This window comes from Phoenix dactylifera, chromosome 8 (assembly GCF_009389715.1).
Source record: "Phoenix dactylifera cultivar Barhee BC4 chromosome 8, palm_55x_up_171113_PBpolish2nd_filt_p, whole genome shotgun sequence".
NCBI classification, from domain to species: domain Eukaryota; kingdom Viridiplantae; phylum Streptophyta; class Magnoliopsida; order Arecales; family Arecaceae; genus Phoenix; species Phoenix dactylifera.
The window spans coordinates 23,559,332-23,703,510 of NC_052399.1; the positions used below are offsets into that span (position 1 = coordinate 23,559,332).

The window sequence follows — 144,179 nt, forward strand, 5'->3', positions numbered from 1 at the left end:
TGCAGGATTACTTGTGAACCTTAAATTACTTAAAACCCTAGGTTACAAGCTACAAAATCAAGGCAGAAGGCAGCAATGCCTTCCAAACTTCATAAAGCATACATGCTAAGGAAAAAATTCTACAGCTCCCTTGTTAAACCTTTAACTTATAAATTCTTACATGCCCTTAAGTTAACAAGCTTAATTAAAGTCAGTAGAGCCTTCCGACTTTATTTGGAGTTCCTTAGCTTAAAGCTTTGCACAATGCAATTACAAAGCCCTGCATAAATAATCTCAGCATATACTTACCCTTTGAAACAAAAATTACTCAAAACCTGATAATATCATACTGCTGCCTCAGAAATAACATTATATGGGCCCAGGGATCATTACTCAAATTGAAAAGGCCTCTTCTGAGAGGATAATTGCTAAATGAAGTTACCCACTCAATCAGTCGGCATAATTGCTAAATCCTTTTTTTTCCTTTTTATTTGACATTAAAATTATCAATGACAATGCATTTGAACCAACTTAGGGGCTCCTTGTCTCAATCAAATTTATGATACCAGCACTGGTTATAGCTACCTACAAGAAATACAGAACTCTTACCACTACATGAGAATAAAACACATTACACTTTGGTCCACAGGAATTTTATAACAAGTGGCAGATAGGCCAAGGGTGCCATAGCTATTGAGAGGCCTCCACTCACAAGAATAGCTTGCTTGACTACACTAGTGACTGTGATCGCATTATAGCACCTACATGGCATATGCCATCAACAGCTTAATTCCATCATCTCTAGCTTTATCATTTTGTGGAACCAAGTACAGATGCCACGTCTAGACACTTTCTTGCTTCCTTAATTCCTTGGATTGCTGCCATTTCTCTTGGAAAATGAATTTGAAGGACTTGGTTTAACATTACTGGGCGGTGTTGATCTAGCAGCTGTAGACAATAAAAGTAGCCAAAGCATATCACTAGGAGAACCATGAGAAAACATACGAACGAACATGTGATGCACAAAATAATCAGATACATGCACGTGCACATGAATGCAAACACATATATACAAGCATGGACATCCAGATAGACACATATGCACATTATATTATGATGTCTTTCAATATGTGGAAACACCTTTGTCATGTTACAAAAGATGGTTACACAGATTTAGTACTGAATTTCTAACTGCTATATAAATGTATCATCAATATTCAAATTACATGTACTAGACTCGGCATGTGTCATTCAAGCAGTTATTTTAAGCGAATGAAGTATTTGACGGATAGCTGGGACACCATTAACAGGTGCCACATTACAAAGTTCTACAAGCAACTCAATCTTTTTATATATGTAAGTTACAAGTTTAACTGCAAATTTGGAGAAGATTTAGGCATTAGTGAAGGAGGTGTGAAAAACATTTTAGAGGCTGACCCCTTTATCCACAAAAAGAAAAGAAAAGAGAGACAGGTTTCGAGGACCTAGTTTAAAGTTGGTAGATGTGGAATGCTTGAGAAAGTATTTAAGGTGGAAGAGCCACAATATTAAAGGTTACTACAAAATTTCTAATTCACTGAAACTTTATACAAGGTCATGTGAAATTTATCCGGAAAAATTCAGAGCAACAAGGAACCTCCTCATTCCCTCAATAATACCCCCACCAGTGTATGACATGTCAGGATGAACCTTAATATGCATGGTGCAGGCAAAGGCAGTCATTTTTCTTGTCACTTAACAATGGAGAAAATTTGTTTTCATGGAGATGTCTCATTTTCTTCTAACCAGCTGTCAACCTGACACCAATTTCCCACTTTCTCACAGAGACTTAGGGCCAGAGTACATTGTGTTTACACCTTGTAGTTAAATAATGGAATGAATTTGTGCCAACTTTAGTTAGTACAGAGTCTTGCTGACATGGTTTCTACTCCCTAGACATTTTAGACATTCATTTTGTACTGCTGCATGATTCTCTTTCCACATCCTCATCTCCCCCTTAAGTTGACCTATTTACCTTAAAATTAGCTAGATATCTTAAGGGACAATTTCCTTGTAGAAACACCTGTTGGTGAGAGTAGGTGTAGCCTGACACATGAAGAGTTCTTATTTCAGGGAATGAGGAGGTTTGGCGTTGTTTTGACCTGTTTCAAAAAAGTCCAGCATGACCTTGTATTATTGAGTTCCAGTGTGTTTTGATAACCTACAGTTTTGGCTTGGGGCTCTTTCATCTTTAATGATGTCTCAACCCTCCAACAGATAACAATTTCAAACCACGCCTTTTATTCATTTCAAAAGAAGATATGCTTATCTTAGAAGCCACGGTAGCAACACCATGTCAAGGCCTCATGATGGGAGATTTTCAGAAGGGTGACTTGTAATGCAAGCTGATCTAAGGGAACTAATACTTTCATGGTTTTATATTAAGGCTCCGTTTAGCAAATCTTTTGGTAGGCCAAAAAGCATTTTCGATCCTCAAAAGGTACTTTTGGATAGAATAAAGATGTTTGTTAAAAAATCGGAAAGTTGTTTTAGCTTTGCCAGAAAGCTAAAACAGCTTCTTCGGAAAAGCACTTCTAGCATGTCTTGATTTATTATTTTTTTGACCAAAATACCCATGATAAAATATTATAATTACAAAAAATATCCCTTTATATTTATTAATATATAATGATAATAATTATAATATTTTATACATTTATTATTGTATTATACAATAAATATAATATTATATTACATTAGATCATAATACATTGATATGTTATGTTATATAATATCAAATTATGTTATATTATTATGCTATAGTATACAATATTATATTACTATATTATAATAATATTATATTACATTATAGTAATTTTATACTATATCATATATTTATGTATTAACACATATTATATTTTATTATGTTTTGTTATATAATACTATGCAATGTCTTTTATGGTCATTTTGTCATACCAAAAGTACTTTCTCAGTTTATTTACCAAACACATTAAAGTTCCACAGTACTTTAGAAAAGTAGTTGCCAAACAGCAAATAGTTTTTTATAAAAGCTCTACCTCAAAAGGCTCTACTTTAAAAAGCTCTACTTCCGAAAGCTCTACTGCCAACAGCTCTGCCAAACGGGACCTAACTTATAGAAATTCACTGTTCATAGAGTCTGCAGTTATGTCAATGTATTAATACTTATAAAGAGAGATGGTAACAATCAAAATAAGAAGTCAACACTCTGGGTTTGATTTCTCACCTCATTTTCGCTAGCCTGAAATTGAATCCTCTTTCTAATCTCATGCAAGTTTCATGTTTGTAGAATCAATGCATTTGAGACCCTGCTCTGATGATCAAAAGTGCCATCAGTCCTACATATTCAAGTGAAGAGAGCAATTTTGCTATCCAACAATATATCCAACATAAAAATGATATTGGTTGTTTACAAAATGCACTCTGAAGCAAAACTGGAGAGATATGACCCAAAGAAATAAAAGAGTATATTTATTAATATCTGTCAGGTATTACATGAATCTCAGTAACATGGGGTGGTAAAATAAGTCTAATAAATGAACCGGAGCAATACCTATTTGTGGTATGTGAGAGCGTTCCTCTCAGCCAGATTGGAGCAATAAGAACAACCAAGCTAAACTAATGCAACAGACAGTTCAACCACCATAATTCCCTGCCAATTAAATTAGAGAGAATGAAAATATCTTGTTCAGAAAATAACTACTAAATCAATGGAAGGTTTCTGCAACCATAATTGCCTAACAACTAAATGAGAAAAATTGAAAATATTTCTTTGAAAGAATACTGAACTAATTAATTGTATTCTTATGCATGTGAGAAAATGCAACCAACAATGGGAACTGGGCAGTTGGACAATGGCAGCATTCCTTTCCAATTTGGGGAGGTTTGAGTTCGACTTGAAAGTGTTTCCGAAAGTACTAGACCAGTAATTATTCCAGGTGGGCTTCCCTTCTCTTCGCCCCACTCCAACAACAACCAATACCTGATCACTAACTTAATGAATAATGTATTGGAATCAAGATAATGAATAAACAATCTCAACCAAAAAAAAGGGCGCTGCAATGCACGAGGCTCCCACCATTATGGTGTCTGGGCCTGCATGCAGAGAGGTTGTTTCCGTGTGTTTCAAACCCGTGACACCTAGGTCATGATGGAGCAAGATTACTAGTGTGCCAAGGCTCACCCTTTAATAACCAATCTCAACCAAATGTTACAAATTTTTAGTAATGTCTTCTACAGCAATTCTTAGGTAAAATAAGCCCAAAAAGTAATGAATATATAGTATTCAAGGGATGTTGCTTGGTCTAGTGTGGAAATCTAGTAAAGCCATAAATTATGCAGAAAGCTACACAAGGCAGATCATTCAACCAACAGTGAAAATATAATGAAGTTTATAAGTACGCTACATTTAATAAATACCTACAAACAAATCGACATTGAAACAAGACAAATCTAATGTGAACAAGCCTGAATCCATCATCTATCTACTAAATGGCAATAAGAACACTGTTGCAAATGTCAGGTAACAGAGCACGTGCCGCTACATCTGACTAAGGGAACCATGAAATTAGCTCTGGCTGGGTCGAAAGACATCAGTCTTATTGAATTTTAACCAGCTTGATAATAGGACAATAGTCTTATAAAATTGGCCCAATAAATATGTAAAGCATAACCATCATATCTATTATTGAGGAACCCACCCATCCAATTAGCTGATGGTTGTTTAAACCTTCAATAAAAGGTCGTGGTTTCTATCCCAAGAAAATAGATCTTGGCATCAGACTAAACTCATGTATCAATAACATCATATTTGATGCTTACTAAGAATTATGCTCAATTTTTAGGAATTTGAAATCTTAATGGAGATAAAATTAACTTCACTGCAGTGTCCAAACATAACAACTGAAGTTCAAAGTTTTATGCTTCACCTCTCCAAACTTAGAAACTGATGCGGTGACATATAGTAGTGGATCCTATCAAAGCAAAGGCCAACACTTTATGTTGCACAGTACCCTTGCATCAATAATCAGCTTTGGAAACAGAACTTTATTTTCAGCCCAAGGCATGGTTGCAGCATATTTGGGAACAGAACTCCACCGACCCTTTTCGTTTGTAAATTGGAAACCCAAGGTCCATGTGCAGCCCTTCGCTAGATAAGGATACCTCTATATGATGACCAAAATAGAAAAGATGCATTTCTGAACTTGCAAAAAGGAAGTTAAAATATCATCATGTCCAACAAAGGCATTTCCCTTTACAAACAACCAGACTTCATCACCTCAAGGGGCTAACAACCCAACCTGTTATGCGACTCTGCTTGCGAACTCTTACTGCTCTGTGAGACCCACTTTCCAACCGTTCAAGTATTGAATAAGTTATTGTGTCTGGAGTCAGCCCCTGTTGCTTCAAAGTAGCATATAGGTTAAATGCTTCTGCTGTCTTCCCACTCTTCTCAAGACAATCAAGTAATATGTTGTATGTCACGATGTTAGGGAAGCATCCCTTAGCAAGCATCTCATCGAACAACCTGCAAGCCATCTCAACTTTATTTGATTTGCCAAAGCATTCATAAGGGTACTGTATGTGACAACATCTGGATTCAATCCCTTCTCTTGCATCTCCTTGAAATGCATGTGAGCTTCATCGAGGTCTCCATTTTTCCCAAGACAGTTTATTAAAGAATTGTAAGTGATGACATCAGGTTTGCATTCACTACTCTCCATTTCTTCAAAGAGTTCATTGGCTTTATCAATTAGACCAGCTCTACCAAAGCTTGAAATAAGAATATTATAAGTAAATATATCAGGTGAAAGGCCATCATGCTTCATCTGTTCATTAAGAGCATAGATATAGGATACCTGCTTTAGTTTACCCAGAGCTGAAAATACCATGTTATACATGACAGTATCAGTTGTTATTCCTTTTTCATGAATCTTATTTAGCAAGTCTAAGGCCTCTGATGTCTTTCCTGCATTGCACAGAGTCTCTAGCATGGACATGTAAGCATTCCTATCGCCTTTTTCATGAGAGCTCCACATTTTACAAAACAGGTGGTGGGCCTCACTTGCATGGCCTAATTTACTTAGTGTCTTTACCAGATATGCATAGATTGACTGGTTCATGTACTTACCAGAAGCTTCCACAACTTCATCTAGTCTGTCTAGTTGTCCTTCCATTGCTAAAGCATCTATTATAACACTATATGTAAATTCATTAGGCTGGCAATCATTCTCAACCATTTTAGAAAAAAGAAAGATGGATTTATCCACCATTCGGTTCTTGGCAAGTGCATGAATCATCGTGTTGTAAGCAATCAGGTTAGGCACACAGCCTTTTTTTATCATCTCTTGAAAAAAGGAGAGAAAGTCATCCGTTTTCCCTATCTTTCCTGACATTCTGATGAGAATCGTATAGGTATACATATCTGGCTCACAGTGTTTACGTTTCATATCTGCAAAAACCTTGTAAGCTTGATCCACCTGTTGAAGTGACACAAATCAGCTAAAAAAGTTAGGAAAAGTACCAAATAATAACAAAGAAGAAAGAAGGAAGACATACAAAAACCATATTCTTTATAAAATACAAAAGATTGGGATTAAATGTCTAGAACAGTATCGCATCACAAAGTTCAAAAGAACTGACTCTACCATCTACAATATACCTACAAGTTTGTTTTAGTGAATAAACTACATGCTACATTTTTCATACACAATGTAGGAAAATAGAGATAAGCAAACATGGGAAAGAAGACAAGCACAACATGAACCCTTGACCCAGTACATTATACAGTTATGAAAACATTAGCTCGACACTTATTTCACACCTTTTATCTTCTTCCATTTTCTTCTTCTGTCTCTACTTCTTCCTATACCTCCAACCAATTAACTAGCAGCGTAGATTCATCAGGAATGCACCAGTTGATGGGAAAAGACAATGATTTATTAAAAACAAGGATCACCACAATCATAGAGAACAATCCATCAGGATCTTGAGAAGCACATTTCAAGCTAATAGAAAATGTAACAACTGGATGATTTCATAAGGATGGAAGCCAGACAATAAAACTGCTTGACTTAAACAGATGCATGCTTGGATGGACATGGAGGGTCAAAATCTAATAATGAATTTGCCTCTTCATCTCCTCCATCTTAATCCTTGGGATTCATAAAGAGCCACATGGGAAGAATCTTCTTCACAAAGTCATAGTATTCCCGACTAACCATAGGAACAATGCAATTCAAAATTTAACACTTCCAGTAGAACTCCCTACCATACCTTTTACATCTAAAAGAACTAGAACCTCATGTGCCTCCTATTCCCAGAGGCAACATTTACAAGCACAACATGGACATTGTCCAGAAGGACTGCAAGAGAAATAACATGATCAAAGAACTTTTTATCATGTGCCTTTACAATCCTTTTCTTCAATACAATTTCCATGTGCTCCTTTGAATTATAGTACTATATCTAGAATCTGTGATTTTTTTTTGGCCAAAAAAAAAAATCTGCATTTAGAGAGTGCTTTAACTAGAAAATGCATGGATTCTTCTTCACTTGTATTAGAGCACATAATTGACTAGAGAATTAAATGATAAGGGTGCACAAAGTAATTGCAATTACTCATTAAATCATGTAAGGGAAATTCCTGTGTAAATAAATTAAGATTACTTATTTATGATGTGATACCCAACAGTTATTCAATGATTAAGCTTAACGGGTTGTCTAAAGTCCTAGATAAACAAAAGAAAGAGCTCCCTGCAATGTAATCCATTTGCACATAGAACTTCAACTTGCTGGAAACGGCCATCTTCAGGATTTCATCTGATTTAAGTCATTTTGGGCATAGAAGATTAGTTTGAGGACAAATTAATCAATAAGTTCAGGAGTAGTACAAAATTTGAGGTTGCTCTCAAAGTGAAAAACAGTTAGAAGAATTCAGATTAATTGTACATCTCATTATTTATTTCAACTAGCCTATGTATGTAAAGCATAGGTTCGTCCCCACAATGGAGAATGAGAAATAAACTCTCAGAGTAAAAACAGTTAGAAGAATACAGATTAATTTGTACATCTCATCATTTAATTAACTTGCCTATGTATGTAAATAATAGGTCCATCCCTACAACAAAGAATTGAGAAATGAAAATCCGATAAATTTTTGTAGTGAATTACAAGTTCCTTTTACCTTTTCTAATGTATTCAAGGTTCTCCATTTCCTTTCCTCCTTCCTGCAAGCATATTTCCTATACTTTTAGTTTAGCACCTTGCAATTGCACCCATGCAAGCTGAATCAGGAAGTTATGAGCCCCTAAGGCTGTGTCTAGATGTTGGCTAAGTGGTGGATAAGGGAGAGTTGTTATAACCAGCCAAACACCCCCAAAAAATGGGTAGATAACTTTATTTGGTCAAAGGCTCAAAAAGGTTCTTAACCACGAGGAGGGCAATAGAGTTATAAAATGGGATAGGAGATTGACCCGGCCAAGGGTCTGGGTCTAGGTCAGCAGTTAGACTGCCCCAAGGTGTTGCAGCTGTTGCTACACCAAATGAACTTTTTGGAACAATCTAGGAACAAAGGCTCAAAAAGTTCTTATCCCTCATACACCAGCAACTCTCCTGCTTTAAAAAAAAAAGACAAAAAAAAACTTGCAATTCACACTGTCAGGACTCATGGATCCCTCATAATCAACCTCACATAGAAATCTAAACCGCTCCTCACCTCTCCTAAACATTAACACGAGTGCAATTCCAAATAATAAAAATGCCTTTGTCCTTTCATTTTGTCATATAAAATTTCTTTAATGATTTTTGGATCTCCACTTAACAAGCTACGCGGTCTGCATCACTATGTGATCGACAAAACTTAGAAACGACCTCTATGATGTCAATCTTCACTACAACACACATAGTCGAAGAAGTTCAATAAATCAGTCAAAAATTTTGCCCGCCCATGCAGTCACTGCAGTAAGGATTCAACTAAAAACCATCCTTATATCTTATAAGTTTGATTAATCCATCAAATCAGTTTTGGAACTCCATGCGGCATTGGAATCATACGAAATTTTAGAAAAAGAACTATTGAGAACCAATTAACAAGACCCTAAATTTGAATTAGATTCAAAGAGAAGAGATAAGGGAAAACCTTATTAGCTTTAGCCAATGCATCCAGAAGCATTTATAAGCAAAGATGTCCAATTTGTAACCTTTTCTCCTCATCTCCTCGTAAACCCGAAACGCCCCCTCCGCATCCCGAGGACCTCAAGTAAGCCTGCACCATACACTTGTAGGTGTACCCATTAAACCTTAGATCCACTTCTTGGCCAGCTCCAGGCACCGCTCCAGCTCCCCGCCCCAACGATCCCGATCAAGATGTTAACGGTCGAGATGCTCCCCCGCACCGCCTTCGCGCTCCATCTCGTCCACGACTCCGCGGATGACGTCCGGTCGGCCCCCGACTCGCGAGGATGGAGAGGGATCCGGTTGTAAGTGAAGCAATCATGGCGGAATCCGGAAAGGGAGGCGGCGAAGCGGAAAAACTCGAGGGCCTTGCCGGGGCTCCGGATGGACTTGAGGACCTCGCTGACCTCGGCGGAGTTAGGTTAGGGTTAGCGTTTGTAAATAGTCGGCGAGGTCGAGAAGGGGGGTCGGAGTCGGTGAGGCGGAGCTGAGATCCGCGCGACGCGGCAGACGAGATCGCGGCGAGGGAGGGCGTAGCCGCGGTGTCCCGGGCAAGACTCCGGCGGGTCGACCTCGACGGCAACAGCGACGGCGCGGCCGGACGAGTCGACTCGGACGAATCCGGCCACTGTAGCTGGTGGCGAGAGCTCGGGAGGCGGCGAGTCGGTGGGGAAGGACGAGGGAGAAGCGGGCGGAGAAGCCGCATCCTCTAGGTTCGCCCTGCCGCGTGAAAACTGAGAACGGCATTAAAATTTGCCCAAATGTCTCCGCTCTCGGCCAAATAAAATCACCTCCAACATTTAGAAACTCACTTCGGGCCGCTTCGAGAGAAATCAAACATCCAAAATGACTTCCCGCAAGCTTCAGAATTCAGATACCCGCTTGTGGACAACTAAACCCATCTTCAATGAAACAGGTGGAGCCCTATTACACTCTCAAAGAAAGAAAAAAAAACTATTTTTTTGGTGTAAGAATATCACTTCACCTATCAGTATCGGGCTCGTGCCAATGTATAATGAGGAAAGTTAAAACCATTTGCGTGCCACGTGCTACTCTCCTATACTTTCTTGAGACAAGTTTTGTAAGCTTGAGAGAAAGAAATCGTGATCATTTAATTATCTTGCTCGAGCATTAATGGAATTTTTTATTTTTCCCTTCCCCTGACTCCCTGCAACCAGTCCTTGATTGAAGGTAAATTTATTGCATGGAGTGTTCATGCTAAGTGTTATGGAGTATATAGTGTGAGCTTTGGTCGAGATTGTGATATGATACATTTGCTTTTCTTAAAAAATGAAAGGTGACATTGTAAAATGCTATCTTTGGCGAATCAATTATATTGGGATATAAAAGGGTTAAGGGTCGATTTTGTGTTTATGGATTGTACATAACCACTTCGAGGGAGATGTCCTTGGTTTGTATCAACCATATTTTGTACCTCTTTCTATTCGAAGTATGGTTGGCATGCCTGATGCGTGAGATTTTAGGCCAATAAAAGCATATAAAGAAGGCTTTGTAAATTAGTGATTATCAGTAAGCTAGAGTTATATATGTTAAAACTATCATGCTGAAATCATCATTTTTATTGTAGGGTGATTAGAGCATTGAAAATTGTCACATTATGTCATTCCATTAATTGGAACAATTCTACTTATTAGCTTATGAAACTTTATTAAAGATATTTATGTTGGGATGCATGTTGAAGTTTTATCTTTGAATGAGATTAACTATGGTGGATGGCGATTATATGTTTTAATTAGTATTTATACATTTAAATTATTGCTCTTATATCATTTATCTTATGGGCATTATGCTGAATATTTGACATCATTGATCATTTAAATCCATACTCTTTTAATATTGGGTGCCATAGATCTTGGAATATATTATGGTTCTCCTTATAATAATTGTGTCATTATGATAAAATCAAAATATAGGAGCCTCTAATGAGAAAATAAGTATATCTTTATTTTTTTAAAATAATTATTGTTTACGATTATTCATACGTCTTAATTGATTTTCTTATTTGCTCATATTTGTATTTAGGTACTTCTATTATGAGTATAGATGAGTATGCATTTGTGTTAATTAGGAGAGTGTTCATGGTCATTTGGCATTCTCAATATCATATATTTCTTATCTCTTTTTCTGAGTTATATGTTCTGACTTCTTACTTTAAATAGAGCTTTGATTATGATTATCTCTCTTGTATGTACTGAAATTATAATTTTTAAATCAAATTTATCTTTCTAAATATAACATTATAGATTTATTTTTGAATTTTTTGCTTTCATTAAAACTTCGCTTCTCGCTTTTTGATGAATGCTTACTAAAATTATATTTTATTAAATATATTCTTTATGACTATATCATCATTGTTAGTTTTTATTATGGCGAATGCTTGCTAAAATTATATTTTCTTAATTGAATCTTTTTTTTTGGATCATGTCTTTATTACTAGTTTTCATCATTGAATTTTGCCGATTAATATCCAAAATATATTCGATTTATATCTAATTAAAAAATATGGATATATTTAATATCCGATTTGTATCCCTCCCTTTCTTATGGTCGTCAAGTGGTGCCCTCGGGGGGTTGGTTATAGGATGCTTACAGTGTAAGAATCTGACAGTCTCTTGCTATCCAGCTTTCACCACCTTCTTCATCATTCATATCCATTCATAACAAATATGAATATGTTTGATATCTGATTCATCAAATATAAATATGTTTAATATTCGATTCACATCCGTATCTCTTTACAATAGATATGGATATCCAATTTTGATATTCATTTAGAATAAATATAAAAATTAATTTTGATATCCCGTTTAATATTTCTAACTATATTTTTATTTATTGGAAGGATGGATACAAATATGCAGGATCTAGTTCATAATATTTACTCACAGAAAGTCGGGAGAGATTGACGACTTCAGAAGTTCGTAAAGCAGGAAACCGGAGCAATTATTTTTCAAACACAGACCACGCGAACGGTGGATCAAGGTAAGTTCATAAACCAACGTCCTCGTGCGTGGTACGTTACTCGCGTGCGATTGACCGGAGGGGTGCGATACACCTGGGCAGGGAATAAACCGGCGATTGGATTATGAGAGTGCCTCTCATTCCATTCCTTCTTGATTCGAGTCCATGGCGACCACCGGGCTCCTCGAGCGCCTCCGTTCCTCCTCCTTCTGTTCCACTCCACCCCGGCCCCATCCCTCCACGAGCCGCCCCCTCGTTCGCGTGCCCAGTCGTTGCGGTGGCGGCGATGGCGGCGGAAGGAGATAATAAGGTCCTAAAAAGAGCGTGGCTGTTCTGCTCACACTGATCTCTCTGTTTGTGGTACCCGTTCATGGCGGTGAATCAAGCGCTTCTATTTGACCGCCTCGTCTCCACGACGCTTTGACATCTTCTTTCCCGATTTCTTTCCCCTCTGATTTGGTATCGCCTTCTCTTGCCTTCTCTTGAATCTTTTTTCCATTCGCTGCATAGTTTAGGGTTCTGTTAACTCTTTCTCTTTACCGATCTGCTGCATAATCAGGGTTCCTCATTTCTCTCTCTGTTTCTTTCCGTCCTTTTCCTTTGTATCCCCTCCTTCTTGAAATATCGTCAAGAAAGCCTACGGGCATCCGAATTAAGTAATATTTACGCTCCAGATTTGCTTGATTTTTATATGGTTAGCCTGATGTTGCTGCTTTTTTCTATCGTTATCATGGTTATAATTATGTATTTTTCTTTTTAATTTATGAAATTGATGTGCGTAACATGATTCATGTGATTTCCCGAGCCATTGATGTAAGTATTCTTTACTTGGGCTTACAGTTTCTGAGTCATGATGAAATATCAGGGTTATGGATGTAGTGGAAGTGCTATTATGTCTTACCCTGAGTCGCTTGTATAAAGCTTATCTTGTTATTATCTTGACATGCAGTATTACTGCGTCATGAATTATGTTCATTAGTTTTTTAGACTATCTTGAAATTCTTTTTTATAAATGAGCAGGCAACACTATGGGTTCAGATTCTTGGTCGCTTGCTAGAGTTTGTGTCTCCAAAATCTTGGTCCAACTTTGTGACGGTAAGAGATCCATTTCAGGATTCTTTTTTCTGGAAGATTTGCAATCTTGACTGTAATGTCCCTTGTGTTCGCATAAAGAAATGTTTTGGTTTACATTTTACGAAGTATCTGACTTGTGAAGGCTGGAATCATGCTTGTGTCTAATTTTTGAGACATGTTCTTGCTGAGATTTTTTGTTTAATGATAGGTAGTCTTTACACTTCCAATTTCAACAGAAATTGCATTTTTGCATCAACATTAGGTTCAAACAGAGCATTTTGAAAAATAAGGCTCTTTTTAGCTATAAACTTTTAATTTTTTTGATGATTTAATTCTACTATATTCTTCCAAGATATGCAAGCATGACAATAGAAACAATCAGACTTTGGTTGCAAGGTTCTTTTCCCTCGAGGATGAAGAAATACCCCAATCCACAATCATTCAAGCAGGGGCGACTCAATACATTTTGGGGCCTAAGGCGGAATCCAATGAACGAGGGCCTCTTTTTTTTAATAATATTTTTTTAATAAATATAAAATATTTTAAAAAAATATATGAAAATAGATAGCTATCAAGTACACTATTTCAACAAAGATACATGAATCTAAAAAGATAGGACAAGAAGCCTTTTCAATTTAATATAATTCTTGAATGGAAGCACATAAAAGTAATTACTCTATAATGAAGGGCCATGAACTGATTAAATAACTGAGATATGCTTGGCAATACTGTTACCATGTCAAGCAAGAGCCGATAGGAAAAGGTCATCCCATGGCACTTCATGGTAAAAGAATTTGTCCATAAAGGAACCTCTCTATAAGAGAAAGTAGGGTCATTATGGGAAATTCACTCCATCTAATTAATAAAAGTCCCATCCCACCATCTCCCCTTCAAGTGAGTACCCAAGCAGCAACTGCAACATCACAGCACAGCAGCCATTCAACCCCCTCCCTCCTTTTCTCTCTCTACCACCCAAGAGGGGAGAAGAAACCGAGAGGAGAAAACTAAAAGAATCTCTACCCTCCAAGAAGTCCATCTCCAATCCCCCCTATCTTTCTTCCGGATGGCCCAGCTGGATCAGAGTAATGTGAGGGAAGGAAAACCAAAAAAGAGAAGGGATGAAAGATAAGAGTGGCTTCAGGCGTCTATCAAGCCAACCAATCCCTCCTCTCTCTCTCTCTCTCCCCCCACCCCAAAACAAAACTACAGTCCCCAACTTTCCAAATTGCCCCTCTGCAGGCCAGGAAACTCTCCACCTCCCTTTCCATCAAGGGGAAGACTCGTAGCCAGCTCCTGATCCCGTTTTATAGGGGGCCTTTGCTTTCGTTTGGTCAGCCTCCCGGGGGCCTTCCATTGGCCCGGGGCCTTAGGCGACCACCTCAGTCGCCTAGGGCTCGGGCCGGCCCTGCATTCAAGTCCATTTTGTTTCTCCCTTCTGCATAAGATGGTTGTTGGTATATATGATTGATCCGCCACCCCTTGTTGTCCGAGGGTAGGTAGTTTTTGGATAATTATTAGTTACGAAGAGCTTTTCTTATGATCGATATGGGCTTTCTGGTGCATCACTTGTTGATAGGTGGTCAAAACTGTGTCCGAAAGCTATTATCTTGTCACACCTTACCATGAATAGGCAGATAGGGTAGATTGATAGATAGATAGATAGATAGATTCCCTTTAGATAATAGCATTTTACATATCCTAGTGAGGAAAGTAATCTTGCTTATTGGTCTTCAGTTTAGTAATGATAGCATTCTTGCAATTTGGCTATCTGAGTTTCCTGTATATTTGTATTTCTACTCAGATTTTCTGGGTATCTTGGTTTTCGAGAATTCCCTGAGTTTCAAAACATTCTATCTCAGTTTAGTAATGATAGCATTGTTGCAATTTGGCTATCTAAGTTTCTTATATATCTGTATTTCTATCTCACATTTCCTGGGTATTTTGGTTTTCGAGAATTCCCTGAAGTTTCAAAACGTTTCTGTTATTCTATTTTTTTGGTCACATATGTAACAGATGAATGTGCTTTTGGAACATTTGGAGAGCCCCATTGAGATATTTATAAGGTACATTGAGATATTTATAACATTTCAGGCGTCTATCAAGCCAACCAAATCCCTCCTCTCTCTCTCTCTCTCCCCCCACCCAAAACAAAACTACAGTCCCCAACTTTCCAAATTGCCCCTCTGCAGGCCAGGAAACTCTCCACCTCCCTTCCATCAAGGGGGAGACTCGTAGCCAGCTCCTGATCCCGTTTTATATGGGCCTTTGCTTTCGTTTGGTCAGCCTCCCGGGGGCCTTCCATTGGCCCGGGCCTTAGGCGACCACCTCAGTCGCCTAGGGCTCGGGCCGGCCCTGCATTCAAGTCCATTTTGTTTCTCCCTTCTGCATAAGATGGTTGTTGGTATATATGATTGATCCGCCACCCCTTGTTGTCCGAGGGTAGGTAGTTTTTGGATAATTATTAGTTACGAAGAGCTTTTCTTATGATCGATATGGGCTTTCTGGTGGCATCACTTGTTGATAGGTGGTCAAAAACTGTGTCCGACAGCTATTATCTTGTCACACCTTACCATGAATAGGCAGATAGGTAGATTGATAGATAGATAGATAGATAGATTCCCTTTAGATAATAGCATTTTACATATCCTAGTGAGGAAAGTAATCTTGCTTATTGGTCTTCAGTTTAGTAATGATAGCATTCTTGCAATTTGGCTATCTGAGTTTCCTGTATATTTGTATTTCTACTCAGATTTTCTGGGTATCTTGGTTTTCGAGAATTCCCTGAAGTTTCAAAACATTCTATCTCAGTTTAGTAATGATAGCATTGTTGCAATTTGGCTATCTAAGTTTCTTATATATCTGTATTTCTATCTCACATTTCCTGGGTATTTTGGTTTTCGAGAATTCCTGAAGTTTCAAAACGTTTCTGTTATTCTATTTTTTTGGTCACATATGTAACAGATGAATGTGCTTTTGGAACATTTGGAGAGCCCCATTGAGATATTTATAAGGTACATTGTGGGGGAGAGGGGATTGGATAGATAGAATCCCTAGCTATTGATGCCTAATGTTTCTCTGAACATGGGTTGTAGGAGTCCCATGATTGGACATCAACACAGAAAAGTGTCAAAATCCTTCACTCTCTTTGTTCCCTAACTTCTTCCTTTATCAAGCTCCCGCAGTAGGATAAAGTTTGGCTCTTCTTCTCCCTGCTGGCATGCATAATGTGCAGAGGGCTGAGAAGCAAAGGGTTATTGTGCACCGGAATTGTGGACAGCTAGTGGCACCTGCACGAAGGGAGGCATCAATGGTTTTAGCACAGTGGTTACGTGCCTTGACTTACAGGCCCACTGAATTTTTTTTTGCTTGTTTTGTTATCTGCATTATCTTTGTAGACTATATCCGTAATGCTTTTGCTATATTTGCATACATAAATCCAATAGTCTAAACCATTGAGTGAGATTAAAATGATCTGCAGAAAGATATTATTTGAGTTCCTTGGTCTTGTACAAGTACCAAAGATCTCCTTTGGGACTAAGTTTACATCTTAATTGATTCTTGATACACCATTCATGAATAATCGAAAGCAGGACTATGGCCTAATACTTGCTTATTCCTCGAATTACTTCATTCTCAGAATAAGATACCTCTTTTATTTTTTAGAGAGGAAGGGAAGATGACACTTCTTTCTTCCTTCCTTTTCTTTTATATAGACAAAAATATGTTCAACCCTAGAGTTCTTCGATCCTAGATAGGAAAATACGCTTTAGGAAAACAAAAATGCAACAAACACTCCACAAGAATAGACATTCCACAAAACAAAAAAAGCAAAAAATAAGCTTTCAGCAAAACAAGAAAAATCCTATTTCATTTTTTTATTCTTTTTTTGAAGGAAAAATTGAGAGATTTTCATATCGTTGGATGAAACATGGCCAACATAGTTTGGTTCATGAATCTAGCAGGAAGGAAGAAGATTTAATTTCGTTTTTTTCATAAGGAAAGCAAGAATAGAAAATGAAACCCTAATACAACTTCCAAAAAAAACACTAAATCTGTTTCTTGACACTATCATAACACTAATAGTTCTCACACTAATACTAATTATTATATATATGAGTCTATAACTAGGTAGCTTTAGCAGGTGATGCATCACCTAGAAGATATTTCTAAATATCTCCTCGTGCAACCTTGTTGCCGCCTTCTTCCTCCTTCACTGGATCATCCTACCGATGCCAAGGGGCAGACGCGATGTGCTGGAAGACAGAGGCGCACTCCCGCAGGGCGTTCCTTTCCTTTTCCTCCTCGGCCTGGAGCCTTACCATCTCCATGCAAGCATGAATCATCCCGTAGCGCACCTTCGCCAGACAATCCATCTTCTCCTTCCATTTATCCAAGATGGATTCGAGTTGAGCAAGCCTCTCCTTGTATTCCTTCATGTCAAAACCTAGCCGCTCCGCCACGTGCACCTCCGCCTTCAGGCGCTTGAGTTTTTCTGGTGTGTTCGGCTTCTTATCCAGCGACAGAATTTGCATCTCCTTGGTCACTTTCTCGAGGGACTCGCGCACTGCATCGATGGCCGCTTTAACGATCTTCCCCCGAATCGGCTCGGAGATGTCTTGAAACCAGTTGCTGATCGTATGGAACGAGAAACAAAGCCAGCTCCACATCTCCATTGGTTGTGCTCTCTGAGAGCAAAGTCTGTTGGGGGTGCATGCATATATAGAATAGAAAAGACGATGAGATGTGGGAAGCGATTCAACTCATATCCACCGCGTCCTACTCGGATTAGAAATCCTTATTCGACAAGAACAAAGATTTAGTCTGTCAAATCCCAAACTTAATAAGGCCGATTAATCAACAGCTCCAAGTTAAGATGGTTACTGATTTAACGGTGTTCTGTTTAATCCTAGTACACTATAGACCGGAAGAAATACAAGTTCTAGAGAGATGGTATGGCCTTTTATCCTGAGTCCGAACTGTAGCTACCGGAAGGCTAAAGAAGATTGAACCTCAAAAATCCATGACCGGTTAATATGGGGAATTGTCCAGGTAGCTCCTGATTGTTTGGACTGTTAGAGCCACCTCATTCTCGTCACAATATCCATGCACAATTTTTATTATTTATTTAGCCAGAACTTTGGGCCTCTCAATTTTATCACCTTGATGTTTTGGATGGCCTTCTTATTTTCTTTTTGCATGCTAAGGAGCCCCTTCCCGCCGTTGAACATTGAGTTTTTTTTTTTTTGCTTCCTTCATTTCCTGTTCAAGATGGAGCAAGATTGGGATCAACAAAATCAGACTCGTTGTAGGCTTTTATGGAACTAGCCCTCTATCTTCAGAAAAACAAATTAATTACATTAGTGAATTAAGCTTTACTAATTTACAAAAACTTCAATTAACCGTCATCTCTTATGTAAATTATTAAATTAATGTTTACACCACATTCATAACGGCGAGAGGTACGATCTTATCATCCAAACATGTTCAAAAAAACACTTAAAACACATGCACCACACTAGTTTTCTCAAGCCCAAGGGGCAGACACAATGGTTTCAAAGCCAGAGTAGCATTATGTGTATGGTCTTTCGCTCCCTCTCTTTCTACTCCTCTCGGAGACACTTTCTCTACTCCGTTGCCCCACCATCTCCTCCTCCCTGGAACTGCCGCCTCCTTCTAGCTCATCCTCCCCATACACCCAAGATGGATTATGGACGGGCCAGCTTCTTCTTGTACTCCCTCACCTCTAACCCCAGCAACTCTTCAAAGTTGACGGGCCAGCTTCTTCTTGTACTCCCTCACCTCTAACCCCAACCTTCTTGTACTCCCTCACCTCTTCAAAGTTGAGCATTTTGTTGCAAGATACTCATATTTATCCAAGTTGTATCCTTTCTTCCTCATATCCTTTATATTAGAGGATATTTATATATTGGCCCTTTCTTTAGGCCTACTCTTGATGGGATGGCAAGTTTGAGGATGATGCACAGCTGGTGGATAATTTTTTGTCAATACTTTCTATATTACCAACATAATCTAACTCAAATCAAATTATGCTCAACCTAACCCGACTGGTATTGACCCAAGCTAAGTAACTTGCTAGAAAATACGAGGGCTAGAATAGATTCGTCGAATTCCAAATTAAGTGAGAGTTCATTTAGTTAGGGTATATTAAGGTAATTTGATGATTTCTAAAAATTATTTATTTGAAAAAATGATTGCAGGAAAAATAAAATTTGCTGCATTTGGTTGGTGTAAAAATTACTCCGAAAAATAGCACTGGAAAAAGACTAATATATTTGGTTGGAGGTAATCTTATATAGGAATGTTACTAAATTTCCAACAATACTCTTGAATAAACAATTTAAATAATAATTTTTTTTTGTTTAGTCCCATTTATGGTCCTTACATGAATAATTAATTATAAATATATTTATATTTTAATATTTAAATATTTAAATATATTTATATTAGTTAATAAATATTTTAAATTAAATATATATATAAAAATATATACTTTATTGTAAATAATTTTAGTATTTTCAGTTTTTTATTAAGTAAATATATTTAAACATAACCACAACATTAGTTGATTGATTTTAAAAAAAATAAATTATTAGATAGAAATTAGAAATTTAGATTCAGCATAATCGTATATTGAGCTATTCTATATTATACTTTCAAATTAAAAGGAGGTTTTTCATGGGTTTTAAAGAAAAAAATGAAGAGATATTTTCGTAAGCAATGACCATGTCTCTCTCTCTCTGTCTCTCTCTCTAGTGGAATTATACTCTCTTATTGCTGGGAATTATTTGCAGCGTTTTTGCAACCTGAAATCTGCTCTTATTTGTTGAAATGATATCTGAGTTTTGTTGGATCAATAGTAGCCTTTGTTAGAATTTTCTGGCCGGAATTTAGACCTTGAAATCTGGATTTAACCTTGCTGAAATTAATATCAAAGTATTGCTGAAACTAAATTAGACCATCATAGGAATTTCATATTTATTGGACCTAGTTCAATGCTTGCTGGAACTTTTGTTGTATCTATGCTGAAATTGATCTCTATATGTTCTAGCTTGATTAGTTAAAAACTTTAAATGTTCAGTTTGTTATTGCTGCAATTAATTATATTACATGCCGGTTCCCGGGTTGATTTTGCCAATTATTAGTTTTGCTAGTAGAAAGTCACCAGAAAGCCCTTCAAATTTATAGTCTCATGACTCTCATCTAAAGTTAGTCATGCAAAACAGGAATTAGATTTAATTAATATCTGAACTTCTAAACAAAACTTAGGTCTAGAGTTGTAGACTTAGTTACTAGAAGCGGATCCATTGCAGGTACACTGAAAGCAGTATAAGAGAGCACTTAGAAACTAGGTGCAAGGATGAGTTTTTTGAGGAGATTTGGGAGCGGTGCACCACTGAAAACAGAAGATTCTTGCTACTAAGGGTGTGGACAAGCCAAACATGTGCATGACAAGGCCAGCTCTGCTCAAAAAACCCTCTTGGCTGGCTCCAGCTCAAGCTCAGCTTTATTATCTTGAGCTGGCTTGAGCTTGGCTTGATTAAACTCGATATTGGGAAAGAAAGAGGCAACAGAATGGCCAGAGGAATTGAAAGATCCGCCACATCAGTCTTAGTGTTGGAGGTTGAGCCGTTAGGTAGTTGAGAAGAAAGTTGGAGGTAATAGAGGCAACAAAGTAGCCATCTTAGTTGGCCATTGGGAAGGCGGTGAAGTTGGATCTTGGATCTAGGCCCACCAGTTTAATGTGAGAGCATGAGGAGGAGGATGTAGGTGAGGGAAGCTACGAAAGAGCAAAGAGTTGCAAGAGTTAGGGCTAGCAAGTTGGTACCTTTAACCCTTTAAGTTGTCTGAAAACAATTGCATCCATTAGATGCAATCTAAGGATTGAGGTTTATTTTACCTATTATACGTAAAATTTATTTTCACATAGAAATTCTCTAGGGCACTGCATAAATCTCACACAAAAAATTATTGAAAGAGAAAGCAATTGGGTAATTATATGTTGGCCATATAACTTGTGTGACATTTTTGTTATATGCTATTGTAGAATACAAAGGGTAAAAATAGAACAAATTATTTTTCTAAATATATCTATATTATATTTCAGTATTTTGAGCTATATCAAGACAAGCACAAGGTAGCTAGGCCTTGCTTATGTTCAGTTCATTTAACTTCTTATCTCAAAACTTTGCATATGTTCAACATAATTACCAGTCGAATGAGCCATTTCAAATTGAATTTCAAGCCAAACAGGAGTTGCTTACAAAAGCTTGTCCATTTGACTTCTCAACTTAGGTCTAGTCATCTTCTTGAGTCCACATATATTTTCAAAATCATCAGATTAGACCTAAAAATAAATTTGATAACTTCTAAAAATTAAATGTGAAACTCATGAGTTTTTGTAAGTTTTTGTATCACCATTATGGCCTCCACTGCTTCCACTACCACCATCACTGCCTTGGCCATTATTATCATGCTTATGCTTTTAAAAATAATCGACAATGCCAAACATGTCTATGTTTCAACAAAATTAAAAATAAATAGAACATATTTTTTATCTTTCTGTTACTGAAAATAAGAAAAATAAAAGTGATGCCAAATGACATCTATGTGTTTTGGTGATATCATTTGAGAATTGCTTCTTGTTTTCCCAAATATGGTATGACCATCCATTAAAAGAAAAATTTTACAATCTGTGATTACTTTATAATTCTGAATATACAGAAAAATTAGTACTTTTTAGGGTGAAAACTTAAATTGATCAAATACTAAGAATTTAAATTAATCAAGTTTTGTAGGATGACTTTGGGAAAGTAGAAGCAACACCAAACACATCCTTGGGTTGAAAGACCAAAGGGTAATAGGTTGAAGACCTCAAGATATAGGTTTAGATTTAGACTATTTTAGTTCATTTTTGTTTTGCATGATATAAGTACACAGAGAATAAGGTAATTGAAACAAACTGGTGTCAAGGTCAAAGTGTGCAGAATTTAGTTTCAGCGCAAACAAAACAGGTTGCTCAGCTGTAAATAAACTTGAATATCAGGTGCTAGAATTTGCTATTAACAAGATGGGAAACATGCAAATAACAATTTGATCACATAAATTAGATTCCAGCACATATAGAATTAATTGTGGGCAATTATAAAAAAAATGAAGTAGAAGTCCAGCAAAAGGTATAAGTAATACCTTGTGTATATAGTTAAATTTAGGATACTGAAGGTACTTTGGTATATTGCATGTCAAGCTGCTCCTATTTCTGATATGACCTTATGTTAGTTTTCATTCTGCAATGAGGATATCAACCGCAGTCACCAAATCTCGGCTTCTTCGGCGAATCCTTATCAGTAGCCCTATCCCAAAAATTTCATCTCTTATTTGTTTTCAGTATAATATAATGCATTCCTGTGCCCAATTAGTAACTGTGAATTGGTGCTGATGGATATCCAGGTGCCCTGAAGATCCTAGACTGTCAAAAGTGCCGGACATAGTCCCTACATGTTTTGCAGCATACCCTGTTTTCCAACCAAGGTACAAATGGTTGATTGTACACACTTGGCGAAAAGAGAAGGGGGCGGGGGACGGACAAATGGCATCATGAACTGGGCACTGTTCTATTAGTTGCCTGTCATCCTTTTCATTAGCTTGGGCCCTGTAAGGAATTATCTTCTTGCTGCTCCAGATTGCTGTTGATGTTAACCAACATTTGTTAACGTTTCATAAGCAGTGACCATATTGATATAAGGCTTGCGAATGGGCATTTACAAAGGCGTGCGGATCAGATAGTTTTTGTTTGTACTGAAGCAGATATTTACAATATCTTCACCTCGTTGTTAAATGAACACCTAAAAAAATTTTCATGAATGAAGGATGGTTGGTTAATCTGTCTATCAGTTCTCCCAGTTCTGATGTCATAATTTGAATCCGGTGGTAATGCTTGAATTGGTAAACCCAGCGAGTTGTATGTTGAATAGGCATGGGCCTAGCTTATTATGCCAATCTTAGAAAGCCCAAACAGCATACCTGGAACTCTCCATGTCCAGCCGGACGGCCGCTGATGCGCGCCAAAGAGGAGGAGGAAAAGGGGAGGCTCTCATTCTTTCTTGTAGGGAACGGAAAAAGAAACAGTCCGAGTTCTTTTATTATCAAAAGAAAGATCCTAATTGTTCTTTTCATTTTTCAAATATATCCAAAATATATGGACATGTCGACTTACCCAAACAGCGTAACTCTCACGGCTCCTGGAATGAGAAATCGCAGCAAGCGAACGGACGGCCTCCATCTTCTCAACCGTTAGGAACCGCGGCAAAAGCCCCCTGCGTTTCCGAACTTAGATTCCACCACGTGTTTCCATTGCTTGGCTGTCCCTTTTGTCGTGTCGTGTTGGCGGCGGGAGGGGCTCCCCTTAAGCGTGCACCAGCGAGGCCCCTTTCCCTTTCGATTATTGGGTAGGGGGTCCTAGGGCAGCCAGCCAGCTCTGACGGAGGCGGAGGGGGGAATATCTCCTCCGTCCCCTTCCAGATTCTGGATTTTTTTTTTTTTTTTGGTTCCGGTTCTCTCGGCTCTTCTAGGGGTGGGCAGCCATGGGGTGCGTCTTCTCTTCGAGGTCGACTTCTTCGGACGAGAGCGGGGTTCCGGTGGTGCTGAACATCTACGATCTAACGCCGTTGAACAACTACATGTACTGGTTTGGCCTGGGCATCTTCCACTCGGGGATCGAAGGTGAGTCGATTGGTCCCATCGTCGATTCTCTCTCCTTTTTCTTTGATTTTCCTAATTCTTGGTTTTCTTGGTATTTTTGGTGGTTCGGCTAAATGGTTTCTTGGCCTGGTCTTTTTGAGGAAGATTCTGGAGTTTCTTTCATGCCAAATTTGCCAACACAAAGATGAAAGAAATTGGTCCCATGCTTTCCTAGTCAATTTGGCGAACCTTTAACCTTCGACTAGCACCAATTAGATGGACTGGTTTGATATTAACCTTCGAATTTTGCTCTTTTTATATGAGAAAAGAAGGATTTTGCCTTTTCCCAAAAAATAAATTGGTTCTCTTTTTTTTTTGGTGAGATAAAATTTTATCTTGGTTGACATTTTTCTCCTGGTCACTGGGTATCTTTCGTTTCTTGATAAATCTGGTGAGCATTCAATATGGAAGAGTACAAGTTAGACTGATTATTTTTTGGAATATAGGATTTTAGCTGATTTAAGTAATAGGTATTGAAGTTTTGTATGAACTCTGTCAAATTTTTATGTCTGAGTTGGATTATATGAAAAAGGATTATCTATTTAGCTGTTGTGTTTTTAGGTATAGGATTTGTTTTGTAGTTTCTCTTTTATAAATTTATTGAGTTCTAAGGGCATTATGTGGAATTGGTAATTACATTATTATGTGAAGAAAGTGTTGTTGTTATTCCTTTTTTTTTTTGTTGAAGATCACTTGATGTTGACTGGTAGAAAAACTTAAAACAGAAAAAGAAAAAGTTGACTGTATAGTATAATGTGGGTTATGTATAAATCATGTCGTTTTTTAATGGGATTACTCTTCTCTGAATGTGTCAATCAAGTTATTTTTCGTTCAGATGTTCTTAAAATGTGTTTCTCTATGTTATAAGAATGCAACCAAAAAAGAAAAAATAAAAAATAAAAATAAATGGAGTGGTTTTCTGTCATTTCTTTTTCTTTTTTTTTAGCAGGGGAAGGCGGGGTATTGTTTGCCTATATGGTCTTTTGCTTTAGATGGGGGTAAGAAATTTCTCAAGTTTCTTTTTTATGATAAGATTGAACCATATTTAACCATGGTTTTGTAGCATAAAAAAAGCTTTCTAGGTTTTGAAATTAACTACATGGCCTTAGAGCACTTCAAAATCCTTGAAGTATAAGGCAAGGTGATTTACAATCTCCATACCAGTCTTTCCAGGAGCAACCTAAACTCATCAAGGAGATGAGTCCTAGCAATCCCATTTGCCTTTTGCTTGAACAAAAGAACAGTTTAAAGTTTAAACTTTAAATAGGTGTAAATATATGCAAACTTGCTCATTCCAACTCTATATAAGGAACTAAAAAGAAAAGAACTTGGGAGACTTTTAAGCAAGACTCTGAAACACTTCAGATCTTTGCGAAATACTACACTCACAGAAGAAGCCCTTTTCAGTGATTTACCATGATACGCTAATATTCAGCTTGGTCACTGTACCCTTAAGAAAAATTAAATAGTGGGATGTTTCACATGTACTTGGTATGCACTTTGATGCTAAGAGCATCAAAAGTGTATGATCTCAATATAACTTGATCAAAGACCTAAACTGTGAGCTGAAATTTAAAAGTCTATGCTAATTGTGTAGGTGCTACAAGTGGTTTGTTGTTCATGTATGTTTTAGACAACCATTTTTTTGGTGGGAGCAGACCTGCCAAGTGATTTTATTTGCTATTAATTGGTTATAAGAAAAATGCCTCTGTAATACTTGGAAAAGTCTATCTGTGTATCTGGGGTCCATATTCATAGAGTAGCATCTTCTGCTGTTTTGCTTCTATTCTAAAAGGGTCTTGTACCTGGATGCTAGGTAAGTAGTTCCCAAACTGTGAGCGTAGAATTATTTGCATTGAGTTCTAAACATCCATATGTTTGATCTCTTTTCACAGTAACATATGTTATTATATTTTTTTTTTTACATATATGTTTACATGATTGATGGTGGTTATCTAGCATCCAAGTTTCCTTTTTTTACTGTAGCACACTCCATATGATGTTCACTATTTGTTTCCTTTTTTTTCTTTGGTTGGGGGGGGTGAAACAGTTCATGGTTTAGAGTATGGATTTGGAGCCCATGACTATCCAGCAAGTGGTGTGTTTGAGGTGGAGCCAAAAAACTGTCCTGGATTCAGCTATAAATGTTCTATTTCATTGGGTCATGTAAATATGCCTCCCTCTGAATTTCGGGCATTCATAGAAAACATGGCTGCAGATTACCATGGTGACACCTATCACCTCATTTCCAAAAACTGCAATCACTTTACAGATGATGTTAGCTTGAGGTTGACAGGAAGACCAATCCCTGGTTGGGTTAACCGGCTTGCCCGACTAGGTAATTTTTTCTTTTTTAAATATCAGTATGGCCTTTTTTTCATTTCTGTAACCTATTCCTTATATGTTTTACAATATTTAATTTTTAGAAGAGTTACACCTTCTTGTGCTGACATTCATTGCTTTGAGAAGGAACTCATTGTGAGATGACTGGCTCTTTGACAAATTGCACAAAAAACAAATAGTACATAAAGCAATGCTTTCTATTTGAACAAACATAAAGAATTTCTAGTCAAAAGATATTTTTTTATCATACTTTGATTGTTGTTTTCATTCTTTAATAACAGGCCATGAGCCAGCATGTGAGAATATGGAATATCTATATAGTTCTTAAGAGGATTGTAGTTAGCCACTATTCAGTTACCAATCCTAGTTTATAAATAGGGACCAGAACCTTTTGTTTGTCTACTTTAAAAAATCTTTATACAATTTAGCATACAAAGATCAACATAAACTTGACGAGGTCTCTTCCAAAACGGACAAGATAGCAAGAAGATATAAATGAATTCATGTAGCGACTTTAGTAGTATTTCTTTTCTTCCTTATACAAAAGCACAAAGAAATCGCCCTTTATGATTACTAAATCATACCAAAAGATGTATCTATAAATGCTGTGTACAAATTATGTGTAATAAAATTCATGCACAGATGTAGATTAGAATGATCACAAAAGAAAATTAAATAAACATGCATGGTTTTCAGTATGCATGTGGCGAATATGCTACTATAGTCTATGTACAACCACATTATACTATTCTGGTAGAGTTTTCTATAAGTGAAATAGACTGATAATAAAATACACTGCACCCTTTTTCCTTTCTCATGTTATTTTTATAAATTTTAACCAAGTAGGGCATATATCTCCAGATGGTCTAGAGCAAGGAAGTAAAATATGGCTTATGCTTTCTTCCAGTTATTCACATCAAGAAAACTATCAATGCATGTGAAACCCCCCACTCTTTAGACAGTTAATGGAGAACATCCAGAATTGCCACCTGAGTAAAATCTGGGTCTTAATTGTTTGTACCCTCTTTTAAACATATCTTTTCTTTGGGCTCCAAATAGTGGAGACTGGAGATGATCACCAGTTCCTAGACCATCTAGTGCATCTGCTTCCTCAACGAATTGTGTATGAGCCACATGAGTTTTGAGGGGGTTATAGCCTTGATGAATGGAATATGATTTGCATTTCGTAGTTGTTTATCAAGTTACACCAACAATTTGTTATCAAGCAGTTGCGGAAAACATTTTGCATTTATTGTTTCGGAAGTGCCCTTTGTTATCCATATTTATAAGACCACACAAGAAAGTCTGTGACAATTCAAACTAAATCTTATGTCACTCCATCTCCATGTTACATGAAATTTGACTGTGGGTCATGGTTAAACCCATTATGAGTTCAAAATGACAATTTTACCCTTGTGTCCTTGCCCTCACTTATGTGGCTTAATATTCATTTTAGTTCTGTAACCTTATCCCCTATATGCATTTATGTGAAAATATAAGGCATATGTGCAAATTAAAAAAAAAATGTTTGCTAACTGATGGCTGTGGCGAAACTGCCTTTTACACCCACATTAAGTTTGAGGATGGCTCAGTGTCAAATTCTGGTTAACCATGTTTTAGAACTAATTGGAAGTGGCTGTGGTAGAACTGTCCTTCTACGACCATAATAAGACTAACCATGGCTCAGTGTCAAATTCCGTGTAACTTGGTGTCAAAACTAATTGAAAAAGGGTTTTATTTAATTTTCTTGTGTTTAACCAAGGTTTTCCTGCAAACATGTGACAATGCAGGTGTTATTGCAGACAAACAAAGTCTATTTTTCATCATTATATTAATCTTATCTGATGATTTATCTCAAGCCAAATATTAGTTTCTGAAATGTTACAAAAGTATTGAGTCAGCTTTTCCTGAATATTGCTAAAGGCAGAGTACAAATTTGACAATAGATGGTTTTTTAAGCCTCTGTCTCTTGCTGAAAAATTAGGAGGGCCTATCAGCACTACAATATTGGTGTCGCAAAATTTGGTGTAGCTCTCAAAATGGTGAATTTGGCCATATCCCTCTATAATTATAAAAAAAGAGCAATCTAGTGCATGAGGCTCCTGCCATTGCAGGTTCCGAAAAGGGTCAAACCTATGATCTTCCGGTCACAATGGAGCAACCTTATGTTACCCGTGGCTCACCCTCATCCCTCCTCTATAGCTATTATATATAAAACATTTGTCACGTGACTAGTGAATGATGAAAGTGGATTTGCTGAATTTCATTGTCTGATTTGACTCTGCCCTTTAAATTTGAGTAGTAACATGTATATACCTTAAGAGAATTGCAGGTTAATGATCTCATCTGGTTTCAGGTACTGTTTGCAATTGTCTTTTACCTGAAAGCCTCAGACTACCAGCTGCTAAACAGATCTCGGAGTACCATGGCTTCTCAGGTTAGTTAAGTAATTTACTCTTCAATAATGGCTTAATTTATTCGAACATTGGTGATCAACTTTAATCTCTTTTATTATCAATTTATTATGATATTGAAATTTTATTTTAAAGAAAAATCATGGGCTTACTACTTTTTCCCCCTAATGCCGCTAGAAAAGAGAGTGAGATTTGATGCATATGTTCATTACCTTGACTCTTTGTTTTCTATCTATCTAGAAGATGTCTCCGAATCATTTTCATTCATTACAACAACCACACATGACCTTATAGAAAGTGATGATGCGGACCAAGACAAACATCTTCTCTCACCATCTTCAGACAGGGAGGTGACTTCGGTCAAAGAGCTTGACAGGTGAAATGTTGATCAGCCTTCCATTAGCCATCAAGTTCCCAGTTTTCGGGCGGCATTGTACCATTGTAATTTGTGTTCATAGGAGATTAGGTTTGTCACCCTTCCCTTCCTATACATCGATTGCATTTGGCTGCTAGCATATATTCATGGTGTTTTGGCCTTCCAGGATTGAATTCTTTTATTCACCGTTTCTTTTGGGTGGTGACACTCAAAACTATTTATTTGTAATAAAGATGAAAACCTTGAATTGTGGTCTAGTTGGGAAATGAAACTTCAGGTGATCAAACTTTGATTCGTAAATTAAGAGCTTTGATGTTGTATGCCTTTTTCTATTCACCTCATGTCACGCCCTATATCCAGAGCATGATATGGCCGTGTTAGCGAAGGATACAACCCATAATAACACGAAGTCAAACCTTTTATTTAGCTTTCAAATTCATCTCAAACAAAATAGAATAAATATAAATTTAATTTTATTATCTAATAAATGGAGCCAATACTAGCTCAGAGCATCTAAATTCAAATATAATATTAAACTCATAATTTTCAATATTTAGCAAATCATTAGCTACAAATTCATAATCAACAAAAGAATTAAGATTATGCTCTGCTATATAGATCACCAAGCTTGCTAGCGCGAACTCCAAGCCTGGATCATTCTTCGTTTCTATCAATTCTATTCGTTTAGAGAGAGAAAAAAATAGAGGTATATGAACGACAGCTCAGTAAATAAACATTTAACTATTTTATTGGATTAAGCATAAGTTTTTTCATGTCGATGCATCATTTAAAAAAAATAACATGTATTCCAAAATAAGTATTTCATAGTATAGTATATTAAAACAAGTCATAAAATAAATAATGCGTGCATAAATCATTCATATTTCATAAACATGGCTCCAAGTTTATTTTGCTAATAAATATATAAATCGTTCTTCTGTCATTTAGCCATATTATAGTTCAAACATTGCTCACAGATATTTGCGCTACTGTCACTTTATACTCATGACGGGGCCCATATTCATAATTGGCATAGATTCATATTTCATATGCCAATTTTATACCCGTTGGCGAGGCCAATGTTGTATGGATGCTAGTTTTGAGTATCGATTTTTTCATTTGTAGGAATCATACATAGCTATGAAAGCCTTTAAAAAGCTCATATCTTTTTCATAAAATATACATATAAATAGATGAAAAACACTAAATGGCATGATTAGATTCATATGTCATAACAAAGCTATTTTCAGCAAAGCATTCATGAACTATTTTTTTATAATAAAGCATGATTTTCATAACACATATACTGATTCATAATTTTAAAAAAGTATAATATTTCTACAAGCAAATTTTATTCACGAAAAATATGATTATCTAAAAAATAATGGGCGAATGATTTACTTACCTATTTCGTCTTAGGCCATCAAACTTCACTAGGCAATTCAGTTAACTTTATAAAAATATTAAAAGCAAAATTAATTTGTTTGACAATATTTAATCAAATTAAAATAATAAAAAATAGGGATGATTGGCTAAATGATAGCGTTCGACGATTTCGGGTGGGTCAGGCCTGAGCGGTTCGATCAATAAATCATAGGGCATGGACTCGATCAGGGCCAAGTTCGATTAATATAATTTATCATCAGTGGGTTCCGTGGACATTTGACAAGACCGAATGATTGATCCATTAGGCGACCCGGGCACCAGGGCGTTTTGGGATCTCTTTTCAGAGATCAGCTCGGGTTTGTTGGTTAGATCGACAGGACTTTATTCTGGGTTTTTTAGATCTTTTAGAGAGAAAGTAAAAAGAGGAGAGAGAAGAGAGAAAATAAAGAAAGAGGAAGAATCCTTCTTTCTGTCTCCCTCTTCTTTCTTTTTCCCTTGTCGATAACTTGTGGCAGCCGCAATGACCCGACTGCCCTACCTAAGGGCAACCTGGCGATTACCGGCTCAAATCCAAGAGAACAAGAGCCTAAAACACAAAAGAACGAAGAAGAGAAGATGGAGAGCTCGTACCTAGGTCTGGCAAGGCTCTCCGACGACCTTTTCCGAAGGAAAACAGAGGAAAATTCTCAAGAAGAAAGCTTGAGATCAAGAGCAAACAACCCCTATTCTTTCATGGATCTCAAAGGGGAAGGATGGAGAATCTTAAACAGACGAAGGTCCGAGCTTTTGGTGTTTAATTAGGCTTGGAACTTAGTTATTTAGATCGCAATAGCGATCGGAAAGGAAGAAGACTCCCAGCCGGAGTCCTTTCCCGATTCATCACGGGGCTGGGCTGGCCTCTTAGGAGCAGCCATAGGCCCAATTCAAGGACAGGCCAGTAAGTGGACCAGGCCCTCACACCTCATGTATGCCAACTCATCTGCGCTGCTTTAATTAAATTCCATTTGATCTGTGCATATGTTAACCATGCTGGCAATGTTTAATTGCACAAAAACCTCTGAACTTTCACGAGGCAAATTGATATGATTTAATTACAGTACATGGACCCAAGAAATTGTCATCTTAATCCTTCCAAAAGAACTTTTATTTTAGTTTGTGAGCTTATAGAGGGAAATATTACCACAACCAATCCTACCTTAGGCTAAAAAAATTTCAGTTTCAGGCAATGCTGCTTATGAGCTAATCTTACATCCAAACAGGTGGCTTTGTGCCGCATCAATTCACATTCAGTCTGCAACGAGGCTCTGTAACTGGGCTGATGGATTTGAGTGAACGAAAGACCTATAGTCCTTTCCATGTCTAACGGAGCCTCGAAACGGGGGAAAAGAGTGAAATGGCACAAGGCATAGAAGATGCACACCGAATAGCGAACCAAATTGAACTTCCAATGTAAAATAAAGAAAATACGTCTTCCAGCTGTGATGGGTCACCAGATTACTGAACCAAAACGATTTTTCTTTCAAACACGTTGATTTCTTATTTTCTGCAGCTATATCCATGACTGGGAAGCAGCGCATATGAATAACGAGGTTTGCCAGAAAAGATATTTTGAACCATCAGGCATGAAGAAACTCATTTTGTATGAAACTTTCGGCTGACGGAGTCATAGCTGGGGACCCGGACAACTGTGCAAAGAGATGTTCCAAGTGTTAATTACAACCAAATAGGCAAATAAAGATTTTGAAGGCATTACTACTTTGAAATCCAACATCAGACTCACCATCCCCCCAAGATGCCATTGTAAGTGGGGAAGAGAGAATCTTTTCAGCAAGGCAACTTATATCTTTTAGCGTAACTTCATCAATGGATTTCAGAAAATGCTCGGTAGGTTTCCTGCAACAATGATTTGATAAACCGAGTGCATTCAATTCACAAACTAGTAGAGCCAAAAGTAAGAACCAGTCAGGAGCTACCGATTGTAAATTCTCACAATCTAACTGGCCTTTTGTACGCACCATTTTAAATTCCAGAACTATGAATTTCAATTACTAATAGGCTTCCATTTGCCAAAGTTGTTGTAAAGCACCAAGATGCATAAATCATTCTTACACAGTTTGGAATAGTGCTCAACATGTCAGAAGCAACAGTTATGATTCAAGTTTCAACTTGAATTTAAGTTGCAAATGATCAATTGTAGCATAGATATGTGTAGACAGCTATACAGCTGCTTCACCTCCAAGTATGGGATAAAAAGAGGGTTAAAGACAAAACCCTGCTCGATTCCCACCAAACAAAGATTGGATACATTGACAGGATTGATATGCTCAAACTTGGTCAGCTGGTTTCCAATTTTCAACTTTTTCTTAGGTCATATACTCATATTCCACAGGTAATATGGGCATGGGTCCTTCAAGATCATAATAAATCTTGATCTAAATAAATGAAGAACTATTCTTTTGCGCCTTCTATATTGTTTCTCCCACAGTGTAGCAAGAAAATAAAATACAAAATTTAAATTCGAAAACAACATCAGCATTACTCTAATATTTTTCATATTAAATAATCAATTTTGCTAACTTTATCATAAATACATTAGCGGAGGATTTATGCATAGAGCAGTTCTACTGAACATGAGAGAGTATTTTGATTAGTGTTGGTTTTGTTGCACCAAATACCTGCCATATTGCTTTTACATTATAATACTTGGACAGGTATTAGGTTTAGGCCAAGATATCTTGTAGGGCTTCAGGGTTTGTTAGCTTAGCATACTATGAACTAACTTTTGAAGGATGAAGCAATCTGGAGACTTTCAGAGAAAAGCTTATCACCATTTTTTGATAACAGAATCTGTTATCTCATATCTTTAAAAAGCACTTTAGCCAATTATTTTACTCTGTCCTCCTATGATTCTCAACTTTCTCCTTTATTAATATTCTTTTCTACAAACTTTTGTAATTGTATCCTTAGAATCTGCAGTAGGTTAATGAACAGTGACAAGAAACAACCATCAGATGTGTACTTCACTAATGGGGTTAGGTCTCCCTAACCCATTTTCCCCAAAAAAAAAAAAAAAAAAAAAAGAAGAGAAAAGAAAAACTAGACCATGTATCAGATTAACATGCTAAAGATACTGCACAAAGAGAAGCCATGGTGTACCTTTCTCCATATGTCAAAATTTGCCGTCCTATATCTTTGGATGTTAGTACCTGCAAAAGAAAAGCAATAAGCACTTAAAAACTGACCAGACGACAAAAATTGAAATACCTTTGCAAGTTTAAAAATTACTAAAATAAACATACTCGTGATTCCAGATTCATTAGAACTGCAGACTTGGTTGAATCTTTAGCACGATCTAGTTGTACCTGATCAACTGTGAAAAAAAGAGAAAGAAACAAAGAACTTACAAAATCTGAATCCAATTGAAGAATAGTCTGACAAGAAACAGAGAAACAGCAAACCTTGTCCAGGAGTTGCAACTGCAAGAAGCTCTCTGACTGCCAAATCAACAGCTTTAGAAACAAAATCTGGACCCTAATTAAGAGACATGAAATCCTCAATCATGCTATTATATATATCCAGTGGCTAGGATACAAGACAACAAGATTTGGTTATATGAAGAATGCATGCATGCATACCGAAAAAAGGACTAGATTACAGTTTGTAATAAGACTTTTGCACCCAGAAGCATGAGTCCATGAAAACAAATGACAATCCAAACAGAATGCCATTCGGCGAGCAGTTGTTTCCACAGAAACTCAAAGATATTTGGAGGATAAAAGATTTGCCTCCTAATATCAATAGAATTGCATAGTTGAAGCATACCAAGGGTATTTATAATACTACTTTTTTTTATTCATTTATCATGAGTTGTAATAAAATTGGTAGATGAAACAAGACTAACAATGTTCTTTATGTGAATCAGGGTTAAGGCTAATTTGACAAATTTGACAGAACCCAACTACAATGATAGATGTGACAAACCTTGCATAATGTGCTAATCTATATCAGCTCAATTTCTGGACATGTTTGCTAACTCATAAGTACTCCTTAGCAAAACCATCCTGATTTTGAGCAAATATCGACATTAATTCTGGCCCAATGAGCTGGACCAGGCCTAAATTTCTAGGCCTAATGAAGACTGGGCTGAGCCCAAGCTAACACAGAAGTACCTTGACCCAGCTTGGCCAGTCATAAAGAATATTTTAAAAAACACATCTATATTATAATATAAAGAACCAATATTATATGTCTTATCTTATTTCCCCAATCTCTGAGTCCTAGATCTAGTTGTTTCCGATCCCCCATCACCTACACCTGCTCCCTCCTTTCTCGGAATGCCAGCATCCTCTCACACAACACTAGATACCAAACCACCATGCAGCCCCATGATCTTGAGCAAGTCTGTCTGTCCACCCCATTCCACTTCCTCCCTCTCTCATCAACCTCCAACCACTCACCCATATCTCTTCCTCTCTTAGTCTACCCTTGCTCACACCATCCTTCCTCCGTCACCCTCTCCCATCAATGGCTGACATGTCCCACGTTTCCAATAACAGAGATTCCCCTAGACTATGCCCCATTTCCCTCTTAAGAGTCTACAAAGGTTAAGGCTGTCATAGATCAGGCCAAGAATGGGCTTGGGCCCAACAATTCATAGCTGAGTCAAGCCTGAGCTGTAAAAAATAGGGTCAAGATGAGGCTGGGCCAAGTTCAAACCAACAGGCCTTGCCTTGATCATTTCTTAGCTCATAGCGAACATGGCCCGGCCCAGCAAGTGCATAGGTCTTCTTAGATGTGCAAGCTATTTGTGCTATGCATTTTTTGGAAAAAGGCATATATGAATAATATCCAGCATAATACATCTAGATATTGATATTAATTTTTGCATTAACCACTTGATCTACAATTCAAATCTCTTATTCAGTTCCCTGACTGCATCATCAATCATTAGCCTCCCATCACTACAATATCATTATGTAATCTAAATATTTCCTAATATCATCAATTGTAAGAAACCAATTATTTCACCTTTGTATCCATGCCTCAACTATCATTTATATCTATCTAAAGATTTCATGGTGTGCAATACCGGTTTCGGTACTCGTGCCAATACTATGTTGGTATAATATTGGTACAAGTCAATTCAACATACCAACACTCTATGCCCCCCATACCGAATATCAGTTTGGTAACAGTACAACATGCATGATATGGGACGATATGCACAAATACAACGAATATTGGAAGTTTTGTTGTTTAGACGAACCTATCTAAAGATTCTAAAATTGCTACAATTGAGATCTGCCAATGGAGATCAACCAAAATCACTGTCCAGCTACTAGACTCTATGGTTGTATAGAGAATCACAAAGGTTGTTTTTCACTGGGTTTATTAATCAATGACCATATGTGTCTAGCCTTCAAGTTTCAACTGCGAGGAAATGACAAAAGGGCATCATATATACTGGATGTAGCACATAAGCTGCCATATTAGAAGCTTTCACACGATAGCACTATCTGATAAGTGGCAAAATCTGAACAGCACAGCAAAAAGGAGGGTAGATTTCAACCAATAGTTTTTCAAACCCCCCTTGGATAGAATGAACAACAATACCTCAGAATATGTGAAAAGCAATTTTTTTTTGGTGCATTAATGTGAAAATTAATAGTAGTACATTAGTAGTGAAAATCTGAAAAATACTGTTTAACAAGGATGGTAGATATTCATTATTAGTTTTTTTTTTTCATTTGTGAGCTTCATCACTAGTTTCCAGATGTAACTCATGCGTAATAAGATATTTGAAATAACCCTCCAATGAGAAGCCAGCCAAAGAACCATTAGATTTCACCTGTTATAACATGGTCTACATTAGTTGGAGATCACCAACAAATAAGCCAACAGAATGCCGCTAAAAAATGCCACAAATACTTCTATTGCTGCTACTGCAGTGCCACCCAAATTCTTTGGTAATTAGGTCAAAAAAATGGAATAAAACTAGGCAATATAACTGTTCTAACTTGATTAAAATGAGTAGCTCTAGCAAACTTTGCATATCTGGAAAGAGGCTCCCCTAAATATCTTCAGCCTGATCTCATGGCAGCCATTATCAACCTGCTAGACTCACTTATGTTCTCTGGCTGTGCCTACTTATACTTCAACTTCTTACATTAAAATTATGGTTAATGCTACTTCTTGCCCTTCTTTTAGCTCTTGACATTGTTGATTTTGTCTCACAACGACATGTTTAATAGAAGCATTCAACGAAGCAAGCACATTCCTAGACCCTCCACCCTCCTCTAATGCTGAATCTAAGTTACCTCCCAAAGTTATTTCCCGATTTCCATGCCCACCATCACCCACCTAGCTAAGCAACTTGATGTCGACATAACTCCTCTGGTGCCCTTCAACATTCTTTCACTGTCACTAATATACCCATGTTTCTTGCATCATAGATGTTGGATCTGCTCATTGAAGGACATTTGATACCTCCATGCTCCCTGCTAGTTACATATAAAGAATTTTGATACTTAAAATATGTCTCTTTCTTAGCAATACTCATCCCAGTACATGTTTTGCATGTACCTTAAGGTTTGTGATCCTCATATTTAACCTTGTATTCTCAGAAGGACCTTCATACAAGTGATGCAATGGAGATAGGCGTAGAATTGATGGTTTTGGTTCTTTAATTTTTTCACTCTTTAGAAACTCTTTTTAGCTTCTAGTTTCTTATACACCCACCTCAGGCAGCACACATGGTGACATGTGAAAATCATGCTTGAATAAATCATTCCAACCTTTTGAAAATCCAACCACAAACAACTTTCATATTAATTTACAAATCCTAAAAACAGTATCATTAGAAATTACAGTCGAGATATCCCATAAAAGGTTTCTAAATAATCTACAAACCCTTTACCTACGGCCGCCAGGCATGAATCAAGTGTAACTGCATTGAGTTGTATGCTTGTCAACCATGAACAAGGAAAATTAGTGTAGATCTTGAAATATTTTTCTTACATGCCTAAATCATGATCTTTCCGGCTTTGCTTGTAGACTCTGTTTACAGGAATGCTATAACAACTTCACGAATCACTGTGCAGGTCCATATGCACTCCTTTGTATGTCATTCACTCAAAACATTTTTCTCAAAAGCTTAAAATTAGTGGCTGGCACACGTTGTGCCAATGTAACGCTGTGCCATGATGACACGTGTACTGTGCTGTGACAGAACAACTTTGTTCTGGAGTGGATAGCTACAGAGCAGGAACTAGACACAGCTGCATGCTGGTGCTTTCCTGGGCCTCTACATGTGAGTCTGCAAACCTTGCTAAATATTTAGAGATACAATGTGGCATCCTTTTCATCTGCTAGCACGAGAGCGGACTCTTGCATTTTTGTAATCTATGCCACAATTACATTAACTTCATGTTTGGGCACTTGCAACTTTTTAAGAGACTTCCTATCCAATGCTAATTTGTACACTCTATCAGCATTTAAGACTCTCGATCTTTAGAAGCAAGGAGCAAAAAAGTGCTGAAACATAAGACGTTCACATTAGAAAAAGGGTATAATACAGCACAAACATTTCAGCAATCCCCACTTTAAGTTATAAAAGAAAAGAAAAAAAGATACTTGGCCCATACTGCAGACAAGGTTCTAACAATAAAAGAAAAACAAGATTCGATGCACAAAGTGAGTTTCAATTGGCATAAGAAACAAAAGATAATGCCATGATGAAGGTATCGATACATATTACAGCGGGATACATAAAATCATGGGACGATTACTGTCTTTACATTTATGTTTATCCCTATAGTATAATCCATAAATAACATATAAATCAAATAAATATATCAAGGCATTAAATGGAAGAGTGAGCAATATCCGTTGCATTGCCAGATTTATTGCATTATGTTAAGCATGATAAACAGCATAATCATTACATAAATGAAACATTCAACAAATCCCACATGTTTAACTAAAGTTATTGCTGATAGAAGCAAATTGTTACATAGCATCAATGCTTTTGAACACAAGAAATTATTTGGCAATAAAATTCAAAATAAAACAAGAAATCCAAAGAATTTAAAAAAAAAAATCTATAATCATCCATGTAATATAGTCTTACAGTGGTTGCATAAATTCCAAAAAGGCCAGTATGATTGTAGATATTGCTGAAAGAAGAAAACAACTGAATCTGTGGGAACTCATTTAAGACTCGTAGATCTGTAAACCAGTGTAAGGGTTAGATATATGATAGACAGATCAAATAAGTAACGGAAAATCAAGTCTTACACCTTATAGAGCACTTCAACATGATACATACAAACACAAATATTCACAGGATCCAAATTTTGGTAGCTAAACAGTAGAAACCGTAGTTTATTTGCAAAGCACCATATCCAGAATATTTAGTCCTTACAAAGACAAGAATGCATTCCTTTCCCCGGTCCTCCAGCAGAGAATGAACCACCGCCTCCCATAAGCATCTGGAAGATATGGCATCACTTCGGATGATATTGTTTGAAAGACCATGAGCAAATAACCAACAGAATCAAATGATGCCTGATCCTAAAAACTAATGAGCTGCTTGTCAGATAAGTTTTTCCTTGAACCTGAAGTACTGTGAGTGTCATGGTTTCGTTTTCTTTATGCCATCCACCAGGAACCTCGAATGCAAGGGCAACATGTGTCTTCTGTTGTCAAAATGAATTTCAGAAAGATGGAAAGTAACAAGATAATAATCAACAAAACTGTGAGATAAATGACTGAACAGAACAAATTCCGCACTCTTAATACACACCGATGGATCTGCCTGGCATCTATAGTCTCCTCCAACATACACAGATTTTGGCTCTTCAGGATGCGACACTTTGGGAAGGTCAGACAAAAGTGGTTCAGCAACTGATACCAATTTCTCATGTTCCACACCTGTTTGCCACAAGTACCATTCGAGAAGCAGTGTAGTTCTCCTGAAAATTCTTGCAACCATGAGTCAAAACAGCCTATCAACCCACACACAGACACACACAAAAAAAAAAAGAAGAGTAATACACTATTACAAGACCAATACTTGATCTTACACCAACAAATTCCTCAAGAATGGTGCCATTCAATCTGTTTATTGCAGATTCCGGAGCAATCAATGGATTTGCCAATGCGCCAGAATAGCCAGCAGAATGAATAGCCTCCAAAAGCAAACCCTGTGGATTATTAGAAGCTCCTCCGAGCTCTGCCTTTATTTTCTTCAGCTGAAATAAATAATAAACTATAAATCATATATTGGCAATAACAATTAGGCTAAAAGAAAGGATATTGCAAGATAGACTACCTCTTCATTAACTTCCCACTCAAGGAAAACAGGATTTCTGACACAATCAATAAGCACCTCAACCATTTCGGGCATGTAAGTTTTCAGAGCATCATAAGTATAGCCCATCTGTTCGCGGGAAGCTGATGCCGTGACACTTCCTCCGATAGCTTCTATTTCACGAACGATCCGCAGATGGCTCCTGTTTGTTGTGGTTTTGAAGGCCATCCGCTCCAAGACGTGTGTGGCTCCAAGCGAAGCAAACGTCTCATATATAGAACACAGTCAACATATAGCCCTACCGAAGCAGCTTGGGCTCTGGCCGACGGATCCAAATAAGTTGAGAGAGACAACAAGTAGAAGACAGTTTAACTGATAATTCCGTAAACAGATAACGAATAACATACTGGTGATGTTTCGGAGGCAATTCTAATGCATTCGGAAGAGTCGTGATCTTTGTCTTGCCTGGCTCTACGTAATCAGGCAGGGGAGGAGGAAGTGTAACACCTGGTAGCGGAGTATCAAGAGGAGGAAGTTGACCGGACTGTCCACCTGTTAGCCAGCTAAAGAAACACCAGAAGACCTTCTCGCTATGCTAGTACTGGCAATCTAGCGGCAGCAGCAAAGATCCTGGCATCACCTGCCTGGTGGCTGAGAGAGCAAATGAATGGAAATCAGATCATAAGCACTGGTTTCGTTAAATCGTGCCCTAAAACTACAATCTGAGTGGTGATTTTGTCATGGCCAGTTGCGGTGACAAGATATATTTGGAAGCTACAGATCGAGTGGATCAAGAAATGAAAAACGAAGAAGATACTAGGGATAGGGGTTTACGGATCCGACCTTGAGAGCTTTGAGATGGGAACCTGCGGCACGGTACATGATGGGATCGCGGAAACCCTAGGTCGGAAGCGGAGACGGAATTCCGCTCCTTCTTCCCTAAAGAGAAGCCGGAGCCAGAGAAGAGAGAAAGAGAGAGTACGGGGACACGAGGAGCTCCAGCCCCCAGGAGAGGAGCGAGGCCGACTGCTTCACTTCATACTCTCGATTCTCGCGAGGTAGAAGGCTCTTCTCGGCCCTTGCTGCTCTATTTTCCGAGCCGCCGGAGGCCACGCACCCCGCTGGCATCTTCTAGAAGCAAGAGTCTGACGCCGGCTTGTACTGAGAGCTGATGCGGACGAGTTACGATGCTCCACGTGTGTTGTTCGTATGCATGATCCCCGTCTCCATGAGATTATCTCGAACGCCCGATCAGAAACCGACAAATGGTCTGAAAAATACCTTTTAAGGCAAAAATACCTCTCATTTAAATAAAACGTTTCACATTTCCGTCCGAATTTCAAACCGAAAAAACTTACATACAATTTTTGAAAAAAAAAAATCTTGCAAAACTAAGATGAAAGCAGAATTGTGGTTAATGCAATCTAAGACCTTAACAAAACTATTTGTTCATCGCGCAATTCATCGGTGCAATATGGCACTTGAGAATTGATACTACACATGGAATAGTTGATGCTAAGACAATTTTGGATAAAATATCTCTCAATTAAGGCAAGGTAGGACATCTTTAGCTTTTTTTTTTTTCCGTACTCACCATATATGTAGAAATACTAATCCATATAATAGGATTGGGTCAAATACACCAATAGAAGATTAGGAGGACCCTGTCTATTCAATTCGAATACTTAGTATCCATTAATTGAATAGGCTCTAGATATTAGTAGATATGAAATTGCAAGCCATTTTAAAATCTAAATATCAGGTATTGGAATCCAAATCCAATTATGTAAATCCACATGAAAAAGAAAACCATAGGCCATGGAGAGGGAGGGGACAGATTGAGAATGCATGTATGATGGCAAAAGATGGAACAATTGTTTGGAGTCCTTGAGGGTGGAGGTGACAAGAGAGACCATGGAAGGAAAAATTTGAATTTATCGATAATCTCTATAAAAATTAGAGGGTATGATATCTTTTATGGTAGAATAGAGCTTGGATCTAAAACTTTTATGGTCTATCTTTAGATCACATTATACTGAGCCAGCTAACAAGAGCGAACTTTTGTTCTGTCATTCCCAATAAATATCGGACTAAGCTTGAAATAAATCAAATTAGGCTCGACTTGAATGTGATCAAGTAGCCTAAATCTGATTGGCAGGCTAGAAAGCCAATTTCAACTTGAGTCTAAGAATATCCCACCGAATCATGACAGAAAGCTAGTATAGTATGTAACAATACATTTTAGTTAGCCTGTAATTAACTATTGGATAATTTATACGGTGATATGTTATAGATATTTTAACTCAAGACGGCAATTGCGTTTACGACATAGTTCGACTATCTGGTGCTGGTGGGCGACTTCCCACTCTAGTATCTAGTCTCTGGAGTCTGGACCCGTTGCCTTCCCGATCCCTAACTTCCATTTCCCGCCCCATCTCTGCTCTCCATATTCTTGGATTCATAGAGCAAGACCGAAGGCTGCAGAGCGAGAGAGAGAGAGAGAGGAAAGATGAAGGAGAGGCCATCGCGGTCGGATTTGAGGGGTCGGCGAACAAGATCGGGGTGGGCATCGTAACCCTGGATGGCACTATCCTCTAACCCGCGCCACACTACATCACCCCCCGGGCCAGGGCTTCCTCCCCGCGAGACGCTCACACACCTCCGCCACCTCCTCCCCTCCCGCTCCGCCCTGGACGCCGCCGGCCTCTCCCGCCGACGTCGACTGCCTCTGCTACACCAGGGGCCCCGGCATGGGCGCCCCCTCCAGGTCTGCGCCCTCGCCGTCCGCGTCCTCTCCCAGCTATGGCGCAAGCCCATCGTCGCCGTCAACCATGCGTCGCCCTCGAGATGGGCGCGTCGTCACCGGCGGACGACCCCGTCGTCTTTACGTCAGCGGGGGGAACACCCAGGTCATCGCCTACAGCGAGGGCAGGTACCATCTTTGGGGAGACAATCGACATCGCGTCGGAAACTGCCTCGATCGCTTCGCCCGGGTCCTCACCCTCTCAACGATCCAGCCCTGGGTATAACATCGAGCAGGTTTGCTATTTCCTTTCCTTTTCTCATTTTCCAGAATTTTCTTGGATTCGATGCCTTATTCGATCTCCATTCAGTCACCGTCGTTAATCCAATTCTGAGAAACCTAAATCTCTCTCACGATCATCCATAACGAATCCTCAGCTCAGATTTTATTGGATCCACCAATATTCCCTCGAAATTTAAGTTGGTCTGTAACGCTGTTTTGATTCGATACTCCATGAGAGCCCATTCTATTGATGAGAGTTTATTTTAATGACAAGATTTGATTTCGACATATGACGATAAAGATGAAATGTATGGTTAGGATTTTTTCCGAAGTATGATGATACAGATGAAATGTAGCATCAAATATCATGATTTTTTTAAATTAAATTAGAGCTTTAGTTTACTTTAGTCTTGTTAATCAGTATTAGACTGTTTAGTGATTCAAAAAGAATAAAAAAAGGGCAATCTGAATTTTTTGTCACCTGAAGTGTGCCTTCATCAAACTATGTAGTTGGCAGCCGAAACCTCTTCATTTATCGTTGCTTCCAAGTGATCATCTTTAAACTCAAATGTTATTCCTGGTTATCAGCTCATCATCAATGGTATATTGTAATTAAAGGGCCCTGTTGCAACTAATCTATGGATGACCTTCTTTAGGCAATTTGTTTCGTAGAAAAAAAATTAGGTTAATATGAAATACATAGAAATCTGTCTTATACGATGAAATAAAGACTGAGTTATTTTGTAATCTATATTTCTACATCAAATTTGCATCAACTCTTTCGATTTTAGATTAAACTTGAAAAGCTGTTATGTATGGATGGATCACATTGTATTGACGACAGGAATTGCAGGTATGACTGTGTTCGTTTACACCAGTAAATCTATATGGTCTAAAACAATAGCATAACATTTGTTGTTTATAGTACTTATCGCACTACTTGGAAACAAAATATGTCACCTTGGAGGTCAAAATTTCAAAATTTTGCTTAATGAATAAAAATGATGTTGTTAATAAATTGCTCAACTGTTATTTAGTTGGTCATACAATCTATAGTCCTTTGGAGCTTTCTTTCTATTAATTAGATAGCTACATCACTAGGTAGCGTTTGCAATATAATTTGTAAATGAATCTATCAATTTATGGAAACTAAGAATAATTAGATGTCTGTTGACACTCTAGTATTCTTTTGGGCTGTGTTTGGATGCTGATTTGCTAACCACCCTAAGTAGATTTAACCATGAGTACCACCATCTAAGATTGCATTTGGATGCTGAATAGCTGACCAACATTGAATAACTTGAATTCATTGGTATTCACCCTCTAACCAGGCTAACCAGCGAATATGGCTTTATTCATTGTCTGGTTGGTATTCCAATGGTTAGTGGGATAAAATTGTGGAACTGCAGCTGAAACCCCTTTATTTATCTCTCCTTCCAAGAGCATCTTTAACCCATGTGTTTATTCATGGTTATCAGCTCATCATCACTGTGCATGCAATTTAAAGGGCCTCATGGAAATTAATCCATGGATGAACTTCTTAGACTACTTGTTGGTGGAAAAAAAAAAGTCAGATTAATATGAAATACATAAAAAAAATCTGTCTTATATTCTTATATGATGACATAAGGACTTGAATAATTTTTGTACTTCATATTTCTACCATCAAATTGCATCTGTTCTTTGGATCTTATATTAAACTAGACAAGCTGTTGCAGATTGATAGATGACATGGTTATTTATTGATAGGGACTACAGGGTATGACTGTGTACCATTTACACCAGCAAATCTACATGTCTAAATTAACAGCATCATGTTTGGTGGTTTATGGTACATATTGCACCACTTGGTAACAAAATACCTTACCTCAGAGGTGAAAAATTCAAAACCCCTTGCGTAACAAACAAAAATGATCTTGTCAATCAAATTGATAAAACTTATCTTTGGTTGGTCATACTATCTATGGTCCTTTAAAGCTATCTTTCTATTGATTAAATGGCTAACATCTGTCTACTAATTAAATAGCTATATCACCTAGGCAGCATGCTCAATATAATTTCCAAAATGAGTACTATCAATCTAGGCAAATTAAGAATAATTTATATGCTTTTTGACACTCTGATGTTCTCTTTTGAGTCTGCATGTAATGGAATTATGTACCTCTTGGTTGTCAATATCTGAAAATGAAATCCAGTCCAGTTATACTTTTCTCATAAACAAGTGATACTCTGAAATTGTCTTGAGGATTTTCTTCTGGTCATCTTCCCTACCTTCAGAAAATCCTAGACTCTTACATTCTTTCCCTTAAGACTGACCCAACCATAAGCACACCCAAACAGGAAGTATGCTATTGATCTAGGTCCCTTCTTTTGAGAAGTTCTGTAGTTACTATGGAGAAAGGAGGGAATGATATAGGAAGGCAAAGCAGCACTATGATTTAGTTGTGCTGGCATAATTTTAAAAAGATTGTTAATGTTGCTCCTTTTTTTCATAAATAAGTTTTTGCCAATTTCTTTGCTCAGATGATACTTGCGATATATACAGGTCAGTTTTTACAGTTCCACTTTTTTTTTCGTGATTTTGAAGGCCACCTATCACCTTATGTTTTTCCATGAGATCATTTGCTTAAGTTCTTCACTGGAGACATATCAATCTTCCTTTAATGTATCATATAGTAATTGATAATCATCTGAAGTGGTGTTTCGTTGATTCAGCTTGCAAAGAAAGGAGAAAATTTATAGATCTTCCTTATGTTGTCAAAGGTATGGATGTTTCATTTAGTGGGATATTGAGCTATATAGAAGCTACTGCTGTCGAGAAGCTTAAAAACAATGAATGCACACCTGCAGATCTTTGTTACTCCTTGCAGGTATATTTATTATACCACTCATTTTATTGCTAATAAGGGTGAAATTCTTGATCATGATTCATGGTTACGGATTTTAGATGAAACATATTTAAATAACTCAACCTTAAACAATTGCAGCTTTTTTTTGTTTTTTTGACTGATTTGGTTAATTGGAATAGGTGATTTATATTCTATTTTTCTGTGTCACGTTCCAGGAAACAGTGTTTGCTATGCTTGTTGAAATCACAGAACGAGCAATGGCACACTGTGATAAGAAGGATGTTCTCATTGTTGGTGGTGTCGGATGTAATGAACGATTGCAAGAGATGATGAGGACAATGTGCTCGGAAAGGGGTGGTAGGCTTTTTGCAACTGATGATAGGTACTGTGTCGATAATGGGGCAATGATAGCATATACTGGTCTCCTTGCATTTGCACATGGTGTGACCACCCCTTTAGAGGAATCAACATTTACCCAGAGGTTTCGAACTGATGAAGTTCAAGCAATTTGGAGAGAAACAAGTATGCCAAAAATAAATAATGTGCATGGGAAGTCAGAGCGGATTCCAGAGAAATCAGATTCATAAGGTATGAGTACTCTGAGTAAAAAGGGTGTGTTTTCTGATTTTAGTATGCTTCAGGGAGATTTTAATATATTTGAAGGAGTTTTTCTTTCTCCTCAAGGCAAGAGACAGATGGAATTATTGCAATAAGCTCACACAGGAGAGAGTGAGGAATCCATGTTTCAAATTACTATCTGAATCCCCTGAAATCTAGAAACATAGGTTTAAAATCTGATAACTTTAAAATCCATCTTGTAGGCTCTCATTGACGCAAACCTTAGCTGAAGAGTTGCATGATTTTTTTTTATTTTTATGTGAAATAGTGAAGATGCTTGTTTTGTTGCTCTTCATTCCCCGGTGCCACTGACCCTGAATGCATCGCTTATATTAATAGAAATAACTCATGTTAAGCACCTTTCTATTAAGGGTTTTCTCTTGGTGTTAGATCATTTATAGGATATTCTTGTCCAGCTGTGTCCCCTTTTTGCCAGCCTTGTTCTTATGTTTGATTTAATTTGCAATGGTGATGTCTCTTCTGTAGTCTGGTGGTTTCTAATGGTTATCTTTTATCTGTAACAAAGTTATGCAGGAACTTACAGCAACAGCCGCATATGCATTGGAGGCACTTGATTTTTCTACATGTCTCTAAGATATTTAGGTAAATGTTTTTTATACAAACCTAATATGTTTATCATTCCTTGCCATAAACATGGCAAATCAGCACTGGTGTAAACAGTATGTACTCTGCTCAATATTAAGTAGCCCCATAAATTTATGCTTGCATATTTTTCCTTTCGTCTTTTCATTTTTCTTCGATTTGTTTCTCATTAGAATGCTATATTAATGCAATTTAATTTTGTTGGAAGAGCACCTAAGATGTGGCTGTTTTTTCTGGAAAAAAAAACCTTTACTCATTTCATATATAGATGAATGTGTAAGAAATTTGATAAATGTAAATGACAAGCTGCTATTCTTTAACAGGCTGTCAAAGTAACTATAAATATCAAGATTTCTTCAACATCTAATAGATCATCTAAGCCTTCTTCCCAAATTTAAAGGGTACTTAAATCCCTTCTCGTTGTAGCCAACTACTTTTCTTGGCCTGCTACTTAAATGAGATATCTGCAACATCTGGCACCTCTGGCTTTAGTCGAACAAGCTGTTGCATTTGAGCTTCTGCTGATCTACTCCTACTCTTTTTCTTGGGTTTTCTACTTAATATATTATATGTTTATCAAGTAAAAAAAATATTGAAATATAACTAATAGGTGGTTCGGGAGTCTCCCGGTTGGTAGTATCACATCCTTCGAGGATCTCGCCACTAACTTTCTCAATCAGTAAGAGCATCAGGGATTAATGATTCTTAAATTTATTTATTTTACTTCTAGCTAAATTATTTCCTTGAATGCCAGACTTGTAGTTATGCTCACTGCAGCAAGCTGTTTGGTATGCAGTATTATATTTCGCAATGATTTTCCAATATTGCGTGTTCTGAAGCCATCAAACTTATTATTTTGACATAGTTTCAAGTAAATCTGATGCTCCACATTGCCTAGGATGCCTCAGAAGTAATAGGATTAGGGCTGCATTCAGATTTTCGCTGTATTTAGGGATAGCAAGAAAACTTCTCCACCGTTCTTCCTCTCTAAGCATTAAAATGAACGACCAGTTGTCAGTTCTTAATGTTATTGCTGTTATTTTGCTTTAGAAAACTATGTTACTGTGCTTGCACAATTACAGGCTAATCTTTCATGAAACATCAACCATCTTGTAGTTAAGTTCAAGCTAGTCGTTCATCAGCCCCATCTGGGCCTGGTGAACTAGGTACAAGAATGGGCTCAAAGTTTCACCACATTTTCGGCTACTATAACGTCATGCGAGTAATATAATAGTTATAGAGGAGAATTTCGGATACATTGCATCTACTAGCATTTTGTGGGTTCGGTTCCGGAGGTGCCGATTGAGAGGCCGCAAAAAAAAATGCGGCTCCTCAAATTATACCTTTTTCCATTATATTTCCAATATAACGGCAAATTAGTGGTGTCATAACCATTACTCTTTATTCTCAATATTTGGAGTTCTAGGCAAATATTTCACGACAAATAACATGGGCGGACGGGGTCTGTTGCTTGGGCTTTTAATGTTATTGAGAGCTGACACACTCTTGATTTTCCACGTGTTGATGGCATGTGCTAAGACTTATGTCTGCATAAAACGATAAGTATCGTCACATGATCGCTAAAAAGTTGTACGATTCTAATCAAGAAAAACAAAAGGTGATGATATTATTGCCTGCAACTCTGCAAAAACTCTTTAAACCTACACACGAAATTAACAATCCTATGGGCCGAAGCCCTATATCGGCAACTGGGCCTAGAAATATGATTCCTAAAAAGAAACTGGGCCTAGGAATATGATTCCTAATGTCTGGGAATGTACTTTTGACAAGTTTGATTAAAATATGGAAAAGTGACAGATTTTCAGAGTGCTTATGTTTGGTTGACCATCCACTTTTCTGGAAAAATTATGTGTAATTCCTATTAATCCTTGATAAAAATTAGGTCTTTAATGCATTTTTAATGCTGAAGGATCTTTTTGGAAAAAAATAAAGATGAAGTGATTTCCGCCTCATGTATTTCTTATGGAAAATTTTTTTCATTAAATGTGGGAATTATATTCTCATGAGAATACCACTTTCTCATCTCTTTTCTTTAAAAACTCCAATCAAATAAGAGGTATCTTATTACTTTCTCGTTGACTACACTTTTTTTCCTTCTTCTTCTACGAACCAAACAAGCCTTAAAAGTCATGCATCTGCGAGGGGCGGTGGCAAGATGGGTTTCTGGATGGATGTGATCTAGAATCTACACCATCGGTTTGGGCAATTGCGACCGGGCTCCGGCGCGGCGGTGGGTCGTGGGACCCGCAGATTATCTTGCCTTTCCATTTGAGCAACGCTCGACCCTGAGAGTTGCGACCCAACTGTCCTAACACGGAATGGATATGGAGCCCACCACCGCTTCCGGGTTTCGTCCTAGATCTTGCAGTCTTTCGCCGCTCACCCTTTTTCACACTGCCTCCTACCTCTACTACTTCACCCCCTCCTCTCCCGTAGTCGTCGATAGCCCTCACGATCATATTACAGCTGCATTCGTTCGTGCGTGAACAGCCAACCGTCTCATGGCTGGTTCGATAGCACAGCTACACAGCTAGCTAGAGGAGGCGTAATCTTATTCTCTCTTGTAATTCTCATGACACCAAAAGTCAAACTATGGTGGACCTGATGAATCTGGACTTGACTCAGCGGTTATATGTATCTTTCTGAATGCCACCCGGATGGTCCGACTTCATCTTAATTCTTAAATGGTGTGTCTCAAAAACTAAAATCTATATAATTAATTATAATAGAGGTGGTTCTCCTTCCTTTTCCTTCAGAAACTATAGAGATCAATCTTGGACTACAAACTTATACATATGCTTAATAATCAAGTTATGAATGGATTTGAGATCGGCATGACTCTTTGAGTCTGCTTGCTTTTGCCATCACATCCAAAGTGAGGTAAGATGCCTTGTGCTAATGGGAAATATTGCGTCGTTAGCAATTTTGGGCGGCATATGCAACAGATGCATAGAAATTTGTAAATTCCATCATTTGTAAGGGGATATGTGGAATGCGTCTTAGATTTAGGTCTAAATCCAAAGCTCTATTTATATATGGACTCATCTCATATTTATAGAATAAATATTTATCTTTTATCCAATATTAATTAATTTTTACCTGTAAGGATCAGGTTGGAATTGCTCCCATATACATGTCATGAGAGTCGAAGAATAGTCCTCCTCCATGCGGAGGTATCGAACTGGAGAACCTCCTTAAGTCATGGACACCCAGTACATGTGGGTATAAATGTATCAGACAGCTTTTCAATGATAAGATCTCCAAGTGACTCGGCATAGACGTGGTCCCCAAGATTGAGACTACAATCCAACATAATATGTTGAAGTACCTTACTTCTCCATTTTACCCAAAAAATAAAAAATAAAAAACCATTGAGAATAGCAGGTACGACCACCTCGTGTGGTCCTTTGGGTAGTGCAATAAGCTTTCAAACCATATATTATATAATAAATTGCAACATAAAAGTAGAGAGCAAATGACTATATTTGCTCGTATATGCCAAGATGACAAGAATAATAGAGATGCGCTGATGCATGCAAGAGTACATATAATCTCAAGTTCAAGGAATCGTGGAGAGAGATATGAAGGTTGTTAACGAGTGGAGTACTACGGCAGGAGAAGGAAACCAGAGCCAATTTTAGACAACCCTAACCATGTCGCTTCTCTCCTTCCTTGCGGCCATACACGTACACACCTCACAGGCAGAAACCACCGCAAGCTAATACTGCTACTAGCCTGCCCTTCTTCCGTTCTTCCCTCCCCCCCCCTTCCCTCAACAAGAAGATATTCGATCGAGCTGTGGGTCCAAATATTCCATAACACCTGTATAATTTTCTTAACAATGCATTGCATGAGGCCGCATGCCGCAAGGGGTTGGACATAAACATGAAATGCTACAGGAAAAAGCGAAAAGAGGCTCAGATTTTTTAAAAAATATTATTTATATTAAATATTGCCGGTAATATTCTACAAGTACGCCTATACATTTAAAGTTCGGAATAGCATATAATAACATATGGTCCTGCGTGTCGTTAAAGTTTGCTTGTTCATGTGGTATATATATAGTTTAGTTTATTTTATTTGGGGTCCATCAAGTGTACTGCCCATTTGCCTTGCGTATGAAGCAACCTTTGGATTCACCTCTGCGCCCCCCCGTTCCCCCTGCAAACCTCCTCCCTCATGCCAAAAAGGATCATCATTTCAGCACATCCCGAAGCCCATGTGAGTTTCTATCAACCCCGCAACCCCCCCAACCCTTCTACAGCTTCATTATTAGATAAAGGAAAAATATCTCAAATTCCATCATTTCATGCGAGAAAAAAAATAGAGATCCAGCTTCTATTTTATTTTTGGAAGGATACTTTCTTCTTTGAAGGACTGGTGGTTCAAAATATTCTTTTTGGCTTAATCCAAGAAGTGGGTCTTTTTCTTTAGGGAGACAAACCTGAATTAGCTCTCTTTATGAGCAAATTCCATGTGTGAGTGTTAATGCTTTATGTTTAATAGTGTTCAGTTTGGGCTCTTTGGAATGTGCAGTAACAGCTGTGAAGGCCGTTTCGTGCTTTTGCTTTAGTAGCCGAACCCCTAAAAAACACCCAAAGTAAGCTCTCTCTCTCTCTCTCTCTCTCTCTCTCTCTCAGCCTACACAGCCAGATTTTGGGCATAGGTTTAGAGGGTTGCTGTATGTGTGAGAGTCTGTTTTTTAGGGAACTTTTCCTTTTTCTCATGGGCTTCAGTTAAAGTAGGAATTCTGGTGTATTTTTTTTTCAAGTTAAAGAAGGTTTTATAGATCAATAGAACACTTGCAGTCTCCCCTTTTCTCCCTTCGCTTCTTTCTTATCTTGGCATCTCTCCCTCTCCCTCTTCTCCCTCCCTTTCTTTCTCCTTCCTTCTCCTTAGCTCCAGGTCTCTTCTCTTATCTGGTTTTCGCTGAATTCCTTATCCTGGATCCAGGTTTCATTCAAGAATAATTTTCTTCCACCTTCATTGCTATTAATTGTAATTTCTCGGTAAATACTTTTCGCCTTCTGCTGCTTCTTTCTTCGTGATCAGTTGAATCAGTGGTTTTTGTACTATTTATGCACCCGGTTTTATTATTTACTTTCCTTTCCTTTATGTTTTGGCTTATTTAGTTCAATTGAGCAAGAACTGTTTGCTAATTCTTTTTGGTGCTCATAAATGTTTGCAGAGGGGAATTCCGATTTCGATTCGTATACTCGGTTTGAATAGTTGGCGTGATTTCTTCTAAGAGGTTTACAGTATAGTAATGAAGGAATACGTCTGCTGCCCATGAAGTAGCCATGAACAGGAGTCACATAGGTTCAGTCAGCAGCTCCGATCTCATCGATGCCAAGCTCGAAGAGCATCGGATGTGTGGATCAAAGCAGTGTCCCAGCTGTGGCCACGAGCTCGATGGAAAGCCGGTACGCAAACATAAAAGACCATCACAACATTTGTGCCTCTCTTTATGGTAGAAGTAACTGTTATTAAATGGAACTAATAAGAACTCCGTATACTTGTAGTTTTAATTTTGTAAAGTCTAGTTTATTAGTCATCGGAGGGATTCTCGGAAAGTCTTTAATTAAGCAGTAGAGTTACAAGAATGAAGTAGTTTCCGTGTTATGGTTGAGAATTGCAGGACTGGCTTGGGCTACCAGCAGGAGTAAAATTTGATCCAACGGACCAAGAATTGATAGAACACCTCGAGGCTAAGGTTAAAGGAGAAGCATCAAGGTCCCATCCTCTGATAGATGAGTTTATACCCACAATAGAAGGAGAAGATGGCATCTGCTACACTCATCCTGAGAAACTCCCAGGTTAGATAGCTCTCTCAAAGTAATTGTTATTTTATGCAGTTTTTCTTTGGGTTCTTTGAGTATATAGAAAAAAGTTTTATGAGGTATAAGTTCCATTCTTCCTCCTTTCTTCAGCACTCACTTGGTGTTTCTCCCTCTCTCCCTCTCTCCCTCTCTCTCTCCATGTGGGTACATGCAAAAGAATTGCTATTTATAAAAAAATAGAAATAAAAAAAACTATTCCTTGGTTTTTTGAAACTGGATCTCTCTCTCTCTCTCTCTCTCTCTCTCTTCGTGATGGTGGAAAGATACTGCAGAAGTTTCTAAATAGGTTCCTCACCTCTCTGAAGGTTGGTTTGGTTTGGTTTTGCCTCTCAAGGTTGTTGCATCTGACAGGAAAATCTGAGCTTCTGGTCCCATTGGACGTCACACCTAACTTCAAATAATTCCCATCCAATATTTATCTGGTGTGCCTCCGTTTCAGGTGTGACGAGAGATGGCCTGAGCAAACACTTCTTCCACAGGCCATCAAAGGCCTACACCACGGGCACAAGAAAGAGAAGGAAGATCCAAACAGAGTGCGACCTCCAGAAGGGCGAGACAAGGTGGCATAAGACCGGCAAAACTAGGCCAGTAATGGTCAATGGAAAGCAAAAGGGCTGCAAGAAAATACTAGTGCTATACACCAACTTTGGGAAGCACAGGAAACCTGAGAAGACCAACTGGGTCATGCACCAGTACCACTTGGGCGAGCTAGAGGAGGAGAAGGAAGGGGAGCTGGTGGTGTCTAAGATATTCTACCAGACCCAGCCAAGGCAGTGTAACTGGTCAGACCGGAGTAGTGCAGCAGCAGCAGCAGCAGCAGCTGGGGAGGGGATAATGGACAACAGGCGGGACAGTGCGAGTGGGAGCTGCTCCTCAAAAGAGGTGGTCGGCCAGAGGGATGAGCTCACTTCCGGGGTTGGTATCTCAGGATACAGTGCCTTGGAGATCCAGCAGAACATCAAGCCAGATAATTTCAGCTTTGCTCCATTTAGGAAGAGCTTTGATGAGGTACGTGTCTATAAAGTCTTGCACTGAATGATCCATTTATTTCCACAAGTGATGCATTTGTTCTCTCGAGGGGCCAAAAACGATTAATGCATTTGCTGCACCTATTCGTACTCCAAATTAAACTATTGTTCTTATTCGTTCGGAAACAACCTAACTTAGATTGCAACACTACAAAACGTACGAGACGTTGGTTGGATGTTCCTTTTGTGATGTACCCATGAACAACCTATCGACAGTGTTCGCATAAATATACTGTTGGTTTACAATGATGGCAAAGTTATGAGTATCCCCAATCTATTTGTACATATCAGAAAGGGTAAGCAAAGTTGAAGAAGCTTTTCAATTCCATGCAGTTTATTTACCTTTATAGGGACACTTCTTCTTTTTTTTCATAATATGAATTTTTCAGATTCGCCTTAGGAGACTATAAGACTCGAGAATGCATGTTCTAAGTTTCTGAACTTTAGTTATGACAAGGGCTTCCCCAAGTAAAACACAAGGAATTTTACTTGAATAATACTTAAAAAGTACTTGGTCTTTCCTCCTTCCTCGAACTGATCTATAAAATCTTCAGTGGCATGTAAGTCCATAATTCCATCATTAATAACACACCGTAACGTAAATATCACATGTATACGAACATTTATATGATATAATTCCGTCATTTATATCGTACCATCTATTGCTTCACTTTGACAAGTCCAGTTGTAAACACAAATAGCATAGGGCCTGGCCTATCTTTATAAAGCAAAAGAACAAAACAGACCCTCTTAGCTAAACTTTCACATCATTTTGTTCCAATTGCAAGCAACCCAAAGAACCAATGTCCACGTTCATCATAACAAAGGACACTATAAATATTATATCAAAAAAACTCTGTAAACACTTTATCACCGTTTAATATAGCTTCAATCAATTCACCTTCCCTTGAACAAAAAAACAAAAAGAGGTGGGAGAAAAGGGTCGCATGAAAGAGAAGGGAAGGAGAAAATGGGGGAAAAGAGTATATATATATTGATCTCCAACTGTTAATTTTATGGGTTTGGAGCAGGTCGGCATGGGAGAGACAGCACCGAAGGCACGAGAGGAGCATGAGGAACATGAGCACTTCCACACATTACCGCAGCATCATCATGTGGCTCAAGAACATCAGCATCGGCAGGCGCCGCCGATTGCAGCCTTCCATATTAGCAGGCCTACAAACCCCATCTCCACCATCATCTCGCCTCCTCCTCCACACCCAACCTCGATTGTGCTCGATGACCCTTACCATGTCTCGGGGCTCCTGCTCCAAACTGATAAGTTTCAGGTATCTCCTAATTTCATTGGATAACTACATCTTGATAGCCTAAGCAAGGGTGGCTTTGAGTTGGTGTGTTGGACCATTTGCATTAAACTGTCACCTACGTGTCTATCCTTTATAGCGTACGTGGGAGTGCTTAGCATCTTAATGTTGCTGGATCCCAGCCATTTATATATATATCCTCTTTTGCTTACACTGGTGTTCTCATATGGCGACACCATAACCATGTCCGACATGGCATATGGTCCGAGTGTGGGACCGACCAATAGATTGGCTGGATTGCTGTGATTTAGAAATTAATAGTTTCTCATTAGATGTTTCCTTGTAAAATTTTTGACTGGGTATTCAACTGTGAACAGCAGCAGCACCAGCAGCAGCAGCAGAAGCTGGATCATAGATCTACTTCTGGCCTGGAAGAATTGATAATGGGTTGCACTGCGGCCGGCATTAAAGGAGTAAGTCTGAACCTTCAAAACCCGGAATCTAGATGTTTAATATTGCCAATTCACATGAGAAACGCTTCTCTTTCTCTTTCCATTTCCTTTTTTCTTGGTCGGTTTAGTTTGTTAAAACTACCTGCAGCTATAAAAGAGAACACTATCGAGTTATCAGGGGAAAAAAACAACATATTTGTAACGAAGCTAATTACCGTAAGTAGGTCCGGATGAGACAAAGAAACGAAAATCAAAGTATTTTTATTCTAATTGGGCAATGTTTGTTTCTTCTTGGGCAACCCAAGCTATGCGCAGAACTGGGTTTCAGCTGGTGAATTTAAAATCAAAGGTGGGGCCATCTGGTTTCGTATGAGGACAACAGATGTCAAACAGTACAACAATGTGTCTCCTCCCCCTTTCATTTGCATCACTTCGTATACTTATTTTACTGGCTCTCTCTTTTTGAGCATGCAAACAAAAATAGAATCTGGACCTTGGAGGAAGAATGGGCGTGTGAGAAGGGGAAGGGATGTTGGGAAGAGACACACGCACGCAAGCACTCTCGCAAGCACGCTCGCATGCACGCATCACGCATGCATACGCGCGGGCAGAGAGAGGGAGAAGGAGAGAGATCGACATCCTCCTCTATTACATGACCTGGATATATAAAAACCGAACCTGCCTTTCTTTCCTTTCAAACCAACAAAAGTGAAGACACAAGCTTTTTATCTTGCGGGCTGTCTTCCTTTCACACTAGGACTCGCAGTAATAAAGAACATGTTAAAACTGCTATAGAAGAGAAAAAGAAAAAGAAAAAAGAGGCTCTTTCCTGCTTTTCATGTCTAATGATGTAAAACCAAAATGCCACCCATTTTCTGTTTATTGCATGGTTTATATATATCTACCAACACCAGAATAGACCAAGCAGTGCCATGTTACTGTGGTTTTTTCTCCATGTTGTTTGTTATTTGTTTTGAAATAAGAAGCAAAATGTAAATCTTTTTCCTCTTGCAAAATATGTGTATTTAAATTCTTAACTAAATTTGTCCATGCCTCATGTCTTTTTTTTTATTTTACCGATACATAATCTCTTCTTTTTATACAAGGGTGGTGATCAAAAGTGGTTGGGCCTCATGCAAATATCTACATATAAAAAACCTGACATTTTTGTTTTTTGAATCCTTTGCATGCCATGGCAGGAAACATCAATTCCACACTCCCAAGAATGGCAGTACTCATACTGGTCACCTGACAACCCAGATCATCATGGGTAACAACAAAGAAGAGGAAAACCAAGAAAGCTAACAGAACATCATTATTAGCATCATCAGTACTTGGACTTACAGTGTTGTTTTTTTCAAGGAGTGAAACAAGTTGGGAGGCAGCAAAAAAAAAAAAAAAAAAGGGGTTCCCTCTCTCTTCTTCGCAAAGGGACTTGGGTAAGTAGCTGACGGCTCAGCAAGTAAAAAAAAACTAACTGTACGATAATCCAGGTTGGATAGAAACAAAGTGAAAAGGTGTTGGTGAAAAAGAAAAGGAAAAAAAGCAAAAAAAAAAAAAAAAGAAGAAGAAGAAGGATAGAAAAAGAAAAAGAAAGCTGTTGCTGTTGTTGGCAGTAGAAGCGAAGGCCAAAATGCCTAGAGCCAATGAACCATGCATCAAAATCAACACTGCCATCATTACCATATCATCCCCATCATCACTTTTCATTGTTGTTATTATTATTACTAATTGTAATTTTAACTATTATTTACATATTAATTTTACTTTATTGTTCATGTGTAATTTTTCCTATATGTTTAAAAGAAAAAATGAGAAGAGGAAGGGAAAACAAGAAGGCTTTCCTTGAGGGGGAACCTTTCAATTGTAGTGGTTGTTTTTGATGGAAGTGAAGTTTTCAATGGTTTTGAAGCTTGAAGAATAAATGTTTCTCTTTTTCAATTTAAATTGGTTTTTTGCCTAATCCTTTCTTTCCTTTTAAGAATTCGGAAATATTAAGTGTATAAAGACAACAAAACAGCAGCTGGTTACAGTCTAATTAAGAAACTAGTGTGTCACAGATTTTAGCTCTCTTGGCTCTATCATTTTAAGAACTTTAACAAGCTTAGGATGTTGTTTGAGTACACCAGGCATTGCATAATCTTTTGAATTTTCAATGTTGCTAAAAAATAATTCTAATATTATGTGTATAATGTAGCCAAGTGATTTATCCCTTTTAACCATAAAACTAAGATAGCAGGCACCCACCATTTTATTTGAGAAAAAGTTACTTCCTTATTAGTCGAAAAGAATTTTGGATCAAGATGATTCTGGCAAGAGAATCAGCTCATGGAATTTTAGTGCATTTATAAGAAAGCCGTATGAATATCTGAAATTTCTTTCAAAACTCTTACATAAATGTTCCCCAACAAACTACTTAACAAGGTAATCATAACGTCATTTGTAATCAAAATGTACCGCCTAAACCTTTCTTTAATCTATTACAAAAGATAAGAGAATGATGCGAGTGCAGGTCTGTGTGTGTTAAATATGCTTAAATAAAGAACCACTTTAGTCCCGCTTTATGCAGTATTCTATTCGATTGTGCTCTACGAGATGCGAAGTTTCTCAGCAGTGATGACCTACCTTTAGTTACTCTCATTGTTGCCACAGAGAGAGAGAGAGAGAGAGGAACGTGCATGGTTGTCTCTTTGCACATCCTTTTCTTTGCTTTGGACGTCCATGCAGAGAGACTTGTGGAACCTTCTTTGTAGTTTCACTGTCACAGCACAAGGAATAAAGAGCTTACAAGAAGATAGGGCCAAAACAGCCTTCTTTTTTCCTCTTTTCCAGAGGAGGGCAATTAATGCTCGCTTCCCTCCATTACGTTTCAAATTTACTTCCTTCCATACTTCTCATTCCTGCATCTTTTTTCTTCTGAATCATGTTAATTTTCTCTCTTTTGCTCCAATTCTCTCCTAAGTATCCAAAGTTTAAGAAGACTATTTCTACGTAGAGTGGAATATATAATACTAAATCAAGGTATTTTCCTTTCTATTTTCGCTCGCGTCTTTGCTGATCACTTGTAAGTTTAGTTCTTGCGTCCAACACTTTTACATTGTTCAATATATCATGTGTAAGTTCGCATGTAGCTCTAGCTTCAGGGAGAAAAAAGAAAACTCAACCACCAAATTTTTGACCTACAACACCACAGACCGAGCTGCAGCAGTAGAGGGCAGTCCAGTGCGTACATAAAGTTGCAATAAATCGTGAGCAGATTTGTTGTTTTCTCTCTTTTTTTTTGATGATATTGCGAGCAGGTTTGTTGCACCTGGAATAGTTGCAATTTTCTTTCCGAGCAGCTTCGTGAGTTACTTATTAGCAGCAAACCGGTGCAAGCTTATCCGAAATGGTTGATTTAGTTGTTTTCGCCTTGTTTGCAGAATCCTTGTACGTACAAAGCCAATGGATGCCTTTAGTTCCAAAATCGTCAGCCAAACAAAGGAAAAAAAAAATTTCTTCCTATATTGGAGATCGATGAGGGGAACAGAATTGCGGGTGATGTAGCTGAGTCTCAGTCCATGCGTCCCTTTCCATAGTAGATAGAAAAGAATGCCATGTCTTGTTCGCCCCCTCCAAAAAGCCCTTGTTCATTTCTTTCTCTTTATGGAAGATCTCGGATGCCCTTCAAAGGGCACGGATCAGCCCTGTTGGGGCTCCCATGTTCTGATTCGGTCCCATAAAGAAGTTGCAAGAGGAATTGTGTAGTGGGGAGTAGAATAACAGAACATGGGCGTCCCTTTTGGATTCTCTCAAATGAGCTGCTTTTTAGAATGGTTCTCTAGCTTTAATCCCTCAGGGATTGCTCCTGCCATTATATTTTATACTTCGAGAGCTAGGCAAGTTTAAGTTGACGGCACGAGGAAGCTAGTGATGGGCCCTTCTTCTCACCAAAGGATGAGTTGCCCATTTAAAATGATTGAAGAGAAGTATGTAAAAGGATTCTGCGATTCTTCCTGTGCTAGAAAGGCTGAGTTCCTTGTTTTGGTTGCTTTTATTGTCAGGGTAGTGGGATTTGAAGGCCATCGGGGTTTCTTTCCGTGTGATTGGCTCTGGATGCGGAGTATATATCTTTGCCTCTCATTGTCTTCCTTGTAAGCCTTGGTGGACTGGTATTCTGTGTGGTGCTTGGGGTTATCATTATCTATGGGAGAAAACTATATATATTAGGGAATGTACAATAGATTCGTGCAAACACTACGCTACTCTTGAAAGTCACGGAATGGATTCTACGTTGAATCATAATCCTATCTTAATTTCCCCGAATCGTAATTTAAGATGAACGCGATCCGCACGTTGCATGGTTGGTACCAGCCCAACTTGAGCTGACGTGGGCCCTGCACAACAAAGGGAGCCTAGTGTGGTTTATGCGGGAAGTGTGCAACTTGTTGCATGTTGCACGGTTTAAGCAGAGATAAAAGTAGGCCGGATAATATCCAAACGAATATATTTTTATATCTGTATCTATTCGGATATGTATGGAAATTTAAGCATCCAATTAATATCTGCATCTGTATCCATATCTGTTAAAGAAAAATAGATATCGATATGGATAGACCGCTATCCGATCCGTATCAATATCCAAATATCTGATTCTATTTATAATCCTATTTAATTTTATATAAAGTTTATTAACTTTTAAGAAAAATATATAACCATATTAATATGTAATTTATTCGATTTACCATCCACTTATAATATCTTTAATTCTGTCGTCATAAAGTTTAATTATTCAACTTATATCCGCATGTATATCAATACTTTCCGTATTCGATTTATATCCCTATCCATTTAAAATAAATATAGATATGAATTTTTACGTCCGATTAATATCCATGTCTGTATTTATAGTTAGATAAAACAAATATGAATATAGATGATCTGATTTTAGCCCTAGATTTAAGGGTGACCGAAGTAATTACCAGGCCCCTAAAACCCAATAGTCCTATTCTTAGCTGAACAACTTTGTTTGCATTGCAATTGGATTGGTTTGGGTTGTATATATTTTCAGGCTCTATTGTAACTCCGGCCTAGTTTAGTCGGCACTGTATTCTAAGCATCACGAAAATGGTTTTAATTAAATTTCAAATACATAATTCTTGACACTCTACTAATAAAAGTTGTAGTGGATTCAATCTTGTGAATCGTTCCTGCAAAACTCAATCCAATCTGATTTTAGTTCATGCCTCTCGACCAAAGCACGATGTAAGATTGGTTGATGTTAGCTCAAGGCAAACTTGTTTTTGGTTGGCATATCATTTTTTTTTTTTTTGTCTATATACAGATCTAATGCCCCTCTAATATCTCATGTAGATTTGGCATGCAATGGATTACCATATTCAAACATCTGCATTATGCATGACAGTAACGTATAGTAAACCAGGTGGACATTTATATGCAAGGTTGCGCATCTAGCTTTTCATTGACTATGCATCTGATTTTTCCTTCTATATATTATTACATGCACTCTACTTTTATTAATATGGAGTCCATGGTATATATGATTTTTTTTTATTGATTCCAAAATAGCTAACATAAATCCCTAAATTCTCTTTCCTATTATTGATTGCCTAGCTTTTAAAAAATAAAGTGAGACTCATGCCAAAGGCCTGCAGCAGTCTTCGCCCGTCGGATCCATGATATATCCGAACATACGATAAAAAGAAGAAGAGAAAAACAAGACGAGAAGTGTATAAACTAAAATAACCAATATGTGTTAAATATATTTTAAATAATCATGATTAAGAAGATCACTGCTCTCGGGTGGCGTAATGCATTGCATGCAGACTACTTGTTCATATAATATTTATGTCGATCACCCCAATGCGTGGATGAGGAGCTAAAACATTTGCTTTGATTCCTCCTGCTAAAGCACGGAGGATACTCCTCATAATTGTATAACATCAGTGTAAAGTTCGAGAAAGCTTAATGGTACCGGTCATCTTTCCAGAACATGGATACTAGATAACACATTGTTTAATCGGGTGACCTCCGTTCTGCTAATCCAGTTTGTCCTCGCAATGATGTGATCCTTAAGCTCTCACTGATGTCTTCTAGTATTAAAAATTGACAAACTCATAGTGATTGCTTGTTAGTTGGAACCCTGCAATCAACTCAAGACTAACACACACAAATCCCCAAAATCTCTCACCTATTATTGGTTGCCTAACTTTTGAAAAATAAATCGAGACTCATAACCTGCAGTAATCTTCGCCTGTCAGATAAAAATTAGTTTCTTTCTGCGGACTAAACGGCAGCCTGACTCTAGTGGTGCGGGTCCCTCTGGCTCCGGGCTTCCTGGGATTTCTCACAGACCATAGGTCCATAACGGAGAAGGCTCGGATCATGGATATCCATGCATGTAAATTGGCATGGAATGAAGCAAGTAATTCATGCACCATTTTATTTAGACCTATCAAACCAGGCCCGAAGCATAATGCTCTTCATGAAAATTCCAAGTACAGTATTAAGATAGTTTCTGTTGTGGTTCAAATTTGGCCCGAGGGTGACCATGCCGGAGGAGTTGGGAGAGCTGCCGGTCGAGACAGAGAAAGGACGCCACTTTCCGCACACCGACGTACCTACACAAAGTCTCACTGGTGTTTCCGGTAAGGACCCTCCGATGTTTAAGTTAGCGTGGAGTTTATGTTTACCAAAAGGTCCTTTAGGCGTTACTTGAATAGGCTATTTATAGTTTCTGCGGAGGTACCCAAGTGGCGGAGATATGGCCCGTCCTCATCATGAGAGGAGAGGGCGTCTAGCCAGGTGGCAAGGTATGGCCCTTGTCAGCAGGCATGGCTAGGGCAACAAGGCATAGTCCTTTATCGACATGTCTTGGCGTGGCCATTAAGCGAAGCATGGTGCCGTGAGGTTGCCGCAGGGCATCGCCGCGGCGCGTACTGGACGAGGTCGGGCTCGCTTGGAGACCGTAGCATATACTTAGCGAAGTCAGCTCAGTGAGCATTGAGGTCGGGCCGACATAGGGGCCGTGACGTAAGTTTGATGAGGTCGGCTTGGCCTTTCTGATCGAGGTTTATTCGATGGCGCCCCGAGCTCGGGCCGGGGCGCGTCGTCGAAGATGCTTGGCACCTCGAGCTCGAGCCGGGGCACGTCGTCGGATATGCTTGGCGCTCCGAGCTCGGGTCGGGACGTCATTATATCATTGGAGAAGGTTGCTGCAAATCGTAGCAGTGAAGAGATCCGGACGAGGGCGCCAGTCCTTTGGTGAAATCCGAGCTCGGACTAGCTCTTAGTGGGACCGAGGTTTGACCAGGTTGACGCTGAGGTCTGCTTAGTCGGAATGGAGTGATCCCCTGTCCTGAGCAAGACGATCCATTTTACCCCCGATCAGTTTCCACCATTTTATTTGTCTGTCGTACTTTGCTTCCTCCACTTGCACTAAGAAGTCAGTAGATTAGAATAGGATGCCAACTTATATATTATACCACGGACGAGGAACAAATATGTTATCTTTGCTTGTGACAATTCAATTCCTTATCCCAAGGAAGATTTGTTGAGCCTGACCTTGGTGCGGCACCACGAGCTCAGCCTAGGTCCAGAATAAATGGAATGAGGCCCAGAGGCTGGCCCGGCTCGGCAACCCTTGTTTCCCAGTCTTCTAATGGGTTTGGATCCAACTTCTAAAGATACATACCGAGTTGAGTTCGAGTCTCATGGCTGGGTTGCGGACTAATATCCAAACCACGGACCAGATTGGCTCCGGGTTGAATTCCTTAGCTGAAGCTATATTCTATATGTATTACTTGCTTTGAAAAAAAATGCTAGAAATGCATAAAACCAGATAACCTGGCTTGCTAGTGTTGGGCTTTTTGATTTTTTTTTTCTTTTAAACTTTTTGGATGCGTCTTTGAGAATATTTTCTGGAAATTCTTAAAACACTTTCTATTGTTGTTATTACTTTGCTAATGCTGTTACTATAAAAAAAAAATTCTGATGAAAATTACTCGTACGGTTTGAATCGTTAATGGGATACTGGCCTCCGCTCGCATAGTTAGTGCATCAAACTTGGGCCTGAAAGTTCTGAAATGGATGGCTCCCAAAGGTGCAAAAGGATTTAATGGAACGTGGGCTCATTAATGAAGCTATTTCATGTCCTCAAGTGCTTATGCTACTTAATTTCCGACGTCTGCATTCGGTTCTACTCTCTGTGGTTGATGTTTTGCTGAGTCAGTAACAACAATATTTGGAGTAGCATAGAGCTTAATTGGAGCTTATAAAAATGAGGTGTTCTAGTTTCATATATATTTTTACCTAAGGTTAGAAACGAATGGATTGGATCCCGATATATCTATATTTATATCTACATTCTTTAATAAATATAAATTTAGATATAGAAATTAAATAAATACTAAAATTATTATCCATATTTTTTTCTAAATGAAAATCGATACGAATCAAATATTAAGCATATTTATGTTTATTTTAAACTTATGCAGACAGAGGTTGCATATTAGTTATATCCATTTTTCTATCCAAATATGGATATAACTTGAATATTACTTGGATATGAATTGAATTTTATTATAATGATGAAAACTAATATTAATTATGTAATTATAAAAGATATAAATAAAATTCACTATGTAGATTGGATGCGGCGCACCAATAGATCGGATGCACTTCATCAAATATTTAGATCACTGGCTGTGCAGGTTTTATTATCATATTATAGACAAAAATATTAATAATTAAAAATAAAATATAAGAATATTAAGTTTTTTGCATCAAATATCATTATTATCTTTACTTATAGTATAAATAAAAAATAAACATGAATTATCTATTGTTAGAGAGCTTGTAAGAAAAATTATATAAATATAGAGATACAAAAAAGTTCTTAATATAAATATTAAGTATTTTTAATAATAAGTCTTTGAAAATATCATGAAGTATAAAATAATGTATATCCATTTGCATTTTTATCAAAGAAAAAAGATTTATTTTTAATTAAAAAATAATTATAATAGAAAATATTATAATATACATCAAATGATTATTTAATGATTTATATATGTGATTAAGTAAGATAAACTAGATTGGTGCATGGGATTGAGTGCTTGCCATTCAAAGAAAAAATATCGTGGGTGATACAATATATCTGAATTTAAAAATCTCTAAATCAAAATTAAAATCAACATCTAATAAAGAAATTTTTATTCGAATATGATCCGACCAGGTTCTGACAATATTTATAAACAGACATCCAAATTCGGATCTGGATTTGATCGGACATAAAATCTCTATCTATCATAATCCCATTCAAATTGGATTTGAAAATGGGTGCGGAGTTTTATCCAACCTGTTTTTTTGTCATAAGAAGATTCGTTACTTCCACCATATGCCACCGGAGAGAGACAGATAGGAGAGAGAAACGGAGAAGCAAGGGAGGAAAAAGGGAAGAAAAGGAGCTTAGGGCTTATTTGGTTTTCTTTAAGTGGGTCGACTGAAGTGGCTTTCGAGGATTGAAGCCACCTACGAGCCTTTTCTTCTTTATATTATGCAACATAGTTTAGCCCCATTTTGAGCCAATCAAACGTCTGAAACAAGTTTTCCTTGCTCAATTGAGTTTTAAAGTTCAATTGCGGGCAATTGAGAGATCCAAGGAACTGTGGACTTATTTAGTTTGTGAAAAAAAAATTTCTTTACTGAAATATTTTTTTTGAGAACTGATGCCTGAAAAATGATTTTTTCATGTTTTGTGGACAAAAAAAAAAACACATTATAAAGTGGTTTATGTTTGATTGAGTATCTATTTTTCTAGAAAAACTATATAAAATACTTGTTATGCTCTTGCTAAAAAAAAAAACTTAGCCAATTCTATTTAAAAGCTTAAGGGCACTTTCAAAAAAAAAAATCCTAATTTCGAGCCTATAGGAGCTGGACTTTTCCACATCCCATATGGATTTTTTCTTTCCATAAAATAAAAAAAAATCTTATTTTTATGAAAAAGTTATTTTTTTCTCTTTTAAAAAAACCAAATATAAAATATTTTTTTATTTTTCTATTTTATTTTATTTTTTATCTCCTCTTCCCCCGAAACAAACAAATCCTTAAGAAACATGAGGCTGGAATTTGGCAGTAAAGAAGGCAGTGAAAAAATCAGATGGAAGGGGAGATGATTTTTTTTTTTTTTTTGTTGTTGTTGATGTAAGCAGGGGAGAAGGGGACCAATGCTCGAGCATGAATCATATGTTCCTCGACAAATTCATTTTGCTTCGGCAGTTTGTACCACTTTGCACCTAATGTCCAGTAGATGGATGTGCTTGCATAAATGATGTAGCGACTTGGTCTGAATAGTGGGTCCACCTTATCCTGAATCGCACATTGCCCTGAGAGAGGGAGTCCAATATAGCCTAATATCCGTTTGGTAAGAGTGAGCTGTCTGTGGCCCTCCTTTCCTGTCCTGTGCCCGCAATAGTCTTCGTACCCCGGGGATGTCCCAGATATTGAGATAGCCCGATATCCGTTTGGTAAGAGTGAGCTGTCCGTTGTCCTCCTTCCCTGTCCCATGCCCGCAATGGTCCGTCTGGTCCCCGGGGGATATCCCAGGGTTTGGGATAGCTATTTCATGTGCAAGATCGTCAGGATCTTTCAGACGCCTGACCTATTCTCAGGAAAGAAAATAAAAACTAATAATATCCAACCATTTCTTTAAAGAAAATGAACACTGCAGCAAGAGAGAGTCCATCTCATCTGAATCTTAAAAATCCCAAATTCCCAATTCAAAATTCTTATTCAAAACATACCAGTCCCGAATTCAAATTTCACAACTCAAACCATACAAATGAAAAATCAGAATAAAATAAATCCTCCCAACAAAAAAAAAAAGAAAAAAGAAATCAAGTTTTGAAATTAAGAAACCCGCCATTAGAGGATCAATGGTTGTCGGTGGTTGGAGGATGACTAGCCAACATGCATGATTTATGGACCACTTGGAGAAGGAAAAAATTTCAGACATTTATCGGAAAGATTTATTTTTTTTATTTTTATTTTTTTCAGTAGAAGGGAGGTCAGACCACCCGGCTTTTATTAAGAATTAGAAAAAGGATTACAAAAGAAAGCTCAAAGTTGGTAATCCCCTGCGGTGAAACAGAGATTTACAATAGACGAGGAGAGAGGCAAAAATAACAAAACCAATTGTTTTAAGTTGGGGTGATGAAACAGCTTGAGGTCGCAGAATTACATTCTTCCTCAGCGCTTAATCTGAACTTGAGTACCGGTAGAGGTGGTGAGCAATCAAAACGGTGTCCCAGTAGTGGATCAAGGAAGGACGTTTTTTATGCATCAAGAAGATGATCTTTAAGACCTTTGATACTACGCCATATTGTTCCATGTTCCACAAGATCATTACTATTGTAGAGAATGGACCACTCCAATTGAGCATGAATACCACGGTTTGCGTTGACTTAGTGAAGTTTCGTCTCCTCCAATTCAGACAAATACCTTCAAAGGAAGCATGAGTGTGCAACACACAGCGCAATGAACATAATCTCCATCCAAATCGATGAGAAGAATTTGCAGCTGGAGAACAAATGGTCAACAGATTCTGATGGGTGATTGCAGTCTGCAGAGCACACAGCCACTCGAGTTCTTCGCAAGCTTCTTCCCCAGTGCATCCCTCATATTAGTCTTCTCTTCCAGCTCAGCCAAAGGAAGCATTTGATCTTTAACGGCACACGGCAACTCTACAAAGAGGTCGCAAAATTTTATCTAATTCCACGAGCCCAAAATCTGGGTTATTACATTACATAACCCAAGCCGGCAACTTAAAAAGGGATATAAAATAAAGTGGAAGAGAAGTAAGAACTGAATCTTTAACAAAAAAAAAAAAAGTATGAACTGAATAGACGAAAAGGAGCCTTCCCCCGAAGGACAGCAACTTGCTTTTCCATTCTCTGTAAGCGGACCATCCAGTCAGACTTGACCACCTCTAATGTCCTTCTTGTCGTACATTTGGTGAGAAGGAAGTTGAGGAGTTTTTCTCGAGCGGCGTTATTAGATCTATGCGGTGCCTCAAAAGATTTTGCATACGGAAGCACTTGTGTTTAGAGAAAGGGACCGAAGGCAACCACAAACTTTGGAGCAGTATTTCTTCTTTGGCTTCTCCCAGCACCTTGACTCGGGCTTCTACAGCCTCTTGGCTGGGGAAGTTCCTCTGTAATTTTTCCCTATTTACACCCCTTTTTGTCTCTCTCCGTCTCTTTCGCTTCTTTGGTACAATTATGTTTTGATCCAATAAATTGGGGGAAGTGTTTACTTCCACCTTGTTCCATCGAAAAAAACGACAACATCAATATCAATTATCGCAAAAAATCTCTAAACAACGAGTATAGATGTCATCTTCGTAAGAAATTTCCAACCCAACACTCAATCATGGATTAAGGGAAATCTCTTTGCCACCACCCAATCATGGATGAAGGGATGAGTATCTGACTCGGAGGGACATTTTTGTATATTGGTTTATCTTAAATGATTAGTATTCTGGATATCAAAATTATAATGGTACCATCGCTTTCAGCAGGATACCTGCCCTAACCACTGCTCTTATCAACTGTACATCTAGTGTAGAAAAAAATGCAACCCATGACGCTTGCACTAGTGATTCATGCTCGTTATAGAGAGAAATAATTTCTGAAGACGAAAGTATTTAGTTCGAGTATACCTGTCCATAAATAAATCACAGAAGTCGTTCCTCCCTGAAGACGATTGCGACATGCCGTATTAGTTAACACCTGCACAATCTAACCATGCCAAGCTAATTAATAGCTGTTGTGGGATGGGGTTCCGAACTTTAGTCCCACATCGGCTAATCAGCGGAAAGATCTGTGCCTTATAATGAGGAGGTCAAATTTTTCCTCCCGAGGGCTCTTTTGTGGGACAAAACTGTGAGAGGTCGCCCAAGTCCCTTGTGCGAGCTCCGCACCCGCAGGTCGGGTGTGCGCCCTGTGCGAGCTCTGCGCCCGCAGAGTTAGCCCCAAAACGGACAATACCTCGGGAAGGGATGCAGTCGCTTTCCCTGCTCGGCCGGTGTGTGGGTTGTTGTCAGGGTGAAAATTCTGCAACAGATGGCGCTAGAAAGAGAGCCCCGGCCGCGCACAGACCTTCCCGCTGGAGGGGCTGTGTTATGGGATGGGGTTCCAAACTTTAGTCCCACATCGGCTAATCCGCGGAAAGGTCTGTGCCTTATAATGAGGAGGTTCAATCTTTCCTCCCGAAGGCCCTTTTGTGGGACAAAACTGTGAGGGGTCGCCCAAGCCCCCTGTGCGAGCTCCGCGCCCGCAGGTTGGGTGTGCGCCCTGTGCGAGCTCTGCGCCCGCAGAGTTAGCCCCAAAGCGGACAATACCTCGGAAAGGGACGCAGTCGCTTTCCCTGCTCGGTCGGTGTGTGGGTTGTTGTCAGGGTGAAAATCCCGCAACAGATGGCGCTAGAAGGAGGGCCCCGGCTGCGCACAGACCTTCCCGCTGGAGGGGCTGTGTTATGGGATGGGGTTCCGAACTTTAGTCCCACATCGGCTAATCCGCGGAAAGGTCTGTGCCTTATAATGAGGAGGTTCAACCTTTCCTCCCGAGGGCCCTTTTGTGGGACAAAACTGTGAGGGGTCGCCCAAGCCCCCTGTGCGAGCTCCGCGCCCGCAGGTCGGGTGTGCGCCCTGTGCGAGCTCCGCGCCCGCAGGGTTAGCCCTAAAGCGGACAATACCTCGGGAAGGGACGCAGTCGCTTTTCCTGCTCGGCCGGTGTGTGGGCTGTTGTCAGGGTGAAAATCCCGCAACAATAGCCATTGCAATAATGGACTCTCCGTGGCGATGTCAGCCAAGGGACGACATCTCACGGGTAGACCTGACCATGGTCCAATTCTAACCGGAGAACCGGACCGGAATCGAACTAGAAAGAACCGGACCGGAACCATGTCTCACAGTTCTTAACCTAACCGAAATTTTGAGGAATACGGTTTGGTTAAGGTTCCAGGTTTGATGGAACCGAACCGGAACCGGAATCGGCGGTTCGATTTCGGTTCGAACCTGAAAAAAAAATTTATTTAATGTAACTTATTTTTTTTAATAATGTTATCTAGTTGTATTATTAAAATTTACTTTGATAGTAAATAATAAAATGAGGCATAAATTATGATTTTGTATTAATTACACAATCTATTTATATTTATAATTTTTTTTCAAATTAATTATACAATTTATTTTTCTTAAAAAAATTATAATTTATGTTGAAAAATCGGAACCGAAACCGTTTAGAACTGGAACCGGAACCGACGGTTCTAGAATCGGAACCGCACCGACTATTTTCGGTTACGGTTAAGGTTCTAGATTTTTGTGAAACCGGAACCGGCGGTTCCAAAACCGTGGTCAGGTCTACTCGCGGGCCTGCACCGAGAATAGTCTGTCTTACTTCTTACCTCTTTATTTATTTATTTTATAGGCTCATCGCTTGCCTTTTTGGTGTGAGCTGGAGTTCGGCATGGGACATAAGTTCCTTCTTTCTTCCACAAGTTCCTAAAAATGCTCCGGGACTCCTACTTCATTGGATTCTTTTGGTGCTGTACAGATGAATAGGCCTTATTGTTTTGTTTATGATAGGATATGTGTCCGTGGCCTCCCCGCGGTCAATAGATTAATCTCAGATGGAGATAAGTTTGGGATGTTGTAGCAAGCAGCATGCATTTTTTATTTTTTATTGAAACCTTGGCTCTATCAATCACGGGCCTCAAACCTCATTATTCAAATTGCATGTGGAAACTGCGTTGATTTATTAAAAGAATCTCCAGAAAGCACGCAAGCCAAACACTAAGGCATCCTCAAGTTCTTATCCTTCCCAACTACCTTCTAGACTCATAACTCCACTCCCCGAATTTGACCGCGTGCACCATAAGCCTTTAGCCCAGTCGCATCACTTAAAGAATCGGACCAGCTCTTGTTTGGGAGGAAGCTAAGCCTTGTTATTTCATTCAAAAATAAGTTTGAGAGTGCAGAATTGGGGATATCACCGTAAGTTATGAACGGCCGTCACAATCTATGATATCAAAACAAAAGAAAACTTAGAAGTGTGACAAATTACCACAAGCCAGAGACAAATATATAGTTTGAATTGCTAAAGCTGTATAATATTATTCATTTTGTGTTAAAACATTTATGTAAGTAGCGTTTTTTAGGTTCGCAACGTTCCGTATAACTAGTAAACTACCACAGTAACAAGCTGCACGAAAATAGGAGAAGGAATTAAAGAGTTGAAAGCTTGACGTGGTTTCTAATGGGAAGGAGATCATCGGTTCTCACCAAAAAATAGGCCTTGGTAGGTGAATGTGTTGTCCAAAAATTCAGTTTCCTGTAGAATATCAGATATTTACATGACCGCATGCGACAATCCGCATGCAAAACAACTCATGATTCAGATCACAATTGTCATGAAATTAGTTTGTTCCTTTTAATTTCCTTTAGATAGGGGGATTGAGTTGATTAGAGAAACTATATTTTTTACCTTGCACAAAAAGAAAAATAGATGACAGAATTTCCAGATTTTAGGAATGAATAATTTCCCTTTTCGACCTCTTCTTAATTACTGGGTTTGGTCACAAATTACTTTATTACCTTTTTAGACAGCCAATAGTTATTTGTTATTTTAAATCAATAAAAATTATATATTTTTTTTAGGCAATAGGACATAGAGCAGAAGGGAAGACTAAACTTCTCTCATAAACCCGTTTTTAATGACGATGAGGAAAAACTAGTTATTCACGAGCAATGATAGATGAAAGGTGCCAGCTTATCAAATTAGTAATTTTATGTTTTTTTTGCAAAACCCACTTGTCACGCTTTAAATATTTTCAATGTTCAAACACCTAAGCAACACCCTAGCATGTCACGCGAACTTTTTTTTTTGGTTATCTATAATTGATAAATGCAATTGTAATTTTTGGGTTGTATGATGTTAAAAAGATGATCTGTAAGGTTGTATCTTCAACATGCAGAATTCATGTCTCTTTCTTGTTGCATTAAACAAACAAATGACCAGCTATTGACCATATTTCACATATTATGCACTTACATATATAATAATACAGTATATCGCCACAGTGATTAATTAATATTTATAGTTACTACATATTAGTAATTATTTTATATTGATTCTAGTCCAATAGCAAAGTTACCTCTACCAAATAATCCAAATAAAATCTGAGTGCTTGCGGCCAAATATAACTGCAGCTACTTTACAATAAAAACCATGACATGAGTTGGCCCAATTATGGCCCTGCATGTTACTGAAGAGAGGTACTAATGCATGGATGGCCGCCGTATCATTCATATCGGAAACAGAAGGCTCTTGTTTGTTTTGAAAACTGAGCAAGAAAAGAAAAGAAAAAAAAAAACTGAGCTTGTGGAGTTGGACTTGCCAAATGCGTGGATAGTTGTCAAACCGGCAATATTCACAGAAGATATCAGCAACCAGACAATTGCCAGGTAATATTCACAGAAATCACTTGCAGTCACTTGCAGCTCGGTGCAAGCAAAGGAGCCAGCCACTAACTCTCAAAATAACAAGGACACTTAGTTACAGTCTCTTCCAGCAAACCGGCAAGCAACGATTTCACCACTTCTTTCCAATAGAACAACCAGTTCACATGAAAGCTCCAACGGTCAAATTTAAATTTAAACTCTTATAACATTTCACAACCGTCATAACGTTACGGTTGAAACGGATTGAAACAGTGAATCAGCTGAAATAAATTTAATGTTTTGGAAGCTTCTTCATTATAAATTTTTAGATTAGTTATATTCAGTTATAATTTACATTGCTTAATAGCTAGATTAGTTATACTTTGACCAAGCTCGAATGTGTATAAGTACAAAGAAGAGCGAAGAAAATTGGAAATGAATTCAGCGGTTTTCCTCCTCCCCTGTTTCCTGTTTTCACTCTTCGTTTTCTAACACCAACCTCCAGTTGCCTTGTGGTAGGTATGACGAGCCTCGCCTATAAAGACCATAAGTCCAGGCCCCAAAGTTCGCAGTTAGAAGGTATAGCGGAGCGGGTGAAAGAGACCGCAATGGAGCTTGCCGTCGCCATCGTCCTCTTGGCCGCCCTCGTGACTTCGTCCCACGCTTCTTCGCGCGTGGAAGACCCCCCATTCCCGCTCCCCATCCACCTCCTGCGCCCCCTGTCCGGCTCCGGTGCGCACCGGTTGAGCGGCGTGACGTGCGAGAGCTGGCGCGTCGCGGTGGAAGCCAACAACATGCGGGGGTGGAAGACCATCCCCCGCACCTGCGAAGGGTACGTCGGCCACTACATGCTCGGCGGTCTCTATCGCAGGGACTCGGCAGTTGTCGCCGGGGAGGCCGCGAAGTACGCCGAGAGCCTCGACCTCCGCGCCGACGGGAAGGACGTCTGGGTCTTCGACGTCGATGAGACCACCCTATCCAATCTCCCTTACTACGCTCGCCACGGCTTTGGGTAACCGCACCCTGCTCTCTCTCCCCCCTTCGGTCTTCACGGTTCCCTCCCGGTTCCTTCCGGCCATATCAGGCTTATTTGCTAATGTGAAAAAAAAAAAAAAACTTATCTATTATTCAGAGTTAAAAGGACAGAGAAGCTCTTGGAGCAGCCTCTTTTTGAATTTCTTTTTTGAGGATATACTAAGTAGAGGACAAGATGTCCCAAGTTAATAAAGAAAGAAGAAGTAGTTTGCAATGGTTTTCCACTAAATCTTTGGAATACTTTAAGGTCACAAAAGATGTTTTCATCTTTTTTCTCATGCGTATTAATTCTTTCAAATTCGCCCCCTTTATTTTTTTTAAAAAAAAATCTGGCAACATTGATGAATCGAATTAAATTTCCTAACGTATTTCAATTAAACGCATAATTTTCAAAGAGCATGATTAGCTTTTCTAAAGTGCAAAAATCTGATTTTTGTAGGGTCGAACTGTATAATGCTACATCATTCAATGCATGGGTGATGAAGGGGAAAGCACCTGCGCTGCCAGAAAGTTTGGAGCTATATAAGAAATTGTTGTCTCTAGGCATCAAAATTGTATTCTTGACGGGTAGAACCGAGGATCAAAGGGACATCACGGCTCATAATCTCAAGATGGTCGGATATCATACATGGGAAAAACTCCTGCTAAAGTATCAGCCCTTTTCTTGTGATATTTATTACTATCCCTCTTTTTCTTTGATTCATTATTATCTCTCTTATTTTCACGATTATTAGTATTCTTTCATCCCAGGTGGTCAAATAACTTTGGCCCAATCATAGTATCCGAGCAGTACTGTAAACCATATGGCATCAGTGAGTTGGTGCGAGTTGGTATAACACATGGTTGCAATGTGGTATCAAGCACCAATTTAATTTACTTGCGAGACATCCTAATGGAGCTCTCTTTTGATGGCAAAATTGGGCTCTTATGCATTTTTGTGCATGATATATTTTTTAAAAAAATTATATTTTAAGATTTTTTTCATGAATATTTTTCTAAATATCGAATTTTACATAAATACTCTTCCAAAATTAATATTTATATGTATACTCTCGTAAAATACTTATTTTGCTATTCTACTTTTTTTTATTCTTATTTTTGCATATATACCCGCACCATTTAACACTGTTAAAAATTAACGATTTTAAATTAAAATAACTTAAATATTCTTAACGAGTAGATGAGAAAAAACAAAACATTTATAAGGCGATAGTGATTGAGGACAAAAAAAATAATTTTAAAATTTTATTTTATTTTTAATTAAAATAAATATTGTTTTTTATTAATGGTATTAGAAGAATCATTATATTAAGAGTATTTGTGAAAAACAGTATTTTATAAAAATAAAAAATAAGTATATACACAAACTTTAATTTATAAAAAGATATTCATGCGATAAACTCTATATTTTAACTCTCATCAGCCGCCACTGGCCTGCGTGCTTTTGACTTTGTCAAAAGCGGTCGAGGACTTGTTCTCAATAATGGGACATGGCCATGCGCCTTTAGTCAAAAGTACCGTTATTTGAACGTTTACAAAGTATGACTTCGAAAGTTAATTGCGTTGCCATTATGTCACTCCGGTTGGCACCGGTCAAGATGCTGAGATCACCATCAAAGTTCAAACACTCAGCAACATAGATTAAAATGTCACTTGTTTTTAGGATGCTGACACAATCTTTTGTAAATTGTGTTGCTCTGTTTTTGTTTGCAGAGGGTTAAACGTGAGTGGCTCGAGCGTGGCGTATAAGTCGGGTATGAGGCAGAAATTGGAAGAGGAAGGTTATAGCGTTGTTGGAAACATTGGAGATCAGTGGAGTGATATCTTGGGGCAACCAGAGGGTGGTCGTACTTTCAAGGTTCCTGATCCAATGTACTACATTAGTTAGAACATCTGCTGTACTTCAGTTCATCTAGAGTTTTCATGTCTATCGTGTTTCAATTTCTGAAAGATAACGTCCTGGATGCTGCGTCTACTCTGTTCTTAGTAAACAGGGGGCAGCATCTTGCTATCTCCTACTTCAATCTTTTAAAAAAAAGCTCGGATGATTTGAAGGTTTGGTAATAAATGAGAAATAAAACTTAATTGTCCCATGCTAATGAGACTTAAAAGGACAGGCTCTCATTTTTTTGAGAAAAAGGAAGAGCCTAAGCTATACTTATTTTTCTTGAAGAGAATGAAGTTCCTGAGTCCCTACAATAAGGGATATAATGTTAATTATTTTTTTTATTTTTGCATTTCAAAATGTTTAAAGCTCCTTTGTTCTTATCCATTTTTCAAAAAAAAAAAAAAAAAAAAGGTTGTTTCATGCCTTTGCCGTGAGAGTTTTTACTGTTGGATATTTGAATGGCTGTTATTGTTATTATTATTGGATGGTTCACAGCCTTCGGCCGATTGACCTTAAAAATTCTTTTATACATATGTGATTTTCTTTCTCAATCAATCTCTCTTCATTTCTTTTTGGAAAAAGCTCTTTTTATTTCTCTCCTCTCTTCTTTGCAGAAGAGCCCTCTTTTCTGCAAAATACTACCACATGCTATTATTGAGGTAAGGGACAACCAAAAATAATTCAATCAAACCTTTATGCTTCGGAACGCATTCTTAAAATGGTGCTGTTATAGTTGAATTTTGGAAAGTACGCTTGCTGGAACCCTTCGTGCCAAGTCATTGATTTTGGAAAATGCGAAACCTACCTCTGAGAACAATGCAATCCGTGTACCTCTAAAGCTGAATTTTCTTCCTGAACTTTTTCTTAATTATTTGTGTTGTTACAAGAAATTGCATCCATAGTTTAAATTTCAACATATAATAGGGGCACAAGCATTCCATTCTCGTGACACTGTTTTTTTTTTTTTTTTTTTTTTGGTACATAATAGGAGGGGAGGGGGAGGGACCAGCCCACCCGCGTAGCAACCCCATTACTGAGCCCCCCTTCCACTAGGGAATGTTCGATACAGGTCGCAGGTTTCGCGTGCCTTCCCCGACCCGTGGGCTCACCCCACTGGGTTCACCGCCTCACGTGTGGGTACGTCATCCCAGTGCCACCTTGGTACAAGTGGAAGGAAAGCATAACCGCCAACAAGCCAGCCGAGCGTGGGGCATCCGGTCCCCTAATTTAATCGACGCCCGTGCGTTTCGAACCCGGGCAACTTGGGCGGAATTATCGCCCCCTTACCACCAGGCTACTACCTTGGTGGCCTCGTGACACTGTTTAGGGCAGTTAACAGAAGGGACATTCTTCTAGTCCATGTAAATTCCCAGCAGCATCTGGTATAAGGGCAGATAACAACAGGTGGCCTATATCTTCAGAGCTCGAGGGCTATTGATCTTGATCTTGTTCCTGTTCCGAAGGCCTAACCACATAAAGATCTTGATCTTCTCCGGGGCAGGCTCTTTCCATGGACTTGGCGCGATTGGGCAGATCACTCCTTGTTGATTTAGAAATTGGACGAAGAACACCCTGCTTTCAGACCATTTCCATGTTGGCTTGTCTTGTTTGCTTTGTAGAAGTGCTGCTTTGGAGTGTGTTTGCTAAGTCTTGCAGTTCCTTTGGTGCAACTGCTGAGAATCAGGGACCAGCGCCCAGTTGAGTAGTTTCCAATAGTTTAGCAATCACAGCTTCCATATTTTCTGCTCTTGAGATTAGGAAGAGTACTGACATCGAGTGCTCACTAATTTGGATATCATGTCAATAGAGTATTTTCTTCCCATCGCCTAGCATAAATCTCAAGCAAACCCAGAAAGGGTCTAACCCTTTGCAAAATGTTCCTCCAAACGGATGAAGCCCTTGCCATTCTTTTGCTGCGCATGTTCCTGAAATTCTTTCTACCATTTTGGGTAAGATCCTGAATTGTAATAAAAGATATCAGAGCGAGCTCGGCTTATAGCAAATACGGGCAAGGAGACACTGCAGTATGAGTTCATAGAGGCTGATCACGAGCCGATCGTGATGGTTATGGTTAGATTTTAATAGATTAGAACTCTTAGCCTGACAAAGACGACAGGACTTAAACGGGAGGAATATGTGAGGATCCGTACAGACGTGTATTTAGTCTTATATCGATTATTCGCTAAAGAGATTTTGAATAATTATATTAGACTAAAAAATTTTTAAAAAAACTTTCTTGCTAGTCTTTTTAGATGTAAGGACAGAGTTATAACAATAAATCTTATTAGATTTAGTGATCTATGGCTACCTATCATTCAAAAGTCTCTGTGCCTACTTGGAGAGCAGAGCTCGGTTAAAAAATTCTGCCAAATTAAGAATTCTCATACCATCTGCACCTTTGCCTTTGCAAATAATCTTCCAGTTTACTAAGTTTTGGATTGGTGGTGAGGTTGAGATATGTTCTAATGCTGGTTATGTTTTGTTTTTACTGAGTTTATGTTTTTTGGCTTGGCACGCGTTCTAGCGAACCAATTGTGGGAAGCTGACCTTCTTCGAGCTCGCTAACGGTCAACAAGTCTTGATACGGACCAGACGAGGATAGCTTGAGAGAACGCTTTGCCGCGCCACCTAGTCACCACAACGGTCTTCTCCTCCTTAAACCTGGGGTGAACAGGCAAATATCACCAATCGTCTGCTGCCACGCGACAAGGTATCGTTCCGGTGAAATTTATAGCGCAGCAAAACGGTAATATCTCCACAATCGCCGAGAAGATGAAGAATATTTTACGAAAGATGCCATTTCGTTGTAGTATAATGATACATAAGAATGGGAAAAGTCCGCCCCGAACCCGCTCTTCTCTTCCTTCTCCTTTCCCTTCCTACGGAGAACGAGGGAAGAAGGGGAAGCCCCAAGAATCCAAACCTTCTAGGGTTAGGGTCAGGGTTTCCTTTTTATTCTATCCAACTCCAAATCAGATGGGATTACTTCGATTCCTTCCCCTCCTCCTCGTCCTCTCCGCCATCGCCTCCGCGGCCGCCTCCCAATCCGTCCTCCGGATGGTCTCTGAGGGCCCGCCTTGCGGCGACGGCGACGACCTCTACTGCGACAGCTGGCGGCTCTCCGAGGAGACCAACAACGCCGGCTACTGGAAGACGATTCCGGCCAGATGCCTCCAGTTCGTGGCGGAGTACATGAACGGCGATCGCTTCGCATCGGACTCCGCCGTAGTCGCCGCCGAGTCCCTGGCCTTCGCCCAGACCGTTCAGGTCGTCGGCGACGGGAAGGACGTCTGGATCTTTGACGTCGATGAGACGCTGCTCTCCAACCTCCCCTATTACGCCGTCAACGGATACGGGTACAGGATATCCCCTTTTCTCCCAATTTTCTTGATTTACAACGAGTCAAAGAAAGATTCTTTGCTTTGAAAATGCTGGTTTTTTTATTTTTTTAATTTAAAGTATTGACAATTACCCGCTTTGAAGTTAATACCGTGCAATTAATACGAATGGGTTTTTTTTTTTCCAGAGATTTTACCCTTAATGCAAAGTATCGAAATTTCGTAGGTCAGAGGATTTCAACGAGACGACATTCGATGAGTGGGTGAATCTGGCAAAGGCGCCGGCTTTGCCGGCGAGTTTGAGGCTGTATGAGGAGCTCCTGGGTCTAGGATTTCAGGTGGTCCTTCTGACCGGCCGTGTCGAGGCTCAAAGGAATGTCACTGCAGAGAATCTATCGTTCGCAGGATACCATTCTTGGAATAGGCTCATTTTGAGGTACATTTGCTCTCTTTCTTCTGCTTTAACGAATGATTCTCTAGTGCGTTTCTTCTTAATGTTGTAAGTTGTAACACTGTTCAACTTGCATTAGTGGAGTCAAAACTTATGCTATGAAATTTGTAGAGTTAATTTGGAGCTTGAGCTAATGGGTAATGGATAAGCATCTTCATTAAGGTGAATAAGTGATGAAAAAAAAATCTGGTTTATAGATACCCAAATGTCAGCACAAAGCACAATAAGTTATATACTTATCTTTTGCATGCATTTTATTGAGGTACATATTCACATAATGTTGTGGAGACTAAATTTTGGTTCATAACAAATTTTTTTGTTTTTTCTTTTGTTTTCTGCCCGGTAGATTTTCCAGTTCATATTATGGTATATACTTTGGCAGTGATTTGTTTAGATTCTGATCGTATAATCTAAACCAGCCTTCAAAAGTTTGCCAACAAAGTGTGTATTGAAACAGGAGGATTGAAGCTTCATCTGTGGACAAGAATTGCTGTAGCTTCCAATGCCAGAAATTATTAAACTGCACAGAAATATAAATGTTATTGAAATTTAGAAAAGCTAAAAACTGCTACCTCATCTTCAAAAGTCTCAATATTTTACACTAGAAGTCGCGGTAATCTTCAAATATATTCTACATTAAATGTTCTATAAAACCATGTAATGAATAATGTCTCAAGATCTCTATCTTAACTAATGCATATTCTGAAAAAAGTCCTAACAATTTAATTTTGCTTATTGAGAGTTTGCATTATGGCTGGAGTTGGTCCAGCTTGCTCATTGAAAATAATATACTCGCAGCCTTTAAATGATTAAATCAAACAATCTGTTTGTAAGAGCAGATTTTTATAAAATAAATCTAATTTTTTAAACTGATCTAGGTGCCCTTGGGAGATCCTAAAACAACTTAGGAGATGAACTTGACTATCTCTTATATGTGTTACTTTCAATCTCATCTAGGCTTACCAAATACAGTACAATGCCTTTGTAGTTGGGAAAAAAGGATCATCTTATAATGGTAGCAGCCAGTTCTTGAGCCACATTCCAAATCCTGTTTCCTCTGCCACTCCATAAAGTAAATCATGATTGATTCCTTCAGTTCCCCTGCATTGCCACTTCCATTCTCTTTCTACACTTTGGCTTCTATAATTCAACATGTATGTTGTTCATATATTGTATTGCAAAAATGGAATCACCAGTATTCGCTTGAACCTCCAATCATTTGAACTATGTTTTAACAAAATTTGAATAATCCTTGTTCATTTTATCCAAGTAGGTTTAGCTATGACTTTCGGAGATGAGTATTACCAGTTATGTTTCTCCATTTTCGAGGCAAGTCAATTGACTATGGCTCTACTGTAGGTTGATGCAACTATATAGTGGTTAGATCATGTGTGATCCCAACTTTCTATTAACTGGAACTTCACTGGTTCATTTAATAGATGTAAGTTTGACTTTCGACTCAATTCATAGATCCATGTTTCACTCAAAGTTAGGTAATTTTAGTATATATCTCAGTTTCTGGTCAGCATGATCTATTTGCAGCCCCTGTAGCAATATAAGAAAGGCTCATCCTTGAAATCATCAGGCCTTCTTCCCCTAATTAACAATTTGGTACAATTTTTTATGAAAGATAAGCTTTCACTAGCAAGTGTGATGATGCTTGTTGCATGTAAAATTCCTGTGCTGTGAAACTGGATCTTGCTCACCAGGAAAATTTCACCAGTGTGGTCTATTTATATACATAAAACACTTTAATCCATTATTTCCTCAAATGCAATGTCACACCCACTACATTGCTTAAGTTATATTATTGATTTAAATTTAAAATAACTGGAGTTGGAAAATTTCATCAGTATTAATCAATCTAAACCATCAGTTGCTTAACTTGCAGTATTATAGATCTCTATCATAGTGGCCAATTCTTATAATGTATCTGTTCTACTATGAGCTAATGCTGGATGAAGTTCACATGCAGTTAAATTTTCATTTTCTTTCTTTTTTTTCACACCGCCTAGAGAATTATGTTCTGTAATTCTTCAACTATGGGAATTATGCATATTTATAGTGATCATCCCATTTCTACTTATCTTCTGCCCCTTTAGTTAGCTGCTGGTTGAATGCTAAGTTCTTAACAGTTCACTTGCAAAAACTCAACTTTCGGTCTGTTTAGCATAACTATCAAATTTTAGACTCTTACTTTTTTAATTAGAACTTCTCATCATTTAGTTTTCCCATAATGGGATATCATATATCAGGATCTTCCAAATTAATGTACTGTATGCAGTCACCCAGGAAAACTGCTATACTAGATTCCTAGTATCATCTATTTGGGCTAAATATTCTTATGTGCTTTTCTGAATGATTGAAACATTCCTGAACCCTCAATTAACTTGATGTACCATAGGGTAAACTGGTTTTCAGCCAACTTTTATATATGAATTTGACAAGTATTTGCTGATCAAGGATAATATGTCACGAGACAGGGAAGATTCTGATATTGGCAAGAAAGCAGTGAGATATAAATCAGGGAGACGGGCAGAGTTGGAAGCTCAAGGATACAGGATCCATGGGAACTCTGGGGATCAATGGAGTGACTTGTTGGGTTCACCTATGGCCATGCGATCCTTCAAACTCCCCAATCCCATGTACTACATTCAATGATATTGTTTGGAAAAGGACTAAGCAATTTGTTGAATCTTTTCCAAATTCATACAATTATATTGTAAACGTATTATTTGTAAGAACAATGATTCCACAAATTGTTTGTACCCTGGCACCGCGAACATATATTTGAAGCTGCAACAGCAGACAATGTGTCATCAGAGAGCTGAGGTTTATCGAAGGCATGACACATCTAAGTTAACCATCAACTCATTCCAAGATTAATAGAGGAGAATTTGTATTTTATATGTTGTCATTTTAAGAGAACTTTTAAAAAGCGAGATCCCTACAGAATCGGAGGCTTCACCAGTGAGATGCAGAGAAGCGAGGACGAAATACAAATTCTCACTAAAGACAGTTTTCATAATCGAAATAGACTCTGTCGGAATTTGTAGTTTCTTCATAGTCATCGTAGCCGGCTGCGACCCTCAGGTGGACTGTATCAAACAAACTAACGTCAGTTGGAAGCACAAATCTTTTGTCGAGCGAAGGTTAAGGAATGTTAACACTCTTAATATGAAGTGGTTTGGTGTCTAACATCATAGGATTCATCTACTTCAGGAATGCACTCCCTCTAGACACCCTGCAGCCCATGAGTTGATTGCTCCAGTTTGTTGATGATCAGGACTCGTGTAACATCACCATTTAAAGTAGAAGATCTTCTATTTCTGATCGGTAAAAACTATCTCTAATTGGATATAAAGAGAACTCCTCTCTTGGCAAGTCTGTATGATAACATTAATAAATATTAATACAGATGCTCAGCTCTTAAAACCAAAAGCTTGATCCAAGGTGGCTATACGCATGTCTAATGCTTCATGCGAACATCAAAGCAATCTAAAGCCACCGAAAAATAGAATAGAAGGAAGAATTGAACTTGAGCACTCAGGATATATATTGACGAGAGCTTCAATAATTAAATACACATACGGCCTGCTGTCTGCGCCATTAGATTTCCAAGTAGGCACCACCGGTCTAGTCCCAGTCTCGTCCTAACACAGCTTCATGGCACGGAAGGAGGCAGTGAAGCGGGGAAGGGAAATGGGATCCCAACCATTCCACCCACTTGACCCATGATGGCTCCTGCAGCGCAAGCTATAGGCTTTGTGAATGGGATCCTCAGGCAGCTGAGACCACCCCAAGACACTCCCATGCACTCGGGTGGAGGCCTCTGCATGTGCCCCCCAGGTACACAATTCCCAGCAAAATCAAACCCCACATTCCTGAAGAAGAGCCCTGCACAATCTTGGCTGAACCCGGAGAAGAAGTTATAAGACAACGTAAGGTTTACAAGTCTCTTCATATCACAAACCAAGTCAGAAAGTTCCCCTGTTAGCTGGTTGTGTGCTATATTAAGCACCTCCATCCCAGTGAGGCACGACAGAGAGTCAGGGAGGTGACCTGTGAGTGCGTTGAAGCTCAAGTCCAGGACCTCTATCCCTGATAGATAGCCAAGTCCCTCTGGAATGCAGCCTGTGAGCTTGTTGTTGAGGAAGAGGATCTCTCTAATCCTAGCACCCGTGTAGCCAAAGCTAGCAGGAATGGACCCTGAGAACTTGTTGTTAGCCAGGGTGATCACAGTAGCAGGAGAGCCCCAGACGCTCATGGGGATCTGGCCTCCAAACTGGTTGTTGTTGAGGAAGATGGCATCCAGGTCCTTCTCAAAGACCTCGTCTGGGACCTCCCCTGAGAAGCTGTTGAACCTGAGATCCAGATACTTGAGGTTTGGGATGAGGAGAACTGCGGTTGGGAAAGGCCCTGAGAGGCGGTTGTTGCTGAGATCCAGCTCTGAGAGGTACTGGAACTCTTTGAAGGAGTCCGGGACGGTGCCTGAGAAGCTGTTGCTGTTGAGGTGGATGACGGAGAGGTGGGTGAGGAGGGAGAGCTCCTTCACCAGAGATCCCTTGAGGTTGGCATGGTTGAGATCTATGCCCGCCACCACACTACTGGCAGTGGATGACGACATCTCTTCAGGGGGATCTGAGCAGAAGATACCTCTATAGGAGCACACATCAGGGCCAACCCAAGAACTTAGAATTCCAGATGGGTCCTCCGTCATGGCTGATTTCCACGCTTGGAGGACTATGTACTCCCTGCTAGGGCCGGGATCTGAGGCTCTGGGCGGTGGGGCTTGGGTGTGGGTGGTGGTAGTGATGCCCCTCCCGTTGATCCAGACTCCGACACGACCACCAATTCCAATGTTAGCCGAGGATTTGGGGAAGGAGAGGTGGAGGAATGCAAGCAAAGGGAGCAACCAAAGGCTCTGCATTTTGGGCAGGGGATGGGAATGAGTGGGAATTTGGAGAGTGTTTCTCCGGAGCTGGATTCTTTGTCTGACGGGTTGTGATTGGACCGGTGAATGCCATTTGCTTTATTTGCTTGGTGTTGTCGACACTTGGCATCGTGTTATTGGAAGTGTTCTAAAATTTTCCGTGTATTTGTGAAGGTTGCCTCAAGGTGATTTAATGCATGGGAAAATGGCATTACTAACCTGCGTCATGAGGCCCTCAGGGAATGGTTTATCCTGTGAGGCTAGGAAAAAGCTTACGTCAAAAAGTGTCACCCAAAAAGTCGCTCAGCTGGCGGGGAATAATGTTATTATTGATCCTTTAAAATGGCATCATGAAGAGTGCCACTGAACGAAGCAAAGCGAATGGCTCAAGGGCCTGAGGGACTTCTTCAGTGAAATTTCTGAACCCCTCTTATCTTGAAAGGATTGAACTGTTCTTTTTGTATGAGTGTATAGATGTAATATTGGGAGAGGAGCTGCTGACTTCATATGGAGTACCAGCATCCAATTCGTCCACGTAAGCAGCACAAAATATACTGGCGAGGAACAAGTGAGCAGCAACTGGATTCCACCACCAGTGCCATTTCGCACCAACATTCTGAGTGGAACTTATGTAAGCTTGGAACACTTTTTAAGCATGGATTCTCACTTGCTATGCATGAAAGGGAAATACGGGAAGTCCCAGAATAAATGGCTAACTGTATCCTACATCCAATCCTTCATTCACACGCGTCAACTACAATAAGATGACCAATGGAAAGAAGTGTTTTTAAAAGCTTAACAAATGAATTGGGTGGATCTTACCCTACATTATCTTCCCAACCTAGTTCTTCATAAATGTAACCTAAAAAAATAAATAATCTTCATAAATAAATCAACAGCGATATAATAAACACTAACTTGTCTTCAATCTTCGTAGCCCTCTTTTCAAGCTAACAAAATTACCCATCGTCCCTGATGCGTGCTCCATCTATTTTTTTCTGTTATTACAGCATGTAGCTAATTATTGTTTGTATGCAACATCAAGTTAATCTCAGGGCTCAAAGCTTATCTAAAGAAGCTACAAATCATACTGATTGCTGATATCCATACAAGTCCATGACGGACGGACTTGAGCTCTACACCAACTTGTTCCCCTACCAGGAATGCAATGGAGGCAGATCTAGAAGGTTTATGATGGCCGCGAAGATGCCATGAAGGATTTGAACATCTCATCGTACAGTATTGTTCGAGCCAGGCCCATGATCGCAAGGCCGTCTTGCCTCTTTTGCATTGCTGAAGTTTTCCAGTGGCTGCTCACCAATAAACTTACTATTAAATATAATTTGTCTGAAATTTTAGTAAGCCTATGCAGGAAGAAGCTATTGTATATATGGTCATCAGGAATTCCTGGGTCTCCAAGTGCAGAAATGTATACATTGAATTGTTTTTTCTGCCTGTTCTTGTTTTGTCGTCTGAGATTCTTTTTTATTTATTTAAATATTTATTTGTGAGGAAAAGGAGACTAAGAGATTATCCCTTAGTCACCTGAATTTTATTGCAGAATGAAAGCAAATTTACAACTGAGGGAAAAGAAAAGAATGTATGGTATATAGCAAGGAAAAACAGCCCTATAGTGACAAAGAACCAAAAGAAGAGCCAGCTCTGAAGACTTCAATTTTCCCCAAAAACAACAGAAGAATAGATTTTTTTTTTTTTTTGCAAACAGAGCAAAACACTGAAGACTTCAATTTCCCCCGAAAACAACGGAAGAACAGATGTTTGGGAGAGCAAAACACCCAGGAACAGTCTCACCAACAAGCCAACCTCTCTTAGGGAATGGATTTGAGCAAAAAACAAAGCTGAAGGACCCACGGCACCACTCTTTTTAAGTCTCCATGCTGAGACTACGTTTTCTTCGTTACTTCGCTCGGTGTTAAGGTTCCCATAGCTCGGTTGAACACGTTGTTTCATCCACACTGAGGTGCAGACCTTGAACCCAGTTTTGCTCGCATCCATAAATATCTTATGTGTTTATCCGTTCCATGAATATCTACATAAGCATAGTGCTTATCAAACTACACATGTTTATAGAAAAGTAAATAATGCAGCTGAATGAGTTGCTTCCCATATAGCTTACTATTCTAGAGGTTTTGTTTAGAAAGGACATGACACAGTGCCAAATTTCTTCTCTGTTTGGTTATTTTAGGATTTTGTTGGTCCTACCCGCATCCGCAAGGTGTAAACCATTGTAAATAAATAAAAGAAGGGAAAAAAAAAGAGAGGATGGGCGGTGCTCTCCAGCTGGTGTGGTAGTATACGACAAAACAAATTGCTCTATGAATTTGTTTACGGTCCCCGCACTCTAATTAACTAATTTATCTTACAAGAACGGCCCTTTTTAATCTACAACTGCTAAATTGTGTGCACCGGATCCTCTTATCCAATTTTTTTCTTGATCAATTTCTAATTGATGGCCAAAATGCATTGTCATACTTTCAATTGCGAACAAGATCCGATCCATGGCCAAAAAGGAGACTGAGAGATACGGAAATCTTAAATATGATGGGAGGAGACACAATTATAGACACATCAGTCACAGATTTAACTTTATTTAACTACAACAAGGCAACATCAGAGGCGTCGATCCGATCTTCGCTCGAAGTGGAATCTAACCATCCACAAAGATTTCATAGCACGAGCATCAGACCGTTAGTCGTTTCTCTTCCGGTGGGTCTTCGAAGTTAGGATCCTTGGCATCCAGCTTCCCCATCTCGCCACCGTACTCGACTTGGGAGTAGCGGTGGTCGCCGGCCCAGGTGAACTTCCCTCCGTGCCCGCCCTTCTTCGGCTCCCCGCTCATGCCTGTGGCCGATCTCCGGTCCTTGCGACCTCCCTGCTCCGATTTCGAGTGCCCTTTCGACCCTTTCCTTCCACCGCTCTGCATCTCACCCCTCCGTTTTTTTGCCCTTTCGTTTCTGTTCTTCGATCCCAGCATCACTATATGGACGAGGCTGCCGAATTTACCGTATCAAATGTTCCGTTGGAATGCTAAAATAATTTTGTCCCGTAGGCGTGAGATCGTTGAATCCGGTTCCAGACGTAGGAGATTGCTCGGAGCACGTTAGTTTGTGCACGTCGAGAGAGGAATTAGAACGCACGTCAGACTCATGAAAGACTTGGGGGACAAAGGGATAAGAACGAGGACAAAGTCACTTATTTTATTTTCTAGTGCATTAGGTTAACGGCAGCCTGTGGGCAATAAGCCATGGTTTTGACAAAAAAAAATTTTTTTTACAGAAAAGCTCTGACAACTTTTTGATGCAGTATTCTCTTAAGTTTTACATTATTCGGCCGCTTGCTACCGGATCATTAATAAGATGCCGCTTAGTGGACCATTTTTACTTTTTTTTTCAATTAATGACCATTTTTACTTTTTTTAAAAAATATAGTTATTATTCACCATCATTAATATTTGAATCGAGATCTCTTGCTTAAAAAAAAAAAAAAAAACTTTTATAGGTCTCAATATGCAAAGACAAAATGAGGATTGCAATTTTGATTGTAAATGTGCAGGGTGGAGCCAAGATTTCTCTCTGGAGAAGTCTAACAGTAATGCATTATTTGATTATAAAATGTGTGCTTGTACTTTATTGATAGTAAATATAAAAATTGTAATAATATCTATAGAAGGCACAATACTTTTTTTCTTTATTTTCTGATTTATGATCTTAATGATTATACCTACCTCTTATGAAGAAAAATGTATTGAGTTAAAAGAATATTAAAATATAAACCTATGAATAGAAAATTTAGCAAAGAAAACATCTGAAAAAAGACAAATAGAAAGAAATCTAAAATGGTTTTTTTAAAATATTCAAAAAGAAAAGGTTAAATGGACATGCTAGGTGACGGTGCTTTGTGCAGATTTTTTGGCCAAACAAATATTTTTTGAATAATTTTAAGGACTATTTACTTACAACCATTCTTATTTTAATTTTTAACCTGCAACCTTTCATTACTGAAGAAAGTTTTTTTTAATAGAAACGCCGAAGAAAAATTGAAAAGAGAAAAAATTCCTCCACGTCTCTCTCCATATATAGCTTTCCCCCGTTCAATTTTGGGAGGGGGACGACGAGCCAAAGAAACACCAGTTGTAAAGGGGGCCAGGGCCATGGTCCACACTGTCCTTTATGGTTTCCGGTTGTATGTTTTTGAGCTAAAGAATGATTTATCTTACGTGCCAATCATTCAATCGCATAATAGCCATTTCAAAATCTATGCAGACAAAATTTAAAAAAAATTAATTACTTTAAGATCTGCACAAGTTCTGATTCAATAGTTTAAATCGTGAGAGAAGGCCGATGATCTTTTTTGCGCGAAAAATATAACCCAAACCCAGCCTATATGTGGCTGATTCGATCTTTTAAAATGGAGGCCTGCGATCTTCTTAGCAAATTCAAAGCACATCAAAGAAACATCTTTGATTTTTTGTTAAAAGAACTTGATGTAAAATAAATGACTATGTATTAAGTAGTCTTAGAATATTTCATATTGGTTAATTTTGATTTTTAGGTCGTGTTCAATCACCATTTTGCAAGTTAGATTGGGCGAGCCTTTGCAATCTTTCAATTGGGCTCGAATGGATTCCCATTTTGAATGTGGCAAATAGATACCGAACCTAGTTCTAGTTTTGGATCCATCACTTGTTCCAATCCCTTTTCAGACTAGATTTTATAGTACTTGGGCACAAGAAGGCCTCTACTTTCCTGCTGTTGTCTCCTGGCTAGGTGGAAAAATGGCCCAATGCAGTCCGGTCTCGTTATGACCATGTCATTTATTTTAGCCAACGATCGGATTCGCTTTATTTATTTTAACCTGACCTGGCCCACCGCATACATACTTTTAGTGATTTATTATGTATATTAAAATATTTAGAATCAAAAATAAGGCTGCATTTGGCATCGCCATTATTTTTATTTTAAAATTTTTAAAAAAGAATTCTATTTCCAATTCTCTAAATTTCCCGCAACAAGAATATATTGAGCAGCCTCCATTATTTTTTATTTTCATAATGAAAATTGTAAAATATATTTAGCAGGCAAAAATTTAAAATAGAAAATTAAAACAAATATGGGATTGTTTGGTCCGCAGGAGGAAAAATGTGGTCAATAGAGAAAAAGAGAAATATTTTATATTTGATTGGAGTTTTTAGAGGAGAGTAGAGATGAAAAATAATAATTCGTATGGAACAAAAAAAAGCCTCTCTTTTTTTTGGCTAGAGCGGGCGCATCATACTACATGAGTATGGATACACTCAATAAAATCTGAAAACAAAACGTCACGGAGAGCCTTAGGCAGCTTCCACTCACCTCACCAATGTCTCTCAATGGATATCTAAAATCTTTCTTACATGACCTTGCATTTGTAGAGCCATCAATTGAAGGCACTTCACCAAGGTGATGGTTGCGAAGGAGATCGGAGAAAAAAAAGCGGTTGGTTAGAAGGTAGGTTGCTAACGGTAGGAAAGAAGAGATGTGAAAGTTTAGATGCATGATAGTAGTACCTTGCTTGAAAAACTAATTTTTAAAAATAATAAAATATTTTTTTATATTTTATAAGTTATTATAATTATTGTTATATATATATAATTAAATATCTTTTGCATCGTGATATGTGTTGGAGCTGATTATAGTTGTCGTGATTGACCAACTAATGAAAACTCGCTACATAGCCACCATAAAAGCGCACGCAAAGTCATTCAAATTTTAAGCTCCTCTAGCTAGTGATAGCTCGGTGCATGATCGCGTATGGTTTTCTTGCGTGTGCAACATACAAGCAATCTACGTGGGCTAGATGCATGAGCATGATGTCTTGGCAAGATATGCGAGCTATTACCAAAATAGCTATGATTTAGGTATCGAAGAATTCCATCGAATACTTTCGAGTAGGTGAACTTTCATATTTTTGATATTTCAGGTCATCCAGCAAGATTTAAGTGGACTTGCAAAATTAAAAAAAATTATGATATTTAAGTTAAGCCGGCAAGCGATTTGCCGACTTTATTTAAAAATTTCGAAATTTTTTAGCTGTCGAAATCCTATTTTATTCAAACAGGAATTCGACTGCGGCCTCCACCTCTAGCATTTATTTGATAACCATAAGGTTTGAGGTTTAGGTCCTTCCACTAGCATTACTATCTATCTAACTGTTTTTTATTTTTAATTTTAAAAATTAAGAAATATATGCTTGGCATGTGCCAAAAATGTCTTAATACGTTGCCTGCAATTTTTTTCTTGGAGCAAATCATCTTCTTCTTCTTTTTTTTTTTTTTGCTCTAGGCTAGACGATCCCTAGGAATGTTTGGTATCATATTTAATCCAGCACATAGGTACCAGATTCTAAGTTCTAACAAAGCAAAGTTGTGCACTTTATACATTAAATTTTGCTTGGTGAAGGCATGATGAAGCTATCATTGTCGAGGGAGAGTCAGCAAAGACCTTTTTGACTTCCCAGTAAGGGAAAAGTTGTTTTTTTAATTGATTTCTACAAATTAGGTTATACACTAACCAATCTAAAATCGGGTTATGTTCTTTGGAGAATCTATGCTGCTCTAAATATTCTTTTGAACCGGTCTTTTAGTTTACTATCTCTATACTTAATAACTTGAATACCTTCGTAAATTCTCCGATTTCGTTGGTACGTAGTTACCTCCAAAAAACTGAAAATTTTGTTGTTGATCAAAGTAGTCATTTTAATTGAAATCTTTTTTTTCATTTCTTTCATTGCGGCTGCTGAGAAACACAACCATCCAGATCCTATGAATAGATAAAAAGTTAGATTTACATTGAATCTTGCTTGAATCGGCTCCTTTATCCTTTCGAGGATAAGTTTGGTTTCAAACTCTAATTCAAGCGGAGTACCCCATGTTAATATGTTTTGTCTTTTTTTTTTGCTTGTTTCTGAAAGTGCTATCAGGATCATGTGATCTAGACTGCTAATGGCTAAATTTTTACTGCCATTAAGGTAAAGGTAGGTTGGGAACCAAGTTGAATACCTTACTTTTGAGAACAATTCTCTATTTGCAGATGCTACTTTTATTCTTGACACGCTGAGCAGCAAAAGGTAGGTTACGGCCATACTGGTTGCAAGCAGCAAAAGGTCGTGCAAACATTGCCCAGGCACTGCGAGATACGGTTGAAATCATCCCCTCTGGAACTGCAAAAGTAGCCGGGTAAAATTAAAAATGATGCTGGATCAGCTTGGAATTACCACAAACTTTATCCAAGTTACCTTATTTTATTCCCCTTTCTACTTTCCCTGGTAATATCCCTTGTCTTGATGAAATTTCCAGCGTCCCATTAGATTTAGTATAAGAGTGTTACTGAATACCTTTTCGAAAGATCATTTATGTTGGCTAGACCATCTGAAAATTTTATGTTGAGGAGACTAGCCTATTGCGAAAAGGGGCTCTCGTCCAAAATATAACAGTGAATGACAAGTCTAAGATGATCATCAATCATGAGGATGCTGGATCCATCCCGCTGCCCTCCTTTTCCTTGGCTGTTAGAGTGGCATTTTAACCTAGTTATAATTCCAAAGTCCTAAATTTTGGCAATTAAATGCGTCTTTTAGATATGCTCTCTGCCAATCTTTAACAGACACTTTACGCTTACATCTAATATTTCCAACAGAGAACCTTGGATCCAAGAACAAACAATGCTTTAAAGTCTTTTTAATCCAACTTGCTATAGGATTTATTAGACATCGTCATTTCAAGATGACAAAGATGACCCAATTTTTGACAGATCATAGCTATTGGAACATTGCGATGCTACAGCTAGCATCATCGAGCAATGCGCTTGGAAATGGGCCAGATACAGTTAAAGCTGGGGCTGATGTGATTGAGGCCACACAGAAGCTACATACCAGTATGGCTCTCTGACATAGATCCTGACAATAAGATGAGCAACTTTTTTCATTAATGATAGGCACCATTGGATTCAACCATGCTTAAATTTTTGTCTGCTAACAGGGAATGGTTGTAGCAGAAGACGACCTCTTTATTGCTTGAACCGCAAATTATTTGAGCTCAACGGAAAATTAACTATCGATCCATGAATTGTTGAATCTACTTGTGCATCAAGCGGTTTTTGTAAATTAGAAAAGGAAAAATGGAATGTCAAGCATTGAAAAACATTTTTGCAAACGAGCAGTTAAACAGAGTTCAAGTGTGATGCAATGTCCTCTGAAACGCTGTAAATAATTTTTGATTGATTTAAGCTTGGGGAAGTAATTCGCTTCCTCCATTTTTCATCAAAAAAAAGTGTGATGCAATGTTCTAGAGTTTACAGTTTTTTTTCCTCAGTTTGAGATGTCGCTCTACCCCCCAAAAAAATTACTGTGTAGTAATGATAAAACCCACTGAATACAGTGTGATGCTTAACGAAATGGTCCTACTTCTCTTTTATTCACAGAACTAATACACAAAAAGGAGCACGACAAATTCTGCTGCCTAATTTCTTCTATCAAATAGATTGCTTGTCATGAAATCAGGCAGCATCTCTTCTTCATATTCTATAATTAAATACCAAAAAAAATTACATGTTCTTATTCACAGGTATGGGAGGTGGTTTGCTAATAGATAAAAGGCTACTGCTGCTTCTCCTGGCAACTAGAGAACCACTTGAACCCCTGGAAGTTTTCTTTGCTATGGTCTTGTTACAAGGCCCTGGTGTATAGCATGGCTTTTGGCTTGCATCGAAACCTCCTGCATAGCTCTTGCATGGTTTCATCCTCTTCTTGTAAGGGGTCTCTTTCTTGGCAAGATCATCTATGCATCTAGCATCGGACAGGGATGTAAAGGACTGTGATTTCCCTTGAAAGTATTTAGACAGCCCTCTCCTGCAGACCCCCAGAATGTCATCGAAATTACTAAATCTAATGCGTAGTAAACAAAATGAGTAATTTGATAAATGGACCAATCATGGAATTACCAGGAACAAAAAGTTAGCTTTGGAAAGTTGGCTGATATATTGATTATCTTTTTGATGGTTTTTATCTTGTTCATATTTTCTAAATCTCTCTGTTGTTTGCTTGGACCTCTGCATTGCTATGTAAACAGAGAACGGCAGATTCAGAGTTAAAAGACTGATGTACTCACCTGATAGGAAGCTGAGCCATGAGCGAAGATAGCTCGAAAAGAGGCCCGTCCGAATTCAATTTCGATGAATTCGATGATGGCGAGAATGACTTGGGAGATGAGGAAGTTGCGTCATCTGTGAGATTAGATGAAGATGAGAACATGGAGTCGCTGGAGTCATTTGAGAGAGACGCAGATTCGCGGAGCTCATCGGCATCTTCGGCTTGTGGCGACGGGGCTCCACGAAATGTTTCCTCGAGACCTTTACCCATGTATCGAAATTTGGTGCCTCTGGAGAAGGAAGGTCCGGCTTGGAGGAGGAAAATAAAAAGAAGCTCTTTAGTCGTTGCATGGACGGACAGATGGATATAAACTGCTTGCAACTTGAAGCTCAAGGAACATTTCTGCGGGCGGTCGCATTTTTAATTCTTAAATGAGATGGATTAATTATTTTAAAACGTTTGTGGATAGAGAGCATGGCATGCCTCCATTACGCTGCACCCCCGAGAAGTGCGTAATAAAGATGTTCCGCGTCAGAGAAATCATGTACCCGTTTCTATCTTGATTAGTCAAAGCCAACTGGTGAGGGTGAGGACGTGGAGCATCTTAAACATGCCACTCCTCCTGAACAGCCTAACAAATTATTTATTGTCATTCATTGAATTTGAATGATAGGATACTTGTTTCGTCAATTGACAAATCAGCTCATGTGTGCGGGTATGGATGCGAATGCATGGTGAAAAGGCATATAGATGAGATAGTGCGTAAAAAAAACAAAAAGATAATAATAAAAAGCTCCCGCACCCGGCCAACTAGGTCAGAAATCGGATTGTATATAGATCAAATCAAAAATTCAACAATCCAAATTCAATCTATTTATTATATCGATCAAAATTTCTAATCTAAATCTCAGTTTTTTTTTATTAAATTGATAATCCAATTGACCAACATAACTTATTCATGAAACATAATAAATATGTTCGACTGGTTTTTAATAGGTTAAATAGATTAAGCGATTAAATAGATCAGAACTAAGTTAATCAAATTTCAAACTGGTTAAATAGATTAGACGAGTCGGATCATAACCCAACCTAGTTATTAAATAGGTCAAAATGAATTAAATGAGTCCAAGATTTAAATCCGAATCCAATTCATTTAATAAACAAGTTTAGGCAGTTTAACCTATTTACGACTTAAACTTATTTATGTTAAATTCAAACCTGCTTAAATCGTACGTTCGCGAGTCGGATTGATGGATCGAGTTATAAATTATCATGCTTAACCCCAATACTATGGCACCATTACATAGGGTTGGTACCACAGTCCTGCCCCGTATCAGTCTTACCAGTCAATTGGATCAATCATCTGGTGCCTTATGTTTTTCATTGGACCATAGTAGGGACCCATAGCACTGCTCTTAAAAAATAGGTTTAGAAGGAATCAAGAGCGTGGTTTAGTTAATAATACACCTCTCCCATCTGTTTGTCTCTCTTAATTAAAGATTCGATACCATCACCTGTCTTTGGGGTTTGTACGACTTGGCCCCACAAATGGTATTAAGAAGAGATGGCCAGTGGGGTTGGAGCGACGGATAAGATCCACGCCTTCATCCACATCCCAATCAAATGTCCTGTTTCGCTCATAGCGAATGGCCCCTCTACCGTCTAAAAATTATTAGACTTCCTCCCTACGGCATGGAAGTGGTCTTAGGGTCAAATTTAGGGACAACCATGGTGAGTCCGTCCCTCTTTGCCGATCGAGTCGTATTGCGATCGTTTTTATGTGGGACATAGCGATTAGGAGAGATGGACTGCTTTTATGTGTGGAGGAGTCGCAAGGGGACGGTATAAGAATCACGGAAAGCAAAGCATGAAACTTTAAATCGACGTGCAAGACAACAACAACATTCCTTTCATCGGTACTGTTACCGGCCTCGGTGGTGCTGGCGCAGGATCTGATCCATCTGCTGAGAGATTCCGTGCGGCGGCCCAGATCTCTTGAGGTAGGGATTTTTGTGGCGTACCTGTCCTACCAGATATGGTTGGACAGGAATACCGGTATATTTGAGGGTAGGAGGGCGCCTCCGAGGATGGTGGTAGATCGGGCGATGGCGCTTGCGAGGGAGGTTATTGGGGCGACTTCGGTAGTCACCTCTGGGCAGGTCAGGGACATCTGGGGTGCTCATCACGCTGTTTCAGCGCCATGGTTTGCCTTTGTTTCTTGGGCACCCCCACTCCCTGGCTATCTCAAGGTGAATTTTGATGGTAGCAGGTCGGCAGATGGTTTGTATGGAGGGGTTGGATTTGTCATCAGGGACCATCGTGGTAGGCTGATCGCAGCAGGTGGACGGCGCACGCCTGGATTTACAGTGGTGGGTGCAGAGTTGCAGGCGGCTTGGGAGGGTATTTCCTATGCGAGGCAGATATCCGGGGCCGAGCGGGTGTACCTCGAGGGTGATTCAGCGGTGGTGATTGATTTGATTCGGGGTGTGGATCGGTTTGGGGATGGCCATCCCCTCATCCGAGAGTCCCGTAGGGTGGCTCAGATGATGGTTGACTTCCATGCAGCACATGTGTTTAGGGAGGCGAACCGGGCAGCAGACTGGGTCGCCTCCTTTGTCGCTCGGCACTCAGGTGTCTTTTTGTGGACGTCTGATGCAGACGTCCCTTCACAGTTGTATTTTTTGCTTTCCCGTGATTTGGAGGGCTGTACTCACGTCCGATCTATATGATATGAGTAGCCGTTTTTACCAAAAAAAAAAAAAAAAAAAAAAAAAAAAAAGGCTTTAGCATTTCAATTGCTCCTCAATTTTCGAAATACCAAAGATCACGGCTCATTGATTTAATGTCTTAGGCCTATTTGACAGAACTTTTGGCGGTAGAGTATCCACATTCAAAAGTACTTTTGGAGAGTCAGAAAGTACTTTCTGGCTCACCAAAAATTCTACCAAACGAAGCCTTAGTGTGATATAATTGAAAAAGTGAAAAAATCACATCATCTCAGTATGATATTTTAAATACCATGGAAATGGTATGTTACACCGTGCGTGTGTGCTTCTTAAGTTTTGAAGGACAGGTTCACAAGAGATTTTTTGCTGCACACTAGATGAAGATGAGGTTCGAATTTTTGATCCTCAAAACATGCAATAACCATCAAAATACTTTACGAGCAGGCTAACTGGCACGTTCTACATGTCAGTTATTATATGTTAGCTTTGTACCAAAGATTTGCTCTACAGATTTCTTGTCTGATGAAACATGATGTAGGGTCCAAATAGATCGTGCTTGACCCACAAATTATATGGTCAAAGAGTAGAAGAAACATTTGGCCCCTCGAAATTTTTTAGTGCCGTCATTAGAAAAGCTGGAAAAAGCAAGGAACTTGGACAATGCCAGCAGGAAAATCTACCAAATCTTAGAACCAGACCAGGCTGTTGTCAAAACTTGGTACTCCTTTTGTATCAAGAAATATAAGGAGAAATGACGGCTGGTGTAAGCTTTTTGAGATGGCGTTATGCCCATGATAAGTCAGCTTAATGGTGAATTGTTCCTTCCCCACTACGTTTGGTCCCTTCCGGAGAAAGGAAGAACTTGAGATAAGGGAAGGGGTTCAGATGCGCCAAAGGACAGCCATTGGGCATGGACGCATGGTCAGGGGGAGAGAAGGGAATGGTGAGAAGAGAGAGGAAGTTGACGATCGCACCAGTAATGGAAGTCGGCACCGCTGCCGCATGGAATAAAGAGACCATCCTTATCTCTTCAGACGCGCGCGCACCTTCGGCCGTCGGCACAAGAGCAACGTGTGTGATGCGAGCAGGCACACCATGGAATCGGGAATTCTATGCTTCCAGTTCCATGACTTGGTCATGTCGGAAAAGATCTCATCTGGGTGGGGTCCGAATCCATCGCAATTGGACCGAACGCCTGGAAAAGCTAACCGAGAGCTCTGTTCGGAATTCGGATGGGCTGCTTCTTTGTGCAAGCATTAGGATCTCGGTTTGGATAGACGTTGGGTGGTACGGATGCAAATAGGTCAGATAGAATCATGAGTGACCCCGACCTAGTCCGATTTCTTGTTCGGGATCTAATTTTGAATTTAGATTCGATCCGATAGAAGATCGGGTCGGATCCACCACTACAATTTTTGACTTAACGGATCATTTGGGTCGAGTCGGGTCCATGTATAATCCAGATCCAATCCAAAAAATTCGAGTCCGATTTGGATCAACCCATCTATGGTTTCAGAACTTGTGTTTGCACCCCCTCCGGCCCAAATAATTTTACAAATTCGGATCAGGGCGGATCGAATTGTAGGATTAAAAACTCAAAATTATTACTCAAATTTCAAATGGGTCGGATCAGATCTAAATTTAATAAATCCAGATCCGACCCGAAAAATGCTACGGGTCTACTTTTAGAATCCGATTCGGCCCCACAAGTCCTCCAAAATAGATCGGGTCGGGTTAGGTCATAGGTTAATCCGACCCATTTGTAGCTTTATTGGGTGAGGATCCAAGCTCAATTTGATTGCCACATGTCCAAAGCTCCAGTGATCTAACTCAATGATTACTAATTCCACATTATTGAATAATATAATTTTTACTGGTCAATTAATTATGAATTAAATATCCAAATCCGTAATCCATTTCAATAATTTGACCGAGTTTTAGGTGGACTGGTGATCCGACAAAACCAGGCTTCTGCAACCACCCTTATTTTAGTATTTTCGCATTTAGATTGTGATTCGTATCTATGTACTTTTTTATTAAATATTTTGAAAGATATTTTTGGAATATTTCGTGTTTATTGCTGTGTCTATTACAAAAATATTCTCACTTGACATAGCCATTGACAAGCTGAGATGATTGGACTAGTCATAAATATAATTTAAAGATGATATTCTTCTCGTGGGAATGATTTATATGTTGGAAAAAGAATTTCCAACACATGCATTCTTCTCAAGATATCACGACTCACAAGTTAATTGCAATTCCATGCACAATGTCAGTATCATCACAAAAACAATCAAACTAGCACTCCTGAGACACGTAAACGATAGGAAGTCATCCATTGACAGCGGAAATTTGAACATTCAATAACTCAATAGAAATGATGACCTAAAAATGAGACAAAAGTAATTGGCAGGCAGCCCCACAATTATTATCATTGTTAGTCAACCATGAGTTTTTGTCCATGGGAAATGTTTACTGCTATGCTAGTTGTTGTACTTATGTAATTCGATCTAGCAGAATTGCCTTGCATGGCATCATGAGCGTATGTAGTACCAATTGCCATCTTCACAAATGACTTTCCATGTTCAGTTCTTTTTTTCTTTTTTTTTTGGCGAAATTGATATGAATTTTACATAAACTCTATGCTCTCTCATCACGTTGCATGAAAGAACAGATCAAATACTTATGCTTCTCCATGAAAGGGTAGTTTGTTGGAGCAGAATTTCGAATGAAATTTGCAACTAAATCTTTTGATTGTGCCGGGCTTGCGCAGGGCCCTTGGTGATTGGCTGTTGAGTGTGGCCGGTTTCATCATGCGATCTCTCCTCTTGGCCCTAACTAGCTATCATCCTTCCCCTTCTTCTGCCCTACCTAGCAACCACCATCCGTCCTGTGAGGGTGCAGTTCAGATTCACCTTCAAGGGTGCAGAGAGTGGAAACTTCAAGGATTTGCGTTAACATTTGTTGAATCTTCCAGGCACCAGAAAACATCAATGGAGACTTACACGCTGCTGTCACCTTTTCTGATCTGAAGCTGTTGTCTCTTTTTGTCTCCATATGATCAGTCTGATATCGTTGACATGCGCCTTCTACAGATAATCCACTTACACCCCTGGAACGAAGGCAGACGTGAAGGACACTAGCTAGTTCGATCAGGTGGAGCAACACCCGAGATCCATTCTCCTTCCCCTACTACTGTTCTTGCTCAAACCCCAAATTTAGAAAGGCGAAAGAAAGAGCAATACAAGGAGAGAGTCAGAGCCAAGAAGAGAAAGAAGACGACGAAGAGAAAATACAAGGAATTAACGAAGATGTCTTGGCAACGGTACGTCGACGACCATCTGATGAGCGAGATCTAACCGAGAGGTATCTCTCTCTCTCTCTCTCTCTATGCATTGATTCTGTATTTCTCTATTCAGATCTAGGTCTAACAGAGAGGTATATGTATCGGTGATGGGGACATCAGAGCCCTTCATCCAGATGATCCTGAGCCCCCGGATTGAGCCAGACCCGTTTATTTGCACATTTATTTTATTATTTTATTTTTGGGCTTATTTGCATTTTAGGGCTTATTTGTGTTATTTGTGGGTTCATTAGGATTTATTTCTGTGTAAGGGGGGTTTATGCAAGTTGTGTATTTGGGCCCTATATATAGGGAACTATTTTCATGATTAGGGTTTAATGAAGAATTAGAAATTTTCTCCCCACCTAATCTCCTTCTCTCTTCTTCTCTTCTCCCTCTTCTCCCCCTCCTCCTCTTTCTCTTCTCCCTCTTCTTCTGTTCTGGTTTAAAATCCCGCTGAAGTTCTTCCTCCAGATTTGGTCCGGCATCAACTTGGTATCAGAGCAAGGCTGGTTTTGCCCCTGCTGCCAAAGCCCCGATCCATCTCCCGGCTACTTCTTCCAAACCGAGAGGAGAAAAAAAAAAAAAAAAAAAGGAATCTCTCTCTCTCTCTCGGTTCAAACCAGAGGAGAAAGGAAAACCCCTTTCCACCGTCAAGCCGCACCGCCTCCATCCTCCGCCTGCGCCACCGCCAGACCTCACCCGAGCTCCAGACGTCACCCGAACTCTTGTGCAATCTGCTCGTGCCGCCGCTCTCTTCCACGACCGCCTTCGCCGACGTCCCAGTCGACGCCACCGCCCGCCGCGCTCCGCCTCATCTTCTGCACCACCGCCGCCATCTGTCGCCAAAAGTCCGCCACCGCCACCAGCCGGAGCTCGTGACCGGTTGCCGTCCGCGCCTGTGACCGCCTACCCGAGGTCGGCCGCCCCCGTCGCCGCAGAGCCGCGGCCGAGATCTCCGCTCCGCCCGCAAGCGCCGCCGCGAAGCGCGGCACGCCCTCCCGAATCCGTCGGGAGGTTGAAGAAGACCGGCGTTCACGGGTAAGAGCCAAACCCATTAGCCCATTACCCGCTAGCCCGAGTCCGGCTCCAACAAATCAAAAAAAAAAAAAAAAAGTTTCACGTGACCCACACGTGACGGGTCCGTAAAGGGTATCGGATCGGGTCAAACCCGTTAACCCGAATCCTAACGGGTCCGAGTTAAAAAAAAAGTAAAAAAAAAAGAAAAAAAAAGAAAAAAAAGAAAAAAAAAAGGGGGGGTACCTGTTCATCTTCCTCACCGTGAGCACCCTCGCCACCGCCTTCGTCCGCCGTCGCCGCCTGCCTCGTCGCCTTGCCACCGCCTTCGTCCGCCTTCGTCACCGCGGCCGTCCGCAGCTCCGCCCGTCCTTGCCGCGACCGCCGTCGCCGTTCCACCGCTTTAGCGCCGCCTCCGCCGGGCCCTCCGCCGAGCTTTCCCTCCGAACGCCGCCTTCCCCAAGCAGACCGCCCGCAGCACTTCTTCGTGCCCTCCGAGCACGCCGCCATCGAACCACCGAGCCGCCCCACCTCTGTGCCTCTTTCTCGGCGTCGAGATCCATCTCCCTGCCTCTGCTCCGCTGCCTCGCCGCTTCTCGCTGCTTCCGCTCTCGCCCCAACCCGCGTCCGGCTCCCTTTGTCCCTCTCCTCCCCCACTTCTGCCGCCCCCGCCCCGCTCCCCTTTCCCCTCCCTTCTTCTCCGATCAAACCCCTCTTCCCTTCAAACTCCCACGGGCCGACTCCACAGGGGTTTCATCAGGCCCCACACCCTCACACTCGCCCGCCCCTTCCTCAACCTTCGGGCCAACAAGTCTCAGGTCCGCGCCACCACCATAAGCATAATCCACCCCACCCCCTTCATCAGGCCATCACAAAACAGTATTCGGCCCATTCCTCCCCATCAGACCCAGCCTGAAAACCACCCTTTTCTTCGCAATCGGGCCACTGTCGCCAAGCACGCCACTCCTTTTCAGAGCCGCTGAGTATAGGCCTACTAATTAGAATTATTCAAGTCTGCAAATTGCTGAAGTCAAATTCGGTCCGCCAATTGAAGAGCCTACCAGCTGCATTCGTGCCCCTGATCGTCGCCCCAGTCCACAAGCACACGATTTTGGTCGACTACTTCACGACAGGTGATAGGTTTCTACTTTTTCTGGCTTGTTCATTTAATTATGTTCTAGTTCTCTTGCATGATAGCCATATTCTTGAAAATTTATATTGTTGTCAAAATTCAGAACATTAAACCTTTCACTTCCGAACCCATCCCATTACCCTTTAAATCTTAACATTAAATTAGCACACCCTAGTAACAGGACGTTTCTCAACATTATTCGATCAGATTACTTTAGGATCAGAACAACTGTACTACTTGATTGCAATCTAATTTCTTAAATTAAATAATCTTAATCCTTAATTCTGAATAACCGAAGTAAAAATCAGCAACATTTAAATTTTAAGTTATTTTGTGAAAACTTGCTGATTTCTGAAATCATAATAGATTGCATTAGTAGGTTGTCCTGCATCAAATCTGGTCCTGCATCATACTTATAAGGGTTTCATTAGTGACACTACATTTCACATCATCACCCAGTGTCATCAGTGCAAGCCAACCTGTAGTGATATGGAGCACTATCTCAATCAACCTAAAACCCCTGTAGCTACCATGAATTCCGACATTTTGAGGTCTCTCTTAGAACAGATCGTTGCCATGCGGGCTGGATACAAGGAATTCCACCAAGAGATCCGTGAGCTCGTGCAAAATTCTAGGACCCCTAAATCGCCAACCCCTGTTACAGCCCAAACTAAAATCGGTTTGGTCGCACCACCTGTAGTCCTTCCCCACTCTCCTAGGCACCAAACCCAATACTCTAGGTGTCAACAATTCGGCCATATAGCGCCCCAATGTTCCACTAAGACCTACCCGATTACTGAACCAGAAGTTAGGAACCAAGAGGCCGAATATGTCGAAGAAGTCTATGAACCAAATATAGAAGACTATGAAGAAGACTTTGAAGACGAACCTACAGAATTAGACTTTGTCCAAAATGATTCCCAAAGGGAGACTATTGATCTAAGTACAACCAAGCCACTTCACATCACTATTGTGGAAGAGGTAGTGACAGATATTGAGAGCAAGTCACCTGAATTGGCACTTGTAGCTAAAGATACCCATGCAGAGTCCAACCTTGAACATTCCCCAGTAGTAGTTTCTCTTCTAGAGGAGTTTCATGATGCACTCCCTGATGATCTTCCGGATGCACTTTCTCCAATGCGTGATATCCAACGCGCAATCGATCTAGTTCCCGGAGTATCCCTGTCCAACCTTCCACATCATAGGCTCAGACCGAATGCATATGCTAGGACCTGGAATTTAATGTTACCAACAGTTGAGTTTGCATATAATAGTTCGGTTCATAAGTCCATAGGCATGAATCCATTCGAAGTGGTGCTTGATTACAAACCTAAGCAACCCATAGACCTGTTTTTCATGTCTTATCAGTATAGAGTCGTTGAGTCTGCACAATCAATTGCATCACATCCACATTCATTGCATCAAGAAATCAGCAACCGTAGTCACTTTAATAACTTAAAATATAAATCCCTTGCTGATTTAACTAGACGTTATAATGAGTTAAGTGAAAGAGATTACGTCATGATAAGAATTAGGTTTGAACGACTTTCTTCGGAAACGTTTAAGAAATTGCAAATTTGTAGTGCAGAACAGTTCAAAATCTTAAAGAAAACCAGTTCGAATGCATATGTTGTGGATCTTCCTGATGACTATGGGATTAGTGCGACATTTAATATTGAAGATTTAATCCCATACAAAAAGATAATATTCCTGCCTTCTGACCCCTTTATTGATATACCTGCCCATGTTGGACACCCTGCCCTATTACCTGCTGTTGAGCCACCACCTCCCAAATTTCATGCACGCAGAGAACAAATAGAACATATATTGGATGAGCAGGTTATTTCAAGCAGGAACGGTGGTTACCAACGTTACCTTGTTCGGTGGAAAGGTCGACCAAAGTCTGATGTGACGTGGATTTCTAAAGCACAGTTGCAGCGCATTGACCTCGATCTTCTGGAGCAGTACGACAGCCGGCCAGACCTGTACTCGACGGGGTCGAGTTTTTCTCACCCGGGAGGAGTTGATGGGGACATCAGAGCCCTTCATCCAGATGATCCTGAGCCCCCGGATTGAGCCAGACCCGTTTATTTGCATATTTATTTTATTATTTTATTTTTGGGCTTATTTGCATTTTAGGGCTTATTTGTGTTATTTGTGGGTTCATTAGGATTTATTTCTGTGTAAGGGGGGTTTATGCAAGTTGTGTATTTGGGCCCTATATATAGGGAACTATTTTCATGATTAGGGTTTAATGAAGAATTAGAAATTTTCTCCCCACCTAATCTCCTTCTCTCTTCTTCTCTTCTCCCTCTTCTCCCCCTCCTCCTCTTTCTCTTCTCCCTCTTCTTCTGTTCTGGTTTAAAATCCCGCTGAAGTTCTTCCTCCAGATTTGGTCCGGCATCAATCGGGCTATAGTGTTGAATGTATACCTTGGGAATGAAAAAATGCCGCAATACATGACTGTATGGTCAAGTAGTTTGCATAGACTAACTGCACCATTTTTGTAATTATACATCTCACTTTGGTTATGTAGATTTTAGCATAACTTATTCCCTATTTTTCTACTGATCGAGCAGCATTCATTGCTTGTCTCCCATGTTAGCATGGTAAACAGAGGAAGCGCGACGATCCTGGCGGTTGTAATATCATGGCTCTGTGATTCAGACTTCGGCTTAGGTAACTCTTTTTCCTTTTTTCGTTCATGTTCATATAATTAAGCTGATCCTCCGATGTCATATCAAATATTTTCCACCGATCATTTCCATGGTAAAGGAAAAGGAACTAAGGGTCTAAAAAAAATGATATGTTGATTTCTTATCCACACATCTAACTTCTCGTTAATTATTCTTGTTTCATGGCCCTTACCTTGTTCTCTTCATGTTCTTACTCTAAGTCCTACCATCCTAAAGTGTTTTTCTTAATGGCAGGGGTCAGGTGACATTACCGTCGAGAACACCAACCAAGCACTAATATTTGGTATCAGTGATGAGCCCATGACTCCAGGGCAGTTCAACATGGTTGTTGAGAGAATTTGGTATCTGTGTATTATTGAGTTTTTCTTTTCATAATTCTTGCAGATGTCAGTTCTCTGCACTTTCCCCCATTTCATAAACTAACACTTGCCACCTATCGTTTTGAGGCAATAATTTTGTGGACAGAGGACAAGGTTGTAAGTTTTGGTCATATTCTTTGTCATATGTTCCTCACGAGTGTCACTGTGTTGCGTATTTGAAAGTTAAAATGTAATTGTTTAGTTCTAGTAGTTTGTGCTTCCTTGCTGTTGTTTGTTTCCCATCAGCTCAACAATCCATATAGCATTTATCCTTGGTGCTGTCCTCCCCCCCCCCCCTCCTTTTTTTTTCGTTTTTTTTTTTTTTTTTTTTTTTTCCTTACCATGCAATCTGGGGCTGATGATAACCGGCAAGGTCAGAGTATATGTTCCCAAACAGAAAAAAATATATTTTATTTGGGTGCCTGATGAGGGAATTATGATCGGAAGAAGTATTTTCTGGTGTCAAAATTTCTAGACTAATAGCTATCCTTCTTAAGTTGTCAAATGTTTTGCGATGTAGTAAGAGATTCTGAATCTTGTAGGGTGATTATAATGTTGGGATTGCATGTCTTTAAAGGGCAAATGGAGGAAATAGGAAATGGTTTCAAAAGCATGTCTGGACGATTAATACGTGAGTGCCAGTCTATTGAGTCTGCACTGACATGAATTATGTTAATTCAGGTATTTATTTTTGTCATATCGATGCATGTTCAAGAATATCGCATCATTGAAGATTTTTTAGGACTGCATTACCAAACCACGAACTACTGAAGTGTATCTCCAACTTAAAGACATTGTTTCTGCCGAATACTTCTGCATGTATGCAACTACTTGATCAAAAAGTGTAAGTTCAAGTGAACAAATAGAGATGGAAAGTCGAGATAGAGGGAGAGGTCGAGGTATACCAACCGTGTTAATGAAGTTTCTTTTTTTCAAAAAAAAAAAAAAACTCATACTTGCAGGTCTCGATGATTGATGGGGTGCACCAGTATGGTCGGGCATGCAGTGCATGTAATAATTTTTCGTATTAGGCTTAACCGGGTTGCCTTCCCATTACGGGAACACAGACTCATTAGGATTGATCGCATGCTTTAGCTTCTCTATCTACCATGTGCATGTCTTTAATTTACGTAGATGTCAATGATATCTTGGAAGCCTTCTATGTCATGTGGGGAGATTTTATTTATACGTTCTTCATCACCATCTCTGAAAGCACCCAGGGCTCTCCATTCCCTTCCGATTTCAAATGTTGGCAAGATTGGGAGGATAATAATTAATGCTTTGTACGTGAGAGAACTGTTTGCAATGACTCTCCTCAATTGTGAGTGGGCTCTAGACCGGTTCCCGTATGTAGAGAGGCTGCTCTTAAGTTTTCATTAATTCGGAAGAAAAAAGAAAAGGGTTTTTGTTAATTGTATTGATAGATCTGAAATTTGCAGTGGACTTACTTACAGTTCTAATGCAAACTAAGTTTGTGTGTAATTGCTTGGGTTTTAATTCTTTGATATTTAAGCTATCTCTGATGCAGCCAATGCCGAGAAGATATTATTTTCTAAATTAGGATGAAAGGCCAAGGAAAATTGGAACTATTACCAGATACAGAGATGCTTTGACTTGCACGATATGAATCGAGATATTGAAAAAGCAATAAAAATAATTGCAAATATGATATCAAAACTAGCATATAACATGTACGACGTGCATATATGAATTTTTATTTATTTTCAAGTTATTCTTGAAAATAAAATAATATAATAAATTGTATTTACAACATTATGTGGGTCTGCCAAAATCATCATGGTGTCGTCACAATATTGTAACAGATGTTACTTAAAGCCATGGAGTAGATTGCGTAGCCAGAGTGTAGATTTTAATAACAAGATCATAGATATGTCGATTGACTTAATTTTGAGCTAAAACTAAATCATAACCACGTAATTATTATATATAATATTTAACATATTTTATAACAAATCTAAGATATATTTATTTTATCATATATAATTTTTATATTATATAAAATAAAGTATGAATGTTAGACATATTTATTTCAATTATTATAGATTTTTTTTTTGTAATTGTTATAATGTTTATAGCTTGCAATTGTTTGTTATCAGTTCTCTTGTCTATTAATTTAATTAACATATGGCTTTCTCCTCATTAACGATAATGTGGAATATAAGAAGAATTTAAATCTCATCATTAGTATTAGTATTTACTTGATGAGTGATTAAAAATATTTTTCTATAGCCTACAATTAATTAATATATAATTTAATTAATACTTGACTTCACTTCATTAATGATAATGGGGGATTCAAGAAGGATTTGATTCTCGTTATTAATATTAATGTCCACTTGGAAAGTGTAGAGCCTAGAGCAAGCAGAACCTCTCCCTCTCTATATATATATAATAGATGGATCGAGATATTAATCCATCAAGTGAGAAGGAAAGTTATTGTCCAAGATATCTCAATACGGTTGACCGACTTACAATAGTCAAGATATTGAAACTAAATCTATCTTAATTTATCATGTCTATTCTAATATTCGGTAATTTTGATTAAAAAATGTCATAGAATCCTCCATTGACTTGATCAGGTGCGAATGTTTGTAAATAAAGAGAAGGAAAAAACAATTTTTACTCACATTCTCAGACTCATGCATATAAAAAATAATCGTGTAATGAGTTGTCTGAGACTATAAAAATGCTTGGAATGGTTAAAAGATTTGATAGTTTAATCACAATAATAAGTCAAGCCACATTGGATAAAAGTACATGCTAGCCTAACATTTGATGCATTGTTAATCCAAGTGGAAAATTAAATTAAACCATAATACTCATCTACAAATTAATAAAATAATATAGTTGGTATATAATGTTTCAAGTCAAGTACGTGCAATGCAAAGACAATGAAGCTAATGAGATTCGGATGGTCGGAATGGATGTAGTTTGTGGTTAATTAAACAATTATGGGTTAGATAAGGTGGAATTGTGCACAAGGTAATCCTTCAGGCTAATAGCATGAGCTATAAAATACTCTTAACACTATTTTAAAAGCCAATCTTAGCACCATGTTAATACATGCCTACAGTTAAAAAAATTTCATCTACATTACCTTTTGGGGGCATTTGGTATGAGACGAACATCCCAAGATTAAAAATAATATCGATGGAGATGATGAGATCACCTCGTTTGATTATACTATGATGATCACACATGGCAGTGATTCCAAATAATCGCCCGACCTAGTGATAAAATATTTGTCGTTGAGGTTGGATATCTAAGGTCACCTAAGGCAAAGATCTTAAGTTTAAATTTATGGATAAGAATCTCCTAATCCAGTAAAAAATCGGTATACTAATATACCATTAATAAATTATATCAATATTATAAATATTATATTATATAGATATTACATATTGTATTTATGATATATAGTATATTATTAATTATATCATCGTCATATTATTGTTCAATGATAATTTTAAATTATAGTAAAAATATATTATTATATTTTATATTTATATAATGAAATTATTTAATATATTACTTCTATTTGCCTTATTTTTCTAATCCAACAAAAATATTAGTATTAAAAGATAATGTATTATAAGTATAAATAAAAATCTTAAATCTATAATAACAATCAACATATCGTTAGAGAATTAATAATTTATATATTAATAAATATATTAATAATAGTTTTGGTATAATATGATCGGTTATTCTGGATTCTCATACGGTACCAAATGGGTTATTCATGAATATCCAAAAATCTTTCATTGGAATATAGCATACCAATTATGATGATCTTAATTCAATGGGAATCAAATTATTTTGAGATAAGGATCATCAGTGATTTAAGATTATATTGGGAATCCTATTTGGATCACCAAATATCATCTTAAGAGACAAAAGAAGTGTTAAGAAAAAAAAAGAAAGAGAAATAATGAAAAACTAGTATCAAACGTGCATTCAAGCGGCAGAACATTGCGGTCCGCGTGCAGGCCCCCAGCCCAGCTCACCTGAAAGAGAGGAGAGCCCATCTTTCTGGACGCCAAGAACATTTTTTCAATAGAGTAAAATTTTAGGGAGCCACCCCTTTATATCTAAATTCAAAAGTTTAAGAAAAAACTCATGATATTTTTTTTTTTTTGCTTTGACGGGTCCTTCATACAATGCGTGTATGAATACACCCAAGAAAATCAAAAAATATAAGCTCATGGAGTGCCAGTAGCAGCTCCCCCTCTCCTGACCACAGGGCGTATCATGAGTGGTGGGCCGCATAAGCAGTCACCCAGTCAGCTGCCCCGTTGGCCTCTCTGAATACATGCTTGGCCTTGAAGGCCACACCATCCCTCACTATCATCCCCATATCTCGGATCAGGAGGTGGTCTGTGCTCTCACCACTTAGACCCCTCTAAATCCACCCAATGACCGTAGCCGAATCGCCCTCCAGGATGATCGAGTCGGCCCGCAGCACCTGCTGCGCATGGCGAAAACCTGCCCAGGCAGCTCCCAACTCCGCCCCCGGAACTGATGTGTCGAACAACTGGCAACCGTCCGCTGCCACTACCCTAGAGTGAGGGTCCCGTATAATAAAGCCTGCCCCGCCTCGCGTACCTTCATCTAGCACCGACCCGTTAAAGTTGACCTTAAGGAAACTCGGGGGTGGGGGCTCCTAGGTGAAAAACACCGTCCGAGGAGCTGCCTAAGCAGAAAAGAAATCCCAGGTGTTTTGAGCTATCAAGGGTGTATCTGCAAGGGTGGTGGGTCTGGACTCCATCGCGAGTGCTCGAACGGACTTCGCAACAAACCTCGGCGACGTCTTGCGCTCGCCGAAAGTGCGAGCATTCCTTGCCAGCCGGATCTGATGGGCTGTGCAAGTCGCTCTGATGGCCTCCTGATATGTCCAAGGACTAGCCAACCACCATTGTATCATCTGTAGGAAGAGTCACCTCTCACGCCATGCCTCCTCCGGGATCCCTGTCCACCGCCATGTCGACCTCGCCCATATGCACTGGAATAGCACATGGTCCACTGACTCCTCTGCACCGCAAGCCCCGCACTCCTTAGGAATCGCCAAACCACGCCTGCTCAGCACTGCTCTCGTTGGTAGGTAGTCCCATGTCACCTTCCATAAAAAGAGTGCTGCCCTCGGGTGGAGCCCAGACCTTCAGATCCAAGTGCAATCCGGCCCCCGCTCATGCTCCCGCTGGATAACCCAGGATAGGTCTCCCAGTCTGACACTGGCTCTGCATGATGTGTCCCAAACCCTGACGTCTGGCCCCTCACATCCTAGTACTAGAAGTGACCGGATCCTCTCAGCAAGGTGTATCCCGAAAAACTGTCGTAGCCTGGCCTCATCCCACTCTGCCCTCCCTGGTGCTAGGAGGTCGCGCACCCAGAGCCCCTCTGCTACCTCAGTATCCACCATGGTCGGCCAGCACCTCAAAGAAATGATATCCACCCACGGATCACCTATCACATCGATACTCCGTCCATCGCCAATCAGCCACCTGGTGTTTGCCGACACAGTCGGCAAGTATCTCCCAATCTCGCGCCACATGATGGAGATTCGGCGGCCACTCCATGCCACCTCTGAACCCCCTCGACCATATATGGCTGCTATCACCCGACTCCAGAGCCCGTGTAGCTCCAACAAGAAGAGAGCTGTGTGCCGAGCAATAAAAGCCTCACGCCTCTTCAGGAGGGACTTCACTCCCAGACCGCCCTCGCTGATGGGAAGACAGACCTGCTTCCAGGCCACCAGATGAACCCCATGGCCGCTACCGTAAGACCCCCACAAGAAGCTCCGGAGAAGACACTCAATCCTTAATAGAGTCATCTTTGGTACCATAGTATTGGCTATGAGATATACCGGCATGGACCCTAACACCGATCTGACCAATGTCAGTCTCCCTATCATGGATAGAGATGACGCCCTCCATCCCTCCAGCTTGCTCTCGATCTACTGTACCAACCCCGAGCACTCTGCCACCCGTAGTCTTCGGCCTGTGATAGGCACTCCCAGGTAGATCAGTATCCTCTCCTGCTCTGGTATCTGCAGAATCTTCTGGATCTCCTATCTGACTCTGCTCTTCGTGCTACGGCTGAACTGAATGGCTGACTTCAGGAAGTTCACTCTCTGTCCGGACGCCGCACAGTAACCCGCCAGTACCCTGCGAAGGACTCGTGCATTAGAAACCCGTGCCTTGGTCAGGAGAAGACAATCGTTAGCATAGAGCATGTGAGAAATAGGTCCAACCCTCAGTGCTGGAATATAGGCCTCCAGCTTCCTGCTGGCGCACAGCCGCACACACTCTGCAAGGCACGAGACAAGATATATGGAAAAAAAACCCATGATATTTATTCCCAATTTCAGTGCTTGAGTACAACACGCAAATATTTCTTTTCTTTTTTTTTATTTTTTATTTCCTGACCTCTGGGGCTATAAAAGCGCCCACCGACGTCAGGAACTCAGAGCCCCATCCATCCATCCATCTCACGCGAACCCCCGCCGAGAGATCGCAAAAGGAGAAGCAAGAGAGCGAGCCGCAAGAAGAGAAGAAGAGTACGACTAGGAAGGGGGAGGAGGAGATGTCGTGGCAAACGTACGTCGACGATCATCTGATGTGCGAGATGGACGGCCAGCACCTCACGGCCGCCGCCATCGTCGGCCACGACGGCAGCGTCTGGGCCCAGAGCGCAAACTTCCCCCAGGTATCTCCATCTCGATTCCAACCAGTTCTTTCTTATATGGGATTTGATTCCATTCGCTACCCACCCTTCCCTAATCTCCCTTTCTTGAGTGGTTTGAATTACTTTCCTTTTTTCCTGTTCTTGAGTGGTTTGAATTACTTTTCCTGTTTCTTGATCTGATACGCTGATTTCGTTGGTGTTGTTTTTACCTTGATTGATTTTGGTGAGGAAGGGAAAGATGGTTCTCGATCTCAGTCGGTGGAATTTGACGCACCGTTTGAGATCAATATTTCCTTTTTGATTTATTATTTTTCTGGATCCATCTAAGGGTTAGTTATAGCATCTGGTCGAGTTTCGTGGAATACTTCTGTGCTGTTGATATTTGACTCGAATGGATGGACAGCTTTCAAGGCATTATCTATGGTTGTTTTTCTTGAACAGCTGCTTATTTTTCTTGTGAGATGTATTGTAGCAGGGTGCATATTTGAATAATCAATCTCATATATTGGCATTTTTGGTGTTTGTTGTTGTTTTTGTTGTTTGTTTTTAAACCTCTCATCAACTATCATAACCATCGGGTACTTTGATGCCACAATCTTGGCTTCAAGATTGTGTGACAGATATTGTAGGAGCTTCTTCGGCGGTGGTGTGATTATAATAGTTTTCGTATTTCCGTGCTTTTCCTGACACTTGATTTTGATAAGAAACTTTATTATTAATTTCTGCTAGTGAATCTTACTTTGATTGCCTCACTCTGAGATTGGAACACTGAAGATGGTTGTACATAAATTGGTAATATATCTGTCTGTTAACTATGCACATAAATGATTACTCTGAGTTATCTTACAGGCTTTGGCATGGATGTATTCATAGCATTCAATTCATGCTTTTAGAAGTCTATTTGTGTTAGCAGGAGCTTTTTTGTTTTGCTCCCGAATGCTGCTATCGAGGGTCTGTAACAAGGATGTTTAATTATATGTTACGAATCGTAAAAAAATATGTTGCTGCTGCATTGTAGATGTTCTTATTTCATATTTTCTTAGATATATTTTATATAGGTTGTTTGTTGAGTTCACTAGTTGGCATGTGTGTATAATTTATTTTCCTTGTGCATTTGTTGTCATCAGCTGGGGGATTTTGAACATCCCGTCAGATAGTTTCTTTGTTGGGTAAATGCATCACATGGAATAACAGAGAAAATGAAATCATCCAGATCATTAAACAGTGGAGGGCAAACACACTTATAAGCCTCAGATATTCATCTTCACTGGTGTTCAGCATGTGCTATAATAATCTTGGGATTTGAGACTAGTCAAAAAGAAAAAACCGTTGGGACTCGAGAGATTGTGATTAGATAGACCTGGATTCCAGGTACTTCCGCATTCTAGAACAGGGCTTTAGAGGATTGCTGAACTATTTGAAACTAAAAAAAAAATTCTCTTTTTTAGGTTGTATTGGAATTCAAACATAAAAAGGCTAGCTACATAGAGATATTTAGGTCACAAAGAAAATCTGGTCATAAAACCTCCTCTTATTATAGTAATACGGATGAAATTAGTGTTGTGTATGAAGACCTCAATGTGTACATGCATTCATGCATGCACTTGTGTTTTCCTTTTTTTTTGTTGAGTGGGGTGGAGGGTCTTTAAGGGCTTTCATGTTCTATCATGCTTTTATTCCCCATTCAATTTAATTTTCATGCAATACAGTGATTATTTAATTAACTTATGATGCAATCTATGTGTTAATTAACAAGGAAAAAGAAGACATTCACAACAAGCACCTTTTATTTGGAGTGCAACTTCAACTCTATAAGGATTGCATTTTTTTTCAGAAAGTAATTTAACCTCTTTTTTTTTTCAGACCATGTTGATTAACAATTTAAATTTTGACTTCATCTATTTCAATTGGTTTGTACATATAATCAACCTGTATAAGGTGAGGTTTATAACATTTGGTTAAAAGCTGGTTAACAAAAGACCTAATTTAAAAAGAGTTCATATTATAAAACAGCTTATGTAGTTTTATGAGAAATAGGACCTGACCTCTTATCTTACAAAATTATTACTCAAAAAATCAAGTTTACAACCAATAAGATGATATGAATGAGATGATATGCTCATGTTCACGTGCAAATTTTAGCTTTTGGGGTTATATTATATGTATAGCGGTCTTTCTTGTTTCTTACGAGTTCTATTATTTCTTGATGATGCAGTTCAAGCCTGAGGAGATCACTGCCATTATGAATGATTTTAATGAGCCTGGATCCCTTGCACCAACTGGTTTATTTCTTGGTGGCACAAAGTACATGGTGATCCAGGGCGAGCCAGGATCTGTTATTCGAGGGAAGAAGGTTAGGACACCATCTGCTATCTATCATCTAAATACATTTGCATTATGTCCAATGATTCTCATAAGAAATGATAGTTGTCTGGATCTTTTTAAGCCATTTAAAGTGGTAACACTTGAAGGTATATGATATACATAGACCTTCACATGTAGTGCTATTCTGGCCATTTTTTAGTGCAATTTATCTTAGTTTAGTCTTAATTGCATTTTAGAAATCATTTTTTAAGAATAAACCAATCCTTTTTTAGTTATGTAGGAAAATTCAGATACCTAATACTTGAAATGTTGATGATGATTTAGCATCGCTAGTTAATGCTTGAAATGTTGATGATGATTTAGCATCACTAGTTAATTTGTTTTTGCGAGGCATAATTTTTATGGTTTTTTACTTGTTGATTTACTAAAAAATAATAAACTCGTGGTTTTAAAACATGTGAACAATATCAAGCTATTATGTATCCAGAAGAACTATTAATAGATTTATGCTCGGAACCCATAATTCGGAGAACAAAATTTGGGATTGAAACCTATGCTAGCTAGCTAGTGATGCACATCTAGTAAGAAGAATTTTCACCTTACATTCTTGTCCTCATTATAGTGATAATGAAACAATGGAGATAAAAAAAAGTGTGGCCCAATGCATGAGGCTCCCGCCGTTGCAGGGCTTGAGGAGTTATATGTATGTAGCCTTACCCCCATGTGGAGAGGTTGTTTTCATCTTTTGAACCCGTAACCTCTAGGTGTCAATTGAGATGTCAATGAAAATACCATATAGAAAAGGCCATTGCCCAATTATGTCCTGACAATCCGAGGTCCTGGGGGTCAGACTGTGCACTGACCTAACCTTTGGCATTTTTTTCACCAAAGTGGCCACCTCAGGACTTGAACATGCTTGAAAGTCTAAGCCTTACACCAAGCAATGACACCTAATGGAAATACCATATGCAGGTATAAATTTGATAACGCTATGGAGGATTAGAAAATATGAAGTCTAGGAAAGTCTGAATTCATACTAATAGATTAAAAGCTGTATTACTAAAAGAATACTCTGCCTCCTTATTAGCCAGTAATTTGTTACAATCAGTTACTATATAATCTTGTTGTGAGCAGAACACAGTTAAGCATTAAATAAGATATTTCTATTAGCATCTATTTTTGAGTAGTAATTAGTCATCTAAATTTTATGCATGAAGAAGATCAAGAACAAAACGAGTGTCTAGAAGTGTTTCAACTTGGAACTTATGGTTAAAGGCTTCATGTAGGAAGTAGATATATGTCATCACAATGTGGTTAGGAAATTGAGCAGGCAAAGATATACAATCATCAAGAATACAGACAGTAGCAGTCCTACAATGTGAAACACTAAAACCTAGGAGTCAAGCAGACTCATTTTACATTGGGGAGTTGATGTGCTGGAGGTAGAATTGATTGGAAGGGCGGTTCTGAGGTACACATGGCATGAAGAACCTTTTGGGTTGTTATATGCAATTCAGTCTTTCAGAATACTGATAAAAGATTTGATTCTTATCTGACATCAGATTTTAATATTATCAGTTATCAACTTGAAAATCATGAAGATTTTAAAGGATATAAAACAAAAACATGATAGACTTCTATAATTTAATCATACCGGTCAAAGTTCAAGACCAGTTTGTTCTATTCTTGATTCTTTTTTTGTACATATTTCCTAAAATAAAAATTTAAATTACAACTTTTCCTACAATAAAATTTAAAGTGCATACTTTCAGTGATGTGGAGCCCATGAAAGAAAAGAAAAATAAAAGAAAAAAAATAAGCAAAGCAAGGTTTTGACAACCATATGGTGGTTGTCACTTAATGAGTGCCGAACAAAATTGTCAAAGTTTCTCTTAGAAAAAATTGTACCATGTTCTCGTAAAATATTGATTCCTCTTTTTGCAATCCTAAGTGAGCTGGAACTACCTACAGATTGCTGATGTTTCTGTGAACATTAACCAGTAAACATTTGCATAAATCTAGCTTGTGAACTACCTTACTAACTCACGGATATGTTGATCTCATGTCGCAGGCAGGAAAAAAAAAAATCTTATCGAAGAAAGGAAAAAGGTCTTTAGCACCCATTTGTGCATCTTTATTTCATGAACAATGATATGTGTGACATCGACTCTTTATTCCAGAAATAACCTTTCTTTCTATGCTATCTTAGCTGTCAATAGGTGTTTCGGATTCAATCTAGAACTCTTATCTCCATCTTGGATCTCTAAATGGATGCATGTGAATTGTCGAATACCTAGATTATTGATTTTAAATCTTATTTCAGTTGTTTAGGCCTTTAATTTAAAGTTTTAGTGCTCTTTTATTTGTAAAGTGATTATGAGATGATCTAATTATTTTGAGGGTTTAAATTAGTCAAACAGTGTGGTAACTTAAGTTGCCAGATCATGAACTTATTTAGTTCTGTGTTGTAAGACAGGGCTGGCCTATAGAGAAAAAGATGGAAACAGTGAGGAAGGCATGCCCCCCTTTCTCTATGTTTGGTGTCTGAACACCACCCTCTTCCCCCCGTCCGTCCTTTCTTTGCCTAGAATTCTCCTGGCTGACCACCTCTTGGTGTACTTTTGGGATTGTGTCTGGGTTTCACCATTTTTGGGCCTCTAGTATTCAAAGTGTCAAACCCCTCAAAAAAAAAAGGAATCATCCATAAGTTCAATCTTTTTCCAGTGCTCTCCCATTTAATTTATTTTCCCTGTTTCTCAAGGTAGTCTTGCTATCATTTATCACAACAAACAGATTCAGTTCAAATCATAACTTTAAGTCAGCCAGGAAAAAGAAATATACCCCATCAACTAAGAGGCTGCATCATCTATTCTACTATTAAATTGAGATTCCTCTCATGAATGGTTCCATCTTTATTTCCAAAAATACCCTCCATGCATCTTAAGCTCTGATCTTTCCTTGAACTCCGTTTGCAAAGGTTTAAAGAAGAGACGATGTGGAAATTGAATACCTTCACCCACACTCATGGCATGTGGCAAATTTAGTAATTTATATGATGGAGAGCAATCATGCTGTGTGGTGTTGCTAGACCATTGAATCATGAAAAAAAGTCATTTTCAGCCATTGCATTTCATATTTTGAATTTGTTATTCAATGAGACATATTGGTTAGGGTCGAAAGCGGGTGGTCGGATTATATCCGACCGTATCCGTTTCTGTATTCAATTCAGATCGGATTCGAATATTATTTTTTTGGTCCGATCGGATCTGGATACAAATTCAGATAGTTAGTTCAAAAATCTCTCGGATACGGATACGGATGAGGATACACTTGATTTTTTCAGATTTGGATCCGGATCCGGATATTCGTATGACAAGTGTAAGTGAAAAAAAGAAGTTCAAGTTAAGTTAAATCAGGGAACCAATTAAGTAATTAACCAAACCTAAATTAAAAGAAATCCAGATATCGTATGACTATCATTTAAAATAGTAATCCGAATACGAATATCCGATTCGAATAAAATTTTTCGAATCACCCCGGACACCTGAAAGGCTCAAACCTCTCGTTCATCCGTTTTGTCTCTCTTTCCACTTTTGTCTTTTTCAAGTAACTAGGATTTCAAAGTCCCGTCTATTTTCTAGTTTCCACTCGATGATAGCCGTGAGATGCTTTAGAGGCATTATAGATCATGTCTGCTTCGATGACGAGCAACCTTAAGCGGTATATCTTGTATGAAATTATTAGTTTTTATTATTGATAAATGTTTGTTAAAATTATATTTTTAATTGAATTTTTTCTTTATGATCATGTCTTTATTGCTAGTTTTTATCATTGAATTTTGCTCAAATTTGATTAATATCCGAAAAAGTATCCGATTTATATCTGTATTCAAATAAGAAAATATAGATATATTTAATATCCGATTCATATCCGTATCCGTTTATAACAAATATGGATATGCTTAATATCCGATTCGTATTCGTATTCGTTTAGATGCTTAATATCTGATTTGTATTCATATCCATTTAGAATAGATATGGATATTAATCTTGATATCCATTTAATATCCGTATCTATATTCGTATTCGTTAAAAAATATGGATAGGAATATGGATATTTCAATATCCGATCCGTTTTCAGCCCTAATATTGGTGAAATTGACAAATCGTGAAAGAATGGATCATCTTCCTTCCACTACAACAAATGAGCTTGACAATGCAGATTGCTAAACATTTAAGTTATGCAAAGATTGTTCTTGGGTAAAATATTCAGATCTTTTGATAATTTTTCCTTGCCCTTGATGTTTCTCCTTGCAAATCTAAGATTCTGCTATAGATATCATCTTCATTTTTTTTGTGGTTTTGTCTAGAGTTGTATATGAATCCTGCATCTTCTTTGGTATTGAAACTACTTTGTCCAACCATTTTCCTATCATCCAACTTCTTGCTCGGTGGTTACATCTCATCAGCTTGCGACAATTGGGCTTCTAATGCAAATCGAAAGCCTAAGATTCTGGCAAGGTTCTAAAAAGCAGCTGAAGAGATTGTTGTTGAAATGTTACAATACATAATTTAGATCGTAAGATCTGGATCATTTTTTATCTCAAATAATGTGCATCTCATCCCTATATGGTTTAGATTTTCTAGATCCATACTATGGATCATTCAATCCTATGAATCATATGACCCATCCATCTTGTTCTTTTCGTATTAGATAATGGGGTAGTCAATTTTCTATCATTCATTTGACTGTATGGCTTTTAGAATTATTTGTTTATCAGTAATATGCCTTGAGCATACAAAATCAACAAGTCATTATGGTTTTTGACTTACAATTTTTTTGTTTAAGAAAAAACCTTGTAGTTCATGGAAAAGCAATGAACTTTCTTTTGCAACCATATGTTAAAATCTAACTCTTTTTTCCCTTAAGATATCCTACTTAAGGGTAATGTACCAAATAACTGTAATAGCTATGCTTTATATGGGTTTATGATGGTGAAAACTAGACTTCTTATTTTATCTTTCATTTGCTTGAGAATTGACTCTTTTTTTTTCAAATTTCACATCTCTGTTATATATATATTTTTTTAGAAGAAATCAGAAACGAATGTTACATGATTTGTCCATGCCCTGATCTCATTGACTCTTCCTATAACATTTGGCTTGACCTTGATCCTGACAACATTGGCTGTGGGGATATATAGGTGGCTAGGATGCTGTACAGCATATTGTATAGCTCATATGTGGTGCGGGTACATATTTGGGTGCAGATGCATTTGATATTTTAAAAGATAAAATTTATAAAATATATATAGAAAGTTAGAAAATTAGAACTAAATATGCAAAGTTCAGAAAAACAGAAAATGAAATTGATTATAGTTGAGATGTCCCTCCTCATCCATGCCAAAAAAGAAAGAAAAGGAAAAGATCAAGTTTCAATTATTCGGCAGCGCTTGGGCTGTTTATGTTGGCCATCTTGCTCTATGCTGGTGCTTTGAAGACTGCTACGTGGATTGGCTGTATATGGGGGACCATGTTGATCCTATAGGGTGCAGTCATCAGACTGCATGCACACATGAGGGGTCACATGGATTACATTTCAGAATTGAGCTTTCTGATCATGATTCACATTTGTTGGCATGTTGGTGTAGCTAGACATTACCAGTCCATATTTTGGCTGTAAGCATCTTGTTTCTCCGTTACAAATGTGATTTTCTCTGGATGAGATTGTATCTATAAGTGATTCAAAATGCAATATATGATTCGATTTTGAAAGAAAATAAGGCTTAAGAGATATTCAGGCATATGGAAGGTAAATTATGAGATCAAACCACAGACCAACTGAGGAAAGGATTATTTTCACTGGTTCCTGCAGAATTGTGCATAAATCCATAAACAAGTTTTTCTTCCTTTCATGTGGAGAAATCAATCTCTTTCCCTAGTTTAAGTGGGACTTCCATTTTTCTTCATTTCACATAAAGAACTCATATTGCAAGGTCTTTAATTCTGTGGGAAGGAATCAAATTTATGTTTGGGCAGCCAAATAGCTGTTTGAAATGTACATCCAACCAAACTACCAACTCGTTCTGAGATTTTAAGAAAATATGATAAGGATTTTCTTCTCTGAAAAGTGTACTTCCAATTTTCCTTCCAAGTAATTGCATTAAAGCTGTTTTTGAAATCCATAGTGAGGTTTGACTTGGACCAAATTACCTATTTAACTGCAAGTGGGCTCACTGTTCTAGTTGGCCTCAGTTCACTCTTCATCAATATCTGATCATGAATAGAGGCAAATTAGCTTCTCTACCCAACTTCAGTTTTATTCCTACAACACACTGTATTAGAACAATTCAGTGAAAGAAGACTACATAAAATGAAATCATACTTAGTTTCCTATCTAATATCAAGATCTTGATAAAATCAAATTGTATTCATTTCCCAGTTTTATTTTTAAAGCACATTGGTCTTGCTGTTCAAGCCCCATATGTCCAAGGCTATTATAATATACTAAGAGGTTTGAAAGAAGAGAAGAGAGATGAAGTGGTGACCTGAACTGATAAGGCAAGATTCTGTCAGCTTGTGCATTCAGGTAGCTTTTTCTTTATAGGCATACATCTATTAAGTGTATCTGTATTCTCATGCAATGAGAGTTAAGGAGCAGCAAGCAGAATTGTTTGCATACAAAAGGCATAAGATCAACAGCAATGTGCCATAGCAAGGGTTGAAACTTTGCTCTACACTGTGATAATAACGTAGCAAACTTAGTCATATAGACTTCAAAGAATGACCATTGAAAGCTTAAAAATAGGCAAACAATTTAAAGTGTGACAATCATTTGAGAGGGATAAGGATGATGCAAAAACTTGTCCAAAGCAAATGCAAGGTAATGATTATAAAATCGTGTTTTATTGATTTAATGGGAGGGTGAATTCTCTCTAGCCTTCTGAAATCACGGGAGAATTGTTAGTTCTGTTACAGCTCGTGGGTGGAATTACACCATTTTATTCAGAATAGAACGGTTTCCAAAACAAACTGTAGGACATAAAATTTGGTTGTAATCCAGAAATCAGCCCTCCCCTTAGGCTGAGATAGCAAGTTGTTAATAGATTAGGGTGTACTGCAGCTTCTAGATCATTGAAAAGTTGAATTTTGATGCTAAATATAATCAAAATTAAGCCAATGAGAAATGGAGCCCCTTATTTTTTGCAGTGTTTTAAGAAATTTGCAACAACCCATTCAATGGTTGATATTAGAAGTCTGGCAACTGATGCCAGTGGTGAGCAACAAGACTCCTAGAGCTAATTTGATTGAGATAGAGGGTGCTGCATGGCAACTTACAAACCACGTATAACCTCATTTTTTGCCCCAGTACTTCGTCAACCTGCATGTGCCTGTTTTTTGAGTTCTCTAGATAATAAAGCAGTTCACTATTAGGAAAAATTTTATGGCTCATATTTCCCAACTTCTTACAACTGGCCTGTTTCCACCCTGCACTTTCATTTGTTTCTGTTTATTCTCATGCCTTTAGCATTTGTATTTTATAACAAGTTTAGTTGATGTGGTGGTTTTTGGTCCGCTGCTCCATGGAGCTCTAGTTCCTGTCTATTTTTTCCCCTATTACTTCTTGGAATCTGGCTCAATATTAATACCTTAGTTTATGTCAGTATAGTGTTTTCCTTTTTGACTGGTTTAAATGCTGCTTTGACATCCATGTCTAAACTTGGTTATCAAAAATGCAGTTTAGGCAGCGGCATGTGAATCCGAAAATGTGAATGCAGCTTGCGGACAACATTAGTGATCCTATGTGGTTCTCCCATATGCCACCTACTTGCATGAACTGCTAGTTTGCTATATAAGCTCAAGCAGCAGCAAATGGGTCTTAGGCGTTGTTTGGAATTATTGTTGGGATTATTGTTGGTAGTAGAGCTTTTGGAGCTTTTAGAATCGGAAAGTAGAGTTTTTACAAAAAGCTGTTTGGTAACTATATTTCTAAATTATTATGAAACTTGAACATATGTTTGGTGATTAAAATAAAAAAATATTTTGGTATGATAAAATGACAATAAAAGATATTGTATAATATAATATAATATACTATAATATAATATTATATAAAATATAATATTATTATAATCATAATGTAATATATAATAAAATATAACAATATTATAATATATTGGATTATAGTCTAATCTAATAATAAATTATATTATATATTATTAATATAATATAATATAATATTAATTTATTATTATAATATTAAATTATATTTATAGTATAATAATATGATATGGTATAATATAAAATGTATATATATGAGATTTGTTAGTAGGTATTTTTGGTCACCAAAGCATCCATTAAAACCAAAATAGCTTTCCGACATTGGTCAAAAAATACTTTTGAGGAGAAGCTCCAAAATGGAGCTTTTTGTAAGTACACTTTTTTAGCTATTCGGCAAAGCAAAAAAAAATTAAATTTTTTTACCAAATACCATCATACCATTCAAAAATATTTTGGAGGTTAAAAAGTACTTTTTGGCTCTCCTAAAAGCTTTGCCAAAGGAAGCCTTAGTTCATATGGATTTTTGATAATGATGATGGATCATTTTTGATAAGTCGGTTCTCGAAAAGATCAGTTTTTGAATCTTTGTGAAGATTAGGAGCTTAATTATTATATGTTTAGCTTAATGTATAGGTACTTTGAGCTAAATTATAAGCCATGCAGTAGCTTAGACCTTGATTCACTACAAGAAAAACAAGATTTGGCGACACTTTTTAAGGCTTTTACCGACGCTTATAAGCGTCGGTAATTTCCCTTCCAACGCTTTTAAAAGCGTTGCTAAAGCGTCGGCTATGTCAGAGTGAAAAAAAGAATTGCCAACGCTTTATGAAAAGCATCGCTAAAGGGTGGTTCTTAGTGATGCTTTTTAGCGACGCTTTAAAGCATCGTTATAAATATTTTTTAAAAAAAATATTTAATTTTTTTTAAAAATATTGCATCCATGGTTTAGATAGGGTGCATTGCAAAACCCACATATTTTTTTTTTGAACTAAAAGGAGGCTGAAGGAAGCCAAGAACAATGTTTACAGTAGAATTTTTACAACAGAGATATCCTAAAGAGTAGTTCTGTGATTGTGATACAGCTACTTAATGGGGAAGACAACTGTAGTGGATAAAACCAAGACGGACAGCATCAACTAGAAGGGAGAAAAGGCCAAACAGCTCAGAGACGAACACTCCAGGAGACGGTGTCTTTTTCTAGAACATGGATCTGAACCACCGCATTCGTGGCAAGTGAGGAGGACAGCGGTGAGGGAGGAGGAGTTCGCCGGAGATCCGCATACTCCCAGTATAGTTGGTTAGCAAGCTGCATAAAGATTTACAGTTCGAGAAGAGAGAAGAAAAATTAAATGAAAAACTACCCATATTTCTGCAATTTGGGCAACTCCATCAACCGGGCCTTGATGCACCGGATCTCGGCATTCATCGCCACTGCCGCTGTCCTGTTTTTCTCTCCGGCTGCCATCTCCAATTTCTACACAACACGGAAAAGAAAAAAATGCGCCACTAAGGGAACATCAGGAAAAAGAAGCCCAAGAAGGGAGAAAGAGGAGGACCTTGAGGGCGTCGTCGATGTCGGACTCGACGACGGCGAAGAGGCGGGCGAAGGCATCATCGCTGGAGACATTCTCTGCGCGCTGCTTCTCGACGCCACAAAGAGAAGTGGGGAAAAGAGGAGGGGGGCCGAGGATGAGCCAAGGACGAGGCCGCCGCCTACGGTGATGGAGAGGGAGGAAGAGTAATAGAGGCAAAGGAGGTTGGAAATGGGGAGGGAAGAGGGGGATTTGAGGACGACTTGGTCGGAAAAGGAGATGGCTTCTTGAATCTGGAGGGGGTTAGGGATTTGTTGGGGGTGAAAGAGGGGGTGCGGCGGCTGGAGGGGTTATCGCTTTTGAAAGCGAGCGACAGAGAGAGGAAGAGGGATTTGTTGGATTTGGGTAGGGAGGAGGAGGAGGGGTTAGGGATTGCCCGCCGGGGGGAGGCGGGGGGTGGGGGGCGCGGGTTGAGGGGTGGTTGTAGGGGCTAGGGATGGGGGGTGGGGGGCGGCTGCAGGGTTTAGGGTTTAGAGGGATTAGAATTTATCTTTGTGGTGGTGCCGGGCGGGGGGGGGGGGGGGGGGGGGGAATGGCCCTCGACGACGCTTCGCTTTGAAGCATCATCTACTCGTCGTATCCGGCGACACTTCTTCAAAGCGTCTGCACATTTTTACCCCTGAGCCAAAATTGCCGACGCTTATACTAAGCGTCGGCAGTAAAAAGTCGGGGTAAGCCCTTTTTCCTGTAGTGATTGTTCATTATTTGATATTGGGTAGATTTGAAGAAGCGTCGGCACATTTTCGCCCCTGAGCCAAAATTGCCGAAGCGTCGACAGTAAAAAGTCGGGATAAGTCCTTTTTCCTGTAGTAATTGTTCATTATTTGATATTGGGTAGATTTGTTTGTTGTATGAGTACTTGATTGTTCATAATCTTTTTTTGCATTTAATGTGTTATAGTATACTAAATAATTTATCAAATGACTGCAACATTCTAATTAATTTTCATTTTTTAATGAGTTTTTTACTTATTTAGCATTTATTTTTATTCATTTTTCTTTTCTTATAAATGCTATTTAATTTTTAGAAATTTCTATGGTACCAACTGCATATATTCCTGCATACCGCATGTGTTCTGTATACCATACTGGTCCCTGAATATTGTGCCTGCATTTTAATACTTTGCCTAATTAATTTTAGTCATCTCATCTTGCTTTTTACCTGGTTACAAATTATTAAGCTTCTCCAATACCTGATGGGTGTAGCCACCTTACAATCAAATTAACATCACCATTGCCCACACACCTTTCCAACGGTCCAGCGCTTTTTCATTTGAAAAAAATTAATCATGGTTTCTAAGAAAACAATAAACCTTTTTCAGGGCTCTGGTGGTGTCACCGACAATAAACCTTTCCAACGGTCGCTGACTTTTCTCCTGTTTTTCTTTAAAAAAATCTTTTTCAGGGTTCTGGTGGTGTCACTGTCAAGAAAACCAATCTGGCCTTGATCATTGGTATATATGATGAGCCAATGACTCCTGGTCAGTGCAACATGGTTGTTGAGAGGCTTGGTGATTATCTTGTCGATCAGGGTTTCTGAATTTGGTCGATTGGGACTTTATTTTGTTTGATCTGAATGTTTGACATGGGCTTGCATCAACTTGGCATTGGCATGAGTGCGGTGAATAATCTATTTGTATCCTGTGGGATATTTGTGAGAGAATCTGGTTCAGTTAGATTGTACCTATCTTAAACTTTGATGCCTATATTTTTTATTTCACTAGGGTTACTGAATGGTGATATCCATAAGCAAATTTTCAAGGTACTAAGATTGTAGATTAACCATGTATGCTGTTTACATTTTGTTTCCATACTCTATATTCTTATCTCGGCTTCCAGGGAGGCTTCGCTTGAAAACTGAGTTCTACTTATTATTTGCTTAAACTAGGGTGCTTGCCTGATGGCATGGACTGCTGTAGCTTTGTTATAATTTACTACAAAATATGCTTATTCCGCCATTATAGAATGCTGATGTCGAGGGCTTTGTGCTGTCACTACATGCACCCACCTTCTGAACGGAGAAACATCTTTCATATGGGTCCAAAAACAAGGTGCAAGCAAATGGCTAGGGTCCTGGCATGTCATACTGGTCTATACTGACATGTTAGCATCGAACCTAACCTTATACTAGTACGGGGGATCCACTATCGAGATTGTCTTGGTTGAGGTTGTGTTTATGAAAACCACTCTCCATGTCACAATGATTGGCATGTTACCGAACATAACACCTCACAAAGCTGAAGGATTTTGACAAGCAAAACAAGAAATTTCAACTAATCAATCGAAGAAGATGGTTAACATGTGACAAGTTAATGGATGTGATTCCTGGAGTGCTTTAGAACAGAGAACAATTAGCTAGCAAATTATAAGTTCGTGCAAAATTACAAACTAGATGCACCAAACTATAACAATTTTAACTGAGTTTTTTTTAGAGACTGAATATGCAGATGAGGTACAGATTTTTGTACTGAAAATAAATAGTACTAGAAAGATAACTATCTTATATTACTATACTAAAAATGTGAAATGATCTGCTAATCAGTTAAGCACAAGCGAAGAATCAATTAGCAAGAGAGAACATGATACATCAAAATGCAACCTAAAAATTTAAAAATGTTTAATGATGCCTAAAGAACTTTGCTCTAGGTATTGCATTATAAAGATCACAAACATGCAAATTATGCTCAAGTGTTGAATCCAGTTACACTAGGTTCATGCTGTGTGCAACATTGACCGTTCCATGGAACTTTTTTTTAAGCATACTAAGTGGATGAAATCATGAGAGCAAAATGTCTCTCTCTCTCTCTCTCTCTCTCTTTCTCTCTCTCTGAGAAGAGACAATAATCCATATTATAGACACTCCATTTTAAAAGGTAAAAGACTAACATCTCTGCAACTGTATTAACCAAAGCCATGACCTACTAATCACCTTTATTCTAAACCCATGTCTCAACCGAAATACACCAAATTGACCATGCAACAACACGAGCAAACTTGGAAGCGTAATAAAGTAAATATGGAATAACTGTAGATAAGTAAAATGACATCATAAGAAAGAATCCACATGCAAATAATATAAAAGGTCATACTCTAGCTTCCTGAGAGAGATACTTTCAGGTTCTGGATGTATACTATTGAGGTTCTGAACAGGAAAATAAGTTCTCAGGCTGCCCTTTCTTTCCCCAGTCATTCTGACAGCTCAGCATTGCTAAGAATTCCAATGACTTCATTATTAAATCAATGTATGAACCAAGAATTCTAGAGAAACTGTGCAACACACTAGAAAGCGAAAGAGGGTGGAATTGTACCCCATGAGCCAGCATATCTTGATCCACAGAAGGATTCTGAAGCCCATTATGCCAAGCATGCAAATAATTGAAGTCCTTTTAAGTGGTTGCATCCAATCTCCTCAGCATCCATTCCATACCATTCATACCCCATATCCACATTTAGACAACCATAGCTGAAAACTTTGTGCTATTGTTAACCATCTGTATGTTGCTTGACTATGTGAGAATTGCTAATATTTGATATACAGTATGTAAAATATTGCAGCTTATGTACAGTTTTACAACTAGGTCACAAGGAGCCACATTTGCTGCAAGTGACACGTGCTAAATCCTTTGTCAAGCTAAAACATTCCATGTTATATGAAAGATCTACATCATGCATCATGTGTAGCAATACTTCTCTGGCATAAATGAAAAATGAATAATTGTGAAGGATTTTTTTTAATCTTAACAAACTTTGAATAAGGTGGTTCAGATATTTTGCATCCATAGACTATAATTAAGATGTTTTAAATACTTCTCAATTGCTTCAACTAAGCTTGCATACAGCTTATTACTGTCACATTATATGATAGCTGGAGAGGCTTCCTCCTTTCTACCTTATATAAAAGATTAGCCTGCATTTTCGTCTTTCGAAATCATACCTTTCTTCTATAGGCCATGAAAGAAAATGATATCTCATGCATCAATTCACCTCATCATTAGTCTACATGCAAACTTTTGTCAATACAAACACCATCTAGACAAGACACACACATTGGATTTCAAATGAATGGACGGAAAATTCATTCCAAAAGTATCATTTTTTTTCAGAACAAGTTTCTAAGATACTAAACTTTAGGAGACTTGATTTATTGATATTGCTTCAGGAAGACACTGAATAAATGTAATGAAGCTTTTCAACTTCAGATTAATCATACTTGTATATCAAAAAAGTTAAAACTGGAATTGACCAACTAGTGCCATGGTAACACAGAAATCTCATGCAAAGAGAGACGGTGTAGCTCTTCTATTGCTCCTCTTTTAGCTGCCACCAAAGGGCTGCCATCAGCTATTTAACTTTCTTGCCTGAGACTTGCATGTTGGAAAAGAATTAATTTTGATGCATTAATGTATTTTATAAATTGACTTACCAAACCAGATTCTCCTGCCAGATCTTGACTTTTCACTAGCCAAGGAATCCAAATCACTGTGAGCCAATCCTTGGCAATTTAAGCATGGAGCCGGCCATCTCAGGAACGGGCTGGCCAGTAAATCTTGCTTGGTGAGGTACAGTTGCAAATGCCCGACCTTGAACTGCAGAAGTTTCTTCAAACACAGTCTGCTCTTACACCAAACAAGTTTAACTCCACAATCTGGCCTATTACTCAATACGGAAGGCCCGTTATCAGCACAACCAACATGGTGTAGTGTGCTTATTATGAAGGATAATCATATAAATTCTTAGAAGAATGAGAGCTGAAGGATTTTAAATCAGTTAACTTGCCAACCAAAAGCAGCACTTCATGGTTGCCAAGGAGCCTAGATGATACATGCAATGGATATAGCTTATCACCAAGGTTTTAAATACTGGATGGACGGTGGGGCATCCCACCATCCCAAGTGCTGAGACAAGGCACTGTGCCAAGTATCGAGATAGGACAAGTCAGGAAATGGACCAGACTATCTCAACTGTTGGAGCATACCATTCCACGGAAAAACTGGAGCAGTCCTCTCACGCAGTATTTAGGAATCATTAGGAAATTGTATAACGGACTAGGCAGTCATTTGGAAATGAATTTAGTATAAAGTAACTTCTTCATTCACATTATGATGATTGGAGATTTGTTTATCAGAAATCTCAGAAGTGATGATCCTTCACATCACAATGATTCAATTGAAGATGCAATAGCTCCTAGAAAGCCTAGTTGAGGAGATTGAAAGTCTCAAACATGTAGTTCCAAATCAATTTATAATTGATGAAGGCATAAAGTTTTGACAATGGAGCATAAAGATGGAAAAAATCAAAATGATCTTGGGGATGAGATCCATAGAACAAAAGCGTGTGATGAAGTCAAGGGCCAAGATCACGCTACAAATTTCCTATTATGATGATTTAAGCCCTCATCCAACTGCTAGAAGTGTCAACAAAACATATCAAAGCATCGAAGTTATCTAGTGGTCTAGATTTGATCATAAAATAAGTTACCTATTGATGGTTCGATGTTAATCTGGATGTGTGCATCTTCTAAGATTTACTGAGGCACGCCTTAGCATGCACCTACATTGGGTGCAAATGTGTCGGGTCGGACCAAGTCATGACTGACCCCAACTCGACCCAATTCCTTGTTCGGGTCCTAATGTTGGATGCAAACCCAACCTAATAGAAGATTAAGTCAGATCGGATCTCCGGCCAAAATTTTTGACCCAACGGGTCATTCGAGTCAAGTCGGGTCCATGTATAATCCGGTCCCAACCCGAAAAATTTTAGGACCAAATCAGATTCGGGTCGAATCTGGGTCACGCATATGGAGTTCTAAAGTGAAAGTTAAATTTGGACAAAAGAAAATTCTTAGACTCATTATTAGACATGAATATCTCTTTCAACATAATTTTTTTCCAACAAGGCTCAGAAAGCAATTGAAAAGAGTTCCGAAAGTCAAGCATTCCCTATGGATTATACGAATTATTATATTTAAAGATATCTAATAGATTGAAACAGAGCATGGATAGAATGCCAAGTCAGTCACAATATCAATCTACAATCTAAAAGTCAAACTTTCCATCCAAGGATGTACGTTCTTGACACAAGATAATGAAGAAAGAAATCAGAGGGAAGGATGAGAAAAGAGCAGCAATATACCATATGGCAGCATCCCATACTTCTGGTTTCTCAATTCTTCTCTTCTGAATCACCTCTAAAGTAGCATCAACAATTGATCTAGAGTAAGGTGTCTTGATACTTTGGCACCTCTTCTTCACAGTTTCAGCATGGATATCCTGACATAGAAAGCAAAAAATAAGTATGCCAATGACCAAGCATAGCAGCATATAGCATCCAGCATGATTCACAAATATAAATGGATCAGAACGTGGAACAATTACCTTCTTATGCTGCTTCTTATACATCGCAATCCAAGTAAGCTTTGAAGGTTTGAGTCGGTTGTAAAAGTACCACACTTGCATTTTGGCATATACCCGACAATTACCAAACCAAGCTCAGAACCAATTGTAAGGCATATACCCAACAAAAACCCAGACCAAATCCCATCAATTCCAAATCCACCACCATCCCCCTCCCAAAACCTCAAACACTAGGAATGCACGACAATCCACAAATCCCAACAAAACCAAGAACCCACGGGAACAATGTCGCTAACCTCCAGCACCAAACTTTAGGGCAGCACCCACAAACTCCCAAGACCAGCAACTCCCATAAGGAACCCACTCCCTAATTTTCACCCCAACCAAACAGCCAAAATGGGGAAAGAAGAGATGGATGGACGACCCTCCATAGCCAACCGATGGCAGAGATGGGTGAGGGTGGAAGGGGAGAGCGAGGATACCTCGAGAGACTGTCGTGAGAAGAGGCTTGACCGCTCGAAGCACGCCGACGTAGTGAAGGGGATACCTCAGGAGATCATCATGAAGGCTCGAAGCACGTCAACGTTGCTGGACGGCAGGATCAGTCGATTGCCGTTGTGGAAGAGGCTCTAGGGTTAGGGTCTCGAACCAAGGGAGACCAAACGGGTATTTGAGAGTTGGAAATAATTGGGACTTCGGAAGAGTAGAGACTACATTAAAGAGTAGTTCGGCTTAACACCCCTCCTCACCTCAAGTTAACAAGTATACCGGGTTCAGGTCAGGTCCGATAATAGGTCAAAAGACCCAAATTAGACCCATATAACAAATGAATCGCTTTGGATCAAAACTCTCTAAACCCAGACCCAACTTGGAATGTGAAACAAGTCCAAATTTGGAACCTGACCCAACCCCAGAGGTCCTTAAATTGGGTTCGGATACGGTCTAAGCAGGTTGGGTTAGGTTGGATCACGGGTCAACCCGACTCATGTGCAGCCTTTCCAGCACTTAGTTGTAACAACCCAAGACACCACCCCAAAAGGCTAGCCAACAGGCATTATTTGGGTTCCTTGATACTATATAAGTATCCAACATCTACCCAATTCATAGCCTATATGGGATTAACATATGGCCGCACAGGTCCTCACATACTTAACTTTAGTTATCAGTGGTTATCTTTTATGATGAAAGACTAAGATATTTAGTGTCATTGGAAATATTAGATGATAGCTATCTGCCTTGAGAGGTAAAATGTTGATGAGAAATGAAAAATCAAGTAGGTTCGAGCCAAATGTAGATGAATATAAGATTTGATTGGTGATTGTTTGATGATTCAGCTAAGAAAATTTACTCTTCATCCAGTAACCAATGCAGGATAAGTTTCACAGTATTTGTTATGAGTATGTGATGTAGGACAGCAAGGGGTTAGGACTTCCTGCATGCTTTGGTGGTCCTAAGGTGAAGAATTAAAGGTACGAAGGACTTTATTGCTGGTTGTCAAGGTTCTGTGATTTGTTATTCAATAAGAAAACTTGAAATTTAGAGCAATGGCTATTTAAAAGAATGTCTATTTGGGGTGTCCTATATGTGGGAAGATTAACCAAATCACAATCTAGAGCTCTCTTGGACAATCAAATATAAATCTGTAATCAGATTAGATCAAATAATGCACACAGAAATCTACAGACAGCAATGTGATCTATTCAAAGCTCAAAAAAAAGCAGGAATAAACAACAGATTATGAAAATAAAGAAGAAGATTGAGAGAAAGCGAGAAAAGAGAGGAACAAATGGCAGAAAATACGGACAGGAGGAGAAGAGGGGAAGAGAGAGGGAGGAAACAAGAACCTAGCCTCAAATCTTCAATTTGATTCATGATTTAAAATGTTTTTTAAAAAAACACCGCATACAAGTCTTTTACTCAGCCCACTTTAAGACTCAAACTTGACCCACAAGTAACGAATTTTAATCTTTCCAGGCCTCTTCAAAAGATAGAAACAAACCCCTAAAAAGCTTACAGTTGTCGTCTATCTTCGCCCGATCACCGAACCGTCAGTCTTAACTCCTTGAAGTTTCCAGAGCAAACCAGTTATTAACTTCTAACAGCCGACATGTACTGTAGCATCACTATGCATGCTACAGAAACATCAACAGTAACCAACACCTTAACTTACCTAAATTGACTCCTTTTGGACCTCCTAGAATTATGGACTTAAAAGTCTTACAATACGACCTTGATTGGCTATTATTAGACTTCGAAAAGCCTTAATGACTTCAATCTAAAGCATACAATTAAAAACATCCTACAATTAAAAACTATAAATCAACAAAATTCAGGCTATTGAATGTGAAGCAAATCAATCCGCATCATTTGCTTCCCTTGCATGGGTCTCATCCCCCAGGATCTTTTAAGAAAATAAAGAGAATAAATATGAATTGCAAGCGTATAAATATGAATCGACTAATCCTAAACCTTTTATACGATAGTTTTGATAGGTGTGCTTTTTGCATCTTCATGGCATCACTTGAGTCCACAAGAATTTAGTATATTTTGTATAACTTATGGGCCTTAGTTGGCATCGTATTCATGCAAAATTAACACCACATTAATTATTCCATTAAAATCATTTGACAAAGTGGCCCAGCAAGCATTTTCTTCATGAGTCTATATACTACTGATTCGGTTATGTATTTGATTCAAGAAGTGTAAAATATGATTTATTAAAGATGATTTATTTATTACTTTGTAGTACATTTTAATAGTTTACTCGTCATTTTTTTAATCTCCAAAATTCATGGCATTCATATGAATTTATATGTTCATCAACACCCATGCAAAACAAGGTGGTTTACTATTTTCTTATTCTGGTTATGATCCAATGACTTATCTTTTTTCACCCCATCATGCACACGCATATGTCACCTTTGGGTGCTTCTATACATGCATACAGGGTTGATTAGCATAGCTAAAAGTGGCATTCATCCACAAGAAAAGGTACTCACAAGGTTAAGAAAAGGTACTCACAAGGTTAAGAAAGAGGAGAGATAGACCTCAGAAAATACAGATGGAGGTTTTTATCCAAGAAGATTGGAATGATAGAACATGTTGTCATTAACAAGAATGAAGTGACTAAGAGTGCAAAATCGCTACAAAAGAATGACCCAAATAATTGAGGCTAGTTAACCATGACTGTAGTTTTTATGGGAGTAAAACTCAGCTAAAATCAACTTGAAATCAGCCTTGTCATCTAAACCATCAGAGACTATCAATCACATAATGCATAATATGATGGTTTTGTCTTAAACTGATGCATATAAAGCTATAAACAATGTGCCATGATTCCCGAGTCAAAAGGATTCTAACAGAGGATGCCTCAGAAAATTAAATAACATAGCTAAGCTTTGAATATCTATTTTCTTACCATCAATAAGGCTAGAATAATCTTGATGAGATGTTGTTGCCGAATATATCAAGCTTAGGACATCAAGTGATTAAGGCTCCTCATGGTAACTTTCATTATTATGGTTCTCTAGTCCACATGGCTGCTGTTGTCATTTCCTTTGCTCCAAATATTGCTTTTGCCTTTAATTTATGCATTAGTGTTATGTGTGAATATCACAGAGCACATTCCTCAAGAAACTCGCAAAACTGCAAGCGCAATTAAAGATATTGGAGAGGAGACCCATCACTTACCAGCTATGTGAAGATTTTCTAGACTGATGATTCTGCATCTAATCATGATCAAAACAAATCAACAGAATCGCATCAGCAAGTTTAGAAAAATGCAGAAATTATATAAGTAAGCAATTGGAGATATAATTCAGCATTTACGGAACTTACTGAATCATAAGTCTCCAGAACTGCTAAGATGACATATAACAGGTATCTCTCTCCCTCTCTTAAAGAGTGGGGGAAATACTCAGTAAGCATTTACAAACACAAAAGACAGAGTGACACGTCAGACCAAGTTTCAAGTCAACCATGAGTCACGTGTCATCAACTGAGTTTGTTGTAATATCTATTAACCCTTCATAGACCATAAACTGTCAGTCCAATATTAGTTAGAAGGCTGCAAATTAAAAAAATGAGTAACTCAAAAAAGAAATGTTACGTGAATTGCTTAATTGAAAACCTGAAAATAATGTTTTTTTTTGTATTATAGTGATTAGAAAATATGAATCCTGGATTTCAGTTTTCTAAAGCCAACCTCCAATAATTTATCACAATTACTTTCCACTTTTTTGCGATAAAACACAACTTTTATAAACAAAAGTGTGTGCCAAGTTAGGTGGTGCAAGAGTTCACCCTAGTTTTTACAAAACCATACACATAATTACTGTCAATGGGAACTCTGCACAAGCAACCATGTCATTAATGAGTCAATGCCGAATAGTCATAAGTCATACTTGTTAAATATCACATGCCATGAGAACACCACAATGTTTTGTATGCATTAATGATCCAAAGTAGTTACAGACAGATCATCAAATTTCTGCACCCTCTAACTGAATTTGCATTCAATTTCATAATCCTCTGGAACGTCCTTAAACCTAAAGGAGGCAATCAAATGTGTATCAGAAAGAGTACAAAAGGATAACAGATCGCATATTTAAAAGATCAAGGCAACAGTTTGATGTAATTTAACAAAAGTAATAACGTGAACTTCTGGGGTGAGTCTTTTTTTCTCTTTAATAACTTCATCAATATGCAACATGAACCATGATTGCTCCAGCCAAATATTAATTTGAGCTTGCCAAGCCCTTATATCTGCATCAGTTGCTCAGTATTAACTGCCAAACACATCCCTTTCATTATATATGGGTTTTGCACTTCTGGAGAATGACACAGATCAAGTTAGACAGTTATACATGGAACAGTTGACATGTTCAGGGTATGACCATTTTTTCAATATTTAGAATTAGCTGCTGAATGGTTTTACAGCAAATTAGCTCTCTAAGCACCACAATTACAGCAAAATTATGTTTTGACACAACAATATGGTCCAGGCACTAATGGTCTTTAAAGTGCAGTTGAGGCAGTTGACAAAATATAGATTGAAGTAGTTTTTCAAGAAGCATGGAATAATAGATCATATTGCCATTAGCAGGAATAAATGAGAAAAATGCTTATACAAAGAGGACTCAAATAGTTTGGTTGAGACTAGTTAAGGCATTGAAATTTTACTTCTAAAATCAACTTCAGATCAACCTCACTATCTGAAGCATCAGAGACCATCAACTGCATAACATAATGACTTCTTCTTAAATTCATGCATATAAACAATAAGATAGTTCTACATTTCATGATTTCTAAGCCAAAAGGATTCTAACAGAGTATGTTAGAGAAAATTAAATTCCAATGTGAATCTCAAGATTACCTGTTTTCTCAACATAGAAATGGCTAGTATCATCTTGATGAGCAAAAGTTGCTGAATTTATCAACCTCAGGATATCAACTGATCAAGTCTCCTCATGGAAATGAATTCATGCATTTAATGCATCATTCTGGTTCTCTACTCCACGAGCCTGTTGTTGCCCCTAACTCGCAGTATTCTTTTACCTTTAAATTATGATTTTCATCAGTGTTCTGTGTGAATATCAAAGGATATTCTTCAAGAAACTCTGAAAACTATGAGTGCAGTTAAAGATATTGGACAGGACATCCACAACTTACCTAAAATTTCTGAACTGATGGTCTCATCCCATCATAATCAAAACAAATCACATAGACAGCATAAGCAAGACTAGAAAAATGTCCAGGCCCCAAGAAAGAAGTGAGCAGAAAACTGAACTTGATATTGCTCCATAAACACAAGTTTGTCATTATGAGAACTAATAGAATATACAGCACGTTATGTCACAAAACTGGATTGCAGAGCAGTGAGACAGTTTATTCCTGTAAACCTAATTCTTGGGAGAAATAAATTGAAATATTCATTAATAGGCACCATAAAGAAGGCGATTACAGTAAAAGTGGCTTCACAGAAGACAAAAAAAAAACTGCACTAGAAAACAAAATCTTCCGCAACAGATGCTACAATCAGTGATAACAATAGATCATATATCACAAGCAATATAACAAAATTTCAAACCAAATTACCCGAGAATTATCTATTACGAAACAGAATATTTCTTCTGCAACCAAATCTTGCACCAAGAAAGTTAAATCATGTCATCTATTGTATGCAAAAAAACCTAACGATGGATCAGGCAGAAGCAAATAAGAAATAGAAAAAGACGAACCCTAAACATACCTTCATGCGGGTTCAAGAAAACCTCAATATGCCTGATCCGGAATACACTAGCACAAAGTTATAAACTCTGAATTGATTTCTCTAAAAACACACTTATAATTCTTCAAGAAAAAGATAAAAAGTCGAGCAAGAAAGCTTGGGAATCAAATAATGCCACATCTTGATGCCGTTTCATGGTATCGGATCAGTACGCTTCCCAACATACCTATAATAGAAACCCTAATTTCTTCCTTAAAGTCTCTATATATCTATAGAAATAAAAACAACAGCAGAAAGTCCACCGAAAATCCAAGTCGGAAACCTAAATTTTCACGCGAGAAATCTCAAGAACGATCGAAACGGAAGGTCAAGAACTCATATAGAAGAAGAAACTTTAATGTGATAAATCTCAAGAAACAAGATCAAAAAGCAACAAGAACGAAAAGGAAAAGGCAAAGAACTCATACCTTGACCTGATGAGAAGCTTCGAATCCGCACGGCGATAGCAATTCTTCTTCTACGGCGGTCGGAGGAGTTCGATCGGGGCATTCGTCGTGAACGAGATCGGAGGGAGGGAAGAGGAAACACACCCTGTTCCGAATGCGGGAAGGAGGGAGATACGAGGGAGGGAGGTGGGAAGGCCTTTTATAGGCTTGCGATGGAAATACGATATCAGTCATTTTGTTTATGTGCAAAATGCAAGGTCGTTTAAGCCTTTTTCTTCTTTTTTTTCTTTTTTTTAAAAAAAAAAATAGGGGAGGCAATCTCATCCGTACAGCAGTCCCTACTGGCTCTCCTTCCACTAGAAATATTTGATGCAGATGGCAAGTTTCCATGTACTTTTTTCGACCGGTGGGTTTCTCCCACTGGATTCATTACTCACGTATAAGTACATTACCTCAGCGCCACTTCAGTACAGGCGGATCAGATGACAACTCCACCGGATAAATCAGGCGGAGAGCATCCGATTTCTACATTTAATCGACGTCCGCACGTTTCGAACCTGAATCACTCCGGTGGAATCTTAATTGCGTTCCATCGGTGCTACCACCTTGGTGGCAGGTCGTTTAAGCTTCGAGCGCATGAATTGGACGCAGCGCTGAGTACGATGGGTCATGGGTGCGGATACAGTGTGAGTCGTGTATAAATCATACATAAAGTCGGTTACTCGTGAGTCGGCAGCTGGGTTCATGGGCTGCAGGGCGTACGGTCGATTATGGAATACGGTGTAAGTCGTAATATAAAGAAACGTTATTACCTGGAAAATATCGTATCAAGTCTGTTAAGCGCGCACTAATTGGACACAGGTGTTACTGGGTTAATCATCTACAAAAGCGTAGTGTATACTAATATAAAAAATAGTATCAGAAATTTTTTTAAAAAAATAAATATAAAAAAAATAGTACATGTGCAATAAAGTTGATCATGAATTGGATCTTTGGTCTAAACTATATTTATTTTTAGTCGCGCTTCAAGCCAAACCTAATTAAAATTTGACAGTTTTTGTGCCCATTTTTCGTCCATGATCATCTCTATTGTATTGGCATATGGCAAACTAAACTAATCCTTGACCAAGGTTGCACCATACATTGGTTACATTGTTGTCATATTGCTGGATCAGTTTGAGGAGGGAATAATATCCAATGGAATGAACGGCTCTTGTATTACCGCAAGCTTAGGTGCACCACTGGAGTACAAAAGAGGGTTGGAGACATGTATATTTAAGCTACACCACCCATTTGACTTGTAACGAACATGATTGTGTTCAAATCCATGGATTATGTGTCTGGATTCTATTTGAAACAAATATTAACGTGTTTGACTGTGAGGCCTGCAAAAATGATTTACACTAGTCAGAATGAACCTAGATAGATATAATAAAGGCAGTGAGATATTGTTTCCATTTTTTTCTCTTTTTTCATTGCGAAGACTGAAGAACAAGGATCTTCTTTTCATCTCTCCTTTAATCATGGTTGAAGGTGACAAATAAATAGACTGATTCTTTACTAAAATGATAATAGAAGTCAATCACCTTGTTTTATCATTTCTTGACCATATACTTTTCAATTGCATACAATGGAATTGCAACCGACTAGACAATTGTGTTTTGTATTGTACATATAAATAGCAAAATGATGATATATCATATGTTTGCAACCACACATAATATATTTTTTACAATACATGCATCACGTCAAAAAATTATAACTTTTTATAAAATCATTCATATACACTACATGTACCAAATCTAAGTAATTATTTTATCTACCATAACTTATTGGCTGGGATTAGTATATAATACTTATTCTAAATTATACTCATTCTAACCTGCAAAATAGTAGGTTAGCTTGTCGATGGGTTTGATCCATGGAGCTGTGGATTTTTCTAGTATCGGGTCCTAATCTCTCTCTCCATTTATAATATACTATCCAATTCTAGTCAATATGAGCAGAATCACATTATTCCCAGGTTTTGTGTTCTTTTTAAGCAATTCAAGTTTGCAGGTTAAGAAGCCCAATGAATGAGAATATAGCTGCTCTTCATCGTTTGCTACCTCTCTTTTCCATATTTTGTTTTGTTTCAATCAAGAAACAGAGTCTAATATTGACTCTTGCAGGTCATTATTTGATGACTAGTTTGAGGGACTTTTTTTTTTCTTTTTCTTACAAATTTACTCCAAATTTGGGACAGTTATAGAATAGGAAGGGCACTATCCCTGTCCATTTCATAATCTCACAAAACAATTAGCTGGAAAGTTGGGTTTTATTGGCTGCTTGTTTCTGACACATAAATTGGTGTTATCAAGTTCAATGGCTGAAAGTTCATTCCTCTACCCTAGTCCCAAGCCACATGAGTTCATTCCTTTGGCGAAAACTATGTGTGCTCGCACTCCAACAGTAATGACAAGCATCCAATGGACCATAGGTTATGGCAGATTGGTTAGTGCCTTCAGTGATCCATGGTTTTCTCCCATCCCCGATGAATTGTGATTTCACCATGGAAAATCTATTGCCGAAGGACACGTTAGTTGAAGGAAAAAGGAAGTGGATTCGGTGCTTATCTTCCATGCCTTGAGGGAAGATCTTGCCTTTGCATTGGCTGTGCCGGTTAATGATTTACAAGATAAACTTGGATGGAAAGATATAGGTTCATCAAGAGCAGGACTAGGGATCTCTATAATCTCTTATGATCTCGCACATCAATGACTATGGACACAATCATTTACCAAAATATATCAAAAAGTCTCTGAACCTCATATCGCATAACTGGTCTGAAAACCTACAACCATGTTGCTCAAGTTCCGAAGAAAAAGTTAGCCTATCTCTCCGTGCTTGTGCGCGGATGGTATACTTGGAAGATCGTTATCATAATATAACGGGAAGAAAATGATCGGCTTCTGAAATCTCCTAATTTATAAATTGTGCCTCACCATTTCTTTCTGACCGTAGCGCTACGTCTCTGACGTGCTCATGAAGAGTTCTTTGCCATGTAGCATAAAGAGGTTGGGTTAACTTGCAAAATTTTATCATATAGCATTAAAATCTATATGACTCATGAGATTTGTCATTATTTAATACTGGATCGATTGATTACGAAATTGTTAAAGCAAACCTCCGCCCAAACAAAATATAAAAATAAAAATAAAATTTCTTTTAGGAACTGTTTTATTCAACCTGTGATCCTCTCTATCCGTTAGTTGTCAAAGATGAAAACAAGAGTATAGAAGTAGAAAAGGTCCCTATCCTCTCATACGGACAGAGAGGGAAAAGGCCACAACCGTATAATCATTCCTCTGACTTAAATGAGCGCTCTGTCCTCCTAAAACAGACATGCCTGATAGAACTATAACTATACATTAATGAAGTGCCTTTCCTCTTAGCTCGGTTACGCCCACTACAAGTGTCGATAACGAAGTGTTCATGTAGACAACGGTACCTGCTCCTCTGTTGTATTAAACAATAGTGGACCACCTTTAAGCTCGATTCAATGCGTGCTCTCGGTCGTATCTTTTGCGCGAAAGAATGACTCACCTTCCTTCAAGATTGTCCCATGGCCGTTTCGAGATGTATGAAAACAGATGCAAGAAAGAGGTTGTAATGCTTTGAGATTGTGCAATGCAGAATCCAACTGTGGCTGTCGTGGAAGAAGAACAATCATACTTTCAACCCGAACCCATCATATTTGGCCTTCAATTCTTCTTGCTCTCTGGCTGTACCTCCTCTTCATTCAAAAACCAGCACTAATTGCGTCCTTACAAGCAAAAGTCACATGATTTCCATTCACCTTGAGATGATGTTTACAAGTTAGTGCCTGGCATTTATATGAGAGTTTGGCCCATTTGGTCCCGCAAAGTCACAAGCCTTCCAGGGGTAATTTATCCCATCTCTGTGCGAGCCAATCGTGCCATCTCCGGACTCATTTAGGGCTCGTTTGGTTCGCGGGAAAAGAAGGGGGGAAAGTGTGGTCAACGGGAAAGTAATGAGATGCCTCTTGTTTGGTTGGAGTTTTCAAAGGAGAGAGAAGGGAAAGTTGTATTCCCATGGGAATGTGATTCCCACATTTCATGGGAAAGTCTTTCCCATGAGAAACATGGGAAAGTTACTTTCCCATGAGGTGGGAATCACTCCATTTTTACTTTTTCCCAAAAAGTCCCTTCAGCATTAAAGAAGCATTAAAGAGGCATTAAAAACCTAATTTTTATTAAGGGCATAATAGGAATTATATATAACTTTCCTAGGAAAGTGGATGGCCAACCAAACATAAGCACCTTGGAAATTTGTCACTTTCCCATGGTAAACCAAACATGCCAAAAGTACTTTCCTAGGCATCCTCTTCCTAGGAATTTGTTTCCCAGGAATCATATTCCTAGGAAGGAAAATGCTTCCCGCGAACCAAACGAGCCCTTAAGGCCCTGCTCGGGAGAATCTTGCTGGATCCGGTGGGATCCGACGGGATAGCTGGACGGAGAAGGAAAGGATAGAGAGAGAGGAGGAAAAAATCTCGCGAATTGCATCCTTACAAGCAAAAGTCGCATTATTTCCATTAGCCTTTTAGATAATGCCAAGCAGGGCCCACAATTTTGTGCCTAAGCTCCTTTAGCACCATTAATAGCCAATGGCTTTTGCAAGGCTCATATTTCCCTTTGAACAGTGCCGTATTTATCTAACTACATTAGTCGATATTTTCCTTGGTTCAACTACCGGCGCGGGGAAATTATATTTGGTAGCTATAGGTTTTTGACCGCAGTCATGGAGTTAGCGAAGCCCGCAGTAACTTGATGTCCGGGGTCCGACAACTATAATAATTGATGAGACAGGCCGAAGGACGTCAATAAATATGTAAACACCTAAAATCTAGAAGGTATCCGAGTTTCTTTCATGAAATAATCACAACTGATTCTGACGTGAAAGGGACCAAGCTACAGGTTTTACTTGCATAACTAACTTATTTATAAATGATTGATTAAGATTCTGTTTTTACAGCGTACAACATCAGGTAGATCTTGTAAAGGGGCTGGTGATCCTGGTGTCATCTTCACGTTGTCATAAATAAATAGCATTTTGTTGTGATTTATTATCTGGTTTTATGCATCCATCATGAAAAATATCGGTGACTGATATCATGGACTTTGAGATGGATTCTTCTATTCGTCCGTGGAGATAAATATATGATTATTAATAAAGCTGATGAGAAAAAAAAAAATCTGCTGTTGCTTTTTGATTGCATGGGAGAAGGTTTTTTTTTTAGATTGGAGGAAGAATGGATTGAAGAAAAAGGATGGATGAAGAATAGAATGGATGGATGTTCCATCCATCCTTCCATGTATTTTGTGAAACATGGAAGAATCGATGGGAGTAATCCTCTCCTCTGCTTGGTATAGAAGGAATGAAAGAGAAGATACATAATATTTGTATTTCATTTTTACTAAACTAACCTTTGATTAAAAATTATTATTATTATTATTATTATTATTATTATTATTATCAATTTATAATACTTATATATACTAAAGAAGTAGAAAAATATATACTTATAATCTTTGTAATTTATAATATATAAAAAATTATATAAATATTTAATTTCAATTTAATTTAATTTAATAAATGGTGCTATTAATTAATTATATTTAAATTAATTTATATCTTATATCAATTATATAAATAACTAATTAATTTATAATTTAACTTAAATAGTTAATTAATTTTATATAACTAATTAACTAAAAATAGTGAATATAAATAAAAAATAAAAGAAATGTTAAGGTTTTATCAAAAAAAAATAATGAGAAGTAATCTTATCAACATAGAAACCTATCTTTACAAGCTCCATCCATCCTTCCAAATTAGAAAGGTGCAAATTAGCGAGGCATGATGGATGGGCAATTTTTTCTTTTTCATCCATCCTTCTTAAAATTTTTTGAACCAAACAATGGATAGGAGCGAGCCATCCTTTCATCCCCATTCATGCTTCTATCTCTATCCATCCTTCTTCTCATGACCCTAACCAAATACGATTAGTGATACAAGAGACTGCCTATCTTGATGCTAGTTGTTTGGCCCGAGGTATAAAGAATGGATCAAAATCCTTTCACCATAAAAAGAGGAGATCCTATTCAGAACCAATGTATTTTACATCGTATGAATCCTCTGCTTAAGGATATTTTGCAGCTGAAAAGCGTTATTTGAGCCTTCAAAGCTACATATATATATCGAGAGGGGAATAGGTCAAATACCCGTTGGTCTCTTTTTTTTTTTTTTTGTAAAAATGGCATTCATATAGCTCTTACGTGGGTACAGCCTGCCAAGTCAGAATAAATAAAATGATACAAGAAAAATAGAATCTCAGTGACACTAGTCCAAATAATTTCATCGGAGTGCCGAGCAATATAGGAGGCAATACAATCTGCAACTCTGTTCGCCTCCCGATATACATGTACTGGCTGAAAGAAACTCATCCTCCTAACCAATCTACGAGTCTTCCAAATCAGTGGGTGGCCTCTACAGCAGTGTTTTACCTCTCCAATTGGCATACCTAATGGTTGCTGATGCTTATGGTCTTTCTTCACTATGGGTTTGCTTCGAGGCTTCCTCTTCTGTACCGAAAAAAAATTGGCAGCTATGTTTGCATAAACCCAAGGAACAAAGAGCGAAGCAGGGGAGGATCGCCGATTAAAAAAAAGATGGAGTGTTTGCTCTTTCCTTTCCCCCTATGCTCTGGAACTTGACATGACCAGCGCAATTTTAAAATACCAAAAAGCAACAGGATCACTGGCTGCTAAAGATGTCCAAGTCCTCTTGCCAAGTTTTTTTTTTTCTTCCTCTTTTTTTCTAAAAATAGACGGTTCCTATGCTACGAGTGCAGATACATTTAATCAAAAAAATAGTTTTTAAAATGCTCTAAACAACTCTACCTTCACAATCTGCATAGTACTCCGTAGTGGCAGGCTATATAAGAAACCACTTAGTCCGCGATTTTATTGGCCTTTATAAATACATGCTTAGCTAAAAAGACTACTTCGTTACTCACCACTGTCCAAATATCTCGAAGCAGGATATGTCCTGCTCTACCGCGCACTCGAGCCATCCTAATCCAGCTGATTACAGTGGTCGAGTCGTCCTTCAATATAATCAAGCTAGTCTGTAACACCTGTCATGCATGGCTCAAGTATGCCTAAGTCATTCGTGGCTTTGCTCCAAAAATTAAGATATCAAAGATTTTTGCCTAGCATTTAGATATCATCTGATGACTTAGGTAATAATGTATTTAGTCTTTCCTTTGTTTTTTTTATCAACCATGGATCCCGCGAATTCAGCTTTCACTCGTTTGCCGTCGTCTTCCATCAAAACAAACACACTGGGGCACAACCTTAGCCCACCCTGACGCGGGATCGCACTCACAACCTCACAGGTGAGGAAAAGGTAACAAAAAAGAGGAGGCGGGTACAAAGAAATCCATCGTAAATTGATGGAGAAGCTACATCTTACCCAAACCACCTTCATTGTAAAATAATAATTCGTTGTACCGAAGAGAATTAGCTTGGGAAATTTCACTCATGTCAGATAAATAAGATCATGCTTCGTAAGAGATTCGTTCAGTGGAAGTTTCCTACGTACTCAAGGGTCCTGATATGACGTCATAAACCCGATTCTCTGTACAACCCGTACCGTATGTCATGGACGCACGGATCGGTCGGCTCCGTGTTCCCGGTCTGCACTCCCATTTTTTTGAAATTTGAAATAGATGACAACTGATCCAATCCTCACCGTCCAAGGACACAAGATGAGCACCGTCAGTCATATCTTGAAATGATGGAGGAGTTCCCGATCAGGTGGCAGTGGGGACGATGAGAGAGCTGGCAACAATGCAGGTGATTAAAGAGGGCGGTGTAAGCGGACAAAGGGAAGGGAATGGGGAGATTAAGACAAAGGGGATATTAAAAATCACATTTAATATTTTATCAAAATTATATATCTAAAGTTTTATCTTTTTATTATTTATAAATTAGTTCAAAAAAATATTTATTTAAATTGCAGTGAGTATCTTGGATTAAGTTTGTTCTAGCATATTAGTGGACAGACATTCGTTTAAATATTTGTGCGCGGTCATTATAATTTAGGAATAAATTTATTTTTTAATTTTTTTTCTTTTTTTTTTACCACCTAACAACAATATTTAGAGCTCAACGAGATGGCCCTCTATGCCCTCTCATTCGAATTTGCTTTGAATATCTGGTTCATAACTTCAACGAAGTAAGATGCAAATTTGAAGTTAAATTGCAAAAAAAAAAAAAAACTCAATTGCCCATCCAGTCTTCTTCTCTCCCATTTCCGTCTCGAG

At 38.6% G+C, this 144,179-nt stretch overlaps 9 protein-coding genes, 1 long non-coding RNA gene and 1 pseudogene across 21 annotated transcripts; 6 read left to right on the top strand and 5 right to left on the bottom strand.

The window, feature by feature from the left end:
• Positions 1 to 432: 432 nt before the first annotated feature.
• Positions 433 to 10,097, bottom strand: LOC103713441 (pentatricopeptide repeat-containing protein At1g51965, mitochondrial). The gene is given in 13 exon segments (XM_039129311.1): positions 433 to 927; positions 3,036 to 3,136; positions 3,224 to 3,310; positions 3,551 to 5,567; positions 5,570 to 6,476; positions 9,137 to 9,171; positions 9,174 to 9,246; positions 9,248 to 9,303; positions 9,306 to 9,338; positions 9,341 to 9,591; positions 9,593 to 9,662; positions 9,665 to 9,777; positions 9,779 to 10,097. Coding segments are annotated over 10 exon segments (1,974 nt in total). The 5' UTR covers positions 9,919 to 10,097; the 3' UTR covers positions 433 to 927; positions 3,036 to 3,136; positions 3,224 to 3,310; positions 3,551 to 5,271.
• A 3,069-nt stretch (positions 10,098 to 13,166) lies between these two features.
• On the top strand, positions 13,167 to 29,418 carry LOC103713439 (deSI-like protein At4g17486). Of its 4 annotated transcripts, none has more exons than XM_008800371.4 (5): positions 13,167 to 13,248; positions 22,696 to 23,967; positions 26,036 to 26,323; positions 28,685 to 28,765; positions 28,983 to 29,418. In XM_008800371.4, exons 2-5 carry the CDS (start codon positions 23,829 to 23,831, stop codon positions 29,120 to 29,122), a joined length of 648 nt encoding a protein of 215 aa, XP_008798593.1. In that variant the 5' UTR covers positions 13,167 to 13,248; positions 22,696 to 23,828; the 3' UTR covers positions 29,123 to 29,418. The 4 variants fall into 4 exon arrangements, with proteins under 4 accessions (XP_008798593.1, XP_008798594.1, XP_017699845.1 ...); XM_008800372.4 differs by having other exon boundaries at positions 28,986 to 29,418; XM_017844356.3 differs by having other exon boundaries at positions 26,204 to 26,323.
• A 2,200-nt stretch (positions 29,419 to 31,618) lies between these two features.
• LOC103713438 (mitochondrial-processing peptidase subunit alpha) lies at positions 31,619 to 40,952 on the bottom strand. The gene is given in 14 exon segments (XM_026807100.2): positions 31,619 to 32,189; positions 32,285 to 32,397; positions 33,661 to 33,710; positions 33,804 to 33,874; positions 33,963 to 34,035; positions 38,633 to 38,730; positions 38,927 to 38,993; positions 39,120 to 39,200; positions 39,308 to 39,439; positions 39,441 to 39,476; positions 39,588 to 39,755; positions 39,836 to 40,132; positions 40,222 to 40,458; positions 40,658 to 40,952. Coding segments are annotated over 12 exon segments (1,149 nt in total). The 5' UTR covers positions 40,043 to 40,132; positions 40,222 to 40,458; positions 40,658 to 40,952; the 3' UTR covers positions 31,619 to 32,136.
• A 727-nt stretch (positions 40,953 to 41,679) lies between these two features.
• On the top strand, positions 41,680 to 47,037 carry LOC103713460 (annotated as a pseudogene).
• Positions 47,038 to 51,037: 4,000 nt separating this feature from the next.
• Positions 51,038 to 57,372, top strand: LOC103713437 (NAC domain-containing protein 75-like). 4 transcript variants are annotated; one of them, XM_039129312.1, is made up of 8 exons: positions 51,038 to 51,151; positions 51,467 to 51,530; positions 52,119 to 52,353; positions 52,569 to 52,746; positions 53,210 to 53,778; positions 54,830 to 55,087; positions 55,441 to 55,536; positions 56,715 to 57,372. In XM_039129312.1, the coding sequence occupies exons 3-8, from the start codon at positions 52,231 to 52,233 to the stop codon at positions 56,787 to 56,789; spliced, it is 1,299 nt and encodes a 432-aa protein (XP_038985240.1). In that variant the 5' UTR covers positions 51,038 to 51,151; positions 51,467 to 51,530; positions 52,119 to 52,230; the 3' UTR covers positions 56,790 to 57,372. The 4 variants fall into 4 exon arrangements, with proteins under 4 accessions (XP_038985240.1, XP_038985242.1, XP_038985241.1 ...); XM_039129314.1 differs by having other exon boundaries at positions 55,444 to 55,536; XM_039129313.1 differs by lacking the exon at positions 51,038 to 51,151 and having other exon boundaries at positions 51,167 to 51,530.
• Positions 57,373 to 72,522: 15,150 nt separating this feature from the next.
• LOC103713436 (acid phosphatase 1-like) lies at positions 72,523 to 75,162 on the top strand. The gene is made up of 3 exons (XM_008800366.4): positions 72,523 to 73,028; positions 73,491 to 73,700; positions 74,765 to 75,162. Exons 1-3 carry the CDS (start codon positions 72,538 to 72,540, stop codon positions 74,937 to 74,939), a joined length of 876 nt encoding a protein of 291 aa, XP_008798588.2. The 5' UTR covers positions 72,523 to 72,537; the 3' UTR covers positions 74,940 to 75,162.
• Positions 75,163 to 77,770: 2,608 nt separating this feature from the next.
• Positions 77,771 to 81,591, top strand: LOC103713435 (acid phosphatase 1-like). The gene is made up of 3 exons (XM_008800364.4): positions 77,771 to 78,295; positions 78,504 to 78,713; positions 81,212 to 81,591. The coding sequence occupies exons 1-3, from the start codon at positions 77,916 to 77,918 to the stop codon at positions 81,387 to 81,389; spliced, it is 768 nt and encodes a 255-aa protein (XP_008798586.1). The 5' UTR covers positions 77,771 to 77,915; the 3' UTR covers positions 81,390 to 81,591.
• Positions 81,592 to 82,103: 512 nt separating this feature from the next.
• Positions 82,104 to 83,757, bottom strand: LOC103713434 (leucine-rich repeat extensin-like protein 4). The gene has a single exon (XM_008800363.4). It carries the CDS (start codon positions 83,656 to 83,658, stop codon positions 82,393 to 82,395), a length of 1,266 nt encoding a protein of 421 aa, XP_008798585.2. The 5' UTR covers positions 83,659 to 83,757; the 3' UTR covers positions 82,104 to 82,392.
• An 8,343-nt stretch (positions 83,758 to 92,100) lies between these two features.
• Positions 92,101 to 93,541, bottom strand: LOC103713433. Its single transcript, XM_008800362.4, has 2 exons — positions 92,822 to 93,541; positions 92,101 to 92,562 (listed from the first exon to the last, which is right to left on the bottom strand). Exons 1-2 carry the CDS (start codon positions 93,070 to 93,072, stop codon positions 92,259 to 92,261), a joined length of 555 nt encoding a protein of 184 aa, XP_008798584.1. The 5' UTR covers positions 93,073 to 93,541; the 3' UTR covers positions 92,101 to 92,258.
• Positions 93,542 to 110,560: 17,019 nt separating this feature from the next.
• Positions 110,561 to 124,577, top strand: LOC103713432 (profilin-1). Its single transcript, XM_008800361.4, has 3 exons — positions 110,561 to 110,804; positions 112,999 to 113,136; positions 124,165 to 124,577. Exons 1-3 carry the CDS (start codon positions 110,682 to 110,684, stop codon positions 124,297 to 124,299), a joined length of 396 nt encoding a protein of 131 aa, XP_008798583.1. The 5' UTR covers positions 110,561 to 110,681; the 3' UTR covers positions 124,300 to 124,577.
• Positions 124,578 to 126,818: 2,241 nt separating this feature from the next.
• On the bottom strand, positions 126,819 to 135,995 carry LOC103713431. Of its 6 annotated transcripts, XR_005513070.1 has the most exons (6): positions 135,809 to 135,995; positions 132,803 to 134,668; positions 129,134 to 132,691; positions 128,892 to 129,028; positions 127,183 to 127,409; positions 126,819 to 127,076 (listed from the first exon to the last, which is right to left on the bottom strand). It is a non-coding gene; the product is annotated as an uncharacterized LOC103713431 (long non-coding RNA). The 6 variants fall into 6 exon arrangements; XR_005513072.1 differs by having other exon boundaries at positions 126,819 to 129,028; positions 132,803 to 132,840; positions 134,487 to 134,668; XR_005513071.1 differs by having other exon boundaries at positions 126,819 to 129,028; positions 132,803 to 132,840; positions 132,950 to 134,668.
• Positions 135,996 to 144,179: the final 8,184 nt, after the last annotated feature.

Excerpts from the sequence above, each read along its gene's own strand:
- LOC103713439 (XM_008800371.4), top strand. The coding sequence starts at position 23,829 with ATGGGGTGCGTCTTCTCTTCGAGGTCGACTTCTTCGGACGAGAGCGGG. Across the intron at positions 23,968-26,035 it reads CTTCCACTCGGGGATCGAAG|TTCATGGTTTAGAGTATGGA; the intron begins GTGAGTCGATTG and ends GGGGTGAAACAG. Across the intron at positions 28,766-28,982 it reads GGAGTACCATGGCTTCTCAG|AAGATGTCTCCGAATCATTT; the intron begins GTTAGTTAAGTA and ends CTATCTATCTAG.
- LOC103713437 (XM_039129312.1), top strand. The coding sequence starts at position 52,231 with ATGAACAGGAGTCACATAGGTTCAGTCAGCAGCTCCGATCTCATCGAT. Across the intron at positions 52,354-52,568 it reads ACGAGCTCGATGGAAAGCCG|GACTGGCTTGGGCTACCAGC; the intron begins GTACGCAAACAT and ends TGAGAATTGCAG. Across the intron at positions 55,088-55,440 it reads TCCAAACTGATAAGTTTCAG|CAGCAGCACCAGCAGCAGCA; the intron begins GTATCTCCTAAT and ends AACTGTGAACAG.
- LOC103713436 (XM_008800366.4), top strand. The coding sequence starts at position 72,538 with ATGACGAGCCTCGCCTATAAAGACCATAAGTCCAGGCCCCAAAGTTCG. Across the intron at positions 73,029-73,490 it reads TACGCTCGCCACGGCTTTGG|GGTCGAACTGTATAATGCTA; the intron begins GTAACCGCACCC and ends TGATTTTTGTAG. Across the intron at positions 73,701-74,764 it reads TGGGAAAAACTCCTGCTAAA|AGGGTTAAACGTGAGTGGCT; the intron begins GTATCAGCCCTT and ends TTTTGTTTGCAG.
- LOC103713435 (XM_008800364.4), top strand. The coding sequence starts at position 77,916 with ATGGGATTACTTCGATTCCTTCCCCTCCTCCTCGTCCTCTCCGCCATC. Across the intron at positions 78,296-78,503 it reads TACGCCGTCAACGGATACGG|GTCAGAGGATTTCAACGAGA; the intron begins GTACAGGATATC and ends GAAATTTCGTAG. Across the intron at positions 78,714-81,211 it reads TGGAATAGGCTCATTTTGAG|GGAAGATTCTGATATTGGCA; the intron begins GTACATTTGCTC and ends GTCACGAGACAG.
- LOC103713434 (XM_008800363.4), bottom strand. The coding sequence starts at position 83,658 with ATGCAGAGCCTTTGGTTGCTCCCTTTGCTTGCATTCCTCCACCTCTCC.
- LOC103713433 (XM_008800362.4), bottom strand. The coding sequence starts at position 93,072 with ATGGGTAAAGGTCTCGAGGAAACATTTCGTGGAGCCCCGTCGCCACAA. Across the intron at positions 92,563-92,821 it reads ATGGCTCAGCTTCCTATCAG|GAGAGGGCTGTCTAAATACT; the intron begins GTGAGTACATCA and ends GGGGGTCTGCAG.
- LOC103713432 (XM_008800361.4), top strand. The coding sequence starts at position 110,682 with ATGTCGTGGCAAACGTACGTCGACGATCATCTGATGTGCGAGATGGAC. Across the intron at positions 110,805-112,998 it reads AGAGCGCAAACTTCCCCCAG|TTCAAGCCTGAGGAGATCAC; the intron begins GTATCTCCATCT and ends TTGATGATGCAG. Across the intron at positions 113,137-124,164 it reads CTGTTATTCGAGGGAAGAAG|GGTTCTGGTGGTGTCACTGT; the intron begins GTTAGGACACCA and ends AATCTTTTTCAG.